The 144179-nt window shown below is 38.5% G+C and overlaps 3 protein-coding genes, 1 long non-coding RNA gene and 1 pseudogene across 5 annotated transcripts in view; 1 reads left to right on the forward strand and 4 right to left on the reverse strand.

Moving 5' to 3' along the window:
- Nucleotides 1-7332: 7332 nt before the first annotated feature.
- LOC133868123 (zinc finger BED domain-containing protein RICESLEEPER 2-like) lies at nucleotides 7333-11991 on the reverse strand. The gene is made up of 4 exons (XM_062304943.1): nucleotides 11775-11991; nucleotides 11520-11602; nucleotides 7496-9529; nucleotides 7333-7395 (listed from the first exon to the last, which is right to left on the reverse strand). The coding sequence occupies exons 1-4, from the start codon at nucleotides 11989-11991 to the stop codon at nucleotides 7333-7335; spliced, it is 2397 nt and encodes a 798-aa protein (XP_062160927.1).
- Nucleotides 11992-27444: 15453 nt separating this feature from the next.
- Nucleotides 27445-43311, reverse strand: LOC133869029 (uncharacterized; annotated as a pseudogene).
- A 7792-nt stretch (nucleotides 43312-51103) lies between these two features.
- On the forward strand, nucleotides 51104-52638 carry LOC133868014 (uncharacterized). The gene is made up of 3 exons (XR_009900271.1): nucleotides 51104-51322; nucleotides 52364-52499; nucleotides 52577-52638. It is a non-coding gene; the product is annotated as an uncharacterized LOC133868014 (long non-coding RNA).
- A 7135-nt stretch (nucleotides 52639-59773) lies between these two features.
- On the reverse strand, nucleotides 59774-77002 carry LOC133868350 (ras-related protein RABF2a). Of its 2 annotated transcripts, none has more exons than XM_062305219.1 (7): nucleotides 76778-77002; nucleotides 75698-75775; nucleotides 75408-75575; nucleotides 70648-70696; nucleotides 70316-70393; nucleotides 60441-60530; nucleotides 59774-60183 (listed from the first exon to the last, which is right to left on the reverse strand). In XM_062305219.1, the coding sequence occupies exons 1-7, from the start codon at nucleotides 76814-76816 to the stop codon at nucleotides 60083-60085; spliced, it is 603 nt and encodes a 200-aa protein (XP_062161203.1). In that variant the 5' UTR covers nucleotides 76817-77002; the 3' UTR covers nucleotides 59774-60082. The 2 variants fall into 2 exon arrangements, with proteins under 2 accessions (XP_062161203.1, XP_062161202.1); XM_062305218.1 differs by having other exon boundaries at nucleotides 60441-60534; nucleotides 70320-70393; nucleotides 76778-76998.
- Nucleotides 77003-143734: 66732 nt separating this feature from the next.
- LOC133869706 (trihelix transcription factor ASR3-like) overlaps nucleotides 143735-144179 on the reverse strand; it is a 1887-nt gene continuing 1442 nt past the window's right edge. The window contains exon 2 of the mRNA XM_062306770.1: nucleotides 143735-144179. This exon is cut by the window's right edge and continues 122 nt beyond it. Within this exon, the coding sequence (XP_062162754.1) occupies nucleotides 143945-144179 (235 nt within the window). The 3' untranslated portion in view covers nucleotides 143735-143944.

A 144179-nucleotide genomic window follows, 5' to 3' on the forward strand; every position in this document is an offset into this window, starting at 1 on the left:
GATAAATGGTGTTTTAAAAATGGATCAAGAAATGTAAGTGTGAGAGTAAATATGTTGAGGTTTTGATATATATATACATATATATATATTAAGAGAAAAGATGTGAGCAATATTTAGGTGTGTTATAAGGATGTGTGAATTAAAGAAGAGTAAAATCATATGTGTGCTTGATTATATGACAATGTATTCTTATTTTTAAAGTATGTTATGTGATGGATAATTCTAGTAGTACAAGAGTTGGTGCGTAAGCATTAAAATAGATAAATAAGAGATCATGTTTAATTCGGTAGCCGTTGCAATTTCTAGGAAGAGATATGGTAGTAATAATGATTTCATAAGAATACTTTATTAATTCACTATCATCATATAATGATTGTTATGCAGTTGTAAAGGAAAATATTTGGAGCAGAAACTAGTAAGTATCTCTATACTTACTGAGGACGAAGCTGGTTGATTTTCTTATAATATTATGTTTACTGCTTTATTTACTTGTTTGCGCATGTGGTTTTGCATATTTTATTATTTCTAATAACCTGTCTAATAACAAGCTGTTGGATCAAGATCCACGGTGGGTATGCGAGGCTTCATATGAGTTCCAAGGTTCTCAGTGAATGAGGAGATACCTGAAAAGAATAATAAATACAAAAACTGGTGTACCAAGGTCACCAGGGAAACCAAGGTTTCCAGGAGCCAAGGCTCCCAAAGATTATAATTAAAAGTTAAGTGAGGAAACCAAGGTTTCAAATAACACGCTAACCATGCCAAGACCAACAGAGTAGTGGAAAAAGGGAAATACCTAAAACTATACCCTTAAAACTGTCATTGCCTTATGATTACGTTTATGTTCATTTTATGTCTGTGACTCGCGATCATGGATTATATTTTGTATATACATGTGATTATATGGCCATTGCATTGTGTTGCATTAATTAAATAAATCAGCACTCATATTATTATTGGAAACAGCGGATTCACTTTAGTGTTTATGTTGTTTTCTTCTCTTTGTATGGTATTTGTAATGGTTCAGGCTATGAAGAAGAAGAGGATTATCATGACTATCCCGACACATAGATGGTTCCTGGTTCAGTTTTGTAAGGCTGGATAGCCTATATTTTGGGACTACCCTGTTATAGTCCATTAGCCTAACTTAAGACAATACTTATAATTCTCCGGTTATATATAGATATTTGGCTTGTATAATTATCTAGCCCTGTGTGGCATGACTGGTATTACTGTCTGTATAATCATGCTGACTGGCTCATTATATATATATTTTGAGGTATTTCAGTAGTAGCTCTGAGGTGTCAACCTATTCCCAATTTATATTACATTTATTCCGTTACCAATAATTACCTCTGATAAGTTAGTAATGTCTCGTGGAAATTCGAAAATTTTCACTTACGCTTTTTGTAAAAGCGGGGCGTTACAGAGGCTGGGTCCCATCCCCGCCTGCAGCCATGATCATCTTAAGCTGGAACTGCCGGGGGCTTGGGAACCCCTGGACAGTTCAATTTCTTCGCCAGCTGGTGAAGAAGAAGAAGCCCCAACTGGTCTTTCTTATGGAGACTAGAATGCAGCAAAAAAAAAGGCAAACCGGGTAAGAGTTAAATTTGGTTTTGATAATTGTTTTGTGGTTGATAGTAGAGGTAAAAGTGGTGGTCTTATGCTTCTCTGGAATTCTAGTTGCGGGGTGGAAATTCATAATTTTAGCAGAAGAAATATTAATGCTTTGATTCAAAGGTTTCCTGATGAACTAGTATGGAAATTTACTGGCTTCTATAGTAATCCGGAAGTAGGTAGAAGAGGTGAATCATGGGCTTTGCTTAGACATCTAGCTACTCTCTCCCCTATTCCTTGGTTGTGTTTAGGGGACTTCAATGAGATAACCACTATGGGGGAAAAATCTAGTAAGGCAACTAGACCTTATGCCTAGATGAGGGCTTTCCAAAGTGCTTTAACTGATAGTGGCTTGGGTGATCTAGGTTTTAAGGGTTCTGAGTATACTTGGTGTAATGGAAGGGGTGCCCGAGAAAACAATAAGGAAAGGCTAGATAGGGCTGTAGTTAATGTGGAGTGGTGCTTTATGTTTAATTTGGTGAATGTAGAAGTCCTTTCTAGGATTTGTTCTGATCATAGCCCTCTTCTTGTTTCCATCTCTTCTTCTAAAGAGGTGGTTTGGCCAAAGTATAATATTTTCAAATATGAGGCAGCATGGGCTAAGAGTAAGGGAGCAGGGAGAGGTTATCAGGAAAGCTTGGAGGCCTAAGCAGAATTCGGAATCCCTCTGGACTACTATCAAGAGGAATTTGCAAGATTGCAGAAAAGCTTTGAAATTGTGGGTGAGTTCTCAGAAGAATTCTGTGGAGTAGAAGATTGAGCTCTTACAAAGAGATGTCTCCTTGGTTCAATCGAGGGGAGATGGTGACTCACTGGATGAGGAGAAGAAGCTTAAAGAGGAACTTAATAACTTGTTGGATATTGAAGAGCTCAAATGGAAGCAGAGGGCAAAGGTCAATTGGCTCAAGAATGGGGATAGAAATACCAAATTTTTCCATGCTTTTGCAAATCACAGAAGAAAGAAGAACTTTATTTCCAAGGTGAGGGATAAGAATGGATCTCTATGTGTAACTAAAGCATCAATTGAAGGGGCTTTTGTTTCCTACTTTAAGGAGCTTTTCATTGCTGGTGATCATGTGGATGTTGAGGCCTGTATTAGCTCTCTAGAATGGAGGGTTACCCCTGATATGAATTCAAAACTTTTACTCCCTTTCACTAAAGAAGAAATTCACACTGCTCTCTCTCTCAAATGTATCCTCTAAAGGCCCCGGGTCCAGATGAGTTCTCTATTTGTTTCTATCAAGCAAACTGGAATATTATTAACAAGGAAGTCTGTGAAGCTATTTTGCATTTCCTCAATACTGGTGAGTTGGACAGTTATATGAACTCTACTTTTATAGCCCTCATTCCTAAAGTTCAGGACCCTATTAATGTTACAGACTTTAGGCCTATTAGTCTCTGTAATGTTTTGTATAAACTGATTTCAATAGTTTTGGCCAATCGTCTTAAAAATATCTTACTTGATATTATTTCCTGCTACCAAAGTGCTTTTGTTCCTGGTAGACTCATTTAAGATAATATTTTAGGTGCCTATGAAACCATGCATGCTATGCAAAGTAGAATGTGGGGAAATGAGGGCTTTATGGATATTGAATTAGACATGAGCAAAGCCTATGATAGAGTGGAGTGGACTTTCTTGAGGGCAGTGATGAATAAGATGAGTTGATCTGGTCATGAAATGTGTTTCCACTATTAACTATGTCGTTTTGGTTAATGGTAGTCCTATGGGTATTTGTTATCCTTCAAGGGGCCTAAGACAAGGGGATCCTATTTCTCGCTATTTGTTTTGCTTTGTGCTGAATGCTTATCTAACCTTTTGTGCAATGCAGAGAAGAAGGGTTACATAACAGGAGTCCCAACCTCTCCTAAAGGACCTTCTATTAGTCACCTTTTCTTTGCTGATGATTGTATTTTATTTTGCAAGGCAAATAGGGTGGAGTGGAGGAGATTGTTGAAGATTATCAGTGTTTATGAGGCTGGTTCTGGACAAAAGATCTAGAAACAAGGCTTTCCAGTTGATCAAGGAGAAAGTTTGGAGGAAACTCAATAATTGGAGAACAGTATTTCTTTCAGCTTATCCTTCAGAAGGCAGTCATATAGGCCATTCCAACTTATTGTATGTTTATCTTTCAGCTTCCCATTTCTCTTTGTAAAGATCTTAATGGCTTAATGCAAGATTTTTGGTGGAAACATTTGTCCAAGTCTTCCAAAATTCATTGGATGAGCTGGGAAAGAATGAGCTTTGCAAAATCAAGTGGAGGGTTAGGTTTCTGAGACTTGGTGCTTTTCAACCAAGCCCTCTTAGCCAAACAAGGATGGAGACTTATTCAGAACCCTTCCCTCCTTGTTGCTAATATTTTCAAGTATAAATATTACCCTTCTTCTTCTTTCTTGAATTCTTCCTTGGGTTCTAGGGTTTCTTTTGTAAGGAGAAGTCTATTACAGGCTAAAAGCCTTTTATCCCAGGGAATCCTTTGGAGGGTGGGTAATGGCTCTTCCATTAGAATTTGGAAGGATACATGGATTCCTTCCTCCTCCTCTCATTTGGTTCACTCTCCTGTGGCTGGTTTGGGACAAGATGCCACAGTGTCAAATTTTATAGATAGGGAGAGGGGTTGTTGGAATTCTCTCATTATTTCTAAAAAATTTATGAAAGAGGAAGCAAAAGCCATTTTGAATATCCCTTTGAGCCCCATTCTGCCTCAAGACTGGATCATTTGGATTAGGTCAAAGTCGGGGATGTTTACTGTCAAAAAGTGCCTATGACATAGGAAGGATTCTTAAGGAGGATGCTAGGGGACAATGCTCTCATGCAAGGATACCTGATATTTGGAGGGATTTATGGAATTTGAAAATTCCATGTAAAGTCAAATTGTTTGCTTGGAGAGCTTGTCAAAACTTGTTGCCTACTAGAGATAATCTTTACGAGAGGAAAGTGATACAAGACCCTGTTTGTCCTTGTTGTGGTTTAGAAGTTGAAACTGTCATCCACTCTGTGGTCCTGTCTAGCAGCAAAAGATGTTTGGGGAGATAACCTTTCTTGCTTTCAAAAATGCAGTTCTTCTCAGATAAGTTTTTTGCTCCTCTTGGATTTTTGTTTTTGGATTTATGATAAAGAAAAAGTGGAGTTATTGGTTGTGGTTGCAAGGAATATTTGGTTAAGAAGGAATTCTTTACTTTTTGAAGGATGTTTTCTTCCTTAGAGAAGAATTTGGGAAGAGTTCATTTCGTTTTTGGAAGATTACAAAAATAGCTTACAGGGGGAGGAGAATGTTGATAGGGTCTTAAGATCTGTGGCTCCTCTTGGTCCTGAGGTTTGGCATCCCCCACCTACTAATCACTTCAAAATTAATTGGGATGCTTCTATTGATTTGAGGAGAAGTTGTATTGGTATTGGCCTAGTGGCGAGAGACAGTAGGGGAGAGTGCATTGGAGCGAAATGCTCTTGCCTTTTTGTGGAAGGTGATTCCAGAATAGCAGAATCTCTAACTACCCTTCATGCGGTCTTCTTCAGTAAATCGTTGAAGTTAAGGGATGTTATTTTTTAGGGAGATTCTTCCCAAGAAGTGGCAGAAATAAACTTCTCTCCTCCTCATCTGTCTAAAGCTGGACATATCACTGAGAGCATTTTATTGGAACTCAATGATCTTCGATCGTTCTCCTTTGTTCATGTTAGAAGAGCTTTGAACGAGGTGGCTCATGTCTTGGCTAAGGAAGCTGTGGTGAACAATCTCAATTTCTGTTGGAGAACAGAATTTCCTTGTTGTATTCAAAGACTTATTCTTAGGGAGAAGTCTTTTCCTTAGATCCTTTGTTGGGATCGTGATGTATTTGGTAGTCTTTGCAATGAAGCTTTTCTTGCTTCTTTGTTTCAAAAAAAAAAAAAAAAAAAAAAGCTTCTCCTTCAGCAGAAACTCGCACCTCTCAGTTCACTGAGTTTCTTCTATCTTCTTCATTATTTATTCTTTTTTCTTCTACCTTTCTTCTTCTTTTTACACTTTCCTTTCCGTTTTTCCATCCAAGTCTTAGTGAGACAATCGTGGGAGAAGGGGGAACAGAGAGAGACGAAAGTGGAGAGATAGGGAGAAGGAGAGATCGGGTGAGAGAGATCAAAAGAGAAAGAAAGAAACCGAGAGAGAGAGCGAGACAGTGATGCACTAAGAGAGGAGCAGAAGAGAGACCCAGGAAAGAGGAAAAACAGAGAGGGAGAACTGAGAGAGAGAACGCGAGAAAAAACCCTTCGGCACCATGCGCTAGAAGATGATTGGAGACCCGATTCTTCATGGGTCTTCGGTGGAACGACGCCAACGGAACCAGGAGCGAATTTTGGCGGAACCAGAGCCGATTTCGAGCGAATCAGAGCTGGTTTTCCGACGATTTTCAGCAAAATTTCCGGCAGCTTCAAGAACAATTTCCGGTGGGGTGATTTTGATGATTTCAGTAATTTCTGAAGGATTCTCTATAGGTAATTTCAATAAATTGATTTGATTTATACTTGTTAATTTACAACTAATTGAGTGGTGATTTGCTGATTTGGATTGAAATTTTGCTTGTGTCTCCCTGTTTTGCCGATTGTGGCTGGGTGTGTGATTTTGGGTTTCTGTGGATTCGGCCAGTGATATGGGCAGTGGATGTTTTTGTGGGTTGCTTGGCGGTGTGTTGGCCAAAGGGTTTTCTAGTTGGGTCTTGGTGTTTCAGCCGCGCGTGTGGGTTCTCTGTTTAGATTGTGTGTGTGTGTTATGTTTGAGTGTGTATGGGTAGGGGTGTAAACGAGCCGATCCTGAGCGGGTATTGCCTGTCCGGGATCGGCTCGTTTAACTTATACTCGAGCTCGAGCTCGACACGAGTTGGAAAATTCTGTGCGAGACCGGCTCGTGTAGAGAAAATGTTGTTCGAGCTCGGGACCGAGCTCGACCATTTTAATCGATACCGAGCTCGAGTACTCGGCTCGAGCTCGGCCCACTTCATAATTTTAGATTATTGACTTTCAGCTTAAAAAAAAATAATAATAACCCACGAATTTGCATTTTGCACTATCAGAAATTTAGAATTTTGCAATCCGGTGAATATCAAATCAAAATACACAATTACATTACTAAAGAAATAAAATAATATTACATTTAACCAAATAAAAACAAAAATATAAGAAATTATAATTACAAGGGTAATTTGATAAATACAATAATAATAATGCTTAATTCCTTTGTATGCTCTCTAATAAAACCTGTTACAACACACTAAAAATAAAAGTTAGATTAAATTTAACTCCCTTACATTACTTACACAATTTCTATGTGCTTAGTAAAAATGTCAAGGGAGGTTAAATAATAACACAAATTAATGTGCATAAACCATTGAATAATAAAGTAAACTTTACCTTAAATCCGCTCCCCAAATAAAATATGTAAACTGCAACACACTAAAAAAAAATTTAATTTAATTTAACTCCCTTGCATTAGTTACACAAGTCCTATAAACTTGGTAAAAATGCCAAGAGAGGTTAAATATATCACAAGTTAATGTGCATAAATCATTAAATAATAAATCACACATTACCTTCGGTCTTCATATCTTGATGAAAATAACATTATACAAGATCTTCAACAAAATAACATAGTCCAACTATCCCACATAGTCCTCAAACCAAAAATATAGTTATATAATTTATATCACAACACTTCCAAAAAAATAAAAAGAGGCGAAGAACACTAACAATCAAATTGTCTCGGGCAAAGTTATCTCCACTTCCCTTTCATTTTCCCCATCATCTTGATTCTCCTAAGATATATATATAAGTAATTAGTATTTAGGACGATATAAAAGTATAATTAAATTAACAAACACTATTAAAATATATAAAAATGAAATAAAAACATACCCCACACTTCTTTTTAAGTCCATATATTGATCTGACCCAATCAGCCCCACATAACAACTTTTGAACTGTCTCAGTTGATAATGACGCTCGATGTGGATCAATAACCCTTCCTCCGGCACTGAATGTAGACTCTGAAGTTACAGTTGTGATCGGTGTTGACAAAATATCTTTGGCCACTTTAGACAAAACATTATACTTGAGAGTATTCGCTTTCCACCAATCCAAGGCATTAAATTCAATGTTCTTGTTAGGTATATATACACCCTCCTCAAGATACATTTCTAACTCTGATTTCACAGGTTGAAGCACCGTTTCAGCACTTTTGAGAAAAGACTCCCACATTTCCACACCACCCTCCTCATCATCAACTGCATAGATTGAACGACTACTTGAAGAGTTTTCTTGAACTTTGCTTGCAAGATCCTGTTCCTTGAGATTCAAATTATGTTCATGAAGATACACATCAAATATCTCTTTCAAAATTTTTTGAACATATTCAATATTCTTCGTAGCTTCAGCCTCTTGATAAATCTTCGGAAAACAGAAACGTATGAACACCAACTTAAACCTTGGATCCAAAATTGCTGCAATTGCCATCAATAAATTGCACTCGCTCCAGTATTTATCAAACTTGACTTTCATTCGACGTGCCATAGATCTAATGTAATCATTTTCATCATCACATTTCTTAATTAGAACCTCTTTCATTCGCCAAATTTCAGGAAGGAATAAATTTGATGTTGGATAGTCACTACCAGATACAATCTTGGTTACTCGATTAAAGACCCCCAAAAGTTCACAGACAGATTTGACTTTATCCCAATCTTCAAGCGATGGCACCCAAGTAAATTGACGATCGTTGAATCCATACATAGAAAATACATCCTTAAACTCATATGCAGCTGACAACATCAAATATGTACTGTTCCAACGAGTAGGTACGTCCAAAAATAACTTCTTGGATGACAAATGCAAGTTCTTTGCAATTTCAGTAAATTGCTTTAATCTTCCCTCAGATGCTACCAAGAATTTTATTCCGTCCCTCACACAATCAACAATATCTCCAATCTCACCAAGACCATCCTGAACCATCAAATTAGTTATGTGTGCACAACAACGCACATGAAACAACTTGCCCCCAACTACAAGAGATTTTCTCATATTAAAAACATCTCGCAAGTGTCTCAATGCTACATCATTTGCCTTGGCATTGTCTACGGTTATTGAACAAACTTTAGTCTCAATACCCCAGTCTCTAAAACATTTATGAAGAGCATCAGCAATAAGAAGTCCAGAGTGTGGAGGCGGAATATTACAAAAGTTCAACACACGCCTATTTAACCGCCAATCAGAATCTATAAAATGACATGTCACAACCATATAAGAAACCTTCTGACAAGAAGTCCACATGTCAGTTGTGATGTTAACTTTAGGGACCCGATTCAATAAAGCTTTCAACTTCTTCTTCTCAAAATCATAAGTGGCAAAACAAAGACTCTTAGCGGTAGCTCGAGAAATTTTTTTCCAGTGCGGGGTACAAGCTTTCATAAACTTATTAAACAGCACATGCTCCACCATCCTAAAAGGATATTCATGATACAAGATCATGTGAGCTAATAATTCTCTCACCTTACTTTCATCAAACTGAAAATTTGAAATGATGCCCACATCACCAGACGCATTACTCTCAACTGACAAAACCTTTTGCTTCTTCTTTGAACCTACGTACTTCAAACACGACTCCAAGTGTCTACCTAAGGTAGATGTACAACTTGATTTTGATACGGTAAATTTACCCTTACACCATTTACATTGATTTTTTTTTACACCAGAAACCTCAACTTGCTCAAAATGATTCCATACAGTAGAAGTTTTCTTCCTAGGCTTTCTCTTATAAACATTCTTTTCATTTGGATCCTCATTAATAGGAGTATCAATGGTTGCTTCAACAGTAGCCTTATCACTAATTTCAAGAGAATCCTCATTCTCATACTCTTCAATTGGCTCAAGTTCATGCAAATCACTCTCCATGCCCTTTAATTTTTAAATTCTATATTAGATATTGTTGTGAAAAAAGAAAAAACAAGTGTTCAAAACTTAAGAGTAGAATTTAAGTTTGCATATCATATGATTGTTCATTATTTTTTGTTAATTGCTAAAATAAAGAAATTCAAATCTGTACAATTTTTCATATTTAAGTTTCATTAATAGTTTTTAAGGATATTTTTGCCTAATTATTTTATTTTGTTAATTGTTTTATTTTAATTGTTCATTTTCATTTTTAATTGCCAAGAAATTTAAATTCTTTCATATTCAATTTTTGTTATTAAAAGATTGTATAACTTCTAGAATTATAGTTTTCTGCCCCTATTTTTTTTAAAAAAAACAGATTGTTTATTTTTTACAAATTGTCAAGGAATTTCAATTATTTTCATATTCAAATTTGGTTATTAAAAAAACTGTGTTCTGCCCTATTCTTTTTTTTTTTTTAAAAAAAATCAAGTTTGGTTATTAAAAAACTGTATAATTTCTAGAATTATAGTTTTCTGCCCCTATTTTTTTTTTTAAAAAAACAGATTGTTTATTTTTTACAAATTGCCAAGGAATTTCAATTATTTTCATATTCAAGTTTGGTTATTAAAAAAACTGTGTTCTGCCCTATTCTTTTTTTTAAAAAAAAAAAAAAATCAAGTTTGGTTATTAAAAAACTGTGTTCTGCCCTATTCTTTTTTAAAAAAAATCAAGTTTGGTTATTAAAAAACTGTGTTCTGCCCTATTCTTTTTTTAAAAAAATCAAGTTTGATTATTAAAAAACTGTATAACTTCCAGAATTATAATTTTCTGCCCCTATTTTTTTTTTAAAAAAAACAGATTGTTTATTTTTTACAAATTGTCAAGGAATTTCAATTATTTTCATATTCAAGTTTGGTTATTAAAAAAACTGTGTTCTGCCCTATTCTTTTTTTTAAAAAAATCAAGTTTGGTTATTAAAAAACTGTGTTCTGCCCTATTCTTTTTTTAACTGTATAATTTCTAGAATTATAGTTTTCTGCCCCTATTTAAAAAAAAAAAAAACAGATTGTTTATTTTTTACAAATTGTCAAGGAATTTCAATTATTTTCATATTCAAGTTTGGTTATTAAATAACTGTGTTCTGCCGAATCTGCCCTATTCTTTTTAAAAAAAAAATAAAGTTTGGTTATTAAAAAACTGTATAATTTCTAGAATTATAGTTTTCTGCCCCTATTTTTTTTTTTTAAAAAAAAAAAAAAAAAAAACAGATTCATTTTTTACAAATTGCTAAAGAATTTCCTATTTTTTTCATATTCAAGTTTTGTAATTAACAAACTGTCTAACTTTTAGGATTATAGTTTCTGCCCTAATTTTTTTTTTTAAAAAAAACACTGTTCGTTTTTTAAGAAAAAAAAACTGTCTAACATAGAGCAATGAGCATACATTTCTAAATTCAGAAAAAAAAAAAAAACAAAAAAAAACAAAAAACAAAACTCAGCATTATATAATCAAAAGATTCAGAACATACATTTCTAAATCCTAACAATGTGAAAATTGTATAAGCATTATGAACAGTTTCCAAACAGAGCATACATTACATAATCACAACAGAATTTGTAAAACATAACTGATTGTTCATAGAAGAATTTGCTAATTATAAATTTATAATCATTAATCATAACAAAAAAAAATAATAAATAATGTAAAAAAAGCACTGCTCGTTTTTTATAAAAAAAAAAAAAAAAAAAAAAAAAAAAAAAAAAAAACAAAACAAAACAAAACTCAGCAATATATAATCAAAAGATTCAGAACATACATTTCTAAATCCTAACAATGTGAAATTTTATAAGCATTATGAACAGTTTCCAAACAGAGCATATATTACATAATCACAACAGAATTTGTAAAACATAACAGATTGTTGGTAGAAGAATTTGCTAATTATAAATTTATAATCATTAATCATAACAAAAAATAATAATAAATAATGTAAAGAATAAAAAAGTGAAACCTGAGTTGTTATAACTTGCAAAATCAATGAGGACCTGAGACTGGGGTAGTAGCCTAGTAGAGGAGAACGGACGTCCTTGACTCCTGAACAATCATATGGAATATCAACGATTCAACATTAACATTTGAAATTTGGAATTTAAAAATATTGAAAGATTAGCCACTAAGTCTAAGTGAAAGAAAAAAAAAATTGAATATCGGAACATGTAAATGAAATGATGAAAGAGAAGTAGAGAATAAATTTTTGATACTTAACGAATTGAGAATTGAGTCTTGATTCTTGAGTTCTGAGGAGTTGAGCAGCTGAGGAGCCTGAGTCTTTTGACCCTCTTGCTCTCAAATTTATAATTGAAATTTGAGAGCAAGAGCATCACAATATTCACACGCATCTCAGTGATCTCACGTAAAGTCCAGAACTTGACTACCACTTCAGTCAGATCAAGAGTGTTCTTGGTCGTTGGACTTGCTGCCATCAATATGTGTGAGTCGTGTGACTGTCTGAGAAGAAGAGAAAAAAATCACAAAAGTTGGGATTTGGCTGCGCAGCCAAAAGATGGAACATCAGATGATTTAGATAGAAGTCCTAATAGATTTCAAAACTAAATTCTGTTAAAAGATCGAAGCCATTCGATCAAAAATTAAAAATAAATCTAAGGCTAAAAAACGAAGAAGAAGAACAGGATAGATGAAAGTAGTTGAGAGAGAAAACTTCGCATTAAAAGCAAAGCATTAATTGTGTTCTGAACCATCAGCAGCACAATAAATTCTTTGCAAGTTGCCTGCATGGAGTGTAAGAGACTGACAGAGTGAGAATTTAAAAATACAAACTAAATTTGATGTCAAAGGAAGAAAGGAATTTTCAAACAAATGAACGGTTGGATTAGAATTTGTCTTCTAATTTTTTGAACAATGAACGGCTTTGAATGTCATTCGGTCAGAGACTCGGGGAACTTGAGGAACGAGGAAGACACTGTAGTTCTCAACTCTCAAGGAAAGAAAAAATCGGGTGGCCGGGGGGATTTTCTTTAGAAAAAAAAAAAAAAAAAAACACCGGTGCATAGGAATAGGGTGCATAGGGATTTTTTTTTTTTATTTTATCTATAATTAATAATTAAACAAAAAAATCGTTTGGAAAATAATTCCCTACACCCGTATACAAATAAAACCGGATCTACTTCTAATCCTAATCATTGAGTATTATAATCAATGTCAAGATCAAACTGAAGTCGTTGGATCTCATCTAATGGGAGTTAACACGTGATAATTATAACACCAAAAAATTTCTCAGACTAATAGTTGAATATAGCTGTAACCAACTATTTCAAAATGAACGGTTGAGATTCACGCTTGGTTTGGCTTCGACAATCGGACGATCCAGAAATTTCTCGAAAATTGAAATGTCACGCGTGCAGCGGCGTGCGTCTCGGCAACTGGAGCAGTGGAGCGTCATGTCCATTATTTTCGTCAGCAACGTCAGGGACTCAGGCGAGTCAGGCGCCATGCCCAACTTTTATTTTCGTTGAGCTGTAGGCTGTAGCCCATTATCTCAAATTGAACGGATGATATTGGTGCTTGATTTCGTTTGAATGATCGCACGATCCACAGACGCTTGGCCTTGCTGAAGTGGTACACGTGTCGGCGTCTCACGCTTGGCCTTGCTGCCTTGCAGCTTCGTCAATCGTCACTCCTCCAGCGTCAGCTCAGACGCTTCACGCGAGGAACGTTAGGTAATTATTACCTAGTTCCTAGTTCCCTAGATGATCATTATTACCAATTTCCCATTTCATTTTTAACGCTTATTTCAGTTACAGTATTTGGTGAAAATCAGCTACATATTCGGGCCATTCGGCAGACCTTCAGACTACAAATTTGCTATTATAAACGGTCATGATGCAGTGTAGGCGTGTAGCTGAATCAGTGTTGTAATCAGTTTTTGATGATTAAATTTTAGTCGTTGGATCAAATAAATTTTCGGAAAAAATCGTGCGTCAGAAACACTATATAAATTGTTAAATACCATTATACCAAGAAGGCAAGAAGGCAAGAATTTCATGTGAACAGTTTAACCCATTACCCACAATGTAAAAACGCATCGTTTCATGTCTATCAATTTATCAAATATGTACAAAACTAATAAACTATTGTTTCAATTTACTCATTTATTTATTTTATTTTATTCTTAAAAAAATAAAAAACCAACGTTTTAACTTTAAAACACAATTTACACAACATTTAAAAAATTGTATATAATATAAAGTACTACTCAAGAATTTTACAATATATTAATTTAATTGTATATTTGTATATTTTATTCCTCAAGTAAAATAGATTAAATGACAGTAAAAGCTTTTCCATATAAAGTTAGAATAAAAAAATAAATTTAAGGAAAAATAACTTTTGTCTGTAATTTAATTTTTATTTATATATTAATAATATTAGTGAATCAGTGATCGATAACAATTTTATAAAAATTACATCGTATGGAAAATAGGAAAACAGAAATTCATAAAATAAAAATTCTATTATTCTGAAAATATTGACGAATTATAAAATAAGGTAACTAATATATATACGAAAAATTCAAATTATACAATACCACATTACCACTAAATACTAATGAATTATGAATATATATATTATCTAATGTGTTGTGAAAGTATGCATTTGACATAGATGGCAAAAGCTTGTAAAGCAATAAAAATAACAAGTTCAATTAATCTTGACTCTTTAGGGTAGCCGGGTAGATGCTAGAGTGCTACCATGGTATGTTGGTAAATGGTAACGCCCGTAATGGCGGAACCGGAAATTCATGCTCGAGGAGGTTGAAATGAAACATGAAATTTTCAAAATCTTTTATAAATTATAATTATAAGATTACAAATTTACAATACTTACATAGTTACATGTGATATGGATTTAGTCAATACTTACATAGTTACATCTTACATACTTAATAAATTAATATAGATAAATATAAATCATATAAATGATAATGATGTTTTCATATAATAATATAATCTAAGCACTATGATCTCGAATAAAAAAGTATTATCATTTGATTTTTGGCATTAAAAAAAAAAATTAATAGTCAATGTAAAAACTAAAAACTAACTAACTAACTTATATTAAGTTAAAATATTAACAATGTCTTACAATGATAATTACTATATATATGATTCATATGGTCCTATTACTCCTATAAGATAATATTAATTAGATCATATCTATTATCTAACAACTAACGGTTATATAGCAAAATGTTAAATTATATGATCTAAATTATAACAATAATTCAAGACTTGTGAATTGTGATTATAAGTTATGAATTATCGTTATAAATTTATAATTAATATAATTCACAAATCACAAGTTATGAATTATCATTATAATTGATATATAAGTAATTTCAATTCTAATAACTTAATTTGAGATTGTATGAATTACATTATTATTATATATGAATAATATAATTAAGTTTCATAAGTGTTATTATATCATATGAATAATGTGAATTCATACTTACTGTAACTTACATATATATTCTATATACATAGACATAGTCATTGCATCTAAATATTACTAATAATTATTAAATACTTAAAATCATAAATCATACTTATTAAGTGTATGAGTGTATCTAACTAAGTATCTAAATACTAAACCATTATATAATTTATATTAGTATGAATTTGTATACTATAGTCTATATCATATATGACACTATGTTACTATGTAGGCATGTAGCTATAATTATATATGTTACCAATATAGTAATATGTATATATATTAATGATTATGAATTATAGATCATATCACATCACTTGATTTATGAGATTATCTATGAATCTATAATAAGTAATTAAGTATGATTATTATAAATTTATGAGTCATAAATCATAATTATCAAATTTATCATAATTCATAATTACCTATTAATAATACTAATATCATATGAACTAAGTATTATCATATGATAGTATATTTAACATATTAACATGATCTAACAATCCGTATATAATGATTATTAAATATTTAATGATAATACTCATAACATATAATAAAATGATTGCATATTTTATATTCACATGTGACATGTCATAATGTCATATGGTACTATGGTAGTATAGTACAATGTTATATTATTATATGATCATATAATCCTATAAATTATAATCTTATTATATTACATGAATAATTTGATTAAGTATTTGGATTGTCATTATATCATATGACTAATAATTAATTATTGATATTATTCATTTTTACTATTTTATATAAATATGACCAATTAATATATATTGACTAATAACTATTGTTATTTGTTACTTAATTTATGTTTACATAATACACATAGTATATTATTCATTAATATATATATATACACGAGTCGAGCCTTAATAAACGAGTCGAGCCTTATACGAGCGGGTTCACGAGTTTTAGTCGAGTCGAGTCGAGTTTATACGAGTTTGCATCGTTTAATAATCGAGTTTAATTTTCGTGTTCACGAGTAGCTCATTTAATAATCGATTCGAGCACGAGTCGAGTTTATTCGAGCCGATCTCGAGTAAGCTCACGAGTAGCTCAGCTCGTTTACACCCCTATGTATGGGTGTGTGTTGGCTGAATCTGTGGGAAGCATGATATTCCTGTTTTGGTGGAGCTGTGTTGTAGATATTGGGTTCCTTGAATGGTCAGTCGGTTGTATGTATTTTAGGTCTTGGCCGTGTCCCCTGTTTGTGGGTTCAGCCAATGGTGAGATGAATATAGGATTCCAGATGTTTCGTTTTGCCTTCTTATGATTTCAGTGGTCTTCCTAGTTTAGTTGTAATGTTTTGGTGAAGAATCTAATTTTGTGCATGGGTATTTTAGTGGTATGGGTTTGAAGCTAATAATGTTTTGTCCCTGCTCCGTCCAATTGGTTCTCCATTGTTTCGACCGAGTATGTGTTGTGGAATCTTGAGTTTTGTGAAATTATTTTGGTTAATCGTTGGTGGGCTGAGTATTGTGGTGGGGTATTATTGTTAATCACAACCTCATTTCTTTGGAGGTTTTGAAGCATGTACCCCTTGTTTTAGCCAATTATGTGTGGGTTTATGTGGTTTGTGGATAATTCTAGTTTAATGGTCTGACCGAATGGGTATTAATCACAACCTCATACTTAGTTTTTAAGTATGGATTAATAAGTTTCTAAAAGGAGGTTCTATTGACCAATTTTGTACCCGGAAGGTAGTTGGAGATTTTAAAATAGTCCAGTATTAATTTTATGGTGTTAGTTAAAAGATGTAAAATTTAAAGGTAGGTTTATATTTTAAAGTATTTGTATATTATTGAATTAAATGGAAATAAATGGGGGTGGTGTTAGGGGATTTTGGTTATTTATGAGAAAATGATAAATCACCCTATAATTTTCACAATTTAAAATGGATGTAAAAGCGACTGATCTAATGTATGAAAAGAGAACTGATAAAGATATTCTACATGTGTATTTTTAAACGCAGATAATGAACTGAAAATTGCATCAAAGGGCTGTAAGTATTTCTAAAATACTTACTAAGAGATTCTGAATTTAGTAAAGTCATGTTTACATATTTATTTAATTGTTTGGGCATGTGAAATTTGCATATTTTATTGTTTAACTAAATGATTAATGTAACGACCCGATTTTTACAAAAGAGCGTAAGTAATTATATCTGGATAGTTACGTGTCATTAACCTTTCAAAGACGATAAATCTTGCAGCGGAAAATATGAATATTTTTTTTTTCTTTTTTTCTTTTAAACCATCAGGGACAATTCCTTATCAACACATATAGAGCTTTGACTGAAATACCTCGATTTGCATTATAATAATAAAAAGGTCTTACAAATAAATACACGCGAATGCGAAAACATAAGAGCCATATATGGCTCGTGACCTACATAATTGTAGTCATATTACAAACCATAAGATACAACACAAGTTGTTTAGGAAGTGCATAAAATAAAACCTAATATCAACATAGGAGATAGACTATTCAGCAAGTCCATCACAAAAAGGAAGACATTAGACAGTCTCATCTATGAAACCAGGATCATCACAAGGATCCTGATACTCGTCAGTATCAGTACCTGCACAATCATCTAAGAGAGTGTGGTTATTACTACAAACCCATAGTTCCATAAGTGAGCTAATTCTCATTCAATAATATCAATGGATTATGTGTTATTTAAGGGACAGAGATAACATAATGATGTAGTGACAGTTTTCTATGCAAAGTTTAAACAGTTCAATATAGTCATTGCACTCCACTCGTTTAGAGCCGTCACCCGATTAACATCTTTCTCGAAGCCGTTCCCTCTACATTACATTTTGATTAGCTTATTTTCGCACTAGCAGAGTATGTTCCACATCACTCTACTAGCACTTTGAAAGACGTTCCAATCAATATAAATTATTGGGTTTTCGGTTTCAGACACTATTCCCATCCTAAACCTTTGGGAGACGTTACTCCCAATATTTATAGGTTGATTATTCACAGTATGCAATAATCAGTCACATGCATTCAATTAAAATAAAACATAAACACAACACTATTGAAATCCAGTACTACCCTCAATAAGTAATTTATACTTACAGTCCTTTGCTTCCACGGGGTTCACAAAAATATCAACTGCAGGGTTATATTTATGAAATACTAGATCATCAAATAGTGCTAAGAAAAATCATCATCTATCACTATCTCTTCTAGTCTTTTATTAGATGAAATCATTATTTGTTTGGATATCTCAATAACTACATTTATTTACAACCTTATCATTTTTATTCTAACAAATGAGATCATATATATAATATACTATTTCATCCAAGTATATTCCTCTTTAGCATTACATTTGGAATTTATAACTTCTTGTATTTGACACTACAATAAATAGGTACATATATATATATATATATATATTCTATGTAGTGCACCATACTTATATATATATATATTCACATACATTCACATCAAGAGTATACATATACATACATAACTATGGGCTTGTTTGGCAAAGACATGTATAGAACAGAACAGAACAGAGTAGTGAGTTGTTAGTTTTGGAATTAGTAAAAAGTGATGATGTGATATAAAATAAAAAGAATTTGTATAAAAAAGTGAAAAAGTTTTGTATTGTACTAATTTTTTTTATTTGAATAGTAATAAAAAATTATTGATGTGATATAAAAAGTGAAAAAAAGTAAAATGTTTTGATGTTGATTGGTGGTAAAAAATATAAAAAAATGAAAAACAAAAAAGTACATGAACAGTAACAGCATTATGCTGTTCTGTTCTGTAACTTATCAAACAAGCCCTATATATTATTTTTAGTACTTAGTTTTGCAACCCGTGGACTTGCCCATTTGATTAATCCCTTTAATACTCTTCACCCACTGCCACTTTTGTATTTTTTTTCATCCCTTTCGGTATAGGTTTAATCTCCCCTTTACTGCACTACCTGAACACCTACTTACCACAAGGTATTTTTTTTTGGCATTTACCCATATGTTTTCCCTTAATCTCCTTTAATTTTTCTTTACTGTTTTCCACTAAATTCTGTACACTAACACCAAATCAAAGCACTGCCACTCACACTCACACACGGACACACTTTTCTGTTAACATAATTAACACTCACACTTTTTATCAAACACTATCGGAATGTGCACATCTAAAGTAGGCCCACACTTTTGCCACACCTATACACACTCGGCTTCCACAACAAAGTGCACAATATATATATTATTTCTCAATCTTACACATACACATTTCACCACAAAAACACAACACACATCTACCTAAGACACCCTCACATGCAGCACTTTACACCTAAACACACACCTGTACACTCCATCACAGCACACACATCCATCCCTTTTTGAACACAGCACACACTTACACTTTTTTGTTTCATGACAACACACCCTTTACTATTTCAACACCTCATACACGTCCACCACACATACATCTATCACTCATTCACACTCTCCAACTCACACGTTTCAATTCTTTAGTATACTGGTTCGGTTTCATCACAGCACACACACATATATCATTTTTCGGTTCTGCTATGTATATACATATATATTTACATACAGCAAAACATGCTTATCATTCCTTCACCTAAACATTCATCTATATATATATACATATCATGTTATTTTTCTGCTTTAGGAAGCTCACCGGTTTCTTCTTAGATGAAATAAGTGCTGCACTTATCCCTTTTTCTGCTGCTACCAACTAGGTTCAAGAGTCTCTAGCAACCATATAAAAGAAGAACAAGTGAGGGCATGGTTATATGGTGAAAATGAGAAGGTTCCTCTGTTCAACTAAGTAAAGAGAGAACCTACTGCGGAGTGTTAAAACCAGGAGCTGTTGTCTGGAATTTAAAGGTTGGATTGAGAGTTCAAGTTGAGCTTTTCTTTGTCTTTTTAAAAACTACTGACCGAATGAGTGAAGAAGGAGACCAAAGCCGATTTTCATTGTCCTTTTTGTTGTTGTATACCGAACATACAGTGGAGGAATAAGGTACAAAGTGTAGCACTCGTTCTCAAGAACTTCAAACAGCAAGGAGAAAAGGAATGCAGAACAGAGAGTTAAAGTTCTGTTTTTCTGTTTGTTTTGCTACTGGCTGGTTCATATTAAAGTGAAGAAAAGATGTGTACAAATCTCAGGGCTCTTCTCCGTGTTTTAATAACGGAAACGACAATGAATGGGTAGTTTCAGTTCTAGTTTTTCTGCTCTAACCGAAGGCAAGGAAGGTTGCAGAAATTTTGATACAAGGATGGCGTTCCGATTGATTTTTTTAAATTGGGCTGGAGCATGTCTTCATTTCTATAGAGAACGTGAGAGGTCCAAATTCACTTAAGTAAAATGATCTATGGTTAGGGAGCAAACAAGTGTTCGGTGAAGTCTTGATAGGATAGAAAACCATCATTAGATTTCTTAAATATCTCTTATCCCTTCTAACTATGATTTAAACTCCAACTAATTGAGCTAACTAACTACTTTCTAGTTTCACCCGAACTAAGACTTCTCTCACTTATTTTTAAACTCATATTTCACCTCAAAATATCCTATTAGCAGTGATGATTATTAAACACAAATATCACTTCCAGCTATGCGTTCAGTACTGGTCACTCAGTAACTTCCATATTGTTAACTCTTGTATCCTTCAACCACAAATTCTGGTTCATCTCTCCTGCCGAGTCCATTGTATGGCCTGGTTTGTTTCTATTTAAACTTAGTTTTACAATGCCTATGATGGTGATTCACACTTTTAAAAATACCCACACAGTTAGTGTTTCCCACCAAGTTTACTTAGGCTAGAAAACCGGGTGGCTCTAAGATTCATCTTCTTTATGTTTGTGTTCATCAATCCGGGTGGTCACACACACACACACACACACACACACACACACACACACACACACACACAACACACACACACACACACACACACACACACACACACACACACACACACACACACACACACACACACACACACATATATATAACATACCCTATAATTAGAACTTCTTACAAGAATTAATTAAACACATTTATATATATGTAGATCAATTAAGTCTAGTATTTACACACGTGCATATTCACGTTTATCTATATATATATATATATATATATTAACTAAGCTTCTATTCATCTAACATTTCAATACATTTTTATTTTAAGAATTTATTTTTCTTGGGCGTTACAATTAATAACAAGTTGGTGAGTCTAGACTTATAGTGGGTACATGAGGCTTCACTGGCGTTCCTAGGTTCACGGTGAATGAGGAAATACCTGAAAAGAATATAATAAATATGAACCTGACAAATCTAGATCCACAGCGAAGACCAAGGCTTCCATGGGCCTAGGCCTCCTAAACAAAACTAATAAACATTATATGTGAGAAAGCCTAGGCTTCAAGTAACACGTTAACCGAGTCTAAGCTGAAACGAGAGGAGTGCAAAAGAAAAAAATTAAGACTGTGCATATTAAACTGTCATATCATTGTTTTAAGGGTAATTACCTTTTTCCCCATGAACTACCAACTTTTGCATAAATCCCCCATGAACTACCAACTTGACCAAAATAGAGCATTCAACTACCAAAGTTACTCATTTTCCCCCATTTTGTCAGTCAGAGGTGTTAAGTCCAACGGTCAACGGGTTACGTGACTGTCACGTGCCGTCTAACAAATTTCTCTTCCTATTTTACCCTCGTCTTCGTTGTTAGTTCATGGAGGCATATTGGAAGAAGATAGTAGTTCATGGGGGAAATCATGCCCATTTTGCCGATTCTGAATAAATTAAAAAAAATATATATATATTCTTCAAAAGAGAAACAAACTCTCAGATTGTCTTCTTCTTTAAGACCCTCTTGCTCTCTCTCTCTCTCTTTCTCTTCTTCTTCTTAGTTTTATCCTTCCTTCCCTTCTCTTCTTTTCTTCTCCCTTTCTTCATCTTCCCGATCCTTCTTTCCTCTCTTCTCTAAGACCCAAAACAGAGAGAGTGTGAGAACCTGAGAGACTGATCGTGGAGAGGGAGACCGAACGGTCACCAATCAGAAAGAGAACCGGAGACATGGAGAGACCCAGAGGACCTTATCTTCCATCATCGCTGGTAGTGGAGCTCGTGAACCCGAGATGACCCAATCGACCTGTCAAACCCGTGAGGAACTAAAGGAGACCCAATCCTTGGGTGGGTCATCGGAGAGGACGATTCCTAGTGGATCAACGCCGGCGAAGCAATAGTTCCGGTTTCTGACGGTTTAAAGGCCCATTTCCGGTGGCATGTGTACGATTTCTGACGATTCCAAGTGAAATTTCCGGTGGGTTCTTAAAAGCTTTAAACATAAATTTTAAGGTAGTTCTTTATTATTTCTTGTGAATCTATTATTGTGGATTAATTTTGAGTGTGTTGGTTTGATGATTGTTCTTGATAGATTATGTGTGTGTGTGTGTGTGTGTTTGATGCTGGCCATGTGACCCTCTGCACCCTTGATTGGGGTTGGCCGAATGGTCTTTGGATGGGTTTTGTATTTAGGCCGGTTGACGAATACGGGTATTACTAGCCGTGTAACCCTATTTGCCGCGTCCCCTGATTTTGGGTTGAGTTGATAATTCTAGTATTTGGTGTTCTACTGATGGACCAAATTTGTGTAGTTTTGATGGTGTACTCCATTGTGTGTATGTGTCATAGATGATGTTGGTTTGCTGATTAGTCTTGAGGCCATGCACCCCTGTTTTTGTAGTGTTCTCTATTCTTTTGAGGATTTAGATGATTATGTCTACATGAATATTAACTGATTTGTGATGATTTAGCAATATGGTGTTTTGGCCATGTACTGGTGAGTTTGTGATGATTCGTGGTCATTTAGTGTCTGGCCGTGCATTGATTGTAGGTTTAATGATGATTCTTGGTCATTATGTGATTAGTACTATTTTCCAACCCAAACTATTACCTGGTTTAGGAAATCTATTCATGTGATTGGTACTATTCAAACTTTTGTAGTATGAGACTAATGTTTTGCATGTCTTGATTGGACTATCTTCCACAGGCTGCAGGTGTTATTGATCTCTCTTGCCCTTGGAACCTCAGGACCAGATGCAAGACAATAAGGCACATTAAGAAGTTATGGCAACAGTAAGTTTTCAGTTGATAGAATGCATGCCCATGCCTTGCAGTTTTCTTTGAAATGCTATACTAATTCATTTGTTAATTTCAGTTTGTATATGCAATTTTATTATTGAAAATAGTATGGAATTTGTGTAATTGTAGCTGAATATGGTTATTTGTATATATAATTTTCTTGGTATATATTATCAACACGGCAATCACCAACAACAATTCTGGTAAAATATGAAGTCAAAGATGTTATCATAAATCGTGTCCTTTCTCTAGCAAACCTTTTCATCTTTTGAGGATTGTCACTTGGAAAATCGCATACAAAAAACTGAGAGAAAAAGAATGTCTTAAATAGGACAAGATACATACATGGACCAATTTAAAAGAACAATCTAAATATAAAAGTTTAATTACTTGAATTTTCAGATAAAAATATGAAGAAATTGATTTGAATTATAAAAAAGAATTGTTGGTGTTTACAAAAAAAAAAAAAAAAAAAAAAAAAAAAAAAAAAAAAAAACAAACTGTAACTTTGGTTCATGGGGTTATTACATTTTTCCCCCATGAACTACCATCTTCTTCCAACATGCCCCTATGAACTAACAACTAAGACGAGGGTAAAATAAGAAGAGAAATTTGTCGTTAGATGGCACGTGACCCGTTGACCGTTGGACTTAACACCTCTGATTGATAGAAGGGGGGAAAATGAGTAAGTTTAGTAGTTGAATGCTCTATTTTGGTCAAGTTAATAATTCATGGGGGATTTTCTGTAAAAGTTGGTAGTTCATAAGGGAAAAAGGTAATTACCCCCATTGTTTTATAGATATATGCCTATTCAATCTATGACTATAACTAGCTACCATGGGTCATAAATTGCGTATACATATAAACATAAAGTTAAATTGTATTATGCTTTTATGTTCTAAATAAATTTATAAACATTACATTACTGAGTCAGCTGACTCACACAAATACAGTATGAAATTGTGGAAGTATCCGCAATCACATATTTGTTGGTGTAGGTTCAGAAGACCATGGAAGAGATTATTTGTTAGCAGTAAAGATTTAAAGCTAACATTTGTGTAGCTTGTTGTGAGTTAAAAATGTACTCACAAGTGTGTGCAAGTGCGAGGTCGAATGCACAGGGAAATGGTCAAAAGTTAGTGTTTTGCTTAATCAACCTCATTCTAACCTAGTTCCAAGAGTTTGAGGGTTAAACATGCACCAAAAATGCTAAGTAAAGAAGAAGAAATGAACTATGTAAAAAGAGACTAAGGCTAAGGAATTTATAAAACCAAATCCAACAACTCACCCTCTTGGTTTCCACTTGAACACCCAAAGAACGTTAAGCTTAGGGTGTCATTCAAGTTTCTCAACCATAAACCTTAGAACCATTAAACGAATCCAACTCAAAGATAAATCACAAAGAGTACCCATTTGAAATCAAATCATCCATTGTATCCATTCAAAGAATAAATCACAATGGATATCATCTTTCAAACCGATAAAACAATGTATGCATCGGTTGAAACACATTAAATGTCCTATTTCTACCACCAACCACATTCATTGCAAAAAATAAAGCATTAAATGAATGGAACTTGAACAACATAATATATAGCATTAAATGTGCAAGTAGGACTACAAGAGTGTAAGTGCCATCAATGGAGAGGTTTCATCATCAACCTTAGTTGAGAGTTCTAGCCTCCCATGACCAAGAACACCACAAAAACTTGAAGAACAAACATGAAAATAGAAGAAAAGCTTTACAAAGACAAATGTCTAGAGAAAAGAGCTACTGAAATAAACTACAAAATGCACGAAATTAAACCTAGCTACTGCTCTCTGAACTCTCCCAACAAGGAGGCATGGCTATAGCTTTATAGAAGGGTAAGAAACCTATGTAAAATGACTCCTCTAACCCCCTCTAGGGTTCCTCTCTTGCTAGAGACAACCAAGGTCACGAAACCAGCGTGTTCTGCCTCGAAAATCAGAGGGAGAACTGCTTTTTGTCATAGAGAAGCTCCTGATTAGGTGTTCTAGTGCGCTTTTGCAAAAGTAAGTTCTGGGAAATTTTGATCGATTGACTTCGGGCAAAATTTCGATCGATCGACTTTTCAGGACTTCCGAATTTCCAAGCATTTCCACATGAAATTTTGCTATTCCTCTCTTATTGACCTATAAAACACAAAAACACAAAAACTAACAAAAACATCATAAAATAGCAAGGCTAAAGGTCTAACTAATGTAAATCAAGGGGTCCAAATATACAATATTTGGTACTCATCAAATACCCCCAAACTTACATTTTGCTAGTCCCTTAGCAAAACAAAATGAAAAACAAAATCAAAGCATGAAACATAAATCCTCTTTCGTGAGAGAAACGATTGCATTTAGCATATGCAACAAGCCTTTTAAAACCCTTGGACTCCCTAGTGGACGAGTGAAGTCTCGTGAGGGTTTGCCATAAATGATACCCACAAACATTGAAATGCTGTATTATCAATTGAGCAAAAATCCGCATTAAAATACTTGGTTCACACATCATGAGCATGTTTAACAAAACGAATATCACATCATCATGTTATCAAAAATCGATCGACTCATAGTTAAAAAATTGAGACAGCACATGTTCAAAAGTGTAAGGTGTTAATAACATAGAATCATAAGGTTTCAATTTTTCTCAAAGCATGTGTATCCAAAAACTCACAGGAGTTCCATCAGATGAATATAACCAAGGCTTAAATGTGCAATTACTTTTATTCATTATTTTTGTGTCGGCTGTGCAATGCTTGACTCCCTTGAACTTTCTAATTGACCTATGTAACGAGTGTTGGGCCAGTGACTCCCAAACCAGGTGGTTTTAGGGCACTAGATGTAAAACATCCCTAGGGGCTTACTTACTCAAGTCAAAAAGGCTACGAAGTCAAACTAGCCAAACAAACAATCAATCCTGAAATTCTCATCTTTTTACGCGAACACCCAATGCTTAGTGAGGCAAGAGGCCCAGTTACTCAATGAGAACTCAAATTGGTGATACTATTCTAAGCCACTTTTTTTTTTTTTTTTTGATAATAAGCCAAAGTTTCATCAACAAGTCATCCTACAAGTCTCAAGACACATTTTCAAATCAATTTTCATGCCTCACAGATCCTATGCTACAATACTTGTGATAAATGATTTAAACATGTCAAGTCTCTATAATCCAACAGATGAGTCAAAAGATTTCAGATTTTAATGACATGCAACATTCAACATGTTAGACAAACCAATGATATGCAAACCATAGTAAAATGTAACCATGCTCAACTAACAATAAGGTTTTTTTCTTTTTTTTAATGAACAAAACAAAATATCAAACAAAAACGATTAATGATAACAGACAGAAATGTCTACCCACCCCCAAACTAAAAGGACACATTATCCCCAATGTGACTAGAGATACAATACCGAAATGGTGATGCAAGTTGCGCACACTGCACGAGAACATTCCCCCCCCCCTCCCCCCAAACTTGAACGGCAAACATTGTCCTGAAAATCATAACTAAAATAACAAGAAATAAGATCAAATGATAAGGAAAAATAATGAGGGTTGCCTCCCACAAGCGCTAAGTTTTTAGTCTTCAGCCAAACTTTCCATCCTGACGACAATCATTCCGAGTAACTCGGATCCTCCAAAAGGGTCGTCTCAATCTCTGGGCTCGGTAACTCCAAAAATTGCTTCAGTCTTTGCCCGTTCACCTTGAAAGTACTGCCATTCTTTGGATCCTCAATCTCAATGGTCCCATAAGAAAACACTGAACAAACAATGAATGGGCCTGTCCATCGAGATCGGAGCTTCTCTGGAAACATATGCAGATGTGAATTGTAAAGAAGGACTTTTTGACCAGGTTCAAAAGATCGTCTCAATATGTTCTGGTCATGAACCTTCTTCATCCGTGCTTTGTACAACCTAGCACAATCATAAGCATCGTTCCTCAGTTCTTCCAATTCGTTGAGTTGAAGCTTCCTTAGTGAGCCAGCCTTTGTGAGATCAAAATTCAGCTGCTTAATGGCCCAGTAGGCTCTGTGCTCCTACTCCACTGGCAAATGACATGCTTTTCCATATACAATACGGTAAGGTGACATGCCAATCGGGGTCTTGAAGGCTGTCTGGTACGCCCATAATGCATCGTTCAAATGAAGAGACCAATCTTTCCTTGACGGGTTCACTGTCTTCTCCAAAATCCTCTTGATCTCTTTGTTTGAAACCTCCACTTGACCGCTCGTCTGAGGGTGATAGGGAGTGGCAACCTTGTGCGTGATGCAATACTTCTTCATCAGCTGCTCGAAGACCCGGTTGCAAAAATGCTTTCCACCATCACTAATAATTGCTCGAGGAGTACCAAAACGAGCAAATATAGTGTCTTTTAAAAACTAAACCACAACTCTATGGTCATTGGTCTTGCAGGCAACTGCCTCCACCCATTTGGACACATAGTCCACTGCAACCAGAATGTACAGATAGCCGAAGGAGAGTGGGAAAGGTTCCATGAAATCGATGCCCCACACATCAAAGATCTCGACAATAAGAATGGGGTTGAGGGGCATCATATTTCGGTGTGAAATACTCCCTAGCTTCTGACAGCGCTCGCATGAGACACAATAAGTGTAAGCGTCTTGAAAGATGGTCGGCCAATAAAATCCGCACTGCAAAATCTTTGTAACGGTCTTCTTCGCGCTGAAGTGGCCTCCACAAGCATGATCGTGACAAAAGGAGATGACACTAGATTGGTCGGGCTCGGGGACACATCTCCTAATGATCTGATCAGGACAATACTTAAACAAATAAGGATCGTCCCAGAAAAAATTCTTCACCATGGCCATGAATTTGGACTTATCTTGCCACCCCCAATGCAAAGGTATTTGACCGGTGACAAGATAGTTTACTATGTTAGCAAACCACGGTGAGTGAGTATGAGCAATATGCATCAATTACTCATCAGGGAAGGTCTCAGAGATGGGGGTGGCCTCCTCAGTAAAATCTACAGTAATCCTTGAGAGATGGTCGGCCACCACTTTTTCGGAACCCTTCTTGTCCCGAATCTCAATGTCGAACTCTTGTAAAAGCAAAATCCACCGAATGAGGCGAGACTTAGCATCCTTTTTGGAGAAAAGATACTTTAATGCCGCGTGATCCGAGTAGATAATGACTTTCGATCCCAACAAGTAGGATCGAAACTTATCCAAAGCAAAAACGACTGCCAGCAGCTCCTTCTCAGTGGTCGTATAATTCAGCTGGGCGTCGTTCAGAGTCCGACTCGGGTAATAGATGACATGGGGGAGCTTATCAATGCGCTGCCCCAAAACAACTCCAACCGCGTAGTCTGACGCGTCACACATGATTTCAAAAGGTGTGCCCCAACTGGAGGGCCGAATGATAGGTGTGGACGTCAAAATCTTCTTCAAGGCCCCAAATGCCTTCTTGCAGTCCTCATCAAAAATAAATGGGGCCTCCTTTACCAACAACTTGCACAAAGGCCGAGCGATTTTGCTGAAGTCCTGGATGAATCGCCTATAAAATCCTGCATGGCCCAGAAAAGAGCGAACTTCTTTCACCGTTCGTGGAGGTGGAAGGTTGGATATTAGATCCACCTTCGCCTTGTCAACTCTATCCCCCGATGAAAGATGACGTGCCCAAGTACGATCCTTTGCGTTACCATAAAATGGCACTTCTCCCAGTTGAGCACTAGGTTCTTCTCTTTGCACCTCACTAAGACTAGAGTGAGGTGGTGCAAACACTCCTCAAAAGTTGAACCGAAAACCGAGAAGTCATCCATGAATATCTCAAGAAAACGCTCCACCATGTTAGAAAAGATGCTGATCATACACCGCTGAAAGGAAGTGGGTGCATTGCATAACCCAAAAGGCATGCGTCGGTAGGCGAACGTCCCAAACGGACAAGTGAAGGTCGTCTTCTCTTGGTCTTCAGGGTCCACGGGGACCTGGTTATATCCGGAATAACCATCCAAAAAACAGTAGTACTCGTGCCCAGCCAACCGTTCCACCATCTGATCAATGAACGGAAGAGGAAAGTGGTCTTTCTTGGTGGCGGTGTTCAGCTTGCGGTAGTCGATGTAGACTCTCCATCCGGACTGGACTCGAGTTGGCACCAACTCGCCCTCCTTGTTCTGCACGACCATTACTCCAGCTCGCTTGGGCACGACATGAATAGAGCTCACCCATTTGCTGTCAGATATTGGATAGATGATCCCTGCATCCAATAACTTGATTACTTCTCCTTTCACAACTTCTTGCATGGATGGGTTGAGCCTTCTTTGTGGCTCCCTCGATGGTTTGGTACCTTCCTCCAGATGTATCTTCTGCATCACCACCGAAGGGCTGATTCCCTTAATGTCTTCTATGGTCCAGCCTATAGCTTCCTTGTGCTCTCTCAAGACATCTAACAACTGCTTTTCCTGAGTAGCATGAAGATCTGAAGCTATGATTACAGGCAAACTCCAAAATGGCATTGGCTTGCTCAAGTAACATGTCCAAATCCAAATCCTCTCCGAACTGAGCAAAGCATGCATCCAGGGGGTCTTCAGTGCTTGATTCTTCAATAACTTCCTCTATGATCTCCTCAATCAAGCAGACACTTCCGACCTCATCGCTCTCCCTCGGCTTCTTGCTAATGTCAAAGATGTTTAGCTCCACTGTCATGTTGCCGAAGGAAATTTTCATCACCCCTGTCCTGCAGTTGATCAGGGCGTTAGCCGTGGCTAAGAATGGTCGCCCTAGGATTACAGGTATTTGAACTCCAACGTTCTGTACCGGCTCTGTCTCTAGCACTATAAAATCCACGGGGAAATAAAACTTGTCCACCTTAATCAAAACATCCTCCATTATTCCCCGTGGTATCTTAACTGACCGGTCAACCAACTGTAGTGTCATGGAGGTGGGCTTCAATTCTCCTAATCCTAATTGCAGGTAAACTGAATAGGGTAGGAGATTGACACTGGCTCCAAGGTCAAGCAAAGCTTTCTCAATGTGGCTGACTCCTATCATGCAAGAGATAGTAGGACATCCAGGGTCCTTGTACTTGATAGGCAGCCTACATTGGAGGATTGAGCTAACTTGCTCGGTCAAACAAACTTTTTTCGCGACATTGGTTTTCCGCTTGACGGTGATCAAGTCCTTCAAGAACTTAGCGTAAGACGGCACTTGCTGGATGGCATCCAAGAACGGGATGTTGATCTGCATTTGCTTGAACACCTCAAGAATGTCCTCAAACTTTCCTCCTTTCTTGGGAGCGAGAAGTCTTTCAGGGTAAGGCGCCTTAGGTATAAACGACCTAGGAGGAGTCTCTATGGTCGGAGCTAATGTAGATGGCTCGGCATCTCTCTTCTCTGCGCTCCTGCTTCCTTGTCCTCTTGTGCAGCAGGGTTCTCCTCAGGGTGAACCACTTGGTTGTCTACTTGTTTCCCTGACCTAAGTGTGACAACGGCTTGCACATGCTCCTGCCCATGCACTACATTTGATGAACTTCCCTTATGGAACTGCAACTTTGGATTCGGCACAGGCTGACTAGGGATCTTTCCCTTCTCTCTCTCCCCCAGGTGACTAGCAATTTACCCAATCTGGGTCTCCATCTTGGCAATAGCTTGAGTGTTCACCATGGTAGCATTCTTCACATCATTGATGGATTGCCCTGTAAGCTGTATAAAGGCCTTGAGAATGTCTTCCAGAGTGGATTGTGAAGAAGAGGCAGGGGCTTGATATGATGGTGCTGGCTGGGTAGGTGACTTTGATGGTGAACCGGTTGATAAAATCCAGGGGGGTATTGAGTATGGGGCTGGTGAGGAACCCCCCCTTGAGTCATCGGCTGGTTCTGCTTCCATGAAAAGTTAGGGTGGTTGCGCCACCCAGGATTGTAAGTCTCAGAAAAGGGTCCATTGGATTGCTTCCTAAAGTCGTTGAAAGCTTTCACTTGCTTTATTGGTGACTAGACAAAAGCCGACAAGGATGGGCAAGTCTGTGCTAAGTGCATGGGACTAGCACAGATGGAACAACAATCAACGTTGAATGGGTTGGCAGCGCTAATGGATTTGCTTACTACTAGAGCTTCGACCTTCTTTGTGAGAGCATCTATCTTCATCTTCAACTCAACATCTTCTTTCACCTCATAGATGCCTCCCTTCTTTTGGATGCGAGCAGCTTTATCTCGACAGCTTGAAAAATCCCACTGTTGGGAATTGTCGGATAATTGATCTAAGGTCCTATACGCCTCCCCTCCTGTCAAACTCAGAAATGCGCCTCCGTTCATCGACTCGATCATGCTACGGTTGGATCAAGTTAATGAGTCTCCACTTCTCGCATCCATGTGGAGGGCACTTAATCAACATATCTTGAAATCTCTCCCAACTCTCAGAAAATTTCTCATCTTCTTTTTGAGTAAATGAGCTTATTTCCTTCCTATACTCGTTGACTTTGGACATGGGGAAGAATTTGTTGTAGAACTTGTTTAGCAAGTTCTCCCAAGAAGTGATGGAACCAGGCATGTTTGAATCCAACCATGCCTTGGCTCTATCATGGAGTGAGAAAGGAAATAGCCTAAGATGCACAGACTCTTCAGAAAAATTTTGAAATTTGAAGGTGGCACAGATGTCTTTAAATTTCTTCACATGGCTATAAGGATTTTCGAGGTCCAAGCCATGGAATGCGGGTAGGAGTTGGATGACATGGGGCTTAAGATCAAAGTGAGTGGCATTGGTTGGGGGTAACACTATACATGAAGGAGAATTTGTTGCAACGGGTGCAAACAAATCCCTAAGTGTCCTAGTATGATCAACGTTTTCTCCCCGATTACTCTCATTCTCACCCGCATGCATATTATCTCCCATCTCAACAGAATTTCTAAGCCTTCTCCTAAGAGTTTTTTCAATCTCGGGATCTAAAGATGTCAAGTCTAGATTCAAAGATCTTCTACCAAGCATACACCAACGTACAAACAATTATTTAACCAAAAAGACAAACAAAATAAATAAAGAGAAGAAATTGCAAATGGGGGACAAAATTCTCCAAGGTACAATCTAGGTTAGTTCCCAGGTAGGTGAGGGGGGTCACACCGGACACACTTAAATCCCAAGACCTTTCCTTGCCAGAATTCACCTTGACATTGCCCTTAGATAGCTAAGTAGACCCACACTAGCAAATATATATATATATATATATATATATATATATATATATATATATATATATATATATATATATATATATATATATATATATATATATATTTTTTGAAGATTAAAAGAAAAATAGCACAAACAAATTAAGAAAAATGAAGACTAACACAAATGCATATAATGACACAAAGGTAGCAACAAGGGCAAAAATTAAAACTTACAAGATTGGACCAAAAAATGTTTTGGCAAAAATTTCTGCTACTAAACTTATCCAAGAGCTGCCTCCTGTGTTGAAGTCGATCGATTGGATGTACTGGTCGATCGATCGATCGGATGTACTGGTCGATCGATCAATCTAATCTTTGAAACTTTGCAGGACCAGGGACAGAAATTCTCCCCTTTTTTTTTTTTTTAGCACAAATCAAAAACTAATAGACAGTAATATGAAGCATCAAACTACACAAAAATTTTAATTAAACTAAAATAAACTAAGAGAAATCAGACAAATAGTAAAATGATGTAAAACAGAAACAAAATATGAACAAAATAGACTAGAGAAAAGAAATACTCACCTGATTTCGAGCTGCTGCTGTGTGCAGAAAAATAGATCGATCGAAGTTAAGTTCGATCGATCGACTTTACAGGGCACTCAGAAAGTTGTAGTAGCTGCAGAAACAAATCCGGGAGAAACAAAAGAGAAACTTAGAACACAGAACAGAAGCTAAACAACAGGAAAATGAAACAAAAATCTATCTAACTAGTAGAAAAACAAAATCAATCAAACAAAAACCAATTTTTGAACCGATTTCCCTCGCAACGAAGCCAAAAACTTGTTGTGAGTTTAAAATGTACTCGCAAGCACACAAATCGTTTGCAATATAGTGTGTGCAAGTGCGAGGTCGAATCCACAGGAAAATGGTCAAAAGTTAGTGTTTTGCTTAATCAACCTCATTCTAACCTAGTTCCAAGAGTTTGAGGGTTAAACATGCACCAAAAATGCTAAGTAAAGAAGAAGAAATGAACTATGTAAAAAGGGACTAAGGCTAAGGAATTCACCAAACCAAATCCAACAACTCACCCTCTTGGTTTCCACTTGAACACCCAAAGAACGTTAAGCTTAGGGTGTCATTCAAGTTTCTCAACCATAAACCTTAAAACCATTAAACGAATCCAACTCAAAGATAAATCACGAAGAGTACCCATTTGAAATCAAATCATCCATTGTATCCATTCAAAGAATAAATCACAATGGATATTGTTAGTATTTTGGCCTCATTCTATGTTTGGACAAAATCACTTAAGTGTAAAGATGCTGTAAACAGGGATTCCACTATTCAGAGTCTGCAAGTCAGAAGAATTCAAGTTCCCTGTCAGCCATCCGGACGACTGAGCCATCCCGTCCGGACGCCCATCTGTCCACTGTTCCCATCCATCCGGACGACGTGTCATCCGGTCCGAACGCTAGACAGACCAGCATCATCCGTCCAGGCGAAGTGTTCATTCCGTTCGGACCCCATACTGTATCGAGAAGTTTCTGTGCCAGCTTGCATCCGTCCAGACGTTTCAGCAGCATGTCCGGACGCCTCCCAGTACTTGATCAGCTTTTGATTTCTTTCCAAGTTCCAAGAAAGGGAAGATCAGTCAACCGTCCGGACGATGTGGTATCCCGTCCGGACGCGCGTCTCCGTAAGGCAAGAATCGCAATTCAAATATGACCATCCGGACGTCTGACAAATATGGTCCGGACGCACGTACATCAAAGAAGGAAATTGCCGATTCAACTTCAACCGTCCGGACAACTGCCTATCATGGTCCGGACGAGCGCATTACCGATATTGAAATTGCGTGTTGAAGAATAGCCGTCCGGACACTCATCCCTCATGGTCCGGACGCTCGAGAGCCTTATAAGGAAATTACTTGCAGTGGACGTGCTACCGTCCGGACGATGTCCCATCCCGTCCGGACGATGCCCCTAAATAGGAAAGATTTCTCCGCGAATTTTTCAGAAAATCTTGTCGCACAGTTGTCCGTCCGAACGGTGCGCAGGTATATTTTGCCTGACGCTCATTTGAGCCCCCAGCCTATAAATAGAGGCCCCTGGACATTGAGAACTGCAAGGATTCGGTATTGAATTCCTCAACTACTCATAGACGTGATATTTCCTCTGAAGCCCTTTCCAAGTGTGCTGTTGCTGTACTACAACTGAAGTCTATCTTAGAGGTCGGCTCTAAGGTAAGGAGTTCCATTGAAGACCCCTTCAGGTAGGTGAACCTGGTTGGGAAGCTTTCGTGTTGGGTTACACGTCAGAGAGCAAGATACGACCACTGCATCGGTACATGTGAGTGTTACTGTCTTGTATCTAGCTTTGTCTTCTGAATAGTGGAATTCCTGGGTTTGGTTGCCCTGGAGTGGTTATTCTCTTGATTGAGTTTCCACTTTGTCAACAAAAATCTCTATGTCATTTACTTTCCGCTGTGCTTATTTTGTTGACACTTTGTGCACACACACTTGTTAATTAAATTAGAAGTCAATTCAATTTTTCAATTGGTATCAGAGCTTGGTACACTCTGAGAAGATTAATTTCTTGAGTATTTTCTTTTTTGACTTCTACTATGTCTATATTGAGTATGGATAAAATTGCTTCTATTTCACATGATATGTCTGTTCATAAGACCATGTTCATTAAACCTATCATGTCTCATACTCAATCTATTGGTAAGGGTAAAGGGGATGATAACCAATCTATACCTATTTGTCATCACTATGGTATTGTTGGTCATATTCGTTCAAACTGTTTCCAAATTAGGTCTCAGAAACCTTGGAAGAAAACCCTTATCCCTAGGAAAGATGAACCAGGTTTTGAAGAACAAGTTAAAGTATTAAGTGATCAAGTGAAACTCATTAGTGAGAAGTTAGCATACCTCACCCCTAATGAGCAAAGATCTATCCTGGTTAATAATCAAAAAGCTTCCAAACAAGTCTGGGTCAAAAAGGAAGATAATCTGTGTTTAGTTTCTCATACTGCACTAAAAATTCTTGATACTTGTTTGTGGTATTTAGATAGTGGTTGTTCTAAACACATGGCAAGTGATAAGACTTTGCTAAAAGAAGTTCAGATGGGCAAAGGTGGGCGAATCACCTATGGAGATGGGAGTCAATCCAGAGTCATTGGTAAAGGGATCATCGACATTCCAGGCCTCGGAACATCTCAAGAAGCTTTGTATGTAGAAAGGCTCAAGGGAAATCTTCTCAGTATCAGCCAGTTTTGTGATAATGACTTGGTGGTGCAATTCTCCAAGAAGGAATGCAATATATTTGACAGCAGTGGCAGATGGCTCGTGGGAGGAGAAAGAACTGCTGACAATTGTTACGGCCTTCCTGGTCTGGCTGCAGATGCTCAGATTTTTTGCAACAAAGCTACCATAGATGACAGCGAGCTATGGCACCAGAGGTTAGGGCATCTCAATTTCTTCGATATGTTGAAAATTGCAAGCAAAGATGTTGTTAAAGGCCTGGCCAAAATGGAGAAGACTGGAAAAGGAATCTGTGGTCCCTGTCAACTAGGGAAACAAACTCGAGTAGCCCATAAGAAGACCTCAGGTATTCTAACTTCAAAAAATTTGGAATTACTGCACATGGATCTCATGGGTCCCACTAGAACTGCTAGTCTAGGTGGGAAAATATATATTCTGGTTATTGTTGATGACTTCTCTCAATATACATGGGCTATTCCTATTCGGGAAAAATCTGATGCCTTTGATACAGCTCAACATTTGTTCAAAAAGATTCAGGTTGAGCAAAATTGCCAGATTGTGAGAATCCGCAGTGATCATGGTAGAGAATTTGAAAATTCCAAGTTCGAAGAATTTTGTCGCTCATATGGAATCAAGCATGAATTTTCTTCTCCTATCACTCCTCAGCAGAATGGAGTTGTTGAAAGGAAGAACAGGGTAATTCAAGAGATGGCTCGTGTGATGATCCACTCAAAAAATCTTGCTCAACACTTCTGGGGAGAAGCTGTAAACACTACCTGTCACATCATCAACAGGGTCTACCTTAGGCCTGAAACAAATGTTATATACTTCGTGACAGGGAAAATCTAGGGAAATTTGACACCAAGAGTGATGAAGGTATATTCTTGGGATATTCCACAAATAGTCGTGCATACAAAGTCTTCAACAAAAGAACAGAGACTATGATGGAATCGATAAATGTAGTAGTTGATGATGAAGAAGTTCAGAGACCTATCAGTATGGAGGAAAAACAGCTCGATTCAGCTGAGCCTTCAACAGCCCCAACTGATATCATTAATCCTTCTTCAAAGGAGTCTCCTTCTTCTCCCACGACTTCGGATACCACTCCTACTACCTCCGAAGATGAGGATACTCCTGCTAATCCTCCTAAGCAATCATGGGTGAAGCATAATCATCCTCCTCAGCAGCTGCTTGGGAACATAGATGAAGGGCGTAGGCTGAGAAGCAGAGTCATTCAGCCCACCAGTGAAGTAGCCAATCAAGTCTCTTACAGCTACTATCTAGCTCAGACAGAGCCCAAGAAAGTTGATGAAGCCCTACAAGATGAAGGTTGGGTCTCTGCAATGCATGATGAGCTCCATCAGTTCACCAGAAATGATGTCTGGACCTTGGTTCCCCGTCCGGCAGAACAGAATATTATTGGTACCAAATGGATTTTCAAGAATAAAACAGATGAACATGGTACTGTGGTTCGAAATAAAGCCCGTCTTGTTGCACAAGGATATACTCAGATAGAGGGAGTAGATTTTGATGAAACCTTTGCCCCTGTTGCCAGATTAGAATCTATCAGAATCCTTCTCTCTATTGCTTGTCATCTTGACTTCAAGTTATATCAGATGGATGTAAAGAGTGCCTTCTTAAATGGAGTTCTGCAAGAAGAAGTTTATGTAGAACAGCCAAAGGGATTTCAAGACCCCCATCACCCCCATCATGTGTACAAGCTGAAAAAGGCACTATATAGGCTTAAGCAGGCTCCTCGGGCATGGTATGAGCGTCTCACCACTTATCTCCTAGCCAAGGGATTCACAAGGGGACAAGCTGATCGAACTCTGTTTATTAGGCAACAAGGTACTCACAAACTCATCGCTCAAATTTATGTTAATGACATTATTTTTGGAGCTACTTTAGACTCTCTTGCCCATGAGTTCTCTGAGGAAATGAAGCAGGAATTTGAGATGAGCATGATTGGTGAGCTGAACTACTTCCTTGGCCTTCAAGTTAAGCAAACTGCTGAAGGCATCTTCATTTCTCAGTCTAATTATGCTAGGGATCTGGTCAAACGTTTTGTGTTGGGTGGAAAAAGTCGTGCTCGCACTCCCATGAGTACCAGTGTCAAGATCAGTAGTGATCTTGTAGGCAAATCTGTTGATCCTTCACTTTACAGGAGTATGATAGGGAGCCTCCTGTATCTTACAGCTAGCCGACTAGACATTGCTTTCAGTGTGGGTGTTTGTGCTCGTTTCCAAGCAAATCCTAAGGAATCCCACCTCACTGCAGTTAAGCGTATCATCAGGTATGTAAATGATACCCTCTCTTATGGCATATGGTATTCTAGAGAAACAAATCTTCTTGTTGCAGGATACTCTGATGCAGATTGGGCTGGAAATGCTGATGATAGAAAAAGTACCTCGGAGGATGCTTCTATGTGGGGAACAATCTGGTTGCTTGGATGAGCAAGAAGCAAGCGTCTATTTCTCTCTCCACTGCTGAGGCTGAGTATATTGCTGCGGGTAGCTGCTGCACTCAATTATTGTGGATGAAGACGCTGCTGGGGGACTACGGATTCTCTCAAGATACTATGATTATCAACTGTGATAATACTAGTGCGATTAATATCTCAAACCGTTCAGCACTCTCGGACCAAGCACATCGACATCAGACATCACTTTTTACGTGATCTTGTGGAATTTGAGGTGGTTTCTCTCTCATTCATTCCCACTGAAAATCAATTGGCTGATATACTTACCAAACCTCTAGATGGTAGCAGGTTTGAATCTCTTCGTAAAGCCATTGGTGTTTGTGCCATGTCCTAGACATGATGTTCCATGCTTGGATGAACTCTTTGTCCTCTGATAGCATGATGTTTTAATAAAAAAATAAATAAAAAATAAAAAAATAAAAAAGGGGAGTCTTCGTAGCAGGGTAAGTCTTTCACAAGGTATGTCAGCTATTTCATGTATTCTTTCTGGTTTACTAGTCTGTTGAGCATTGATATATTATGTTTACATGTGGGTGAAAACATCAGTCTGACATGTACAAAAGTTTTTCCCTGCTCATTGTTTTTGTTTGATAGTTGCTTGTCTCATGTGATGACCTCATGCACTATCCTAGACTCCCCAAAGGTACGCATTTTTCCTTCTCTGACTGGTTGCTTCTAGACTTTCTGAATAAGAGAAGAGGTTTGTGATAAGATGGTCAAATTGACCACAGGCTAGTTGAACCTAGGATCTCAAAACTCTGGCATTTCCTCTAGCTTGCAGCACCATAAGAATTGAGCAGTTATTCGTATGATTTTTGTGCTTTAAAATTGTTTAATCCATGCTTCTGTACTGAATCTGCAATATGCCTTGCCCTCTATGAGCAAGTAAAAAATTTATCTTGTCCTTCATGGTACAAGTAAAACAATTCAATGATGTATCTTAGGGGGAGTGTATCAGACGAGGATGGTTAGGCCCTAGTAAGAGTAAGGTTTGACTTTTGGCTAATCTGTCACGGATTCTTTCTCTTCTTTAGGAAATCAGGTTGCTCGTGTCATGATTTTTCAAACCTTGTGGGATCAGTCTTCACACACACACACACGCATTGCATGAGTTGAGCTGGTTATCTTCATTATTTAGGCAGGGTAACTTTTGTTTCTGTTATACTGGTCTATCATCTCCATGTTCTCATAATTCTGACTTGCTCTATGACTAGTTTTTCAGACAAAAATACTTGCGTGTGCTACAATACTTGTGAAGGCCCTTACTTTGCTGCTTGCTCCCTATTCAGCAATTTTTCAGACTTTGTTTTTGATAACTGTTGAACTTATATTACTCTGTTTCCTGGGTCCTTCTGAGACCGTTAGGGGGAGTAATTTTTATGACAGTTAGTTTTTATTACTCTATTTTACCCTTTGTCCCTTTGAGACAAAAAGGGGGAGTAATTTTTATTTTCGACCGGGAATGTATTTCCAAACCGGTCAAGTGATTTTTTGTCCCAGAATGGCCAAAGGGGGAGTTTGTTAGTATTTTGGCCTCATTCCGTGTTTGGACAAAATCACTTAAGTGTAAAGATGCTGTAAACAGGGATTCCACTATTCAAAGGCTGCAAGTCAGAAGAATTCAAGTTCCTTGTCAGCCATCCGAACGACCGAGCCATCCCTTCTGGACGCCCATCTGTCCACTGTTCCATCCGTCCGGACGACATGTCATCTCGTCCGGGAGCTAGACAGACCAGCATCATCCGTCCGGACGAAGTGTTCATTCCGTCCGGACCCCATACTGTATCGAGAAGTTTCTGTGCCAGCTTGCATCCGTCCGGACGTTTCAGCAGCATGTCCGGACGCCTCCCAGTACTCGATCAACTTCTGATTTCTTTCCAAGTTCCAAGAAAGGGAAGATCAGTCAACCGTCCAGACGATGTGGTATCCCGTCCGGACGCGCGTCTCCATAAGGCAAGAATTGCAATTCAAATATGACAGTCCAGACGTCTGATAGCTATGGTCCGAACGCGCGTACATCAAAGAAGGAAATTGCCGATTCAACTTCAACCGTCCAGACGACTGCCTATCATGGTCCGAACGCGCGCATTACTGATATGGAAATTGCGTGTTGAAGAATAGCCGTCCGGACGCTCATCTCCCATGGTCCGGACGCTCGAGAGCCTTATAAGGAAATTACTTGTAGCGGACGTTCAACCGTCCGGACAATGTGCCATCCCGTCCGGACGATGCCCTTAAACATGAAAGATTTCTCCGCGAATTTTTCAGAAAATCTTGTCGCACAGTTGTCCGTCTGGACGGCCCATGTCCACCGTCCGGACGGTGCCCAGGTATATTTTGCCTGACGCTCATTTGAGCCCCCAGCCTATAAATAGAGGCCCCTGGACATTGAGAACTGCAAGGATTTGGTATTGAATTCCTCAACTGCTCAGAGACGTGATATTTCCTCTGAAGCCCTTTCCAAGTGTGCTGTTGCTGTGCTACAACTGAAGTCTATCTTAGAGGTCGGCTTTAAGGTACGGAGTTCCATTAAAGACCCCTTCAGGTAGGTGAACCTGGTTGGGAAGCGTTCGTGTTGGGTTACACGTCAGAGATCAAGGTACGACCACTGCATCAGTACATGTGAGTGTTACTGTCTTGTATCTAGCTTTGTCTTCTAAATAATGGAATTCCTGGGTTTGGCTGCCCCGGAGTGTTTTTTTCTTGATTGAGTTTCTACTTCGCCAACAAAAATCTCTGTGTTATTTACTTTCCACTGTGCTTATTTTGTTGACACTTTGTGCACACACACTTGTTAATTAAATTAGAAGTCAATTCAATTTTTCAGATATCATTTTTCAAACCGATAAAACAATGTATCTATCGGTTGAAACACATTAAATGTCCTATTGCTAACACCAACCACATTCATTCAAAAGATAAAGCATTAAATGAATGGAACTTGAACAACATAATATATAGCATTAAATGTGCAAGTAGGACTACAAGAGTGTGAGTGTCATCAATGGAGAGGTTTCATCCTCAACCTTAGTTGAGAGTTCTAGCCTCCCATGACCAAGAACACCACAAAAACTTGAAGAACAAACATGAAAATAGAAGAAAAACTTTACAAAGACAAATGTCTAGAGAAAAGAGCTACTGAAATAAACTACAAAATGCACGAAATTAAACCTAGTTAGTGCTCTCTGAACTCTCCCAACAAGGAGGCATGGCTATGGCTTTATAGAAGGGTTAGAAACCCATGTAAAATTACTCCTCTAACCCCCTCTAGGGTTCCTCTCTTGCTAGAGACAACCAAGGTCACGAAACCAGCGTGTTCTGCTGCGAAAATCAGAGGGAGAACTGCTTTTTGTCATGGAGAAGCTCCTGATTGGGTGTTCTGGCGCGCTTCTACAAAAGTAAGTTCTGGGAAATTTCGATCGATCGACTTTTATTCGATCGATCGACTTTTAAGTTCGATCGATCGACTTTTCAGGACTTCCGAATTTTCAAGCATTTCCACATGAAATTTTGCTATTCCTCTCTTATTGACCTATAAAACACAAAAACTAACATAAACATCAGAAAATAGCAAGGCTAAAGGTCTAACTAATGTAAATCAAGGGGTCCAAATATACAATATTTGGTACTCATCATAGCTGATTATAATTAATTGTATTCATTTGTGTTTAAATTTCTTTGTATCTAAAATGTTTAGAGAATTGCTTGTAATCAGTAGATTTCACTGTATATGCTTTTGTGTCCTTGTGACATATTTCGATGTAATTAGCATAAGAAATTAAATAACTTATAATAAACGTTTAGAGGTATTTATGTTAGCTCAAAGTGTTATTATCTCTATTCCTAAGTTGAAAAAAAAAATATTCTGCTGTGGGATTCATCATCTCTGATGTATTAATGTCACATGGTTAATTGAAATTAATCACTTACACTTTTTTATAAAAGGCGGGGCATTACAGTAGTGAATGTTTATGTTAATCACCTTGCAAACCAAATATGCCAGGAAAGTTTGATTCTTTCCCAGCGTGAACTCAAATATGCCAGGAACGTCTTTACTACTTGGCGTCGCCTGATAGTATATGCATGGAAGGGGTATTTTTTTTGTAGTGAAATGAGTGGGTTGTCAACTCTAATGACTGGTTTGGGGTGGTCGAATTGTCAATCGTGCCTCAAAGGCTAGTTGGGGGTGGCAGCTACCCCGAATGATGTCAATGCGTGGTGAAGGTTGGAGTTGTAGTAGCGATGGAACGGTGGAAGCCGGTGGAAAGAGAGTTTTAAGTTTTTGTCTAATGTGACAAAAGCTGGGCCATTCATTTAAAATCAAGGCCTAAATAAGAGGTATTATTGTGCAAGTAGAATACCTAGGATGTTGCACCCGATCTCAAACCTCTAAGCATATATGAGACATGATTGAGAATCATTTAATGCATTTTCTCCTCACTTTATTCAAAAACTTCTTTTTGTCCTTTTAAGTCTCTTCGTGGCATTAAAAATACTTCTCAAGTTGCCGTTAATTTGACGCCATGTACCTCTATCAGAGCAATATTGTTGAGCTTTACTAAGATTTTCTTTCAATTTAGAGAAGTAAGTTACTTTTTGTTTTTCGATTCAAATAAACTTCATAATAGTTTTTCTTATCATTTTTTTATGTCACTTAAATATTTTTTAAAATAAATGTTAAGAGAAAGAGAAAAAAAAAAAAAAAAAAAAAAAAAAAAAAAAAAAAGAAAGCTTTTTATTAAAATAATAGTAAGATAAGCAAAAGTGCTACCCTAGATCTAGAGAACACCAAGGAGCTCGTCTATATGGAAGACGAGGGTCAGACCCTCGTCCGACCCTCGTCCTACGTGGCACGATTTTTATATTTTTTTACTCTTTGATAAAAATAAAAAAAAAATAAAAAAATAAAAAACGAAAATTCCTCAAAATATAGAAAACGCATCTGCCATTTTCTTCCCCCCATTTTCAGAAAACTTTCATCCCAAAATTTCAAAATCCTCTCAAAACTCACCCCATCTCCACCGCCCACGACCACCGAAGTTCGTCGCCCACTGCAGTTTGCCGGCCACTGCTCTTCACTGCCCACCAGCTCCGGCCACTTCCCAAATCTTCCCCTCTCCACCGTCCAACGGACCGACCGCTGCCCACCAAACGGCCCATCGACCGAGCGCCTCCCACCAAGACGACCAGCCCACCGACCGACACCGTCCCTCTCCCAGCTCTTTCTCTCTGATTTATTCATGGATTTTTTTATTTTATTTTTTTTTGGGTATGGGTAGGTAAGAAATGGGTTTGTTTAAGGTTATTGATGCTTGGGATTTGGTTTTTTTCTTGTTTGATTTTTTTTTTATCCCCTTTTCTCTAAAATTCGTGCTTTTTTTTTTTTGCCCATTTAGTCACTGTTCAGAATGGGTGTTTGAGAGGAGTGATTTTGTTTAATTTGGTGTTTGGGATTGTTTTTTTTTTTTTTTTTTGAAATTTTTTCGAGGTTGGTTTCGAGGTTTTTTTTTTAGAACATACGGAAATTGGTTTGTACAACTCTTGGTTTCACCTGTCTTAGTTGTACCCTCTATAAATATTGTTTCTTGAAGATCTTGGTATGAAAGATAAATGGCCAAGGATAATGTGGATATGAGCTTGTTTGTTTTCTTAATTTTAGGGATATTCATGGAAAGATGCTTTAAGATTTGCTAAGCTGAATTGTGATTTTAGCTATGGCTTACCACTTATAATTAATTTTGATATTCTATACAAAAAATGTTTGGACCTCTTATGTAGCAATTGTGGAGTAATTTGAATAAAAATATGTCGTTTTGAGTGTTGCTTTTGTTTGGACCTCTCATGTAGCAACAAATGTTTGGACCGCTTATTTAGCAAATGGTTGGACCTAAACTTTGATATAGCTTGTGAGTATATTTCAAGACTGCAATTTTCACTTCAAATGTTCTGTGATTGGCTTGTATTTGAGGTGTCGTTTTGTTGAATTTACTAGGCAAGTGTTTGATAGAATGCCAAAGTGGGAGTGAGCAATCATAGATGGGCTTAATGTTGAATGGGATTTATTTGAGAGAATGCCTGCTGGAGACTTCTCTTGAGATGCCTATCATTTGTTTAATCAGATGCCAAAACAGGATGCGGTTGGTTGGGCAAATACGAGATATGGGTATGCAAAAACAGGTAGTATTGATGTTGCTAGGGAATGTAAGAAAGAGATAGTGTTGCTATGCTTTGATGTCTGGCTATGTTCAAAATGGTTATTGCTTGTAATGTTTTACGGGCAACAAGATTGCCTTTGAACAACAAAATTAACATGCAATTTTTTTAGCAACATGTGAACCATGTGAAGTTTAGGCAATTATTGTGCATCCAGAGATCAATTCCGACAGAAATCTTTTCACAGTTATGAACACTCATTGCATCACCTCGTAATGGATTTACATGCATATATATATGGTCCTTTGAAGACCCTCATACTAATTTAAGCAACAAAATATCGATTTGAGTTAAATTTGAATATTTGTGCATCCATGTATCTCTCCATCGTAGCCTCCAAAAAAAGTGAAAAGAAACAAACCAAAATGGTATTGGAAGCATTAAAAACCAACAGTTTCTTCCCAAATTGCATTCAAAGCAACAAACCAAATTTTATTATGAGCTAGAAAAATAAGCTTTCAACAAAGGTCTACAAAGCACTTTAAGTTTAAAACAACTTGAGTGCCACAAGTTGCAGAAAGCATCATACACCAAACAAACAATCATGTAGTTTGTCATTCATCCATAATTACATCCACTCTATCCCACTAATCATGTAGTTCTCAAATTACACGCTATGTGTAAATAACAACCAACATAAACAGGGCTCCAGAGCTGTTTCCTGAAATTGAACCGATATTACAATCTAATATCGAACAGCTTGTTCTTCATTTATTGCTTCCTCCATCGCTTCCACCAACAGATTAAGATACCCGGCTGGAATATTTGATAAATATATACAAAGAAACCATACATACATTTTTTAGTTGATCTGAATAAAGTGAAAATATGTCTTCAATTTATAGGAAGCAAGAAAAAAAGACTCATAAACAAAATCCAAAAATCTACCAAAACTACAATCAAAAGGACCCAAATAGCCAAAAATCTCACATAGAAAATGACAACATACTCTAAAAGCAATTATCTAGTTTCATATGAAGAGGCCAATTCCAATTAAGAACCCTCCATCTTATATCAATGTTAGCCTCCTTGCAACATTCAGGAGCTGATCTCCATGAACTACAAAATTTTACAAAGCAGAATGAATTTTGTTGATATTCGTGCAACAAAACCACTTGTGTTTTGGTACTTCATGGCGGCTAAATCATGTTAACATTTGTAGTTCAACTAAACAGAAAAGTAATGCTCATGGCAATAGAACTGCAAAAATATGACAAGAAAAAATTCTCACCCTAAGCTCTTCCATATGGTGATCCTTCAAACAGCCAATATGATATTATTCCTTTGCACATTGAGGGAACATTACACATAATTAGGCATGTAAACAAACAAACTAGAAATCAAACGTTGGACTTGAAAAGTCCAAACGTGAGCTGAATATAAACTACCTTGTAACAGAAAATAATTGCAAGAGGACCAAAATTTCTGCAAACATCAAGATCAATGAATAATAAAGGAACAAAGATCCATTAACAAAACTCCAAAAATCTACCCAAAATACAATCAAAAGGACCCAAATAGCCAAAAATCTGAAACACCACACAACAGTGCAAGGAGGATACTTAAAATTAGGGGGAAATCTAGGGCTAGTACCAGATCTAAGGTCGCCGGAGGTTGGGTCGGCGTGATCACCGGTGCTAGGAGGTTAGGTCGGCGTGGTCGGCGTTGGGAAGGGGGAGAGGAAAGATCGAGATCCGCGGTGCTCGTGGGTGATGCTCTGTCTGCTGGGTCTAAGAGAGAGAGAGAGCTGGGAGAGGGACGGTGTCGGTCGGTGGGCCGGTCGTCTTGGGGGGAGGCGCTCGGTCGGTGGGCCGTTTGGTGGGCGGCGGTCGGTCCGTTGGACGGTGGAGATGTACGGTGGAGAGGGGAAGATTTAGGAAGTGGCCGGAGCTGGTGGGCGGTGAAGAGCAGTGGCCGGCGAACTGCAGTGGGCAGCGAACTTCGATGGTCGTGGGCGGTGGAGATGGGGTGAGTTTTGAGAGGATTTTGAAATTTTGGGATGAAAGTTTTCTTAAAATGGGGGGAAGAAAATGGCAGATGCGTTTTCTATATTTTGAGGAATTTTTGTTTTTTTTTAATCAAAGAATAAAAAAAATATAAAAATCGTGCCACGTAGGACGAGGGTCGGACAAGGGTTTGACCCTTGTCCTCTGTATAGACGAGCTCCACCAAGAGAGTATTGCAGTGGCCATTTAGAAGCTTTTTTTTTTTCTTTTTTTTCTTTTTTTTTTTTTTCTATATTGAAGGAAGAAAATAAGATTTAGAGAGTCTATTGCTTGTGTTGTTAGGTCTATCTACTTTGGTGTTGGAGCGACGGGAATTCTAGCCAATAATTCCAATCCAAATTGCTATATTCATCTATGAAAGTTTTATATAAAACTTCATATCACTACAAAACATCAGGATTTTTGAGCCATTTTTTGTTGGAGCCATTTTTACAAAAAAGGCTCCGATTATAGCCATTTTGGTAAAAACGGGTCAAATTAGAGCCGTTTTAATCAATTTGAAGCCACTTTGTTCAAACGGCACAACTTGGAGCCGGTTTGTTAAAACTTCATAGGCATCTATTGATTGCTTTTGGTGGACTTGCTTCATTTACCTATACCAGGTATTACGAAAAACAAAAAATAAATAAATAGAAGAATTTTTTTAGTTATTTATTTAGAGTCGTTTTAGGGTCCCTAAAACGGCCCCAAAAAAAATAATGATTTTTTATTTTTTATTTTGAACCGTTTTAGTGCTAAAACGGCTCTAATTAGAGCCGTTTGCTCAAACTGGGTTTTAATACCCTATATGTTGAGCTATTTTGAAAATGGTTCATATCATTTTAAGTTGTTTTTAGGCGTTACAACGACTCAAAACAGTAATTTTTTTTAATATATATATATATAGTGAATTATATATACAACTTGTAAAAATTGCAACTTTTTGAGTTAGTACAATTTCAAAGTTTTTTTTTTCTTTTTTTGGAAAGTGTTCCAAAGATGATTCCATGTAACAAAAACGAAAAATTACAATTTAGCCCCCCAAATTATCAGTCATTTTACAAATACCCTCCGAACTACCAACATTTAGACTCTTGCCCCCCTCCCCCCAAACTACCAAAACCTTTGAAAAAAATGCCAATTTTGGTTAAATATGCTCATAACACTCTTCCCATGTGTCATTTTTCAATTAAAAAAAAAAAAAAAATCTAAAATTTCTTTTTTAATTTTTTTTTTTTTTTTAAAAAATAAAAATAAAAAAATAAAAAATTAGTGTTTGGGGAGGGGGTGTGGCCGGTGCCACCTCTGCGGTGGCTCGCAGGTCACCCCCAAACACCATTTTTTTTTCTTTTTAATTTTTTAATTTTTCAGAGCTTCTATTGTGGACAGATCTTGGTCGTCCACCATAATTCTTTGCTGTAGGTCGTTGAATTGATAAGGTTATTAACTCGTAGAAATTTATTGGTTAGTAAATCCAAAAAAGTAATGTCCCATGTTTATGATATAATTTTGTCATAATATGGTGTATATATCAAATAATATGTAGTTTTTTTTTTTTTTGAAAAAATACAATTTAGCCCCCCAAACTATCAGTCATTCTCCGGATAGCTCTCGAACTACTAATGCTTGGACTCTAGCCCCCCAAACTGCCAAAACCTTTGAAAAATGCTCATTTTGGTAAAATATCTCCATAATATCCTTGTCACGTGTCATTTTTCAATTTAAAAAAAAAAATTCAAGAAAACAAAAAAAAAAATCCAAAAAATAAAAAAAAAAATAAAAAAAAAAATAAAAAAAAAATTCAGAAAAATTCAAAAAAAAAAAAAAAAAAATCAAAATTTCGAAAAAAAAAAATGAAAAAATAAACTAAAATTTTATTTCTTATTTTTTATTTTTTTAAAAAAAGATGGATGTTTGGGGTGGCGTTATTTTCCAACTGTGGCCCGATCTTCCAAACACCCCTCCAGTCACCGTCCGTTTACAACGCCGTGATGACCAATTTTATAGCCCGACCTGGCGAGTTCCGATTCGCAATCATCAACTCACTAATCTCGGCCAGGCTTAAGCTCGCCGAGCTGCAAGCGTGCATCGTGCCCAACGACGATACAGGAAAGAAACAGTACGTCCTCCGGCCGATTGCAAAATTTAAAATAAAAATAAAATTTTAGCTTTTTGTAGTTTTTAAATTATTATTATTTTTTAACTTTTTTTTAAAAAAAATGAATTTTTTTGAATTTGTTTTATTTTTTAAATTATTTTTTAATTGAAAAATAACACGAAGCAGGATTATGGGGATAATTCGTCAAAATTGACATTTTATAAAGGTTTTGGTAATTTGGGGGCCAGAGTGGAAGCCTTAGTAGTTTGGAGACCATCCGGATAAATAATGGTAGTTTGAGGGGCTAAATTGTATTTTCCCTTCTTTTTTTGTTTTTTGTTTTTTGTTTTTTAATATTGTTTTAGATATATAAAAGCATTACTCTTTTAGTCTATTTTATAAAAACCTTGATAAAATCAAATGAAAACTTAATTTGGATTGCAAATTTTGGATAAAGATTTTATTAAAATTAGTTGATAGATTCGGTATGCAATATTTATTAAATAAAATTGGTTTTAGAGAGTGATTTGTTGACTCGCTGATATGACAAAAAAAAAATTAATAATTTTGTTTTAAAAAAAAAATAGAAAAAGATTGATTTTTTAAAATGATTAAATGAGTTCATATTTTTATTTCGAGAAAAGATTAAAACAAAAAGTAAAATAAAATTTTAACCAACTGAGATTACTCTCAATTTAAAAAATAAAATTTTCGTTTTTTCGTTTTTTAATTTTTTTAATTATTTTTTTAGTTTTTTTTTATTTAATTTTTTAGTTTTTTTGTTTAAATTTAAACTTAAAAAAAAAAAAAAAAATTGAAAAATGACACGTGGTATGGGTATTATGGGCATATTTCGCCAAAATGAGCATTTTTCAAAGGTTTTAAAAGTTTGAAGTGCCAAAGTTCAAGCGTTAATAGTTCGAGAGACTATCCATAAAATGACTTGTAGTTTAAAGGGCTAAATTGTATATAATTTCTGACTTCTTACCTCTCCCTCCTTTTAAGTGACATATTTCTAGTACCAAAAAGCTCGCTCTCATTCCTTCAAAGAGTCACTTTTGTAAGGACGAATAATCGTCACTTTTCAAAGCCTTCCTGGCCCTCAGTACTAGTACTCTCTCATTCAGTCATTCACACAAAGACGTACACAGATACTACTGTTTTTTCTCCCTTTAGATTATTGGACGTCGTACTACTTCGATCGCTAGACAGTAGAACGGGGATATGCAGAATCCAACATCGACGTCAAAATCAAACCTATAATCGATTCTCATTGTTCCAAACCCTTTATTTACACCATACAACCTTCCACAACTCAGCATGCACCTAACATATTTAATGGAAAAAAATATAATTTAGCCCCTCAAACTATTACACTTTTTTCGGATAGTCCCACAAATTACTAAGGTGTGCACTCTGGCCCTGCAAACTATCAAAATCTTTGAAAAATGCATCTTTTGGCGAATATTCCCATGAAACCCCTGCCACATATCATTTTTCAATTAAAAAATAAAAATCTTAAATTTTAATATTTTTTTTAAAAAAAAACTAAAATTTTATTTATTATTATTATTTTTTTTTTAAAAAAAGGGTGTTTGGGGTGGCGTTATTTTCCAACCGCATCCCGATCTTCCCGACACCCCTCCAGTTACCTTCCATTTGCAACGTTGTGATGACCGATTTTGTAACTCGACTCGGCAAGTTCCGATTTGCAATCATCAGCTAGCTGATCGTCCTGCTCTAGAAAATATACTCCACTTGAGAGAAAAAACTTGTGATCCTTGAGCCTCAGGTAGCTATTGGCCAACGTTTTGAATGTCAAAAAATTACTGAGAGGAAAATTGATATGAATATCGACGAACAAGTTCACGGCCATTGATTTCTCCTTAAAAAACCGATAGAGGTCTTCCACAACGATAATAGACTTGCTCGTCGTTTGTAACAAAACAAAATTCAGATTGGAATTATTCATAACTTTCGAAAGATTAATATCATAGACATCAAAGGATAGGAAATCAACCATGTCCGCGTTCAGAGAGGTGGGGACGATTTCGCCGAAGTATAGGCGTGCATCGTGTCCAACGGCAGTGTTGGAAAGAAGCAGTACGTCCTCTGGTCGATTGCAATATTTTTTAAAAAAGAAAAAAGAAAATTTTACTTTTTTTAATTTTTTACTTTTTTTATTATTTTTTAAATGAAAAATGACACGTGGCATGAGTATTATATAGATATTTCGTCAAAATGAGCATTTTTCAAAGGTTTTGGTAGTTTAGGAGTCTAGAGTACTAGCCTTGGTAGTTTGGGAGACCATCAGAAGAAAATGTAGTAGTTTAGAGGGCTAAATTGTATTTTTTTTTTCCATATTTAATTCTTTACCTTAAAAATCTTCCATTTCCATGGAAACCCTAATTTTCAAATGCTTTAAAACTTATATATATATATATATATATATATAGGGAAAAATACAAAAAAGCCCCCCAAACTACCATCGATTCTCCGGATGGCACCCCAAACTACCAAAGTTTGGATTCCGGCCCCCCAAATTACTTGACCCTTGTATTTTGGCCCCATCCGTCAGATTCGGCCGTCTAACTGGACGGAAACCGAGTCACGTGCGAGTCACGTGACTCATTTTTCCAAAAAACCCGAGTTTACCCCCCTCCCCCACGGACTGAAATTCCGAACATGGCTCTGTTGTCTTGTCTTTTTTTCCCAAAATTTTCGCAATATAGGAGAGAGGAGAGGAGGTCACACGCACGGGTTAGGGCTCAGATACATCGCAGGTCCCAGATCGAACTTGCGGTAGCAGCTAGTGATCGAACTCGGCTTTCGGGTGTTTCCCGTCGTTCCAGCATCCGTTTTCTCCACCGCCGACAAAGCCAGACGAGCTCGGCTTACCAGCATCCGGTTGCTCCTCCGCTGACAAATCCAGCAACCGTATTTGCCCCAGATCCCCAGTAAGCCATTCAATCTTGTTTTTGTTCTGTAAAAGTGGGTTTAACCGAATGAAATTTTGAGCAACCATGTGCTTAGTGGGTGCTTGTTGAAATGCCTAAATTTATTTATTTATTTATTTATTTTTTTTTCTGTTTGTTGGCTTGAATTTATGTGCTTGAAAATGAAGGGGTAGTTAACTGAAATTTAGAGCAAACCATGTGCTTAAATGGTATATTTTGCAATTTTTTTTTTGCTTGAATTTGTGAACTACCGAGTTGGTATATTTAGGCTTTGTGGTATATTGGTTTTTTTTTTTGTTTTTTTTTAGCTTGAATTTGTGAACTACCGAGTTGGTATATTTAGGCTTTGTGGTATATTGGTTTTTTTTTTGTTTTTTTTTTTGCTTGAATTTGTGAACTACCGAGTTGAATTTGAATTTATTACTAAGTAATGATAGAGAGGGAGATGATGTAGAAATGTTTGTACCTATGAAGTCTATGAGGAGGCGGCCATCTGAGTCCCTTTCAGCTTGTTTATGAAAGAATCCCTCACCATATGGCGCGCGAATGGGGTCAAAAGCCTTTCAGCACCTCACCTCCCACACCCAGAACACATAAAACCAAGAACCCACTTACCAATGCTCTCATAAACTCCATTCTTAGTTCAGTCCAACTGTAGCTCATGCTAGACCACTCTCATTTATAGGGACCAATAACCAGAGGCCTGGCTTAGTTAAGGACAGGGTTTACTGTTATCCACCTACTTATCTTCTAGATATGGGACATAATGAAGCAGATATTCCTGAGCGTCACGTGCCCTCAGATTTTACCACTGACTTTACCTCTTTAATTTGTCATCTTTTAGCAGTTAAATTTGATCTGTTCAACAGGGTTGACCAACTTGTCCTTGCCCAACAAATGTTCAAACACTTCGAATACACTATGAACTACTCTGTTAAGTGCAGTAAAACATTCCTATTGCAAGCCATTTGTCGGTATGTTATAGAATTTTATTATGAGTGATATAAGATTTGATTGATTGTCATGTGCTTTCTAATGTAGGTACGCGTAAATGTCTACAACGAGTGACTTATCAAGTGGTCCGCCATTATGTAAATGTGGAGTACCTGCACGACTGAGGTACTCTTGGACCTCGTCCAATCCCAGCAGGAAGTGGTACGGATGTATTAACTATAAGGTAATTTCTTTCTGAAAGTAGCTTTGTGTTATATTTCATCGTTAGTAGTTTATGCATTTTTTGATTTTTTATTGCAGAAAGCCGGCGATTGTGATTATTTTGTTTGGGCTGATAATAAAATGACCGCATACGAGGAGGGATTAATGAAATATTTGAAAGGAATGGAGGAGAGAAGGCTTTCTGAGAAGGACAGAGTCAATGATTTGATTGATAAAAAATGCAAGGAACATGCCGATAACCTACGTCGAGAGTTAGGGTTGGGCCAGAATAATGGCCAAAATAACGGGAAGATGTTTAGGGCTGCATTGTTAGTTGGCATTTTGGTGTTAGGCATTTATTTTATTAATTATAGCGGACCTAGAAGTACAAAGTTGATGTTAAACTGACAGTTGTGAAAAAAGTTCAATTGTATGTTTTCATTTTGGATGTTATGCATGTATTTCACCAAGGGCTTCCACTGCATTTATAAACCAACCTCATCAATTTTTTCCCCATTAAATTTGCCTTAAAAATGCTCAATAACTTCATTTCTATTAAAACAAAAACTCAATCATAGACTCTTTTCCAATATTCTGCCCACATCCTAATCCGAATAACTGTTACTTGACCAAAAATTTCAATATTGACCAAAAATCCACTTTCACAATTAATAATGTGTAATGTGTACACAACACCTGCTCAATGAAAAGTGCTCAATATCTATCTATCTTTACAACCCACCATAACATTCACCCAAGTCATAAAAACAACACCTGCTTGTCAAAGAGTTACTTACATCCAAACATTTAGGCATCATCCAAATCATCAAAACAACACCTACTTTTCATCAAATTAGGTTCAAATACATCCATCATCTAAGTCATCAACACAATTACATAATTATACATGTTTGTCTAATCAATTACATCCAAACATATCCTTCACATGTATCATCAAAACAACACTTGCTTGTCATCAAAACATTTCTACAATAACACATCCAAACACATCCATAAATTGTTTATCACCAACAAAACCACCCTAATATTTTTGCCATTCCGGCTTCTTCCTCTTTCTCTGATTGGCCTCAAGTACGCCAATTGCCTTCTCCACTGTTGGAATAATCTTTTGACTTCTAGTAACAGGCTTTGATGAAATTGGGTTGAATGGCTGAGAAGACACTGTTGGCTGAGTAGACCCTCCTGGCTGAGAGTTCCCTAATGGTGTAGGGGGTCCATACAATCTGACAGTGTTGACAGTACCTTGAAACTGTAAATTTAAATTAAATAAAAATGTGAGTTAAAAATTTAAATAAAATTCAAAACTTAGAGAACGAGTGTTTTGATTGCTCACAATAGTTGTTGGCTGTGACTGTGATGGTGTAGGGGGTCCATATAATCTAACTGTGTTGACATTACCATGAGACTGCAAAATGTTGTTAATTAGGTTATACCAAAACTGTCATAAAAAAACAACAGATATAAAAGAACGGTGGATTGAGGGCTTACAAAAAGCATTAGTCTGAGGCTGAGGTTGTGACTGAGAATGCGACTGTACTGACGAGGGTCCATACATCCTTACTGTGTTCACAGTTCCTTGAGACTGTAGAGACACAATAAAAGTTTTGAACATAATGCAATATAAAAGTAAAAGTTTTGAACATAATGCAATATAAAAGTAAGAGTTCTATTATAGAAGAGTGCTCACAATAACATTGGCATGGGTCCGAGGCTGTGACTGCGAATGCGGTCCATACCCCCGGACCGTGTTGACGGTACTTGGAAACTGTCAAGACAATAAGTTAACAATAATTTTAGGTGGGGTTAACAATAAATAAACAACAAAATTATGGGTGTTGCCAGTACTCACCCAAGCATTGGCATGAGGCGAAGGCTGCGGCTGATGCAGAGTATGTGGTTGTGGTTGTGGCTGTGGCTGTGGCTGTGACTGACCAGTTCCTCTACCTCTACCTCTACCCCTACCCCTTCCCTTACCCCTTCCTCTAGACGATGATGCAACAGTGGTTTGTGGGGTGTGATGGACAATTGAGGGCTGCAAAATGTAATGTAAATGATAGAAAAGTTATGACATGAAAAACTTATGACATGAAAAAGTTATGACATGAAAAAGTTAGGACATGAAAAAGTTACCGGTTCAGAATCAACTGTAGAATGGTGATTCGGTTCAGTAGATTGCACCTACCACATTAAAAAAACAAATGTCAACATAATAATTAAGCATCTCATTGAATACCAAGAAATAAACCCCAAAACTGTCAAAGGAATTTACCTCACTCCTACGAGGTCCTCTATAATTAACTGCTTCTATTCTTATGCGGGGACATGTTCTTAGGTTATGTCCAGTACCCCTACATCTGGAACATCTCATATTAACCCCACCCTTCCTTATCCTGTATTGATTTTTGGGCTCCTCTGGTCCTCTGGTCCTCACTACTCTCGGCCTTCCAGGTTGTATTCTAACCACTCGTGGGTCTACATGCACGCCATTTGTCTTAGTCCACTGTTCTTCACTAGGCATGGGATACACGACATGTTCATATGCCTTTTTCAGCATATCCACAGTATACCAATCAGAAACATAGTCAACAGGGTCTGCACTATCTTTCCATATTGCACATATTGCGTGTGCACATGGGATTCCCGTCATGTCCCATTGTCTACACCCACATGTTCTTCTAACCAAGTTAACCACATGTTGTTTCTGTTTGTCTGTCACTTCAAAAAACCCATCCCCAGCATACACGCAATGGCAATGAGAAGCATCTTGTGAGAGTTCATCTAACCGTTCCAAAATTTTTGGACAAATCCTGCCATCCATTTTTGTGATGCCTTCTCGCTTTTTTTGGTATCTCTTCATCAATTTTATTCTCAACATTTCCATCAACGATATTATTGGTAGATCACGTTGTTTCACAATCCAAGCATTGAAACATTCTGAGAGGTTGTTCACAACTAAATCGCACTTAGGGAAGGTACTGAACCAAGCCCTTGTCCACGTACTTGGGTCAATCTTGGACAGGTAATCATACGCATCCGGACTTATCCGCTTTAGTTCGTCCATTTGTATAGACCACTCAGCCTCTGTGTAAGCGGCAGCCGCGCTCCAGAGCTTCTCCTTCAATGCCAAACCTCTGTGACCTACATCTCTGTAGTTTGCATACAAATGTCTACAACAAATCCGATGCTCAGCACCGGGAGCCACCACTTCCAAACTCGGGACCAGACCCTGCGCAAAGTAAAATTAAGATGTCAGACATAACATTGATTGTATCATAGAAAAAGAATTGACCAATTGATTACAGGAATATGTATGTTACTTTACCTTCTGACGATCAGAAATAAATGTCCATCCCTCTGCAGGGGGGGGCGCCAAGATCCGATAGCAAAGTCTCTAAAAACCAAGTCCAACTGTCTTTGACTTCTGCTTCTACCACTGCACAAGCCACTGGATACATCTGATTATTTGCATCCCTCGAAATGGCAGCCAAAAGTTGGCCCTTATGCGGACCTTTCAAGAAGCACCCATCCAACCCAATGATGGGCCTACAACCAGCAAGAAAACCGCTTTTCATGGCGGCTAAGGAGAAGTACAACCTTTGAAATTTTGCGGGCTTATCGGGTAATGGCCTCTCTATTTTCATCATTACGCAACTGCCAATATTTGTTCTCCTGATTGTCTCACAAAAGTCCCACAACTTCTTGTACTGGTCGTTCACACTGCCACGTATCTTGTCTTTTGCAAGTCTTCGAGCCCGATACAACCTATGCTCCTTCACATCTACACCCCATCTTTCTTTCACTGTCTCTACCATTGCCTTTACAGGCATGTTGGGTTGTGCTCTGAACTTCTCAATCAACTTATTTGCAATCCAAGACGATTTCAAAATAGAATTACTGTGTTTCCTCCTACATTTGTGTACGGATTGAACTGATCGAACTTCAAAGGATTCCTCATCCTTGCACTTGCGCCCATAAATCCTATATTTGCAACGCGTATCACTGCATACCACTATACATTTCGCAAGGTAATTCCTCCTAAACTTTACATCCTTCCCCATGTTTACATTAGTCTCTCTAACTGCATTTCTGAAAACCTGGATTGACGAAAATTTTTGACCCACCACAAACTCTGTGTTACCCATGTCAGCCATTTGGAACTCAGAAGGCTCTGTCACATGTCTCCTCTGGGAGGTCACCTCATACTCATCATCACTTCTGGGAGGAGATGTAAGAATGTTACTGCGTGGCATGTCTGAGTTTGCATCTTCATCATAATCAAATCCACTGTTAGTATGGTCGACTCCCCTACCTTCGTCTTCATCACCTTCCTCTTCACCCTCATCACTTTCATCGCTCTCTTCGCCCCCCCTCCCCATAGATGGCCCAGGAACATCATCATGAACATCATCATTATCCACAAACAGATCCGGTTCATTTACCTCTTCCCAATATGGATCGTCACGCTCGATCCTAGAATACCCCCTCTCATCATCATCATCATCATTATCATTATCATCTTCATCATTACCCTCATCAATGTCAGGTATGGACCCATTAAATGAGTTGATGTACAACTCAACAATTGGTAGACCCAAGTGGGCTTGAACCATTTCATTTACATCAAAGTTCGATGTGATTAATTTCAACCCATTTCGAAGAGTACACCCTGGCAGTAAGTAATAAATCAAGTCCCCGGATTTGTACCCATATCTTTTAGCAATATCCTCTACAACTGAAAATGACACCCTATCATGTGGAATGACATCCGTCTTGTACACATCAACATCTCCCCCAACATATGAATTCATGAACCTCCTATCTATATGACCTCCATAATGCACCTCAAATACGAACTCTTGTGTAGCCATCTTCAAAACAAAACATAATAAATAAAGAAACAAGCAAATTGAATATCAAGTGAAAAGATGTGCACATGTGGGTGACAAGATATTTTTCAAACTATTCTAAATCAAACACATTGAGTTATTATTATTTTATTTATTATGATTTTTTTTTTCCTAAGTCTTTTTTCCTCTTTTTTGTTTTTTCCCATGTGTTCACTGTTTTGGTAAAAAAATTCAAATCAGGTATCCTAGACTAGATATCAGCCATTCAACCCAATTTCATAAAATGCAAGCAAACTTATTTTAAGGAACCAAGAGTGTGTGTACAGATTTTAAGGAACCAACAGTGTTCGTAAAAACATGCTCCATTTTCAATCACAAGCCCATAACAACTGACCAATTATTTTCGCATTTACAAAAGTCAATTTTCAATCAAAGGGACAGGAAAGTGTGGACAAGGGGACAGTGGACAGTGGACAACTGACCCACGACTGTCTCTTAGGGGACCACTAAACCCTCAAAACAATTTTCTTAATTCAATTGGGACCAAATAAAAAATGGGACCAGCTAAACAAACGAATCATATGCAAAAATGGTCGGCTCCCAATATACAAACAAGAATCATAAAGTGTGGTAGGTCCAACAAGTCCAAATTTCGATCCTAGATTGCAATAAACAAACAAATGCCCATCGTTTTCCATGAAATATAAATAAGGTGTCGGGTGTTGGCATTTAGGCAGTGGGTACTTACAAACAATATTCGGAAGAGATTTTCTCAGTTAATGAGTTAAAGGACCGAAGGCCACGTTCGGAATAGATTCGGCAAACACCCGTCTCCTCCCCTTCGACAGTGTCGACCAACTTAGGAATGGCGTGAGCAGCGGCGTGAGCAGCGGCGTGAGCAGCGGCGTGAGCAGTAGCGTGAGCGGCGTGAGCAGCGGTGTGAGCGGCGTGAGCAGCGGCGTGAGCGGCGTGAGTGAGCGGTGAGCGGCGTGAGTGAGCTTGAGCGGCGTGAGAAATGAAGCAAACCCTAGGATTTCTGATTTTATTTCTGTTTGATGATTTCTGAGAAATGAAGCGTGAGAAATGGCATAATCGTAATTTTTTTTGTATTTTTATTTCTGATTTTCTCAGTTAATAAGTTAAAGGACCGAAGGACATGTTCGGAATTTCAGTCCGTGGGGGAGGGGGTAAACTCGGGTTTTTTGGAAAAATGAGTCACGTGACTCGCACGTGACTCGATTTCCGTCCAGTTAGACGGCCGAATCTGACGGATGGGGCCAAAATACAAGGGTCAAGTAATTTGGGGGGCCGGAATCCAAGCTTTGGTAATTTGGGGTGCCATCCGGAGAATCGATGGTAGTTTGGGGGGCTTTTTTGTATTTTTCCCTATATATATATATTACCATAATAACTCTCCAATAACCTCAATGCATCATATATATATCCATATCTACAAACTTAGTGAATTTACAATGAGAGTATTGGATGTATACCTCTGGCTATCCTCCAAGCTCCTAAAACTTTGCTGCAATTCTGATCTTTTTAAATATGCAGAATTTTCGTTAATGTGCACAGCCTGTCGAATGAGATATATTGTCGTCCAAACGTCGCTAAGTCAGCTACAGTAAATTTTTGTCACGCTGGTCAAACGGAACGTTCTTTTGTTCAAACACAATCTGACATTTAGCATTAAAATGCGTGTCCGATCAATCATTTCGGCATGTGACGAGATATGGACCGTTGATCTTCTGCCATCACTCAATCTCGAGATAACACCTGGAGATACTCTCCAATCAAACGACACGTTATGCCAATCAAATGCAATCGCTTAGATTTGATTTGGACCGTTCGTTTTCCCATGCTTGCCTCTTGTTGCAACGTTTCACCAGTCTTCATCCAAAATCTATTCGATCACAATGATCTGTTCTTCCTAAGTTCTTAGTTTCGAGCCTTCGTTTCAACTTTAGGAGTTTTGACGCTTTCAGCTTTAACCGTGCTTAATCATGTCGTTATCAGGACATATATTTTATTTTTCTCAATATTTTATTCTTATTTGCATCCTTCAATTTTCTCGAGTGTTACACTCACAATGCACGAAGAAGAAAAATCGGTGTTTCGGTTTCGTCAGTGGTGGGGCTCCTTACTCAGGTCACACAGTTGTTGGCGGGTGTCAGACTCACACAGTTGGCATTTTGGCTTTACTTGCGTAAGGGAACTGGTTCTTAAAGGAGTGGTTTAAGTCAGTCCAATGGGGGCATGACCAAGTGGGTAGCTAGCTCAGCCATCCAAGGCTAAGAATGTGCTCGCAAGTCATTCATTGGTGAGAGAGGTACACGATGCATAGTCGTTCACCGTTCTCTCTCTCTCTCTCATATCGTTTGTTGCTCGTTGGGTTCTTTGAGATGGAGAGACTTGAGATTTGAGAAAATTGAAAGAGAAACTGGAAAAGAAATGTTATGTAGCCAAATGTCCTTACGTACGTAGATCATCTCCATATGTACAACGACGAAGACCCTAACGAATTACAAGGCCCCACACCATTTCATTACAAGACGATATCCACAATCATTTTCTGCCATTTAAGTGTGAAAAAAAAAACACATGCATGTACAGTACTGAATGAGTTGTACACAACAGACAGGGAAACTTGGCAACTAAAAAACGTTTGATTTCTACAGGGCATCACAAAAGCCAATAAGATACAAGCGGGCAACTAGCATAAGTACCAAAGATCTCCTTAAGAGCAACAAGATGCGCTTGCTACCCTTTCTGTAGGTCCATCCATAAGAACCATTCCTGATGAATTCTGCACTGGCTGGACTCGAGGTAGTCTCTTTGCTGAACAGAAAAACAAAGTAATCAATCAGTTAAAATTTCACAAACACACAAATAACACATGTGCAACCACCCAGGAGAGCAATTTGTCCTTATAGACAACGCGGAATTTTGAGTTTCTGCAGTAATGACAGTCGTCGTTGGCTTTGGAAAACGCACTGAATAGATTACCTTGATCCTTTAAGTAATCTCCCGCCCCGCCACACCCCCCCCCCCCCCCCCCAGAAACATACCTATCTCATAGAAGATGTCAAACATACCTATCTCATAGAAGATGTCATTGACATTGGCTGCAGTTTTTGCAGATGTTTCCATGAAGAAAAGGCCATTCTCCTGAGCATATGCTTGTGCTTCCTGGAAGAAAAGTAGCAACCACATAAGCAACACACAAAATGCTGAACATAAAAAACATGTGGACTAAAATTAAAACTAAAGTAATCCGTTAACCACATAAGCCACCTATTTTAGTCCTTGAAAATACACAAAGTTACAATTTGGTCTTTAAAATTTAAAAAGTTGCAATCAAGTCTCTAAATAATTTTAAAAGCCACAATTACATTCATCCATAGTATAGTTGACAGAAATAGACGATCTTTCATGTTGCAGCTGATGTGGCTAACAAAAGCCCACTCGTTTATTTGCACACTGATCTAACCTAAGAAAATTGATAATATGTCATGTCAAAAAAGACTTTTAAAATTTTGTTGTATTTACTTGCAAACAAAATCTTAAATTCAATAAATTTTTTGTAGACCACATGGATAACTGTCCTTGTGGCATATCTCATGTCTGTTAAAATTGCTCCCTCCAGATTCAGTCACCTCTGACTAATGAAAATACCTAATCACAATTTTTTAAATTATTTGATGACTTCTGTTGGAGAAATAATCAGCTCCAAAGACACGTAGGCCTAAGGTAGTATCGGGGGCTGAGCCCATAGGGTTGACCCAGCCAGATTAGACTTAAGTACAAGACCATCCATTATCTCCAAAAAGCCGCATATCCCAAATATATCAAGATAGACTTCTATCCCATCAAATATGGGATAAGGTACCTAACAGAATGACATTAGCTAAAGAGAGTGTCATATCCAGTTTGGACTACTACCCAATTTGAATTCTATGAAGATAAGATTAAAGACCATGTGATCTAGGACTCAGACTCCTAATTAGATTATGCTCCAAGCACTCCAGTAGTTTCATAACTGTGAACTGTGAGTCTATAAATAAGACTACTACGTCAGGTATTTTTAACAGGCAGATTCTCTAAGCTCTGAGATTATTGATACTCTCTAAAAAATAAATAGTTTGAACTGACTTAGGCATCGAAGTGAGGGTATGGTCGGCACCCCCACGAGCCGACGAGCCGTTTATTATTTTGCAGATTACGAGGAGAGCGAAGATCAAGGAAGGCAACGAATCACAAGGCAACACGTCACCGTACCGAAAACTATACCAACAGTTTGGCGCCGTCTGTGGGAATGACATTGTTCCTTCAAAAAATAAATCCGCAACGGTGACTGCGCGATCAAATCAAATTTGAAATCTCGGATCGGAATCTAATCACACCAAATCGGTGCCGACAATATACTAGATCTATGCTCAGAGTTACAAGTTCAGTGATTTGCTCAGTGATGATGGATCCGGCTTATTTCTGAAACAACAAAAAAGAGATAAATCTGAAACAGTATCTTCGGTAGTAAACAAAGATCCAAGACTTCATGGGTACAATCCATGCCAATCAACTGTAGAGGAACATTGATCTCGTAAAGAAAAAATCACGATTGTAGAACCTCATAGAGATCTGTGGATTTCAGTAGAGCATCCGAACAGAGTGCTATCTACCTTTCCAAACAGAAAAATAATAGAAGACCTAGATGTAGACGTTCTCAGCAGCGAGCTTCGTCGCTAAAGCAGCACGCTCCTCCTCGCTCAGAACCCGACCCTTGTTGTCACTAGGTACCCATCCAAGTTGGGTCTCCTCCCGTCCAAGGAAGAGCATGACCCGTCCCGGACTCCCGAATGGCCTTGTCCCTTCCGTCAGCAAAGGTCATCGACAGATCGAAGAGCACAGGCTTGCCAACTTGGGACCTTCGGATCCTGGACCCTATTTTCTCGGACCTGTCGACTGTGTTTGGTCGAGAGCGAGCGTCAACCTGGAAGCACATCAAGGCCATCATCACCAGGAGATGAGATGTCTCCAACATACCCCCGGACAGAGGCCGATCTCGTTCGTGGTCAACAAGATGCGGTGCTCTCGGGCCCAAGGTAGGTACTCTCGGCTGTATGTTTGGTTTGTTCGCTTGCCTGTAGACATGGCAGAACATATGTATTGCTAGTGGCTGTTGGACAAGCACTATAAGACATTACTCCAAAGAAGGTATGGGCCGCAAGAATTGCACATCGGTGGATAGGAAGCACCTGAGATTGGGAATTTCTGGCTACTACCGAGCACATATCAAAACTCACCTTGATGTACAAGCAATGGTAAGCAGCTCTACCCGATGAAGCTAGGACTTTCAGAAAGCTTCCTCTGCTTTAAACTTTTGCAGTGTATTACGCTTCAAAATCCGCGGTTGATCCATGCTAAGAAGTAACAACTTTACATGGGTGCACAAACTCAAAGAAGATGGGTCAAGAGGCAGGGAGTCGGCCCAATAAACAAAACAAAACAAAAAAGAGAAGAAGCAACCTTGTTGCTATGAAGCTTCATCAACGGCCCAAAAAAAGAAAAGAAAAGAAAGAAAAGACCTATGGATATGTGCTTTCAAAGAAAAGAAAAGATGGGTCAAAGAAGAAGAATAAGAAAAGAATAAGAAGAAACCACGTTGCTCTTCCCCTAAAGCTACATCAAAAAGCTGTGGGAGATCAGAGTTCCCCGCCTCCATGAAAGTCCAGCTCGGGATGTTCCCCCTTGACCCCGAAACTATCAACCAATCCTCCGAGACTTGTTGCATCTACTGGTCTCCATCAAGCCCACGGACTCCTAGAGGTCCCGGTAATGACCCTGTGGAGCCTGTGGACTCCCCGGCACTTCGGGTCTTCGCCCAGTGAAACGTTGGAGCCCCGAACGGTATTGTTTTCTTCTGGAGATCTTCAGGCGAAGACGACTTTGATGATGGTGGACAGAATCCCGACGGAACAGTGACTGCCCGTGATGAGCCCCTATTCAACGTGGGTGATGGATTAGAAGGTACCGGACCTCCTAACCGAACCTGGAGCATTTCAAGATCATAGACATCTCAGAGCATGCACGGACAAAGCCCAGAATCAGTGTTCATCCTCACCGATCGGTGGTGTGAGGCCAAGCACGAGGTCCCCTATTGCTCCAAAGCCTCCACTGCCACGGTAATTCTACCCATAAGTTTTTGGCTCTAGTCCTGGGCTTAGCCAAAAGAGATTCGATCCTTTGTAAAGAAGAAGGAATGGATAGACCCTCATCAATTTGGAGATGGGTCTCAGTGATATTTCTTGAAGCTGATCCAGACCAAACCAGATCCGGTTGTTTTAGCAGATTTGTGTTTGTTTTCATAAGAAAAGTTTTATGTACAAGTCCTTTTCACAAACAGGAATCAGGACCCCGAGCTCTGGTTTTCGTAGCTTTGTGAACCTCCGAGGCAAAAGTGAAGGAGAGACTCACCTAGAAGTTTCTGAAATCCTGAGAATCCGGACCTCCGAGGCAACGAGAGACCTCGACGATCGGATCAAGTTAAGGAGAGATTGCTGGATTTGGTATGGTGGCATTGGTAGGCCTTATGACCTAGAGTCCTATTCGATCAAGGAGCAAAGGATAGCGCCCTCAGGGAGATCTTACTCCTCGCCAAGCTGGTCATGAAGGATCCGAGCGGTTCGGCCTTGACTCGGGCAAGAAGAAAGAAGGGAGATTTTTGGGCCAAACTACTGGGGCTCGAGTAGTGTTTCAGTCCAAGAAGTAAAAAAAAAAGAAAAAAAGAAGAAAGTATACGACAAAAGATAGATCCGAGGGTGTTTTACCGAGGAGAAAAGTTAGATCCGAGGTGTTTTACCGAGGAGAAAAGTTAGATCTGAGGTGTTTTACCAAGGAGGAAAGTTAGACCCGAGGGAGTCACACCGAGAAGAAAGTATAATCCGAGAAGTTTGATCCAAGGGCATTCTACCAAGGAGAAAAGTTAGATCCGAGGTGTTTTATCGAGGAGAAAAGTTAGATCCGAGGTGTTTTACCAAGGAGGAAAGTTAGACCCGAGGGTGTCACACCGAGAAGAAAGTATAATCCGAGAAGTTTGATCCGAGGGCATTCTACCAAGGAGAAAAGCTAGACGCGAGGGTGTTCTACCAAGACGAAAAGTACGTACCGAGACGACACATACTGAGAGTATTATTTCGAGGGTACTATCCCGAAGATCCTATGCCCGAGCTTCTAGTTCCAAATAGCATAGTTCGAAGACCCCTCCAGATTTGCCATCCTCCGAAGTGCATAGTCACATGCCGAGGAACCAATCCAAATCAAGGGTCCAGTTTGAGGAACTCTCCCAAAGAGCCCCATATCGAGTGGCGTGCAAGATAAGGAACTCCAAGTAAGACGGTTCATCTTCATCGAATTCACCAGATAAGTTCATACTCTTTTTTTACAAACATGATTCATGTTAAAGTAAGGATAAATGTTGGTTTTATTTTACCAACCAGAAAAAAAAATATATATGCATGCACTTGTACGCTTTGCCGAAAAATATATATATTTTGATAAAATAGACTCATGTGTTGAGGCCTCACTCCTGCCGTGAGTGAAAGGACCACAAAATATCCCGACGGATGAAAAGAATATATGGTGCAACTGTGCATTCTGCTATTTTGTTTTAGTATATGCAGTGCTTTGTTAACCCTTTTCGCAGAAAAGATATGGGGAGACAATCCCTACAACAAATTATACAAGGAAAGTCTCTCGGTTAGTCCAACACCGAGAGCCAGGGAGACAACCCTGCAGAGAAAACAAAGAAAGCCTCTCGGTTAGTCCAACACCAAGAGCCAGGGAGACAACCTTGCAGAGAAAACAAGGAAAGCCTCTCAGTTAGTCCAACACTGAGAGCAAGGAAGAACGGAGAGTCCCCAGGTATTGATTGATCTCTGCTAAGAATAAAGCAGCAGTCCGAGACAGAATGGAAGCACTTCTTCATCAAACTTCTCCAAAGATGATCAAGCTACATCAACGTCCATCTGACTCCTCCCCTCGAATGACTCGAAAGAGTTATGGTGGGGATGCTCAGGAAAGAATCCGCCCGAATCCTTTCCTCGAACAACCCGAAAGGGTCATGGAAATGATACAAAGGGTTGAAACCTCCCGGTTAGGGGTTTCCAAAGGATAAGACTAAGGATATCCAGAAAAGAATCCGCCCGAATCCTTTCCTCGGACAACCCGAAAGGGTCATGGAAAGGATACAAAGGGTTGAAACCTCCCGGTTGGGGGTTTCCGAAGGATAAGACTAAGGATATCCAGAAAAGAATCTACCCGATTCCTTTCCTCGAACAACCCAAAAGGGTCATAGAAAGGATACAAAGGGTTGAAACCTCCCGGTTGGGGGTTTCCGAAGGATAAGGTTAAGAATTGGCTCGAGTCCTTTCCTTGGACAACCCGAAAGGGTTATGGAAAGGATACCAAGGCGAGATTGGAGATTCAGAAGGATAAAGCTTCAGAAAGGTAAAGCTTCAGAATGATAAAGCTTCAGGATGACAAAGTTTCAGAAAGATAAAGCTTCAGGAAAGATCCAGGAAGATAAAGATCCAGGAAGATAAAGCTTCAGGAAAGATCCAGGAAGATAAAGATTCAGGAAGACAGATCTCTACAAAGACAGGTTTAAGGAGATAAGGCTTCAGGATGATAAAGCTTCAGGAAAGTAAACAGGAAGGTAGAGCTTCAGGATGACAGAGCTTCAGGATGACAAAGCTTCAGGAAGATAAAGCTGCTGCAAAGGAAGGTAAAGCTCAGCGACCTGACTACCCACCTCGAACAACTTAGCCTGCGGTTGCAGACTAAAGTTATGGGGGGTAGCTCAGAAGGTAAAGCTTTAGTATGATAGAGCTTCAGGAAAGATTCAAAATGATAAAGCTTCAGGATGACAAAGCTTCAGGAAGAAAAAGCTGCTGCAAAGGAAGGTAAAGCTCAGCGACCTGACTACCCACCTCGAACAACTTAGCCTGCGGTTGCAGACTAAAGTTATGGGGGGTAGCTCAGAAGGTAAAGCTTCAGTATGACAGAGCTTCAGGAAAGATTCAGAATGATAAAGCTTCAGGAAGATAAAGCTTCAGGAAGGTAAAGCTCAACGACTTGACTACCCACCTCGAACGACTTAGCCTGCGGTCGCAGACTGAAGTTATGGGGGGTAGCTCAATAAGGTAAACAAACAGGAAGGTAAAGGTTTAGGAAGACAGATCTTCAGGAAGGTAAAGGTTCAGGGAGATAAAGATTCAGGAAGACAAAGATTTAGGAAGATAAAGCTTCAGAAAGGTAAAGCTTCAGAATGATAAAGCTTCAGGATGACAAAGCTTTAGGATGACAAAGCTTCAGGAAGATAAAGCTTCAGGAAAGATCCAGGAAGATAAAGATTCAGGAAGACAGATCTCTACGAAGACAAAGGTTTAAGGAGATAAGGCTTCAGGATGATAAAGCTTCAGGAAAGTAAACAGGAAGGTAGAGCTTCAGGATGATAGAGCTTCAGGATGATAAAGCTTCAGAATGATAAAGCTTCAGGAAAGATCCAGGAAGATAAAGATTCAGGAAGATAAAGCTTCAGGAAAGATCCAGGAAGATAAAGATTCAGGAAGACAGATCTCTACGAAGATAAAGGTTTAGGGAGATAAGGCTTCAGGATGATAAATCTTCAGAAAAGTAAACAGGAAGGAAGAGCTTCAGGATGACAGAGCTTCAAGATGACAGAGCTTTAGGATGACAAAGCTTCAGGAAGATAAAGCTTCAGGAAAGATCCAGAAAGATAAAGATTCAGGAAGACAGATCTCTACGAAGATAAAGGTTTAGGGAGATAAGGCTTCAGGATGATAAAACTTCAGGAAAGTTTCAAAAAGATAAAGATGATGTAAAGCTTCAGGAAGGTATGAGGATAAAACCTCTTTAAAAAATCATCAAGTAAGACTCAACACTTCAGAACTAGTAAGATAAGGAAAGTGAAAGTCAAAATGTCCAAGACTTCCATTCATTAACATTGAAATTTTGTTCATTACAAAAAATTTTACATGAAAAAGAAAAGATACATTTGAAAAGGAAAGTTCAAGTATTTACAGGCTGAAGCCCCGAGACTCACTCCGAACTCCAAGATCTATTTTACAACATCGTCCAGGATACCAAGAGGACTTGACTATCCGCCTCGAACGGCTTAGCCCGCGGTCGTGGACTAAAGTTATGGGGGGTAGCTCAACAAAGTTAAAGCTTCTGCAAAGGGAAAATCACCGAAGCTGCACCAAGCTCTTAAATTAAGTTCTCTCAAGAGCAACTCGGACAAAGATACGGGGAGACAACCCCTACAACAAACCTTACGGGAGACAACCCCTATAACAAACCATAAGGGGATACCACCTCTACAAAAAAAAAAATAACCAAGTAAGTTCATCGATTCTAAAAAGATTTTTCCTATCCTCCTCGGTCATAACTTACACAAACCGATTGTTTGTTCAAGTTAATGAGGATAGCTTAAAGTTTGATTTTTCCCTCCTAGTCCCGAAGGTCGAAACAAAAAGATTTTTCCCTTCTAGTCCCGGAGGTCAAACAAAAAGATTTTTCTTCTTAGTCTCGGAGATTGAACAAATGATTTTTTCCCTCCTCGGCTCGGAGTTCAAAACAAAAGATTTTTCCCTCCTAGTCCTGGAGGTCAAAACAAAAAGATTTTTTCCTCTTAGTTTCGGAGATTGAACAAAAGATTTTTCCCTCCTCGGCTCGGAGGTTAAAACAAAAGATTTTTTCCCTCCTAGTCCCGGAGGTCGAAACAAAAAGATTTTTGAAACAAAAGATTTTTCTTACCCTCCTCGGAGTTAACTTACGCAAACCGATTGTTTGTTCAAGTTATTAGAGGATAAGTGAGAATTGATTTGTTATGGAAAGTTTTTCCATAACAAAGAATTCAAACATTACAAATAAAGATATTCACAGGTGAGGCCAAGCTAGATGGTGTTCAGATTAGAAGATTCGGTATGCCAAGCACAAAACCTTGGGCCACCGGAAGCCCCTAGTCATTGTAAGTCTCGGACAACCAAAGCCTCAGCGCTAGTCTGAGCCTCTAAAGCCGCCAAGAGAGATTTTTGTGGAAGCGGTCTACGAAGCACTACCGATGAAGAAGCTTCGGGTATGTTAAGCCTTTTTCTTCAACGGTTTACCCTTTTTTGTCAGACAGAACCTTGATCTCAGGAAAGTTGTACGCAAAGTGTTCTCTCAGAGTGGCATTTCACCACAATCTTGGTGAAATCAACTACATTAGTCCGATCCATCTCCTATCGAGAGTGGAGGATCATCTTCACAACTTTGGCCCGACTGACAATATTATGTAGAGGCACTTATGTAGAAGATATCTATGGGAAGTTGCTATTAGTACTCTGACAGATCACAAGTGTCCAAGAATTGAATTGGCATCCATCAGGTCAGACGCCACTCCAATCCAGAGATTCGAGGCATTATTCGTCATAATTACTTTGAAAGAGGCGGTAATTGTCAGATACAGATTATGGAAGATTCAGATTCAGAAATTGAGGTATTTAATTCTCTTACATTCTAAATTCAAATAAGAGAATTAGGGGGGTAACTGTTGGAGAAATAATCAGCTCCAAAGACACGTGGGCCTAAGGTAGTATCGGGGGCTGAGCCCATCGGGTTGACCCGGCCAGATTAGACTTAAGTACAAGACCATCCATTATCTCCAAAAAGCCGCATATCCCAAATATATCAAGATAGACTTCTATCCCATCAAATATGGGATAAGGTACCTAATAAAATGACATTAGCTAAAGAGAGTGTCATATCCAGTTTGGACTCTACTACCCAATTTGAATTCTATGAAGATAAGATTAAAGACCATGTAATCTAGGACTCAGACTCCTAATTAGATTATGCTCCAAGCACTCCAGTAGTTTCATAACTGTGAACTGTGAGTCTATAAATAAGACTACTACGTCAGGTATCTTTAACGGGCAGATTTTCTAAGCTCTGAGATTATTGATACTCTCCAAAAAATAAATAGTTTGAGCTGACTTAGGCATCGGAGTGGGGGTATGGTCGGCACCTCCACGAGCCGACGAGCCGTTTATTATTTTGCATATTACGAGGAGAGCGAAGATCAAGGAAGGCAACGAATCACAAGGCAACACGTCAGCGTACCGGTAACTGTACCAACAACTTCATTGCAATTTAAACTTTAGATATCAAATTAGAACTTCCAGTATTTTTCCATGACTATTTGTGTTTGTCCAACAACGTTTATGCATAACAACCATTCAACAAAAGATGACATTTTATTTGCATTAACAGTAGCAATATTATAAAAATGCATATTTAATATTAGAAAATTGTCCCCATGTGATGAAGAAGAAAGATAAGAGAGTTTTGGCATGTGATACTGTTTAAAGAGGCTGATTCAACAGAAACCCTAAATGAACACCCCCCCCCCCCCCCAAAAAAAAAAAAAAAAAAAAAGGCTCACACATAAAGGCAAAAAAGAAACTGAAACCTATGTGTTATCAGCATATAAAAGATAGTGGAACATCATGAACCCAATTCTTTGGTTATTAGCTATGGCTTGAGAGAATATATTTTCTCTTGTTTGCTTTACAAATTTTTTTTTTTTCCTCTAAAGAGAGAATTGGAGAAGTAAAACATGCAAAAAGTGGCATAAATAGCTAGAAAAAGAATTTGTTCAACAAGCATGTCAATTGCCAAAACCCACTGACCCTGTCATATCTCACAAAATCATGAAGCACATGACGAGTCATATTCTAAGAAACTCTCAAAATCACCATATACTCTAATCTAACCACTAGGCATATATTTTAAACTTCATAAACTGAATTTTATGATCATGACAAGCTGCTATAGTTTTCACATATTGACTGATTTACCACAAGGGAAATAAAGGCTAATTAACAATTAAGAAGCACAAATACTGTACTTGCCTCTGCTGCCACATTCCTCGTGTCTAGTAAATCTGCTTTGTTGCCAGCCAGTGCCATGACCATATTTGGATTGCCTTTTGGCAACAATAAGTAAAAAAAAAAATTACTTAAGAAATTTTAGAAGAAATAAAGTCGCAACAAACCACTTAGTAATAATGCGAGTTTTTTCGACTGCAGTCAATAAAAAGCATGTTCAATTATGGTGTAACAAAATCACAAGTAGGACCATTAAATGCCAACTGTAGACTATTGTTGCAATAGCCAATAAAGAGAGGTATATTCGCATAAGCATGTTTGTCTACAGACAACATAGAATGTAAAATGCTACCTTGTGCTTGAAGTTCTTGGACCCATTTTTTTGCCCGCTCAAATGAGGCCTAAAAGAAAGGAAAACAAAACTGAAACTTTGCTTGAATCAAATTATAATAATGAAACTTTACAGTCAGCATTATTAACTTCATACAATATACAAGGAGAAAAAGATACTCAGAAAATCATGAAAGCAGACAATAAATAGATATATAGATAAATTTTTTGACACACATAAAGGTCTCCAACTAGGCAAGCCTAGACCATTTCCTTTAGCCAAAGAATCTAATGTTAATGCTACAAGCTGAACTTTCAAAGAAGTGTCCTGCTCTTTACAAAGAAGCAACTTCCTTCCCCCCCCCCCCCCCCCCCCCCCCCCCCCCCCCCCACCACCCCCCAGTTCTCTTTCTGTGCATGTGCATGTGTATAATCATATATGTAAACACCAGCATATCTAGAGTATGCCTTTCTTTCTTGTCATTCCATTTGTTGGCATTTTTGGTTCAGGGCTGGAGCAATCTTCCTGCAAAAATATATTCTGAGCCAATGCGATGCATGTATCTAACATGTTCTTTACTGTCTTCTATGCCCAAGTGAAATATATCCTTAAATACATAGTGGAACAGCTAATATAGAAGTTCTGAATCTCAAACTTCATTCTGACGCCGCAGCTTTTCACCAGGAAATCCAATACTATTCTTCCCAAAATTCCATCAAACAGAGAGAAAAAGAAAATATCCTTCAATCCATATGTAATAACATGAGAGAACATCAAGAACAGACTTGAAACAATCCTTTGAACGCATTTCAGGAATAACCCTTGACATCTAAATTAAAGCATCTATTGAAGAATTGGAGGACTGGGAGCAACTGTGTTCCAGAAAAAAACAAGATTATGTCTAAGTGTTCTAAGAAGTTGTTGGGCTTGTGGTTTTGTAAGTGAATGGATTTGATTGCCCAACAAATGTTTGATTAAACATGATTTAATAGAATAGAATGCTGATAAAATTGAAAATGATAATCTGATGGGCATCAATATCGTTACAACCATGGATGAGTTGCCTAAACTAATAAAAAGACCTTTGACAACGCTGAAGGTTGCCAATGCTGTTGTAGTAAAAGACTTAAGTAAATAAATAAAAATACAAACCCATTTTTCACTACCTCAACTAGCCATGTACTAACACAGGAAACCATTTCTTAGTTCATTCTTTCTCTTTATTAGAATATTGTATAGGGACAAGTGATGGCTACATACAACATGAAATAATAGGTAATAATGCTTGTGAATGGATGCTTTCTCAAAAGGATAACCTTCATTAATGACAACATGCATCTGCATAATGATTTTCAACATTTGAATGAGATTATTTTAGTGTCTATATAAATACATATTTCTATGTATATTCAAGAAATAGCACTTCATTTATTTGCCATAAAGAGAGTATAAATTAAGTAACCATATCACCATTTTGAAATGCTGACATTGCTTGCCCCCAGGTTTCTATTCCCAGGTTCATCAATGAGATGTTTTGAACCTTAAGGCTAGTAGAAATCTCTTGTGGATAGGTACAACGTAAAACAGAGACACACTCATACACAAAAGGAAAAGAAAAAAATTAGGAAAAAGAAAAAGGAATGTTAAATCATATCTTTCGCCGAGAGTTTCCCCTCTTGAGGTTCAAAATTGAGAAGCTTCAGACCAGGGACAAAGGTAGGAATTTAATCTAAGGGGACCGGGTTAGATTTTCTGATAGGAACCCATGACTAATTGAATAGAAATAGATAGATAATGAATTCCTTTCAGGTAGGAGAGACCACAATGATAGATAATGAATCCAATTAGGGTTGGATACAAACCACAATGACAAATGTCAATACAATATTCAATGCTTGAACCGTGCTCCCAAGCCTATGTCTTATACTACTTTCAAAGAACTACCCACTTAATAAGGAAACTACCACTACACTAAGTCACTAACTCTACCCACGTTGACTAGGCGTGGATAACAATGACACCAAATAATAACACAAGACTCTTAATAAAATAATTACTGCAGCAGTCTACTCCCACTACCCACATCATAACTACAGCCCCACTACCCACATATAGAGTCCTTCACGTGGCCATGATCTTCACGTGTCCAACTACCCACGTTTAGCACCTCTAAGTCCTCCACGTTCCCATGCTCTTCACTTGTGCCCTCAACTTCCACAACTAAGTAACGTGGGTTCCCATCAATCCCCTTCCCTTGAAGAGGAATCTTGTCCTCAAGGTTCAAGTGTGGAAATTGATGAGGGGTTCAACCTCTTCGATTCCGCGCTTACCTTCCACAATTTCGGTGTTGCCATCTTCGAACTCCTCACACCTTTCCTCTGGTGCAGAAATCTCAATAGAGAATGCTTGAGGTGTGTGGCAATGATGTCCCGGTGTGAACTTTTCATTGCAATCGAAACACAGGCCTTTCGTCCTTCTTTTCTGCATCTCCTCCCACGACAATTTCTTGGCAGCACCGAATGAATATGGGCGTGTAGTATTTGTTGAGTACTTGGCTGAATATGTCGAAACGGTTGAGTGGTTGGACTTGGGGAAGCTTTCGGTCAGTTGTGGTTTCGGCCTTTCACCTCTTGCAGTCTTCCGGTCTCTAGAGAGATTATCATCTCCCATTCGTGCTACCTCAATGGCTTCACGGAGGGTCTTCAGTTTGAACATTCGGACGGCAAATACAATATCCTTTTTTAATCCTCCAAAGAATGTTCCCACGAGTGCCTTTTGAGACCACCCATCCACCCAGTTTGCCAATCGCTCAAACTCTTGTTGACATTCCTGCAATGCCCCTTCTTGTTGGATTCTTGAGAGTGCTTTATCATAATCTTCGACTTCGGTGGGACCGAATCGGATCAATAACTCTTTTCAAATACTTGCCACGTGATGGGCAACTGGCTCTCCTTGTTTCTTCATCCAGTGCCACCATTGATTGGCCTCGCTTTCTAAATGAAAGGCAGCCAATGACACCCTTTGTTCTTCTGATGTTTGCTTGTAGTCAAAGTATTGAACTACCTGGTCCAACCAAACTGTGGGATCATCTCCCGAATAACGGGAAAAATCTAGTTTAGCAAAACCATTCGACCCCTTGGATCCATTGGAATGCCCGGAGGAATTTTCTCCCGACGTGTGAGTTGATACTTTCTCCTTTCCTGCCGACGACTCGCCCTTCTCAAGAGACTGGTAGAACATCTCCTTAAGCTCAGGAAAATTGGCCTTTGAGTCTGTACTAAGTTTCTGCATTCCGTCTTTCAAATCTTGTAATTCGAATTCCAATTTCTTGGTGCCATCCTTGTTGGTAGCCATGCTCTGATACCAAGTTGATAGGAAACCACGAGTAATTGAATAGAAATAGATAGATAATGAACTCTTTTCAGGTAGTAAAGACCACAATGATAGATAATGAATCCAATTAGGGTTGGATACAAACCACAATGACAAATGTCAATACAATATTCAATGCTTGAACCGTGCTCCCAAGCCTAAGTCTTATACTACTTTCAAATAACTACCCACTTAATAAGGAAACTACCACTACACTAAGTCACTAATTCTACCCATGTTGACTAGGTGAGGATAACAATGACACCAAATAATAACACAACAACATAAGACTCTTAACAAAATAATTACTGCAGCATTCTACTCCCACTACCCACGTCATAACTACAACCCCACTACCCACATCTAGAGTCCTTCACGTCGCCATGATCTTCACGTGTCCAACTATCCACATTTAGCACCTTTAAGTCCTCCACATTCCCATACTCTTCACTTGTGCCCTCAACTTCCACATCCAAGTAAAGTGGGTTCCCATCATTTTCTTTTTAGGGGGGCACCACTAAAAAATGACGACAAAATCCCTAGAATTTTTAATTTTGCTTTTCAAATTTTTGGGGACAAAATGACCAAAGAAAAACCCTAAAGTTTTTGTTTTATTCCAATTTTTTAGTGGCCTCTGGCCCCCTCCATGTTCTTCCATGCTTAGACATGAAAACCTTCTAGGAGTTAATTGTGATCTTATACACGAGTGAACTCCTATTTTCCAGTCCATATACTTCATATCATATATACAATATATTCACATTTCAAAGTTTATAATGTCAAAAAATTTTGTGGACTTTAAAGGGATTCTAGGCATTTTAGAAACATAAATTCTAATTGACTAACTTTTTCTTTTCAGGTACTCTCTCTGCTCATAATAGATGTAAACTTTGCAAAAATGTATATCTATTACGAGTAGGAATGAATTCTATAAACCCTTTTTGTCATTTCATACGTTTTGATGTCATTTTATTAATCCCAGTCCAGCCCAACCCCCCTAGACTAAATTCTTGGCTTCATCCCTGATTATGAGAAATCTAAAAAGGAGAAAATATTTATTATGTACAATTCACAATATAGAAATAGAATCCAAAGCTATAAAAAATTGATCATTACATATTATCCAAATTTAAGCTCCATGATCAATGCATAACATATATAACTATATTTAATAAAAAATAGGTCTACTGAATTTCTTGTCTTTCTATACCTACCCCACTTCCCATATATAAAGTTGAATTTATACATTTATTTAACATTAACTTGAACACATAACACATCTGCTCTGTCATTATCAACCCATTACAATTGCATAACATTAATCCCAACAATGACAATCAGAGGTACTACAATTCTTTTACATCCAATTGGGGATAGCTCTAGCTTTCATTTTCTCATAATTCACTTACTTGGTTTGTAATATCATACACGATTATTGCAGCAGCAGCTCCTCTGTAGTACATAGGTGCCAGGCTATGGTATCTCTCTTGACCTGCTGTATCCCAAATCTCAAATTTTACAGTTGCATCATTTACAGCCAATGTTTGTGAGAAAAAAGCAGCACCTATAGTTGATTCCTACAATCGTTATTGAAAAAAAAAAAAAAGGAAGGAAAAAAAAAGGGTCAAATCTCCAATATCAAAGAGGCAAAGCGTCAGTCGAAAATGTAACAGATCCAAAAATCTTCATAGCCTCCAACCTGAAATTCAACAAATTGCCCTTTAACAAAGCGCAACACTAAACTAGACTTCCCAGCTCCAACATCGCCAAGAAGCACCTGAAGCAAAACATTAAACATTACCATAACGCAACTCAGGATCATCCCAAAGCAATTGCAAAAGGAAATTAGAAAGGAAAAAGAAAAACAGATAACAAAAACAATTATATTTATAACTTAAATCCTAACTGCATGGTATAGTCATAAATGAAAAATAAAACAAACCTGCTCTACATCAGAACAAACTTCTTCAACTTAAAGATTCTAAATATTCTTATGTTCTAGTGTACTACTGATACACCTAATACCCTATGATAGTCACCTCAATCATAATATTCCATACTTAATCAGAAATCTCCCACCAATTGATAAAAACATTAAACCAAGCATCAGCATTGGCATGGAAAAAGGGACAAGCATCACAAGATCATCCAGACCTAAATCACAATTTGTTTGAAGAACATACATACAAAGAAAAAAATGCTACACGCACATCTGGCTTTGCATGAAAGGCACCAGTCCCAGGAAAAAATAACAATAACAAATACGAAGTATAATAGAAACCCATAACAGACCAGGAATAAGAAATATACAAATACAAATACACAATCGAAAAAAGATAAATAAGGATTGAGCTTTATCCAGGCCAGAACTTGAATCAAAAATTATATACAAAATAAAAAATAAAAAATCCTTGAGAACTAAGTTAGACCCACATCAGAATTTGCGTCAAATTATCAGAATTAAGACCGACCCGCATCAGAATTTGTATAAAAGCATGCACAAACCGAAGAAAATTCTTGAAAATCGAAGGAAACCAAAATCAGAAATCGCATCAAAATTACGAGCTACCCACACGAAATTCTTGAGGATTAAGCCAAACCCGTATTAGAATTTGCTTCGAAATTATCCAAAACCAAACCAAATTCTTGATAATTAACCTAAACCCACAAAGCAAGCCGACATCGAATTTGCAATAAAACACACGCATACTAATCAAAAATAGAGATTCAAACAAATTAAACAGCTAAAAAAAAAAGAGGCTGATGCTAAAGTCCCTACCAATTTAGCATTGATGTTCTTGTTCCCAGTTGTAGCCATGACTGTAATCGAACAAGGATCAGAATAATTGATAAGAATTAAAAGCGAAATTCAGATAGGCGTTGACGAGAAGGAGGAGTTGATGCAGGCAAAGGCACAAGGAAGGATCCTCAGCCAACCCCCCTCTCTTTTCTCTCTTTCTACGAAAGACTCAAAGGTACGAGAAAGCGACGTTTTTCCTTACTCTCTTATTCGGAAAAACTACAATTTATAATCCGTTTCTTTCGAAGTTAAATGGTTTCGTCGTATTATATTTTTGATGAAAATTCTTGAAAATATTTTCTAACGTTTGGTTCACACGAAAAAATTACAAAAGGAGAAAATACAACTGTCACAAGAATCCAGAAATGTCTGGTCGCCCTTGCCGAATTCCGGCCAGACTCCTTTGGATCCGGTCGGATCCCTGCCATTTTGGTCAGATCCGGCCGGATCAGTGGCCAGATCCACAAAATGGTCAGGATCCGGTCGGCTTCTGGCCATGGCTGGATTCCAGCTAAATTCGGCCAGAATTTGGTCCGCCGGCATCCGACAACAGTAGCCGGGTGTCGTCGGATTCCGGCGTTGACAGTTTTTCGGTGGCCGGATGTTGCTGGATTCTAGTGCCGCTGGATTCCGACTACCGACCATTGCCGAATTCTGGCAATCGGATATCAAACGTGTATGTAAGGACGAAGAATTTAATTTCGGAAAACGATTTACGGTTTTTATTCTCCAAAAATTAAAGAATGTTTTACGGTCAAACCAAAAATGATTTTCATTGACCATTATTTTCGCCCTTACCAAACACTGTAAAATGCCGAAATCATTTTTCAGAAATCATTTTACGCCGAAACAAACGAAGCATTGAATTTAACTCTCCAAACTACAAGCCGTTTTACAAGTAAATTTACAAACTGTCAACGCTTGAACTCTAACCTCTCAAATTATCAAAAAATTTTAAAAATGCCTATTTTGTCAAAATATGCCTATAATACCACTGTCACATGTCATTTTCAAATAAATAATAAAAAAAAATAAAAAATAAAAAAACTTAAAAAATAGAAACACTAAAATTGATTTAGTTAAAACTTTTAGAAAATTGTATTAAAATTTATTTACATAAATAAATAAATTAAAAAGTAAAAAAAAAAATGAACAATTTGATGTTTCAATGTGGTTTCAAATATTTATTTGATGTTCTAAAATATGCCGTTTCTAAAAAACTTTTAGAAACGCATTATTTTTTTTTTGTTTTTTTTTTTTTTAAAGAAACACATTTTAAAACAAATGTTTAAAATCATATTTTTATATAAGTAATGCTAAAAATTATTCACAATTATTTCCTGAAGTTGACATGATAGTCCCAATTATCTTTAAATCAGTCATAGATTTTTTTTTTAAAAAAAAAACAAAAATTCTAATAATTGATTTGGACGGTTGTATAACATTGTGAGATAATTATAAAATAAAAAGAGTATTGCTAAAAACAGTGGCAAATCCATTTAGAGGCCCGCCAGGCCATGCCCCTGCAAAGTTCGAAAACAAAGTTCGAAAAAAAAATTTATCCTTGAGATTCAAGAGCTACATAAAAAGAGCTACATGTGCTTGACTTTTCAATGGGCCCCTCGTATTTTATTAAAAATTTGAAACAAAGAGTAAAAATAGGTTTTAAATAACTGGGACTTCTTTTCTTTTATAATTAATAATGTAAAACAAGAATCCGAATTTTTCTCTCCAAAACAAAAGGACTTTTCTTTTTTTCCTTGTTTTGCCTAGGTGGCTCATTATAAAGAAAAAGGGTATTTAGATGCGTTTTTTAAACACCGCTAACTGTAGAGAAAATGCTGAATACCTGTGTCAAAAATAATAAAAGACCGCAAGTTGCAATTTTTATTTATTTTTATTTTTTTATGATTTTGTTTCTTTAATAGATTGTATGATGCAATTTTAGACATTTTTGTATTTATATTTCTTTTAAATTTATATTAGTTCTAACATGTTATGTTATTGATATATCAATTTTGACTCATATTTATGAATTTTTATAAACATAAGTTTTGTTAAGCATAGTAATTATGTGTTAAATTATTTAATTTATGTTGTAAAATTTCTTTTTCAAATTTTTAGTTTGGCCCCCACAATAATAAATAAAAATAAAAAATTATAAGGGTTTTGACCCTTGGGGTGGCCCAACTACCTCCGTAGCCCTTGGGGGTAGGGCTGAGCAAAACCCGCAGAAACCCGCCCCGCCCCGCAGAAACCGCCCCAACCCGCCCCGCAGAGCCCAAAACCCGCACCCATGGGGCGGGTTTTGGGGCTGTTTTTGGCCCCCCCGCGCGGTGCGGGGCGGGGCGGGTTGGGGGGGGACCCTTGAATTTTCTCGGGTCCCCGCCCCGCCCCGCATGTCTTGAAAAAAAAAAAAAAAAAAAGAAAAAGAAAGAAAAGGGGAACAGAAAGACGAAGCGTAACTCTTCAGTCTTCACCTTCGGTCTTTCTTTTCCCCTTTTCTTTCTTTCTTCTCACTTCTCACTTCTCAGTTTTCCCCATCTTCATCACTGTCTATCAAAAGAACATTATTTTTCACCGAGTTATGTGGGCTTTTTTGGGTTTCTTTGTCTCGGTCAGAGTTTCACTGAGAAAACAGGGAAAGCAAAAACCTTCTTACCTCTTCCCTTCTCTATCTCTCTTTTCCTATTTGTCTTTCTTGTTTCTTTCTCTCTATTCTGTCTCTCTAGCCTCCTCTCTTTCATTATTTCTTACCCATCTCTCTTTTCTTTTTCATTACCCATCTCTCTGCCCCTCTCCCTCTATTTCTCTCTCTGTAATTGTTGGTTCCCGGCTTTTGCGTTCTGTTTTTCTGTGATCTGATGAAGAAGATGAAAGGGGTTGTTGCTATGGAGTCTTCTCCATATGCTTTGTTTAAGGACCAAAGGAACGGGTTCAAGCATCAAAGTCTTTTGCAAGACTTTGAAGAGCTACAAAAGGTAATTTCATTTGTGGGTTTCAAGAGATTTGTAATTTCTGTTGTGGGTTTCATCAGATCTGATGTTTTTTTTGATTTTCTGGTGGGTTTTGTTCTGAGGTTTTTTGGGTTTCCTTCATTTGAGTTTTCTGTGCTTCATCCCCGCGGGGATCCCCGCATACCCGCGGATCCCCGCCCCGTTCATCCCCACCCCGAGCCCACCCGCCCCGCACGGTTGCTGGGAATTTTTCGCGGGGCGCGGGGGCAAAAAAAGCCAATCCCCGCCCCCCCCCCCGCCCCATGCTCACCCCTACTTGGGGGTGGTTCGGTCACCCCAAGGGCGAAAACCCTCACCTTTTTTTTTTTTTTTCATTGAGGGTGGACGAACCACCCCCTAGACCAAGGGGGTGATTTAGCCACCCTCTCCTCTCTTTTTTTTTTTTCAATTTTTTTTTTAATAAAAAGTTTTTAATATATATATTTTTTAAGTTTTATTATTTTTAATTTATTATGAATTTTTAAACATTTTTATTTTCTGTTTTTTAATTTGTTTTAGATTGACTACCACATGTCAACACCTTAGAGTAGACACGTGTCAGTCCGTTAAATTTTAGACGAAAAAATAGACGGAGGTGTTAAATCCGTCTTTTCCTAAAACATAGGTACCATTTGTGTAACAAATTGAAACTGGGGTACCAAAAAATAAAGTTTTCAAACAACAAATACCAAAAAGATATTTAATCCTAAAAAAAAATCAAAAAAATCAAAATCAAAAGTTAGTTAAAACTATCACCTCAACATTATAAAATAGTTATAAAATATAAATGTGATTTATAGCATTACTCTCTCTTTAAAGCACATCTTAATCAGACATTTGGGTGTTCGATTTTTTTAAAAACTAATTCAACTATAATTTACTGCGCGAATTTTAATATTTAACTTCTTGAGACAAAATCAGAAAAAATTGGATAAAAATTGATTTTTTTTTTTTTTTTTTTTTAAAAAAACGAATCCTAATAGAATTTGTTTTTGAAAAAGTGTTGCCAAACATCCCATTACAACGAGAATTTAGAGAATCATTGGTATCCATTACATGAGTAGTGCTATATGTGCATCAAGAGTCCGTCTGGTGTTCAGCTCTTGACCCACATGGCACGTCTTTTTTCTTTTTTTATTAAAAAAATAAATGTTGAAAATGCAGGTGGAAAGCATTTGATATTCACATTAGAAATTTTTCCCCCATTTCCCAAATCTCCCCCTCTCCACCGTCCCCCCCCCCCACCCCCAACACCAACCTCCGACTAATCGATGCCCTTCGACCCACATTGTCCCTCGGACAGCTCTCTCTCTCTCTCACCCAGCAAACCAGTGCCCATCGACCGACCGTCCCTCGCCCAGCTCTCTCTCTCACTCGGACCCAACAAACCCGAGCGCCGCCCACGAGCACTGTGGATCTTCGACTAGGTCCAATGAGGAGTGCCAGAGCCAACCACTCTTTACGGTTACTCTCTCTCTCTCTCTCTCTCTCTCTCTCTCTCTCTCTTTCCTTTGGTGACTTCTAAGTTGATGAGTGCCAAATATTGTATATTTGGACCTCTTAATTTGCATTTGTTAGGCTTTTAGCTTTGTTATTTTCTTATGTATTTTGCTAGTTTTGTTGTTTTAGCATTTTGCAGGTCATTAAGTGAAAAATAGAGGTTTTGAGGCAAAAAGGTTGAAAATTCGGATTTTTTGGAAATTGGCTCAAGCTCGGCTCTGTTGGGCTTGAGCGCACGTGCCCCTCAACAGCCCTTAGCCTGCTACAATGTGTAGCAAAGGAGCCTTTCAAGCAAATGGGCTCGAGCTCAGCCCTGTTGAGCTCGAGCGCATCGAGCACAGCAGACATCTGCGCACCAGGATGCGCTGCAGAGACATTCAAGCCGAGTGGGCTTGAGCACACTCTGCAAAACTAGCAAAAATGCAAACTTGTACCAGAACTCCAATCAGACCATTTCTCATGCCAAAAGCACCTGTTTCTCTGATATTTGTAGCAGGTCAAGCTGTGAAGACCCCCCCTTTTTTTCTTTTTTTTTTACTAAACATTTGCATAAACATTAATCTCTTAAAATATAAATGGATCTTCATAGTGGCACGACGATATGTCGCAAAGCTAACATATGGTACATACCCCATAATATGTACCTGGTAAATCAGGGTATAACATCTATCTACTATGTAGTGGAATACATAAACTTAATAGCGAAAATCACATTTTAAACATCTATCATAAATTAATCATAATCAAGAGCCAATATTACATCTATTTATTTAAGTCTTTCCTCAAATTAGATACATAACATAAATGACTATATACAATAACAAGTGACACAGGCGTCACAAGCTATAAACAAAACCCATAAAACAAAGGACGCCTTTGGCCCCGCAATTACGACCGTCGCGGCGAGCTTCGGTCATAATATCCCAAGTACACTTCTACAATGTCATCAACTACGACTGGAGTACCTGTAGTCAAAGTAACTTCATCTATACGGTTGTGGTGGTAGCCACATCTGTATAGGTGAAAGTATGAGTTCATCGCATCAATAAGAAGTGCTGAGGCCTCAGTAGTATAAAACTCACTAAGTATACAATATACACAAACATAATAACATGTAGGGTTGGTTTAACAGCGTTATTCATAAAAAGTCACGCTGTTCATCACACACTTATATATTATCACGGTTTCTACTAACAATATTCCACCCATACCATAAACAATATTCTACACATTTCACGAGTGCTAGCACTTCAATGCTAGGCTTACCGTCAACACCGCTCGTAAAGCTACGACCCGCAAGGCACACATCTCACGTGTGCTAGCACTTCAATGCTAGACTTACCACACATCTCACAAGTGCTAGCACTTCAATACTAGGCTTATCGTTAACACCACCTGTAAAGCTATTACTCGCAGGGCACACATCTCACGTGTGCTAGTACATCAAAGCTATGCTTACCGTCAACACAGCCCGTAAAGCTACGACCCGCAGGGCACACATCTCACGTGTGCTAGCACTTCAATGCTAGGCTTACCACACATCTCAGCCAAGAGCTGCTACCCTCTGACCTACCACTCATCTCAGCCAATAGCTACTATCCAGTGGCCTACCACTGTGCCAAATACTACATCATTGGACTTACCATCTATAAACTACCGGGTTATCATAATACCAAAGCATCCACACTATATATATATTATCACATGTGTATTCCCAAACATCTTTCTTGCAACACATACCATATTCCACAACAAACTCACATTTAACACATAATCTCATACTACACAAACCATTATTCCAACTTCATGTTATTGAACACCAAGCCATTTCAAACATATCAATATGGACTTACCATCGCAATTCCCACAACACAGTCACATATATTTTTATCCACTATTCCATAATCATAAATACAACCAATCTCATCAACGTCCATTTATCCATAAAATCTACAATCCAATATATCCCAACTCAATCATAAACAATTTTATCAACAAATTCCATAATCATAAACAACCAAGATTCATCAACATCCATTTATCCATACAATTTACAATCCAATTTCTCACAAACTCCTTCACATTTATTTTCATGCATATCTTCAATATCGATTCATCAACATATATCATATTCATAACATAAATCTCATGCAATCTTCAATGTCAATTCATCAACATATTTTATTTTTTTACAATATAATTCATAATTACATATACCAAATCATCATCATAGAATTAACATCAAATTAAACTAAACGTAGCAATTCATATATCTAAATTCCTAAGATCCCTCAGTGAGTAGAATACTCACCTTGGTTGCATTGGCCTCCAACTCGAACTCTACATTGGAAAACCCATTGCAGTCTCCAATCCGGACACTATCCTGCAAACATTGGTATCGTTAGACTACGCTATTGAACTCTATATTCTATGACATACAACTACCCACGTGCTCGCACGTTGCGTTATTCGCTTCTAAAGCTGGCTAAGGACCTAGGCTATTATTAGGTTAATCCCCGGTTCTATGTTCGCATTTTATTCATTATTAACTATATGATGTATTTACTACTTTCATTGGTTTATGTATCATTGTTGTATCACATTATCATTGTTAATCCCTTTTTTTATAGTTTCTTGTTTATTTACTAGTTAGCATTATATATATATATATATATATTTAAGTCACATACATGTATATGCATATGTATACATATATACATATACACATACAATACTTAAACCTAGTCCATTAATACACTAAAATACTATGTATACATGAATAGATGGATTAATTACTTGGTTACCTTATTACCATCATTAGCTACTAATCATCTAAGTGATTTAAATTATAAGATCTTAATCTTATACAACATATTAATCTAATAGCTCTTCTTTTTTTTAAACTAGCTTACGATCACCTATTGTAATATACATTCTTTAAAGCTTGAGGCATATACATTAACCTCAAAGCCAAGCACTATACTTAGGCTTAATTTGCTATTATGTGGATCTATACATACCACTTATTACACTTTACCATTTTATTCTTTCTTTAAATATTTCCTTTACTTCACCTCAAAGCATTAGCCATAAGCTACCATAACAATCCTCCAATTTAAATAACCCCATCAACAATAACTTCTACTAATATTTCCTAACAATTATCGTTCTTTAACCACCATTCACTTTCAAGATCACATATGCCCATAATCCAACTTTTACCAAGGCCTAACACATACACATCAATTTTCTATGAAAATCAACCCTCAACTAATCTACACAATTCAACCCATACATCACTTAGCCGTAGAAATCAAAAGTTGTTAATTCAACACCAAAATACCAAGCAATCAACCATAAACATTACACACTTCATAACACTACACCCTTCAATGTCTCTCTCTCTATTCGGCTACCACATAGAAGGGATCCACAAAATTAACTTCATTCAAGGGTCTAGACACCAACAAGTATCAAAGGCCTAAAACCAACTCCTATATCAATAAAATAACATTGTAGGAGCCTAATCAAAGATCCAACATCATTCAATTATCAATCCAAAGTCCAGATTTGAATCCCATCAAGAACACCCACAAAACTCACTCTCCCCATACATGGCCACCACAAGAAACTAATCAAACCTTTCCACCATTTTTAATTAGCATTAGACATTCAACACAAATCTAAACAACAATCCAACAATTAAATTCAATCTCTAATAACAAAATATAAACCAGCCTCATCAATTGGTTATCATCCAACCAAAATCACAATCCTTCCAACAAACCTAATCCAACCAATTTTCTCAATAACACCAAAATAAATCTCCATTTTCATTTACATTATACCTAAAACATAAATAAAATCAATAACTCATTCAAACCCTAAAATATCATCTAACAGAAAATTCATAACAAAAGTCTACCACTATCATTCGGTTTCTCTACCAAAACAACTCAAAGTCAAGAACCCAAGAACATATCAATCCAAAAAGCCCTACAATACCAATAATACTCAACCGGGTAGAGTTTTACAACCCACCCAAATCAACCGATTTTCTCCATCCAAATCAAACCCATAAATCTGGAATTCTAAGCCACCTAAATTCGTAGCTTTAAAAACTCATGAAATCCACCCTACCAATAGCTACAACAACCCCATGGAAAAGACCCACTCGAAATGTGCAACAAAACCCCAAACCAATCTAAATGAAATCAAACCCAAGAGCTAGAATAGAGACAGGATTGCATCAAAAAGAAGTTTTCTGAAAAAGTGAAGAAAGGTCCCAAAGAAGTTGAACCGGAGGAAGAAGAAAAGAAGGATCCCAGAGGGCCCAGATGTTTTGAATGCTCAGGTTTTGGGCATATCCGAGCCGATTGCGGGAATCTTAAGAAGGGTAAGGGGAAGGCATACAATGTGACTCTCAGTGATGAGTCAGAAGAAGAAGCTCCAGAGTCTGAAAAATTTCTGGCCTTTGTTGCCCCACATGCTGAAGAAGAAGAAGACTCTTACTACTCGGAGCACAGTGATAATGGGGAAGAGCTCAATGAGGCCTACAAGACACTCTATATAGAGTATGAGAAGCTGAGGAAAGGTCATAAGCAACACCTCTATGATCTAAACAGTTTGCAGACTCAGAAGAGTTCATTGCTGCTCAGAATACAAGAGCTCGAGGAGAAGCTGCTAGAGACTCAGCTCCAGTTAGAACGAGTCACTGATGAGAAGCTGACTCGTATGATGTGTATCCAGAAGAGTCCAACTGACAAGACTTGTCTCGGGTATGTAGCTCCCTCTTCTGATGCTCGCTCTACTTCAAATACTGTATTTGTGAAACCTACAGTCCCAGAGCCTCCTCCCACTGTTAAAGATAAAGGGAAGGACAAGGTCAACTATGATGTTCCAGGCACTCAGAAGCCTCATTTCATCAGAAGACCTCCCATATGCCACCATTGCGGCCTAAGTGGGCATGTTCATCCTCAATGCTCTCTTCTAAAAGCTCAGAAAGCCAAGGCCAATAAAGAAGTGCCCCGACAGGCTGATCATGGCACTAGACCTTCGGCCCAGTTCTAGACTCCTTGGTATCAGGCCCCATACCATCAAGCACCAAGATATCAAGCTTTTTGGTCTCACGGACCACGATACCAGGCATCCCAGCATCAGCGGCCTCAACAACGATTTGTACTTGCCAATCACAGTGGCAACTCCAAGAAAAAATCCAAGTAATCTATGAGGCCTCAGAAGGTGAAAGAAGAGCAGTACCTCAGTGAGCCACCTATCTGGATGCAGAGTATGATGGAGTGGATGATGCAGTCCTGCCAGCAACCACCTACAGGAAGGCAGGCTTGGGTTAAGAAGGACAGTCACCCCATAAGGGGGAACAGACACACCTAGCAGGATTGGGTATTCATGCCTAGGATTTGGTTCCTAATCCTACGGCATTAGGTTTGATTGCTTATCTTACTTGTTATATCTTGTATGCAATCTAGGAACCAGTTGTGTTTTGCCCCCTATTTCTCTTAAGAGAATTTTGCAAGTACTTTGTGGGGAAGACCGAAAAAGCAGGTCAAGCGACTGCCTTTCTATATTGGCATCATCAGGTTTGATCTTACCTTGCATGTGATGTTTTTCCATATTGCATTTTTTTAATAATAAAAAAAAATAAAAAAAAATAAAAAAAAAAAAAGAATTTGCAAAGAATTTGCAGGATTTTTTTTTTCTCTTGGCATAACAGATAATTGCATGTATTTTCTCCTGATATCTCAAATCTTTGAGTATTAATTTACTTTGCTTAGATATAATTGAGAGTCTCTAACTATAATTTGCCAAGTGTTTTCTTGTATATGCACAAGTTGGATAGCTTCTTTTCTCATGCGATGAAAAATGTGCACTATCCACGACTCCCCTAAAAGGTACATCTTTCCTTCTCTGACTTTGTGTTTCTAGAACTTTTGGATAAGAGAAGAGGTCTTTGATAAGATGGCCAAATTGACAACATGCTAGTTGAACCTAGAACCTAAAAACTCTGTCATTCCCTCTAAATTGCAGCATCATAAGAATCAAGCAATACATCATTCTGTGCTTTAATTATTCACTGCTTATGTGCTGAATTCGCTTTATGCCTTGCCCTCTACGTGCAAGTAAAACATTTACTTTGTCCTTCATGGTACAAGTAAAACAATTAGGTGTTGCATCTCAGGGGGAGTGTATCAGATGAGGGTGGCTAGGCCCTAGTAAGTTATAAGGTTTGACTTTTGACTAATATTGCATTGATTTTCTCTCATGTCTAGAAAATCTAGTTGCTCTTTGTCGTATCTATGATAGTCAAACCTTGCGGGTTAAGTCTTCACACACACACGAATTGCATGAGTTGAGTTGTCTATTTGAATTTTCTATGTCCAGGAAAATATTTGTACTGATTAAAATCTCAACTCTCTTTTGTTAGTATTTTGGCCTCATTCTGTATTTGGACAAAATCACTTAAGTGTAAAGATACTGTAAACAGGGATTCCACTTTTTTAGAGTCTGCAAGTCAAAAGAATTCAAGTTCCCTGTCAGCCGTTCAGACGATCGAGCCATCCCGTCCGGACGCCCATCAGTCCACTGTTCCATCCGTCCGGACGACGTGTTATACCGTCCAGACGAAGTGTTCATTCCGTCCGGACCCCATACTGTATCGAGAAGTTTCTGTGCCAGCTTGCATCCGTCCGGACGTTTCAGAATCACGTCCGGACGCCTCCCAGTACTCGATCAGTTTCTGATTTCTTTCCAAGTTCCAAGAAAGGGAAGGTCAGTCAACCATCCGGACGATGTGGTATCCTGTCCGGACGCGCGTCTTCATAAGGCAAGAATCGCAATTCAAATATGACCATCCAGACGTCTGACAGCTGTGGTCCGGACGCGCGTGCATCAAAGAAGGAAATTGCAGATTCGACTTCAATCGTCTGGACGACTGCCTACCATGGTCCAGCCGCACGCATTACAGTTATGGAAATTGCGTGTTGAAGAATTGTCGTCCGGACCCTCAACCCCCATGGTCTGGATGCTGGAGTGCCTTATAAGGAAATTACTTACAGCGGACGTGTGACCATCCGGACGATGCCCTTAAACAAGAAAGATTTCCTTGCGAATTTTTCAGAATATCTTGTCGCACAGGTTTCCGTCCGGATGGCCCATGTCCACCGTCCGGACAGTGCCCAGGTATATTTTGCCTGACGCTCATTTGAGCCTCCAGCCTATAAATAGAGGCCCCTGGGCACTGAGAACTGCAAGAATTCGGTATTGAATTCCTCAACTGCTCAGAGACGTGATATTTCCTCTGAAGCCCTTTCCAAGTGTGCTGTTGCTGTGCTACAACTGAAGTCTATCTTAGAGGTCAGCTCTAAGGTAAGGAGTTCCATTGAAGACCCCTTCAGGTAGGTGAACCTAGTTGGGAAGCGTTCGTGTTGGGTTACACGTCAGAGATCAAGGTACGACCACTGGATCGGTACATGTGAGTGTTACTGTCTTTTATCTAGCTTTGTCTTCTGAATAGTAGAATTCCTGGGTTTGGCTACCTCGGAGTGGTTTTTCTCTTGATCGAGTTTCCACTTCGTCAACAAAAATCTTTATGTCATTTGCTTTCCCCTGTGCTTATTTTGTTGACACTTTGTGCACACACACTTGTTAATTAAATTAGAAGTCAGTTCAATTTTTCAATTGGTATCAGAGCTTAGTACACTCTTAGAAGATTAATTTCTTAAGTGTTTTCTTTTTTGACTTCTTCTATGTCTATATTGAGTATGGATAAAATTGCTTCTATTTCACATGATATGTCTGTTCATAAGACCATGTTCATTAAACCTATCATGTCTCATACTCAATCTATTGGTAAGGGTAAAGGGGATAACCAATCTATACCTACTTGTCATCACTGTGGTATTGTTGGTCATATTCGTTCAAACTGTTTCCAAATTAGGTCTCAGAAACCTTGGAAGAAAACCCTTATCCCTAGGAAAGATGAACCAGGTTTTGAAGAACAAGTTAAAGTATTAAGTGATCAAGTGAAACTCATTAGTGAGAAGTTAGCATACCTCACCCCTAATGTGCAAAGATCTGTCCGGGTTAATAATCAAAAAGCTTCCAAACAAGTCTGGGTCAAAAAGGAAGATAATCTGTGTTTAGTTTCTCATACTGCACTAAAAATTCTTGATACTTGTTTGTGTTATTTGGATAGTGGTTGTTCTAAACACATGACGGGTGATAAGACTTTGCTAAAAGAAGTTCAGATGGGCAAAGGTGGGCGAATCACCTATGGAGATGGGAGTCAGTCCAGAGTCATTGGTAAAGGGATCATCGACATTCCAGGCCTCGAAACATCTCAAGAAGCTCTATATGTAGAAGGGCTCAAGGCAAATCTCCTCAGTATCTGCCAGTTTTGTGATAATGACTTGGTAGTGCAATTCTCCAAGAAGGAATGCAATATATTTAACAGTAGTGGCAGATGGCTCATGGGAGGAGAAAGAACTGCTGACAATTGTTACAGCCTTCTTGGTCTGGCTGCAAGTCCTTAGATTTTCTACAACAAAGCTACCATAGATGACAGTGAGCTATGGCACCAGAGGTTAGGGCATCTCAATTTCTCCGATATGTTGAAAATTGCAGGCAAAGATGTTGTTAAAGGCCTGCCCAAAATGGAGAAGACTGGAAAAGGAATCTGTGGTCCCTGTTAACTAGGGAAACAAACTCGAGCAGCCCATAAGAAGACCTCAGGTATTCTAACTTCAAAAAATTTAGAATTACTGCACATGGATCTCATGGGTCCCACTAGAACTGCTAGTCTAGGTGGGAAAAGATATATTCTGGTTATTGTTGATGACTTCTCTCGATATACATGGGCTATTCCTATTCGGGAAAAATCTGATGCCTTTGATACAGCTCAATATTTGTTCAAGAAGATTCAGGTTGAGCAAAATTGCTAGATTGTGAGAATCCGCAGTGATCATGGTAGAGAATTTGAAATTCCAAGTTCGAAGAATTCTGTCGCTCATATGGAATCAAGCAGAAATTTTCTTCTCCTATCACTCCTCAGCAGAATGGAGTTGTTGAACGGAAGAACGGTGTAATTCAAGAGATGGCTCGTGTGATGATCCACTCAAAAAATCTTGCTCAACACTTTTGGGGAGAAGCTGTAAACACTGCCTATCACATCATCAACAGGGTCTACCTTAGGCCTGAAACAAACAAGACTCCCTATGAAATCTGGCGAGGTAAGAAACCCATAGTGAAGTATTTTAAAACTTTTGGAAGTAAATGTTATATACTTCGTGACAGGGAAAATCTGGGGAAATTTGACACTAAGAGTGATGAAGGTATATTCTTGGGATATTCCACAAACAGTCGTGCATACAGAGTCTTCAACAAAAGAACAGAGACTATGATGGAATCGATAAATGTAGTAGTTGATGATGAAGAAGTTTAGAGACCTATCAGCATGGAGGAAAAACAGCTCGATTCATCTGAGCCTTCAGCAGCCCCAACTAATATTATTAATCCTTCTTCAAAGGAGTCTCCTTCTTCTCCCACAACTTCGGATACCACATCTACTACCTCCGAAGATGAGGATACTCCTACTAATCCTCCTAAGCAATCATGGGTGAAGCATAATCATCCTCCTCAGCAGCTTCTTGGGAACATAGATGAAGGGCGTAGGCTGAGAAGCAGAGTCATTCAGCTCACCAGTGAAGTAGCAAATCAAGTCTCTTACAGCTGCTATCTAGCTCAGACAGAGCCCAAGAAAGTTGATGAAGCCCTACAGGATGAAGGATGGGTCTCTGCAATGCATGATGAGCTCCATCAGTTCACCAAAAATGATGTCTGGACCTTGGTTCCCCATCCGGCAGAACATAATATTATTGGTACCAAATGGATTTTCAAGAATAAAACAGATGAACATGGTACTGTGGTTCGAAATAAAGCCCGTCTTGTTGCACAAGGATATACTCAGATAGAGGGAGTAGATTTTGATGAAACCTTTGCCCCTGTTGCCAGGTTGGAATCTATCAGAATCCTTCTCTCTATTGCTTGTCATCTTGACTTCAAGTTATATCAGATGGATGTAAAGAGTGCCTTTTCTTAAATGGAGTTCTGCAAGAAGAAGTTTATATAGAACGGCCAAAGGGTTTTCAAGACCCCCATCATCCCCATCATGTGTACAAGCTGAAAAAGGCACTATATGGGCTTAAGCAGGCTCCTCGGGCATGGTATGAGCATCTCACCACTTATCTCCTGGCCAAGGGATTCACAAGGGGACAAGCTGATCAAACTCTGTTTATCAGGCAACAAGGTACTCACAAACTCATCGCTCAAATTTATGTTGATAACATTATTTTTGGAGGTACTCTAGACTCTCTTGCCCATGAGTTCTCTGAGGAAATGAAGCAGGAATTTGAGATGAGCATGATTGGTGAGCTGAACTACTTCCTTGGCCTTCAAGTTAAGCAAACTACTGAAGGCATCTTTATTTCTCAGTCTTAGTATGCTAGGGATCTGGTCAAACATTTTGGGTTGGATGGAAAAAGTCGTACTCGCACTCCCATTAGCGCCAGTGTTAAGATCAATAGTGATCTTATAGGCAAATCTGTTGATCCATCACTTTACAGGAGTATGATAGGGAGCCTCCTGTATCTTACAGCCAGCCGACCAGACATTGCTTTCAGTGTGGGTGTTTGTGCTCGTTTCCAAGCAAATCCTAAGGAATCCCACCTCACTGCAGTTATGCGTATCATCAGGTATGTAAATGATACCCTCTCTTATGGCATATGGTATTCTAGAGAAACAAATCTTGTTGTTGCAAGATACTCTGATGCAGATTGGGCTGGAAATGCTGATAACAGAAAAAGTACCTCTGGAGGATGCTTCTATGTGGGGAACAATTTGGTTGCTTGGATGAGCAAGAAGCAAGCGTCTATTTCTCTCTCCACTGTTGAGGCTAAGTATATTGCTGCGGGTAGCTGCTGCACTCAATTATTGTGGATGAAGACGCTGCTGGGGGACTACGGATTCTCTCAAGATGCTATGATTATCAACTGTGATAATACTAGTGCGATTAATATCTCAAAGAATCCCGTTCAGCACTCTTGGACCAAGCACATCGACATCAGACATCACTTTTTACGTGATCTTGTGGAATCTGAGGTGGTTTCTCTTCCATTCATTCCCACTAAAAATCAATTGGCTGATATACTTACCAAACCTCTAGATGGTAGCAGGTTTAAGTCTCTTCGTAAAGCCATTGGTGTTTGTGCCATGTCCTAGACATGATGTTCCATGCTAGGATGAACTCTTTGTCCTCTGATAGCATGATGTTGTAATAAAAAAAAAGGGGGGGGGGGGGGAGTCTTCGTAGCTGGGTAAGTCTTTCACAAGGTATGTCAGCTATTTCATGTATTCTTTCTAGTTTACTAGTCTGTTGAGCATTGATATATTATGTTTACATGCGGGTGAAAACATCAGTCTGACATGTACAAAAGTTTTTCCCTGCTCATTGTTTTTGTTTGATAGTCGTTTATCTCATGTGATGACCTCATGCACTATCCTAGACTCCCCAAAGGTACTCATTTTTCCTTCTCTGACTGGTTGCTTCTAGACTTTCTGAATAAGAGAAGAGGTATGTGATAAGATGGTCAAATTGACCACAGGCTAGTTGAACCTAGGATCTCAATACTCTGGCATTTCCTCTAGCTTGCAGCACCATAAGAATTGGGCAGTTATTCGTATGATTTTTGTGCTTTAAAATTGTTTAATCCCTGCTTCTGTACTAAATCTGCAATATGCCTTGCCCTCTATGAGCAAGTAAAAATTTATCTTGTTCTTCATGGTACAAGTAAAACAATTCGGTGCTGTATCTTAGGGGGAGTGTATCAAATGAGGATGGCTAGGCCCTAGTAAGAGTAAGGTTTGACTTTTGGCTAATCTGTCACGGATTCTTTCTCTTCTTTAGGAAATCCGGTTGCTCGTGTCATGATTTTTCAAACCTTGTGGATCAGTCTTCACACACACACATGCATTGCATGAGTTGAGCTGGTTATCTTCATTATTTAGGCAGGGTAACTTTTGTTTTTGTTATACTGGTCTATCATCTCCATGTTCTCATAATTCTGACCTGCTCTATGACTAGTTTTTCAGACAGAAATACTTGCATGTGCTACAATACTTGTGAAGGCCCTTACTTTACTGCTTTCTCCCTATTCAGCAATTTTTCAGACTATGTTTTTGATAACTGTTGAACTCATATTACTCTATTTCCTGGGTCCTTCTAAGACCGTTAGGGGGAGTAATTTTTATGACAGTTAGTTTTTATTACTCTGTTTTACCCTTTGTCCCTTTGAGACAAAAAGGGGGAGTAATTTTTATTTTTGGACCGGGAATGTATTTCCAAACCGGTCAAGTGATTTTTGTCCCAGAATGGCCAAAAGGGGAGTTTGTTAGTATTTTGGCCTCATTCTGTGTTTGGACAAAATTACTTAATTGTAAAGATGCTGTAAACAGGGATTCCACTTTTTCAGAGTCTGCAAGTCAGAAGAATTCAAGTTCCCTGTCAGCCGTCTGGACGATTGAGCCATCCCGTCCGAATGCCCATCTGTCCACTGTTCCATCCGTCCGGACGACGTGTCATACCGTCCGGACGCTAGACAGACCAGCATCAATAGTCTGGACGAAGTGTTCATTCCATCCGGACTCCATACAGTATCGAGAAGTTTTTGTGCCAGCTTGCATCCGTCCGGACGTTTCAGCATCACGTCCGGACGCCTCCCAGTACTCGATCAGTTTCTGATTTCTTTCCAAGTTCCAAGAAAGGGAAGATCAGTCAACCGTCCGGACGATGTGGTATCCAGTCCGGACGCGCATCTTCGTAAGGTAAGAATCGCAATTCAAATATGACCGTCCGGACGTCTGACAACTGTGATCCGGACGCGCGTGCGTCAAAGAAGGAAATTGCCGATTCGACTTCAACCGTTCGGACGACTGCCTACCATGGTCCGGACACACGCATTACAGTTATGGAAATTGTGTGTTGAAGAATTGCCGTCCGGACGCTCATCCCCCATGGTCCGGACGTTGGAGTGCCTTATAAGGAAATTACTTGCAGTGGACGTGCGATCGTCCGGACGATGTGCCATCCCGTCCTGACATGCGATCGTCCGGATGATGTGCCATCCCGTCTGGACGATGCCTTTAAACAGGAAAGATTTCCTCGCGAATTTTTCAGAAAATCTTGTCGCACAGTTGTCCGTCCGGACGGCCCATGTCCACCGTCTGGACGGTGCCCAGTTATATTTTGCCTGACGCTCATTTGAGCCCCCAGCCTATAAATAGAGGCCCTTGGGCACTGAGAATTGCAATAATTCGGTATTGAATTCCTCAACTGCTCAGAGATGTGATATTTCCTCTGAAGCCCTTTCCAAGTGTACTGTTGCTGTGCTACTACTGAAGTTTATCTTAGAGGTCGGCTCTAAGGTAGGGAGTTCCATTGAAGACTCCTTCAGGTAGGTGAACCTGGTTGGGAAGCGTTTGTGTTGGGTTACACGTCAGAGATCAAGGTACGATCACTGCATCAATACATGTGAGTGTTACTGTCTTGTATCTAGCTTTGTCTTCTGAATAGTAGAATTCCTGGGTTTGGCTGCCCCGGAGTGGTTTTTCTCTTAACTGAGTTTTCACTTCGTCAACAAAAATCTCTGTGTCATTTACTTTCTGCTGTGCTTATTTTGTTGACACTTTGTGGACACACACTTGTTAATTAAATTAGAAGTCAATTCAATTTTTCATCTTTTATATCTCTGCCTAGTTTGGAGATGCTCTCTGATTGTGTTATCAGTGGATTATACATGCGTGTTCTGAAACTGACTTGAGAAAAATGGATTTCTGTGAATTTTCTTCAGTTTTCTGTTTTTTAGTGTGAAGCGTCCAGACAGTCTCTCTTGGCGTCCGGACTGGTGGATTTTCGTTGTCCGGATGATTTTTTTGGGAGTCCGAACGGGCGGAGCTTAGTCGTCCGGACAGGGATCTGTTTACGTCCATACGCACGCGGCAACCAACGACCGAACGGTAAGGATATATCGTTCGGACGCGAGAGGCCAGTCTGCTCATTTTCGAGGCAGCGCGCGTCCTGACGGCATTAATACACCGTCCGGACGGGGACCCCACAAAGGCTATATATATCCCTGGTGGCCATTTCTCCTTCCCACCCCACCACAATCTCACTTTTTAGCTTTTAGTGAGTTATTTCTTGAGTGTTTTTGGCTAGGGGTGTAAACGAGCTAAGCTACTCGTGAGCTTACTCGAGATCGGCTCGAATAAACTCGACTCGTGCTCAAATCGATTATTAAATGAGCTACTCGTGAACACGAAATTAGACTCGATTATTAAACGATGCAAACTCATATAAACTCGGCTCGACTCGATTAAAGCTCGTGAGCTCGCTCGTATAAGGATCGACTCGTTTATTAAGGCTTGGCTCGTGTATATATATAATATTTGTTAATATATAACTTATTTTTATAATATAATATATTAATAAATAATATACTATATGTAAGTATAAATTAAATAACAAATAACAATAGTCATTGGTCGGTATATATTGATTGATTATATGTATATAAAATAGTAAAAGTGGATAATATCAATACTTAATTGTTTTTTTTTTTAACGAAAGATCTAAGTATTTCACGGATCAAATATCACAATTATAAAGCTCTTACATCACAAAGTATAAAGCTCTGCGAAATTAGAGCCACATGCTATGATGTTACAAAATCATAGATACAAACAAAATTCTTGCAATAAAGTACTATTTATGACTTTCATCTTCCGCTAACCCATGTACAAAAATAATTAAATAGCATATTTGCTCCGAGCAGACTAGATCTAAGACAATGGTAGCCAAATATCATAGAAAAATTTATTTAAACCGGTCGTGAGAGATAACCCATCACACCGAACTATCCAGACCGTGAGGGATAACTCTTCACACATAACTAACCTTCATCCCATAGATCGTCCATGGGGGCAGATCTATGGAGAAGAAAACTCTTATTCAAAGCCAAAACACAACTAACAAATAGCAACAGCGGCCATGAAGGAGATGAACAATACAACACTGAGATAGATGGACGAATGCATAGATAATCTTATCTATAGCTAAGAATTATATAGTTAAGAATTATGAAAATTATGACTTATTCATAAGTCAAGTGATATAATATGATTCATAACTCATAGTCATAAATATATATATAATTATAAATTAAGGTATAAGTATAAATTATAGCCACATAATGTCATAAATATACAAATACAAGGATTAAGTATTTAGATACTTTATACTTAGATACACTGATTAAGTATGATTTAAGATTTTAAGTATTTAATAATTATTAATAATACTTAGATACAATGATTAGGTATATAGATTACATACGTAAGTATGGATTCACATTAATTATATGATATAACAACATTTTTTTTTTTAAAATGATATAACGACACTTTTGAAACTTAATCATATTATTCATATATAATGACAATGCAATTCATATAATTCCAAATTAAATTATTAGGATTAGAATTACAAATATGTTAATTATAATCACAATTTAGGTATTATCATTAGAATTTATATCATATGATCTAACTTTCTATTATACAACCATTAAATATGATCTAAGTATTATCATTAAACTTGAAAAAAATAATATTATCATTAAATATATAGGACCATATGATAATATAATAATTATTATTGTTAATGTTTTAACATAACATTTATATTGACTATTTTTACTTAATATATATATTTTTTTATAATTAAATATTGAATCATTATATACTTATATCACATTATTTAAGATCAAAGATCAAATGACAATATTTGTGTGTTCAAGAGCATATAATATAATCACTATATCTATATTAACTTATTAAGTATATAAGTATTAAGATTAGGTATTAGATTATGTTTGTCAAAAAAAGAAAAGAAAAGAAAAAAGGTATTTAAATTATGAATTGTTGTATCATAATTCATGAAGTATTAAGACTAATTATTAAATTGGAACCTTATAATTATAAAAGATCTTGAAAGATGCAAATATGGGAATTGACTTGACCAAATCCATATAATAAACTAAGATTTCATTTTTCTCATAGTTGCATAATTTCACTAACTTTTGAATTTTTAAAATTTCAAAGCAAAACCAAAAGGAAAAGAAATTTTCCTTTAATGAAACAATTTAAGTTTAATTTTCAAAATTCAAACTTTGCATTAAATTTCACTAAAATTTCTCAAAATTGCACTATAATTTGCTAGCAAAAATTTTCTCTCCAAAAGTCAGAAGCTTAGGGCATTAAAATTTTGAAAAAATATTCTTATTTTCTATAAAAAAAAAAAAACAACATAAATTAAAAACCTAAACTTAAATTCCTATTCTTTAATTGCATTAAACGAATTAAACGAATTTTCCAATAATCGAATTAATCTAAACAAAAAGAAATTTTATACAATACTAATTTCAAATTTAATTGCATTAAACATATTTAAACACAAATTTAATTGCATTAAGCTCATTCCCATGTGAATTCTGAGCGTCATATTTTTATTGATTACATTAATTAAGAAGATCAAATAAAAATTGAAGGTATTATTGATTTTAAATATTATTTGATATTAAATTAGAATGTTAGAATTATAAAAGATTTTACAAAAGCAAATATAAAAATGAGATTGACCAAATTCACCTAACAAAATAAACTTTCAGTCTTTCAAATATAAATTTTCATTTAAAGATTTTATACAAGTTAATTAATACTTATATTAACTATTATTATAATTTTTTTTATCATTAGATACTTAGCAATAATTATATTACATGATCTAATATCTACGATAATCTAAATTATTAATATTAAATATCTAATTATATACATAAAAATATAATATGTTATATATAATAATTATTTTTGTAATACAAATTATTAAAAAAAAAAAGTTGCATTTTTTTTTTAGTCAAAAAAACATTTTAAAACCTCTAAAATACTGCATTTTTTTTAGTCAAAAAAACATTTTTAAACCTCCAAAATACTGTATTAAAAACGGATTACAATGAATTGTGTTCAATATTTGTGGACCTTTAATTTTTCAATGCCCAACTCGGCGTTTCATGAAAACTGCTGCCTTTGAATGAGTTTTTTTTTTTTTTTTGGTAACAAAAACAATTAAATGACTTCTGAAGCCTGGATTGGTGGATTACAATGAATAGTATTTATTAGCATTTAAAGATTTGTAGACCTTTCGTTTTTTTTTTTTTTTTTTTTGGAGAAACAGTTGTTCTAGAATATAGGCATATAGCAATTTTATAACTTAAAACTTAAACATGAATGACAATTATGACAGCCTATTAGCCCAGGCGCGTGTGTAGAGATTTTTTTCAAATTTTTTCACATTGCTATGAATGACAGGCGACAGTCTAACATTCACGCATACCGAGTAGGAGAGCATAAAAAAATGCTCCTCAAAATTTAATCTGGGCTGTTCGATTATTTTACTGTCAATCATAGCCGTTCATTTTTACTTATTGGAATACAGCTGTAATCCATTTCATTCAATTGAAATTATACTGTGTTTTAAATTTACATGAGCGCATTATTATTGATATTATCTGATGACTTATATTAAATCGTGAATCAGTCATTAAAAATTAACGATCAAGATCACATGCAACATTGATTTTAGCTACATGACGCGCAGATTTATATAAAATCTTTGACACATGGATTGATGCATTGAAAACCAAAGAATGGGTAAATACTAAATATTTAGCTCGCCTAATTTCCTTACGCATCTTTTTAACCCATCTTCTTCTCTCTCATTTCCTTCTCCAGTTGAAGAATGCTTCAACCAAAAAAAAAAAAAAAAAAAACATAGTTACCCATTCTACAGGTATGATACACTTAACAATAACCTTATCATCTTGTAATTTTTGATCATTCGAATGGATCTTGTGGCCGAGTTTTCTCACATGCAAATGGATCAGCGACCTACGAAGAGGGCGGGTCTGGGTGGGACGTTCTTCCTCAAGTCTCAAAGGTGAAAAGCCCAAAGAGATATTCTTTCCCTACCATCCTATAGATCTTTCAAAGGTTTTTTGTATTTGTTTAAATTTGATTTGTAAGTTCAATTTATTATAAATGTATAAATTTATTTTGTAATTGTTTTTGGAGGAATGATTGATAATAATTTTTGTTTCTTTTTTATTTTATACTTTAATAAAAAAAAAATTGAAGAATTCTACTCGAGTCGAGCTTGAGCCGAGGGCTCGAGCTCGGCCATAATGATCGAGCTCGAGCTCGATCTCGCACAGAGATCCCACTTGTTCGAGCCGAGCTCGAACACAAAATCTAGGCTCGTCACGAGCTCAAGCTCGAGCTCGAGCTTAAGAGAAATTTAAACGAGCCGATCCCGAACAAGCACTACTCGCTCAGGATCGGCTCGTTTACACCCCTATTTTTGGCCTTATCTCATCCCTCTTTGTCTTTTTGTGCATTAATCTCACAATTCAAGTATTCTTCTAGTCCTTTTCTCTTCAGTTTATTTTAACTGTTAGAATGTTGATCTCTTTAGGAAAGTTTTTTGAGATTATGAGATGCATATATTTTCCATGTTCGAATTATTTGTGGTGATACTTTGTGGGACTATAAATGTGATAATTTCTGTCTATTTTTAATAGTCCATTGTACTGTCGTTACTCTGACCTAACAAGTATATTTTTGGATTATTCTTGGCAAAATCCTGTTGATCTCCTTTTGCAGAATCATGTCTGCAGTCAGTTCCCAGCGTAGGGTCCGCCAGAGGACAGAGGAAGAGAGGAGCGCCCTACAGACCAAAATCATGGACCACACAGTCATTGCGGAGCGCAATGTGGTTCAATCTGACATTATGGTGCCTCCGCTGGATAGTATTTATGAGACTATTCAGACTTACCACTGGGGATACCTCTACACCTGTGCCTGCATTATTCTCACCAGGTTGGTCAGACTCTTCTATGCCAACCTTGAGGTGGGGCAGGATGATGATCGTGGGATGGTCCTACAGTCCACTGTTGACGGGCACATCATCATTGTTGATCCCCAGATCATCAGTCACTTTATAAGCGTTCCAGTCCTTGATCTGTCCGACAGTCCTTATAATGAGGTGGTGCTTCCTCCCTCTATGGACGAACTCCGAGAGTTCTTCCATGCAATTCCACTGGGAGAAGAGCGTGCTACCACCATCCAGATCGGCGCACTGTCTCTTGCTCATTGCTTGCTGGCCAAGATAGTGCAGCACAACCTATGGCCAGTTGTCAGGCACAGTGACCTGATTTTGAAGAAGGCTCAGTTCGTGTATGCCATCCACCTCCGCTTGCCTTTCTGCCTGTGCAAGCATATTATGAGCGTCATGCTGGAGGCCCATGATGAGGGTAATACCGGACTCTCTTTTGGCTGCCTGCTCACTCAGATTATTCTTTAGTCAGGCATCAACATAACTGGAGAATTGAAGATGAAGATTCAACAGCCCATCAACAAGCAGACTTTGATGAAGTCAAATGCACAGCTACGGAGAGATGACTCCGATGATGAGGTGCCCATTCCTTCTGCCATGCCAATCGGCTTTCCAGATATGGCTTCATCCTCTCAGACAGTCCTGCCTTCAGAGTCAAAGATCAATTTTTCATAGATCATGGAGGCCTTGGCTGCTATTCAGGGAGGCATGAGCACTATGCAGCAGTCCATCACTTCTATATAGCAGGAGGTGCATTCCATCAACAAGCGGGTAGAGCAGAATCAGCTGGATCTCAAGGAGTGCCTCAAGTACCATCATCCTGGCAGTAGTGATGATGAGGAGGATGCACCCATGGCAGTGGATAATTGAGTTTCTCTAGCTGTAATTTGTTTTTGGTAGCTAGCTTTTCAGTTTTCTTTTGTGACAATTGTGTTATATTTAGCTACTTTTGTAAAACTGTTTAACTAATATTACTCTGTTTCTCGGGTCCTTCTGAGACCGTTAGGGGGAGTAATTTTTATTAAAGTTGTTTCTTTTATTACTCTGTTTACCCTTTGTCCCTTTGTGACAAAAAGGGGGAGTAATTTTTATTTTTGGACCGGGAATGTATTTCCAAACCGGTCAAGTGATTTTTGTCCCAGAATGGCCAAAGGGGGAGTTTGTTAGGTTTTGATTGCCTACATGCTGGTTGACAAAATCACTTGTATGTAAAGATGCTTTAACAGGGATTCCACTATTCAGAGCTCTCTCAGAAGACTCTGCACTGCCTGCAAGTCAGAAGTTTTTCGGTTCCCTGTCAGCCGTCCGGACGATCGTGCCATCCCGTCCGAACGTTCATCTATCCACTATTCCATACATCCGGATGATGTGCCATATCGTCCGGACGACGTGGATTTTCGTCCGAACCCTCCACTTTATCGAGAAGCTTCTGTTCTAGCTTGCATCCGTCTGGACGTTTCAGCAGCCCGTCCGGACGCCTCTCAGTGATTGATCAGCTTTAGATTCTTTCCAAGTTCAATTTAAGGGAAGATTGCTTCAACCGTCCGGACGACGTGGATTCCCGTCCGGACGCGCTCATACATAAGGCAAGAATCGCAAATCAAATATCACCATCCAGATGACAGTCAGCCTTGGTCCGGACGCATGTTCAACAGTTAAGGAAATTGCCAATTCGACTTCAACCATCCGGACAACTGCTTACCATGGTCCGGACGCGCGCATAGCAGATATGGAAATTGCATGTTGAAGATTAGCCGTCCGGACGCTCATCCCCCTTGGTCCGGATGCGCGAAAGCCTTATATGGAAATTACTTGCAGCGGACGTGAGACCGTCCGAACGACAGTGTCTCACAATCCGGACGCAGCTCTTAAACAAGAAAGATTTCTCAGCAAAATTTTTGGAAAAATCTGTCGCACAGTTGTCCGTCCGGACGGCCCATGTCCACCGTCCGGACGGTACCCGCCATATATCACTGCAGTTGCCCATTCTGTACCTCAGCCTATAAATAGAGGCCCCAGGGCATTGAGAACTGCAAGTATTCGGTATTGAATTCCTTCAGAACTTAGAGAGTTATTTTGTAAGATTATTGGAGCTGATCTGTCTCTCAAGCCATTACAAGTGTGCTGTTGCTGCGTTACAACTGAAGTCTATCTTAGGGGACGACCCTAAGATAAAGGATTCCATTGAAGACGCCTTCAGGTAGGAGACCTGGTTGGGAAGCATTCGTGTTGGGTTACACGTTAGAGAGCAAGGTACGACCACTACATCAGGGGTATGTGAGTGTTACTGCTTTATATCTAGCTATGTCTTCTGAATAGTGGATATCCTGGGTTTGGCTGCCCCGGAGTGGTTTTTCTCTTAATTGAGTTTCCACTTCGTCAACAAAAATCTTTGTGTCTTTTATTTTCCGCATTGTTATTTTTGTTGTACACTATTTGCACACACTTGCCTTTTTAATTAGAAGTCAATTTTCATTGTCATATGATGAAAATATTGTTCATTTATTGTTGTTGTAAAATTAATAATATCCATCACAAAGCAGTTATAAAATTAGTAGGCTCATGACATATCATCATAAACATAAATCATGCTCAGTCTGTTGACATATCACACATCATCGTGAGACCAATTTTGTAAGTATTTATTTACCTTAAACGCTTATCCAAAGACTCAGACATCTCAAACTCCCGCTACTACGAAACATACCCTAATATTAACATAATACAATGAAAGTTCTAACCAATGCACGTAAAAACCCTAAATACAAACTTAGCACTCAAAGCTATCATTAAACCCCTAATTAACCATTTCTAGTCATTGTCGAACATTCGATAATGGGTGGAGCATTTGACCAACAAAGGTTGAATGTTCAGTCAAATGTGGAAAACGTTCGAGGGTACCAGAATGCATGAAAAACTCAAAGCTCAAACCCAAACCATTCTTCTTTATAACCAAGGCTTAAAATAGTTTAATAATAACATGTTAAATCATGCCAACGTGGGATTTTATGAAAAATAAGTGTAAGCTCCCAATGTTTAGAAAATATTCCTTTTTAAGTGAGATAAATTATGAACACGCCATGGTATGTTTAAGACTCATTACAACATATGGTCAGGACATTAATAACATGAAAAACGAGTTTAAAGATCAAGGTTTACCTCAATGAAGTTATACAACACCAAGATCAACTCTTCTCTGTACTGTCCAATATAATAATTAAATATTTAATTGGAAATTAGACTACACAAACGAGTTGAGTTAGTAAAGTGTCAAGAAAATGCAAGAAAATGTGTAAAAACACTTATAAAATCATAGAAATGGAGTTTCTAAGTGGTTTTTGGATGCTTATTTAGCATGTCCAGACGGCCTTGACAGAAAGTCTGTGTTCGCTGTCCTGTTCGAACGCTCTTACGAGCACCAAAACCCGAGAGGTCTTGTTCGCAGCGCTGTCCGAAAGCCCTTGTGAACACCAAAGTCCGAAAGTTCTCATTCGCAGCCCTGTCCAAACACCTAAGTGAACACCTATGACTTCTTGTGCGCACGTCCAAACGCTCACTTATCCCGTCCAAATGGCACTAGAGATAAATGTGGATCTAAGCCCTTTTGGCTCATTTTATCTGAATCTCTCTCCCACCACACGATTTTTCTTAAGGTTTTTCATACAAAAACCTTGATCCACGAAAATCCAAAGGTCTGATCTCAAATCCAACTTCGGAAACGTGATCTACGCGAGTGGATCTATGTTTTGACCGATCGTTTTGATGTAAATCACTAAACTCATATTTTGGAGATTTTTGGGTAAATCTTGTGAATGTGAGTTTAATCTAGTGTTTTCTCTTGGTATTGAGTTACTTAGAAGTGCTTGAGGCTACCCAAACCTTGGGTATTGGTTTGGTGAACTTTTGGTAAGTTTTCCTCAAACCCTAACTTTTGGGTATTTTATTTAAGTGGTGTTTTATGTGTTAAACCCTAAGTAAAATACTCATGGGTTAATATTGTTGTGATTAGATTATTATTTTATAGTTGTGGATATGTGTTTAGAAACCCTAGAATTTTATAGGTAACTTAGTGGTGTAGCCTTTGAACGATTCAAAATGCTACTTAGTGTGGTTAATAGCTAGGAAACTAAATGGTGCAATGCGTTCTGTTTTAGTGGCACTTTGCGGGCCAAACCTCGAGTTTGTGTACGAGTAACCCAAGATAAGTATTCTACTCATTGAGAAACTATTATTTTTATATATTATAGAATTGGAAAATATATATGTTGTTTTTGAAAATAAATATTGACTTCTAATTAAACCAAATGTGTGTGTTTGTGGGCAACAAAATATCTTACATGCGGAATTTAAATAGGACAAGATATTTGTTACGAAGTGAAAAATCTATGAAGAGAAAAACCACTCCGGGGCAGCCAAACCAAGGGAATCCACTATCCAAAAACAAAGCTAGTTACAAGACACTCGTACTCACATAACCCTATGCAGTAGTCATAACTTTAACTCTGACACGAAGCCCATCGTGAACTCTTCCCAACCAGATCTTCCACCTGAAGGGGTTTTTGATGGATTCCTTTACCTTAGGGCCAACCCATAAACAACGAGCACACATGAACAACGAGCACACACCAGCAACGGCTTGAGAGCTAGCGGATCCTTGATTCTCCCTAAACACCCTCTCAAAGCACTATGGAATTCACTGTTGAATTCTGTACAAAACACAAGCCTAAGGCCCTCTATTTATAATCTTACAGAAAACTTAAAACTGCTGAGATTCGGGCTCTGGCTGACAAGCGTCTGGAGGGAAGTTAGCAATGTTTGGACGGTTTTCTGCGGTATCCTTTCAGAAACAGCATAATTCTATCTTTATCAGGTTCACGTCTGGACGGCTTGACTGAGCGTCCAGACGGTCTTCGCTAAAATCCTTTACACATTCGAATGGAACACTGGAATATTCTGAAATACTAGACATCGTTCGGACGTGTTACCACGTCGTCCAGACGGCTTGCAGAGACTTCCCAAATAGTGTCGACTTCTAAATCCAACTCCTTGTTGAATACTGATTGACCTAGCGTCCGGACAGTGTTGCTCTGACGTCTGGACATCTTCATCGTTATGTGCTGGACACTGAGGGGCGTCCAGATGACTTCAAAGGCCCGTCCGGTTGGTTGCACAGGAACCGGCTGTTTTGTCTTGGATTTTGCAAGGACTCTTCATGGACATCTTCTTAGAAGCTTGTGATCAGATACTTTCTTTGATTTGAACATTGTCTGAATACATGAAGATTCTGAATTGAAACCGACCATCCTGTTAAGTTGCAACCATTACATAAAGTGTTTTTGTTTATCCAAAATGTAGCCAATTAAAATACTAACAAACTCCCCCTTTGGCCATTCTGGGACAAAAACACTTAACCGGTTCGGAAACACATTCCCGGTCTAAATACCAAAAACAACCAAAAATACTCCCCCTTTTTGTCACACAATGACAAAGGGTAAACAGAGTATTAATTAAAAACCATAAGTGTTTGAATAATTACACCAAAATGTCAGCAAAAATTTAAAATTGTTCGATAACCAAAACAAGACAGAACATAAAAAAAATAAAAAAAAAACTCAATCATCATCATCATGCGGCTTTGGATGATGATATTTCAAGCACTCCCTTATGTCGATCTGGCTCTGCTTGACACGCTCTCCTATTAGATTGACTTCACGCTGGAGAGCTGACATAGAAGTCATAAGCCGTGCAAAAGCAGCTTCAATGTCAAAAGAGGGAGGCACAACCTGAGATGATGATGCAGTTACTGTGGGGAGATATGGTAGAGGCTGAGGAACAGCGCCTTGAACCTTATACTGAAACTGGGCATTAGACTTCATGAGAGTCTGTATGCCAAGAGGATCTAGGATTCGTGAGCGGGGCTTGAGTCTGAAATATCTGTCACAACCTGAAGGCAGATTTGAGTGATCAAACACCCAAAAGACAGACTTGTATTCTTCTCATCTCGAATCTCGAGCATAGTGTGCAAGATGTGCTTGCACAGGCAAAAATGAGTCTGCATCATGATGGCATAGAGAAGGGTGGCCTTCTTAAGGGTAAGCTCACTCCGACGAGCTTGAGGCCAAAGGTTAGTCACCACAATCTTTGCTAAAAATTGGTGAATAGGAGCAAAAGTACCGATCTTGATCTGGGAGTGGGACTTGTCTTCTCTCTAGGGTCTCATCCCAAAGAAGTCATGCAAGAAATCAATGTTGGGAGCCTCATCAGGAAAAGGAACTCCGGAGACTGGTAACACAGGCACTCCGATCACAGCATTAATAAGCTGTGGATCAATCTGTAGCTGTTGTCCTCTAACCATGGTCTGCATAATGAGTCCTCTATCATCCTCCTGGATGATGATCATGTTTCCATAGAACTCCCATACCAGTCTGGGAAAGGTCGGGCAGGCACAATTGTACAAGTACTCCCAGTGGTTCTCCATTAGCATCTAAGCGATGGGGAGCAGAACTGGATCTCTCAGATCTGCGCAGAGAAGATTGCGCTCTGATAGGACCTGTCGTGATCGCATGCGATGCAATCTGTCAGTAACCGTCTCTTCAGTTCTTTGCTTGACACAGGGAGGACAGTCGTCGGAAGACATAATTTTTTGACAAAAAAAAATCACAGACAGAAATTCATGAAAGCCTTAATTCCTATTAGTCCAAAAAAAATTTAGGCATTATAACGGCTGTAAAATGGACTATCCAGAAATTACAACATCAAGAAAACACAACCCAAACAATATTGAGAACCAAATATGCAGAATCTCAACCCAAATAATAACATATTTTGAGGAATAATACATATTAAACTCAAAATAATATAAACCCAAAAACAACCTATTTTAAGCATAGAAACTTAAAATAAATTAGTAAAAGAGTATTAAAACATACCTAGGGTGGAGATAAATTGCAAGGATGACACGCACTTGAGAATTACGCATAAAAAGCACAGAATAAATGCACAACACGACAAAAAGAACCAAAAAGGGCGAATGAGAAGGCTGCGGCGTGGGGAGAATGCGATTTAATCCTACAGGGTTCACCGTTCGGACAGAACTTAAGTGACGTCCGGACGGAGTGCCACGTAGGAGATCGCAAAAACATGCCCGTCCGGACTAGAAGAATTGACATCCGAAAAAATCAACCGTATCATCCAGACATACAGGAGCATCGTCTGGACATCCCGAAACACCGTCTAGACGCTTCACACAAAAAATCTGGAAAAAAAAAAGAAGGAAAAAGAACAGCAAAATATTTCCCAAGTAATTTCCAGAGCACGCATGTATATAACACTGATATCTCAGTTCAATTAGTTGTTCAAAAATATCCCAAGATATAATTGAGAGTTAAGTTTTAATAAGCACAAGAATTTCTCTGTAGAAAGACATTTCAATAGAAAACTTAACTCAAGCATTGCGTGTGTGTGTGAAGGCTTTCTCAATAAGGTATGAAGTTCACTGATATGACTTAAATCACCCGAATTTTACAAAGAAGAGAGAAAATCAATGTTAGATCAGTCAAAAGTCAAACCTTATTATGCTAGGGCCTAGTTACCATCATCTGATACACTTCCTAAGCTGCGGCACTTTTCTTTTACTATGTCCTTTAGTGACTGTCTATTTCTGCAATGATGTGGTCACTAACTGTTTCTTTAGGGACAAGATCAAGAACAGATTTATAGCATAAGCAGTGAATCTGTTTATTTATCCATTTTTATTCAGTTTGGAATGCCTTTTATCACTTGGTGCTGCAAAAGAATGGCAGAATTTTTGGGTTCTAGGTTCAACTAACGAGTTGGTCAATTTGACCATCTTAGAAAAAAAAAATCTCTCTCATTAAAATTTCTTGAAGCTAAAAGTCAAAAGAGAGAAGAAAAAAAATACCTTAGGGGAGCCTTTGGAAAGTGCACAATTTTTCATTGCATGAGAAAAGCACCTATCTATTATGGATGCCACTGGGAAACTTTGTAGATATCAAGAGAAACTCTCAGTTATATAAAGGTAAAAGAATAAATGCATCAAAAACTGAGACATCAGTTAAACATACATAAGATATCTGGAAGCTATATAATGGGACAATAAAACTCTGCATCCTTTAACCCCTTTTTTTTATTATATATTTTTTTTTAAAACAACAACCATGCTTCACAATATAGAGGATAATATAGACCTAGCATGTAAGGTAAAAAATAACCTGTTCTCAGGGAGAGAGGTTTGATAGTACTTAGAAAAACAGCCGCTCGACGTGCTTTTTCTATCATCCCTATTTAATACCTGCAGAATTTCCTCAAGATAACCCAAAAGGGAATATAGGGATAGAAACGATGGTTCCAAAACAACATGCAAAGTTATGATAAAATAAAATAAACTATGCAAGTGTACTTGTCATGCTCTAGGATTTAGGAACCAAAATCCTAGGCATGTGTGACCTTACCTATAGGTAGGTCTGCTCCCCCTCGGGGAGTGGGTGTCCTCGTCCTTGTCCTATCCTTCCTTCTTAAGCTGTAGTGCCAGAAATCTGACCAGATCTTGGATGAAGGAACTGACAGAAGATGTTCCTTCATAGGAGATTTTCCTTCCTCCAGTCTTTTGTTCTTCCATATACAGCTTCTTGGGGACCCAAGTCTTTTTTGCTTAAGTAGGCTTTTGCAGCTGCTGATGCTTTGGAACATGATTTTTGGGCAGATATCTATGCTGCCTGAGACTTAGGTGGAGGACACTTAGGTCTTATATGACTGCTAACTCTACATTGGTGACACATGGAAGTTTTAGGAGCCTGCCACTTTTTCTTCCTTTGAACTTGCCAATGTGGGCAGTTAGGTCTGATGTGCCCTGGCTTGCCACAGTGATGGCATGTGAGAGGCTTTCTTCTGATAGGAAGCTTGGCCGGAGGCTGAGGTATGACAGGAACTTCCCCATCCATAACAGCTTTCCCTTTATCCACTCAATGGGATGGAGATCCATGAATAACTGGCTTCACGAAAATGGTCTTGGAGGTAGAAGGAGTATCAGAAATGGAAGGAGGAACATACCCGAATCCAGCCTTGTCTGTTGGGCACTTCTGAATGGAGAACATGTGAGAGAGCTTCTCGTCTAAAATTCTCTCTAGTTGCAATTGTGTCTCCAATAGCCTCTCTTCTAAATCATTTATCTTTATAAGCATAAAGGTCTTGTCTGTCCTGAGGCTGTTAAGCTCTAGTACTTGTTGTTTGTATTTCTCCCTTAGCTTTAGGAATTCAACATATTGAAGTTGATAGGCTGACTGCATATCTTCTTCTTCACTATTCTCAGAGTAGTAGAACCGAGAATCCTCATTATCTTCATGTGGGGCCACGAAGGCCAAGAATTTTTCTTCCTCAGGAGTTTTTTCTTCCTTCTCAGACTCATAGCTGATAGTTGCATTAAAGGCTTTCCCTCTTTGTTTCTTCAGATTTGCACATTCAGTCCTGATGTGTCCAAATCCTTAACATTCGAAGCACTAGGGACCCCTCGGATCTTTCTTCTCTTCTTCTTCTGTATCAGTTGTGTGGGGAGCCTTTCTTAGTCTGTCAGAGAACTTCTTCTTGAATTTATTACTTTTCATGAATCGGTCAAAGTTCTTGGCTAACATTGTCACTGCATCTTCATCAATATCAGAGTCTTCGTCGGATGAGACTCTAGATTTCTTCTGGGATGCCTTAGATGCCTTGAGGGTAATTGTCTTCGCCTTTCTGACTGGGCGTAAGAAGTATTCATATGTCTAAAGAGATCCTACCAGCTTTTCAATCTTCATCTCCTCCAGATCTTTGCTTTCTTCTATAGTTGTCACCTTAATCCCGAAACACTCAGGTAAAGATCTTAGTATCTATCGGATGAGTTTTACATCCGAGATTTTCTTTCCAAGACTCACCATTGAGTTTCTTAGGTCACTAATCTTAGTGTAGAACCCTCCGAAGGTCTCTTCTTCTAGCATCTTAGTTTCTTCAAATTTAGAAATCAACATTTGAAGCTTGGCAGATTTCACCAGTTTTGTGCCTTCATATGTTGACTTCTAATTAAACCAAATGTGTTTGTTTGTGTGCAACAAAATATCTTAGATGCGGAATTTAAATAAGAAAAGATATTTGTTATGAAGTGGAAACTCTTTGAAGAGAAAAACCACTCCAGGGTAGCCAAACCCAGGAAATCCACTATCCAAAAACAAAGCTAGTTACAAGACACTCGTACTCACATAACCCTATGCAGTAGTCATACCTTTAACTCTGACATGAAGCCCATAGTGAACGCTTCCCAACTAGATCTTCCACCTAAAGGGGTTTTTGATGGATTCCTTTACCTTAGGGCCGACCCCTAAGATAGACTTCACGCGAAAAACGAGCACACACCGACAAGGGCTTGAGAGCTAGTGGATCTTCGATTCTCCCTAAACACCCTCTCTAACCACTATGGAATTCATTGTTGAATTCTATACAAAACACAAGCCTAGGGCTCTCTATTTATAGGCTTACAGGAAACCTAAAACTGCTGAGATTCGAGCTCTGACTGGCAAGCGTCCGGATGGAAGTTAGCCACGTTCGAACTGTTTTCTGCGATATCCTTTCAGAAACAACGTAATTCTATCTTTATCAGTTTCACGTCCGGACAGCTTGACCGAACGTCCGGACGGTCTTCGCTAAAATCCTTTCCGCATTCGAACGGAACTCTGGAATATTCTGAAATACTAGACATTGTCCAGACGGCTTGCAGAGACTTCCCAAACAGTGTTGACTTTTGAAATCCAACTCCTTGTTGAATACTGATATATCTAGCGTCCGGACGATGTTGCTCTGACGTCCGGACGTCTTCATCGTTATCTGCTGGACACTGAGGGGCGTTCGGATGCCTTCAAAGGCCCGTCCGGATGGTTTCACAGGAACCGTCTATTTTGTCTTGGATTTTGCAAGGACTCTTCATGGACATCTTCTTAGAAGCTTGTGATCAGATACTTTCTTTGATTTGAACATTGTCTGAATACATGAAGATTCTGAATTGAAACCGACCATCCTGTTAAGTTGCAACCATTACATAAAGTGTTTTTGTTTATCCAGAATGTAGCCAATTAAAATACTAACAGTTTTTATAAATCCGAACCGACTGTATGTTGAATATATATGTTTTAGATGATTTGATTACTTTCGAGTATATTGAACTTATCGATGATATTTTTGAAAATTGAATATTGTATATTTAGTGTGAAATGAATTGTGTGACTGTGTTTTGCAGTTGGGAATTTTAAATATTGTTTTTGGTGTTTGAGAAATTGGTGTTGTGACATGTTTGTGGATTTTGGGAGTGTTATCACAAATTGTTTTGGAGTATATTGCATTGGGGCATGGTTACACAATCTTGGGAGATACTTGAGCCAGAGGCTCTACAACCTGAGTCTAGGACTTTGATACTGAGCTAGGGGCTCCACAATTAAGTTAAGGACTCTGCAACTCGAGCCCGGGGCTCTTCATTTGAGTCAGGGACTCGGTTACTTGAGCCAGGGGCATTGGAGACTAGCATATGCATACATATATTGCAGTGTGTTTGTGTGTGCAGTTTTTCATGATATGTATATTGTAGTTTTGCTAGATGTATTAGTATGCGTATGAGTCTTAATGGGCAAGCATACGTATATTTCTATTGGCTAGTTGTATGATTTAAATGCATTGACTTTGAAAGTGCGTAGATGATTGCATTGCCGCGAATTAGATATGATAGTGTATATGTAAGACTACGCGAGTTGTCGTGCGAAGGCAATAAGCTGTTGGGTGTAGGCATTAGAATTAGAGATGATAATGTCTATGTAAAACCATGCGAGTTGTCATTGTTCTACAGCTAAGACATGCTTGTATATTGGAGTCTAACTCTAGTACTCACATGATCACACTGGCATCTAAAGGCAATAAGTTGATGGGTGTAGGCATTAGAATCAGAGATGATAATGTCTATGTAATACCACGCGAGTTGTCGTGCGAAGGCAATAAGCTATTGGGTGTAGGCATTAGAATCAGAGATGCCAATGTCTATGTAATACCATGCAAGTTGTCATTGTTCTTCGGCTAAGATGTTCTTGTATATTGGAGTCTAACTTTAGTACTCGCATGATCACACTAACGTCCAAAGGTAATGAGCTGATGGGTGTAGGCATGGTGTCATCTATTTCAGGAAATGTGGACGTCTTAGTACAGCTAAACTAGATGTCATTGTTTTCCAACTTAAGGTCTACGTGCATGCTAATGACCTCGTGTGTATGTATGCCTAAGCCACTTAATCAAAAGTATTATAGTAGGTGAGAATGTATGTAGTTGTTTCCAACAATAGAACTTATATGTATAATCTCAACTACATAGTATGCCTTAAAGGTTTTCTAATAGTCGGTGTTTACTGTATTAGCTACAGGTGTTTTCAAAGACAAAAGTTTATAAAATTGGTAGTTGTTATAATGTATGTAAGACAAAAAATGAAAAGTTGGTTCTTTACAAAAAATCAGTCAGTTTAATATCACTGAGGTCTCAATATGTTTTATATTGAGCCGGTGAACTCATTCTTTCACCTATACAGATGTGGCTACCACCACAACCGTATAGATGCTACTCCTTTGGATGCAGGTACACCTAAGGTAGATGATGATCCAGTTGTGTTGTATCTGGGGTATTATGATTGAAGGCTACCGCAACAGTTGTAATTGTTGGATTATGGGGTCCTATATTTTGTATATTTTTGTATATGGCTTGTGACCTACACGTCACTTATTCTTCTGTGTAGCCTGATGAGTGCCAAATATTGTGTATTTGGACCCCTTGATTTACATTAATTAGACCTTTAGCCTTGTTATTTTCTGATGCTTTGGTTAGTTTTTATGTTTTGTAGGTCAATAAGTGAGGAATGGCAAAAATTCATGAGGAATTGCTTGGAAAATTCGGAAGTTCTGAAGAACTCGATCGATCAAACTTAAATTCGATCGATCAAATTTTTCTCGAAGTCGATCGATCGAATATTAATCGATCGATCGAAATTTCCCAGAACTTACTTTTGTAGAAGCGCACCAGAACACCCAATCAGGAGCTTCTCCATGACAAAAAGCAGTTCTCCCTCTAATTTTCGCAGCAGAACACGCTGGTTTCGTGACCTTGGTTGTCTCTAGCAAGAGAGGAACCCTAGAGGGGGTTAGAGGAGTCATTTTACATGGGTTTCTAGCCCTAATTTCCTTCTATAAAAGCCATAGCCATGCCTCCTTGTTGGAGAGTTCAGAGATCAGTAGATAGGTTTAATTTTGTGCATTTTGTAGTGTATTCCAGTAGCTTTTGTTCTTAGACACTTTCTCTTTGTAAAGCTTTTCTTTCCATGTTTGTTCTTTATTTTCTTGTGGTGTTCTTAGTCATGGAAGGCTAGTAACCTCAACTAAGGTTGAGGATGAAACCTTTCCATTGATGACACTCACACTCTTGTTATACTACTAGTACATTTGATGATATATCATATTTGTTATTCAAAGTTCCATTCATTTCAATGCTTTATCTTTTGCAATGAATTTGGTTGTTGGTAGATATAGGGCATTTAATGTGTTTCAACCGATGGATACATTGTTTTATCGGTTTGAATGATGATGATATCCATTGTGATTTGTTCATTGAATGGATACATTGGATGATTTGATTTCAAATGGGTACTCTTTGTGATTTATCTTTGAGTTGGATTCATTTAATGGTTCTAGAGTTTGTGATTAAGACACTTGAATAACATCCAAAGCTTAATGTTCTTTGGGTGTTCAAGTGGAAACCAAGAGTGTGAGTTGTTGGATTTGGTTTGGTAGATTCCTTAGCCTTAGTTCCTTTTAATTTGCATATTTCATTTCATCTCTTTTATTTAGTCTATCCTCAAACTTTTGGAACTAGGTTAAAATGAGGTTGATTAAACAAGACACTAACATTTGACCATTTCCCTGTGGATTCGACCTCGCACTTGCACACACTATATTGCAAACGATTCGTGCGCTTGCGAGTACTCATTAAAACACACATCATAGCCATTATTTTAGTATATGATGTAAATGTTGTTAAGCCTTAAACAGATAAACTATTGATGGCACTTTTGTATAAACAACAGGTTATGTTATAGAAGTGTTTTCCGCTATGATTATGATGGTATCATGATGTATTCCGCTGTTAGATATAACTCTGATTATTAGATACATGTTATGGGGCTTGTGCCATATGTTGGTTGAGCAACATATAGTCATGCCATTGTGATGACTCATGTGTATATTTTAAAAAAATTGAAAAATGAAAATGACTTCAAAAATAAAGTGTGTGCATAAGTGTCAACAAAAATTAAAGCACAGCGGAAAATAAATGACACACAGATTTTTGTTGACAAAGTGGAAACTTAATCAAGAGAAAAACCACTCCGGGGCAGCCAAACCCAGGAATCCCACTATTCAGAAGACAAAGCTAGATACAAGATAGTAACACTCACATGTACCGATGCAGTGGTCGTACCTTGATCTCTGACGTGTAACCCAACACGAATGCTTCCCAACCAGGTTCTCCTACCTGAAGGGGTCTTCAATGGAATCCTTTATCTTAGAGCCGACCTCTAAGATAGACTTCGGTTTATTGCACAGCACACTTGTAAAACGGCTTCAGAGGGATTGATGACTTCTCTGAGCTCTAATGGAATTCACACCGAATTCTTGCAGTTTTCAATGCCCAGGGGCCTCTATTTATAGGCTGGGGGCTCAAATGAGCGTCAGGCAAAATATACCTGGGCGCCGTCCGGATGGTGGACATGGGCCGTCCGGACGGACAACTGTGCGACAAGATTTTCCAAAAATTTCGCGGGGAAATCTTTCCTGTTTAAGAGCTTCGTCCGGACGGGATGGCACATCGTCCGGACGGTCGCACGTCCGCTGCAAGTAATTTCCTTATAAGGCTTTCGAGCGTTCGGACCATGGGGAATGAGAGTCTGGACAACTATTCTTCAACACGCAATTTCCATCTCTGCAATGCGCGCATCCGGACCATGATAGGCAGTCGTCCGGATGGTTGAAGTCGAATCGGCAATTTCCTTCTTTGATGAACGCGTGTCCGGACCACAGCTGTCAGACGTCCGGACGGTGATATTTAAATTGTGATTCTTGCCTTAAGGAGACGCGCGTCCGGACGGGATACCACATCGTCCGGACGGTTGATTGATCTTCCCTTTCTTAGGACTTGGAAAGAAATTAGAAACAGATCGAGTACTGAGAGACGTCCGGACGTGTTGCTGAAACGTCCGGACGGATGCAAGCTGGCACAGAAACTTCTCGATACAGTATGGGGTCCGGACGGAATGAACACTTCGTCCGGAAGGATGATGCTGATCTGTCTTGGAGGTCCGGACTGTAGACACGTCGTCCGGACGGATGGCACAGTGGACAAATGGGCGTCCGGACGGGATGGCTCGATTGTCCGAACGGCTGACAAGGAACTTGAAATTCTTCTGACTTGCAGGCAGAATCGTCTGACATCACTCTGAATAGTGGAATCCCTGTTTTGCAGCATCTTTACACTTAAGTGATTTTGTCCAAACACAGAATGAGGCCAAAATACTAACAAAAATAATAATAATAATAGGTTGTCACATTCTCTCTTTAGGATCTCTCTCTCACTCAAGAAATAATATCAAGGATGCATGGAGGTGTAGAGAAGTTTGAAAAGCATGGGGATGGTTTAAATAGACAATGATTTGAAGGAGATAAGGTTGAATAAGGTGGGTAGTAGGTTACAATTACTTTTTGGGTAAGGTCAAACATTCGGTGTACGTGCTTAAACATTCGGTATACTGTTTTGAAGAAGGGAAGAGGTCCACATCGAACGTTACAAAGATTCTTCGAACAAACATTCGGTGTACGTGCTTAAACATTCGGTATACTTTTTTGAAGAAGGGAAGAGGTCCACATCGAACGTTACAAAGATTCTTCGAACGTTCGAAGTACTGTGTCTGAGCACAAAAAAGGGGTCCACCTTGAACGTTCAAGTAGGGGTTCATATCGAACGTTCTAAAGATGCTTTAATGAGAATCAACAAGCACCATTAAAGAATCCATTGCATGTTCTAGTTCATTCTATTACTAGAGCAAGATCCAAAAAGATCAAAGAAGCACTTAATGGGCTGATTCAAGAGATTTGGGGTGATTTTAAAACGGGGCATTCTAAGCTTGGCCCAAAGGAAGATGATGGCATAATAAATTTAATCCAAGCTATTCATGGGCATAATTTCCTTAGCAATGGCGTGGATTAATGACTGATTATGGCTTGAGTGGGCGTGGAATTAGAAGGAGAAAGTAGATGATTACTTTCTAATTTCATATCAATTAATTGGTTGATTGACTTTCCAATTCCATACCAATTATTTGGCTGATTGACTTGCCAATTCTGTTAGTTTGTGATTGGCCTCATTATGTGTTTGGACAAAATCACTTGTCTGTAAAGATGCTTTTAAATAGGGATTTCACTATTCAGAAGCATTCAAGATGATTCCGCACTGCTTTCAAGACTGAAGTTTTCAGAGTCCCTGTTAGCAGTTCGAACGATCGTGCCATCCCGTCCGAACACCCATCTGTCCACTGTTCCATCCATCCGGACAACGTGCCTTACCATCCGGACGCCCGACATAACAAGCATCATCCATCCGAACGACGTGACTTTCCGTCCGGACGCACCATTGTATCGAGAAGCTTCTGTTCTAGTTTACATCCGTCCGGACGTTTCAGCAGCCCGTCCGAACGCCTCTCAATGATCGATCAGCTTCAGATTCTTTCCAAGTACAATTTAAGGGAAGATTGCTTCAACTGTCCAGACGACCTGAATTCCCATCCAGACGCGCTCATACATAAGGCAAGAATCGTAATTCAAATATCACCGTCCAGACGTCAATCAGCCTTGGTCCGGACGCGCGTTCGTCAGTTAAGGAAATTGCTGATTCAACTTCAATTATCCGGACGACTGCCTATCATGGTTCGGACGCGCGTATAGCATATATGAAAATTGTGTGTTGAAGTTCTGCCATCCGAACGCTCATCCCCCATGGTCCAGACTCACGAAGCCTTATAAGGAAATTACTTGCAGCGGACGTACGACCGTCCGGACGATTGTGTCTTACCGTTCGGAATGGGGCTCTCAAACAGGAAAGATTTTCAGCAAAAATCTCGAAAAATTCTGTCGCATTGTTGTCCATCCAGACGGCCCTGGTTCATCGTCCGGACGGTGTCCGTACATATTACAGAAGTCACCCATTCTGCACTTCAGCCGATAAATAAAGGCCCCTGGGCATTGAGAACTGCAAGAATTCAGTATTGAATTCCACAAGTGCTCAGAGAAGTTATTTTGAAGATTGTTGAGCTAATTTAGTTTCCTCTGAAGCCATTGCAAGTGTGCTGTTCCTGCGCTACAACTGAAGTCTATCTTAGGGGTTGGCCCTAAGGTAAAGGATTTCATTGAAAACCCCTTCAGGTAGGAGACCTAGTTGGATAGCATTCGTGTTGGGTTACACGTTAGAGAGCAAGGTATAACCACTGCATCGCGTATATGTGAGTGTTACAATCTTGTATCTAGCTTTATCTTCTGAATAGTGGATATCCTAGGTTTGGCTGCCCCGGAGTGGTTTTTCTCTTAATTGAGTTTCTACTTCGTCAACAAAAATCTCTATGTCATATAATTTCCGCATTATTATTTTTTTGACACTTTGTGCACACACTTGCTGTTTATTTTAGAAGTCAATTTCCATTTTCAATTGGTATCAGAGCTTGGTACACTCTGTTAAGATTTATTTCTTGAGTGTTATTATTTTTTACTTCTATATTTTATATGTCTCAAACTCTTAATTATATTCCTGCCTTTGATGGTACGAACTATGGCTATTGGAAGGCACGTATGCGGTTCTTTCTGAAGTCTATTGACTGTTGGAGTATTGTTGAAACTGGTTGGACCAAACCAGAGGATGTAGCACTCGAACTAGTCCCTCAGAAAAACGCACGTCTTTCAAATGATAAAGCTCTCCATGCTCTGTGCCAGGCACTTTCTCCATCTGAATTCGCAAAAATTTCAAATTGCGAATCAGCCCAAGAAGCATGGTAAATCTTGGAAACAACATATGAAGGCACGAAACTTGTTAAATCTGCCAAACTTCAAATGTTGATTTCGAGATTTGAAGAAATTAAGATGTTGGAAGAAGAGACCTTTGGAGAGTTTTACTCCAAGATGAGTGACCTGAGAAACTCCATGGTGAGTCTTGGGAAACCTATCTCGAATATAAAACTCATCCGAAAGATTCTAAGATCTTTGCCTGAGCGTTTCAGGATCAAGGTGACCACCATTGAGGAAAGCAAGGATCTTAAGGAGATGAAGATTGAAGAGTTGGTAGGATCTCTTCAAACATATGAGCTGTCTCTGCCCCCGGTCAAGAAGTTGAATACCATTGCCCTAAAGGCTTCCAAGAATAAGGTAGAAGCCTCATCTGAAGATGACTCTGAGGATGAAGAAAAAGTTGTGGCTATGTTAGCCAAGAATTTTATAAGACTGATGAAAGATGATCGATTCAAGAAGAAGTTTTCTGAAAGAGTAAAGAAACCTCCCAGAGAAGCTGAACTTGAGGAAGAAGAGAAGAAAGATCCCAGAGGACCCCCGATGTTTTGAATGCTCAGGCTTTGGGCATATCCGGGCTGATTGCGGGAATCTTAAGAAGGGCAAGGGGAAGGCATACGATGTGACTCTCAGTGATGAGTCAGAAGAAGAAGCTCCAGAGTCCGAAAATCTTCTAGCCTTTGTGGCTCCGCTCATTGAAGAAGAGGACTCATATTACTCGGAGCACAGTGATAATGGAGAAGAGCTCAAAGAGGCTTACAAGACTGATGCTCCCTCTACTTCAAAGACTGTATTTGTAAAACCTGCAGTCCCAGAGCCTCCTCCCACTGTTGAAGATAAAGGGAAGGACAAGGTCAACGATGATGTTTCAGGCGCTCAGAAGCCTCATTCCATCGAAAGACCTCCCATATGCCATCACTGCAGTCTAAGTGGGCATGTTCGTCCTCAGTGCTCCCTCCTGAAGGCACAGAAAGCCAAGGCCAAATAAAGAAGTGCCCCAGCAGGTTAATGGCACTAGATCTGCAGTCCAGCATCAGACTCCATGGCATCCTTACCAAGCACCATGGGGACAAGCACCGAGGCATCAATATCAAGCCCCTTGGTCTCATGCTCCTAGGGTTCAGGCATCTCAGCATCAGCGGCCTCAGCAGCGATTTGTACCAGCCAATCACAGTGGCAACTTCAAGAACAAATCCAGACAAGTTAGAAGGCCTCAGAAGGTGGAAGAAGGTCAATACCACAGTGGACCACCTATCTGGATGCAGAGCATGATGGAGTGGATGATGCAGTCCTATCAGCAGTCACCCACAGGAAGGCAAGCTTGGGTTAAGAAGGACAGTCACCCCATGAGGGGAAACAGACGCACCTAGCAGGATCAGGTGTTTATGCCTAGGATTTGGTTCCTAATCCTATGGCATCAAGTTTGATTGTGTATCTCATTTGTTATATTTTGTATGCAATCTAGGAACTCTTGTTTTTGTTTTGCCCCCTATTTCTCTTTAGAGAATTGTGCAGGTATTTGTTGGGGAAGACAGAAAAAGCAGGTCGAGCGACTGCTTTTCTGTATTGGCATCATTGAGTATTCACAGGTTTTATTTTGCCTTGCATATGATGTCATTTCCATATTGCATGTTTTGTTTTTTTTTAAATAAAAAAAAAATTGGGGAGAATTTGTAGAATTTTTTATTTTTCTCTTGGCATATCAGATATTGCATGTGTTTTCACCTGATGTCTCAATTCTTTGTGTATTAATCTACTTTGCTTAGATATACTTGAGAGTTTATGACTATATCTGCCCAAGTGTTTTCATGTTTATGCAAAAGTAGGATAGCTTCTTTTCTCATGCGATGAAAATGTGCACTATCCAAGACTCCCCTAAAGGTACATCTTTCCTTCTCTGACTTTTTGTTTCTAGAATTTCTGGATAAGAGAAGAGGTTTATGACAAGATGGCCAAATTGACCCCATGCTAGTTGAACCTAGAACCTAAAAACTCTGGCAGTCCCTCTAGATTGCAACACCATAAGAATCAAGCAGTCATGCCTATGAATTCTATGCTTTAAATTCTATAATTACTGCTCATGTTCTGAAATTGCTATATGCCTTGCCCTTTATGTGCAAGTAAAAAATTTACTTTGTCCTTCATGGTACAAGTAAAAAAAATTAGGTGCTGCATCTTAGAGGGAGTGTATCAGATGAGGGTGGCTAGGCCCTAGTAAGTTATAAGGTTTAACTTTTGACTAATCTGTCACTGATTTTCTCTTGTCTAGGAAATCTGGTTGCTCTTTGTCATGTCATCGAAAGTCTTACCTTGTGGGTTTTTGTCTTCACACACACACACGCATTGCATGAGTTGAGTTAGCTATTTGAATTTTGCATGTTTAGGAACTTATTTGTGCTGATTGAACTCTCAACTCTCTTTTATATCTCTGTTTAGTTTTGAGATGCTCTCTGATTGTGTTATCAGTAGTTTATACATACGTGTTCTGAAATTGACTTGGGAAAAATTTGATTTCTGTAAATTTTTCTCAGTTTTCTGATGTTTCAGTGTGGAGCGTCCGGACGGTAGTTTCTTGGTGTCCGGACGGGTATGGAGCTTAGACATCAGGACTGGAGTTGTTTAACATCCGGACGCGCGTGGTCAGCATCGAGCGGACAATTAAGATTAATCGTTCGGACGCGCGCGACCAGTCTGCTCATTTCCAAGGCAGTGCGCGTCCGGACAGCATTAATATACCATCTGGACGGGGTACCCACAGAGGCTATATATATACCCCTGCTCGCCTCTTTTCACCATACCCCACAAAATCCTTCTTTTTGGCAGTTTGTGAGTAAAGTGAGCTTTTGATTTTTTTTTTTTTCTTGCTCCTTTTTGTCCTTTTACAACTATCTCACATTCCAGGTATTCTTCTAGAAATCTCTTGTCAGTTTATTAATTTTGAACCTGTTAGAATTTTTTTTGGAATGTTTTTGAGATTTTGAGATGCATGTATGCCATGTTGGGATTATTTGTGATGATGTTTTTAGGACTTAATTGTGATATTCTCTGTCTTTATTTTTACAAAAGTCCTTTTTACTGCCATTATTCTGCCAACTTTTTATCCTAACCTAACAAGCATATTTTCGGATTATTCTTGGCAAAATCTTGTTGGTCTTTTTGTGCAGAATCATGTCTGCAATCAGTTCCCAACACAGGGTTCGTCAGAGGACTGAGAAGGAAATGAGCGCACTCCAGACCAAAATCATGGATCACACAGTCATTGCTGAGCGCAATGTGGTCCGATCAGACATCATGGTGCCTCCGCTGGATAGTATTTATGAGACTATCCAGACTTACCACTGGGGATACCTCTACACCTGTGCTTGTATCGTCCTCACCAGGCTGGTCAGACTCTTCTATGCCAACTTAGAGGTGTCACAGGACGATGAGCGTGGGTTGGTACTGCAGTCCACCATTGACGGGCACATCATAACTGTTGATCCTCAGATCATCAGTCACTTCCTTGGAGTACCAGTCCTTGAGCTGCCTAGCAGTCCCTACAATGAGGTGGTGCTTCCTCCCTCTATGGACGATCTTCGAGAGTTCTTCCATGCAGTCCCACAGGGAAAGGAGCGTGCTACCACCATACGGATCAGTGCCCTGTCTCCCTCTCATCGCTTCCTGGCCAAGATAGTACAGCACAACTTATGGCCAGTTATCAGCCGCAGTGACTTGACTCTGAAGAAGGCCCAGTTCGTGTATGCCATCCACCTCCGCTTGCCTTTCTGCCTGTGCAAGCATATTATGATCATGATGTTGGAGGCCTGTGATGAGGGTAACACCGGTCTCCCTTTTGGATGCCTGCTCACTCAGATCATTCTTCAGTCCAGCATCATCATTACTGGAGAACCGAAGATGAAGATTCAGCAGCCCATCGGCAAGCAGACTTTGATGAAGTCTAATGCACAGCTGCGGAGAGATGACTTCGATGATGAGATGCCCATTCCTGCTGCCATGCCAGTCGGCTTTCCAGACATGGCCTCATCCTCTCAGACAGTCCCGCCTTCGGAGAAAGAGATCACTTTTTCGCAGATCATGGAGGCCTTAGCTGCTATTCAGGGAGGCATGAGCACAATGCAGCAGTCCATCACCTCTATGCAGCAAGAAGTGCGCTCCATCAACAAGCGGACTGAGCAGACCCAGTTGGATCTCAGGGAGTGCCTCAAGTATCATCACCCTGATAGTAGTGATGATGAGGAGGTTGCACCTAGGACTGCACTTATGGCAGAGGATGACTGAGTTTCTTTTTGTTTTGTGTTGTTTGAGACATTTTGCTTTATATTTTGCGATTTTCTTTTATTTGTAAAACGTGTGACCTTTATTACTCTGTTTCCAGGGTCCTTCTGAGACCGTTAGGGGGAGTAATTTTTATTACAGTTGGGTGTTTTATTACTCAGTTTTACCATTTGTCCATTTGTGACAAAAAGAGGGGGTAATTTTTATTTTTCGACCGGGAATGTATTTCCAAACCGGTCAAGTGATTTTCGTCTCAAAATGGCCAAAGGGGGAGTTTGTTAGTTTGTGATTGGCCTCATTCTGTGTTTGGACAAAATCACTTGTTTGTAAAAGATGCTTTTAAACAGGGATTTTACTATTCAGAAGCATTCCAGATGATTCTGCACTGCTTTCAAGACAGAAGTTTTCAGAGTCCCTGTCAGCCGTCTGGACAATCGTGCCATCCTGTCCAGACGCCCATTTGTCCACTGTTCCATCTGTCCGAAGGACGTGCCTTACCGTCCGGACATCCGACAGACCAAGCATCATCCGTCTGGACAACGTGACTTTTCGTCTGGACACACCACTGTATTGAGAAGCTTCTGTTCCAGCTTGCATCCGTCCGGACGTTTCCGCAGCCCGTCCGGACGCCTCTCAGTGATCGATCAGCTTCAGATTCTTTCCAAGTACAATTTAAGGGAAGATTGCTTCAACCGTCCGGACGACGTGGATTCCCTTCCGGATGCGCTCATACATAAGGCAAGAATCGCAATTCAAATATCACCATCCGAACGTCAGTCAGCCTTGGTCTGGACGCTCATTCATCAGTTAAGGAAATTGCCGATTCGACTTCAACCTCCGAACGACTGCCTATCATGGTCCGGACGTGCGCATAGCAGATATGGAAATTGTGTGTTGAAGTTCAGCATCCGGACGCTCATCCCCCATGGTCCGGACGCGCGAAGCCTTATAAGGAAATTACTTGCAGCAGACGTGCGACCGTCTGGAAGACTGTGTCTTACCGTCCAAAAGCAGCTCTCAAACAGGAAAGATTTTCAGCGAAAATCTTAAAAAATTCTGTCGCACTGTTGTCCGTCTGGACGGCGTCCGTACATATTACAGCAGTCGCCCATTCTGCACCTCAGCCTATAAATAGAGGCTCTTAGGCATTGAGAACTGCAGGAATTCAGTATTGAATTCCACAACTACTCAGAGAAGTTATTTTGAAGATTCTTGAGCTAATTTAGTTTCCTCTAAAGCCATTGCAAGTGTGCTGTTGCTGCGCTACAACTGAAGTCTATCTTAGGGGTTGGCCCCAAGGTAAAGGATTCCATTGAAGACCCCTTCAGGTAGGAGACCTGGTTGGAAAGCATACGTGTTGGGTTACATGTTAGAGAGCAAGGTACGACTACTGCATCGGGTATATGTGAGTGTTACTATCTTGTATCTAGCTTTGTCTTCTGAATAGTGGATATCCTGGGTTTGGCTGCCCCGGAGTGGTTTTTCTCTTAATTGAGTTTCCACTTCGTCAACAAAAATCTCTGTGTCATTTAATTTCCGCATTATTATTTTTGTTGACACTTTGTGCACACACTTGCTGTTTATTTTAGAAGTCAATTTCAATTTTCAAATTCCATACCAATTAATTGGCTGATTGACTTACTTATTTTATACCAATTAATTGGTTAATTGACTTGCCTATTTCATACCAATTAATTGGCTGATTGACTTGTCAATTCCATACCAATTAATTAGCTGATTGACTTGCCTATTTCATACCAATTAATTGGCTGATTGACTTGCCATATCTATACCAATTAATTGGCTGATTGACTTGCCTATTATTCGTGTTAAATTTTAGTCTCCTATGTTTTTAGTCCTTTTTTATATCTATTTTTTTCTTATTTTTGAAATACGTTAGTTTTTATTTCATTATAGTGGGCATGTACGGCTGAAAAAGTTATAAATAGCCTACACTCATTGTAATGAAGCATCATTGAATGAAAATAAAAGAAAACGTGAGGTTTGTTTCCTCTATTGGTTCTTCAGAGAACTTGTGAACTTATCAAGATTTCTTCCTTGTGGCATTCAAATTCGTGATTAAATTATAATCATTGGGTCGAGGTTTGTTACTTTATACCTTTGGTTCGCGTTTCATTTACAAACGTTGGGTCAAGGTTTTCTATCAAAAATATGAATTTTAGCTTTCTTGGGGCAAATATTCCAATATTATTTGTTGGGTCTCAAAGCATGTCGGTTGAGGCTCGCATCATGCTTTGAATGTTCGATCAAGGTTTAAAATTTATTTTTTCTTTATTTTTAAGGTAATTATTTTAGTAAATTATTAATACAAGTATATTTTATAAAAATGGGATTTAGTTACTAATTATGTACTAATTATTATTATTATTGTTGTCATTTATCATTATTTTTATTACCATTTTATTTTTGGGGTATTATACCAAGCCTGAGGCTTCTTGGAAAAGTGCTAAGGTTAAACCTAGCCCTAGGTAGCACATGGGGAGATAAACTCTCCCCATGGCCGGCGGTGGACCATGACTCCTAGTTTGCTAGGAGTAAAAATCCTAGTTCTAGTAGGATCCAAGAATGTATTTTTCCTACCTCTCCAAGTAAACCTAAATCTATTAAATAGAGGACCATAATCAAGCATAAGATACATTTTTATAAAACAAGAACTTGAGCTTGCATAAATATTCCAGAGGGAATATTTATTCTTAGTGTATGCTTCTAGCTACTCTTTAGAATTGAGAATAGTTTTGTGAATCCACACTCACAGTTATATTCAGTCATCAAATAAAAGATCTAAAGTTTGAATCAAGAACTTGTCCTTCATCATTCAACATGCAAGAAGAATTTCAAATAGAGTTATATAGGCCAACACATCTAGGAGAGGCCAAAACTTCTAGTAAGTATAACGAACTTCTGCATTTATTTTTAAATCTAGCCTTATTTATCTTGAATACAAAGATTCTTGAGATTGTTTTTCATTGTGTATACTCTAATATGCATGATCCCAACAACACAAATTAACAATCATGGTTTGTGGGTAACCTTGGCATGATACTATAATTCCAAGACATGAGAATTTATCTTAAGTGACTACTCTTAAATCATCCAACTCCATCTGGAACTAACAACCGCAACAACTTTGCAAACATTCCAAAACAATCAAGAAAAGAATTTAACCATACAAATAAGATCCTCGAACCTCAATATTGAGCAAAACAACATGCATCCCTGCTAGATCTGGTGGTAAGGAAACTTAGTATGCCACTAAGCCTATCCCCTTGCGATTTTAGACAAGTCCACATAACTGCCTTTTACCAACATTAGTTTGATACAATGGCGACTGACATTTTCATTCGTAGACTGTCTTGTAAGGCGGTATTCCAATAGTTGTCTAGTATCTGGTATAGTAAGTGTTAAAAAATATTGACTTCTAATCTAACCAAGTGTGTGTGTTTGTGTGCAACAAAATATCTTAAATGTGGAATTTAAATAAAACAAGATATTTGTTATGAAGTGGAAACTCTGTGAAAAGAAAAACCACTCCAGGGAAACCAAACCCATGAAATCCACTATCCAAAAACAAAGCTAGTTACAAGACACTCGTACTCACATACCCTTATGCAGTAGTCATACCTTTAAATCTGACACAAAGCCCATCGTGAACGCTTCCCAACCAAATCTTCCACTTGAAAGGGTTTTTGATGGATTCCTTTACCTTAGGGCCAACTCCTAAACTAGACTTCACACGAACAGTTGAGCACACACTGGCAATGGCTTGAGAGCTAGCGGATCTTCGATTCTCCCTAAACACCCTCTCAAAGCACTATGTAATTCACTGTCGAATTCTATACAAAACACAAGCCTAGGGCCCTCTATTTATAGGCTTATAGGAAACCTAAAACTGCTGAGATTTGGGCTCTAGCTGGCGAGCGTCCGGACAGAAGTTAGCCTCGTCCGGACGGTTTTCTGCGATATCCTTTCAGAAACAGCGCAATTCTATCTTTATAAGGTTCACGTCCGGATGGCTCGACCAAGCGTCTGGACGGTCTTCGTTAAAATCCTTTCCGCGTTCGAACAGAACTCTGGCATATTCTGAAATACTGGACATCGTCCAGACGTGTTGCCACATCGTCCGGATGGCTTGCAGAGACTTCCCAAATAGTGTCAACTTCTGAAATTTAACTCCTTGTTGAATACTGCTTGACCTAGCGTTCAGACGGTGTTGCTCTGACGTTCGGTCGTCTTCATCGTTATCTGCTGGACACTGAGGGGCTTCCAAAAGCCTTCAAAGGCCCGTCCTGACAGTTGCACAGGAACTGGCTGTTCTGACTTGGAAATTGCATGGAATCTTCATAGACATCTTCTTAAAAACTTGTGACTATACACAAGGTATGAAATGAGACACTATCCATATTACTTGAAAACTCTTAATAGAACCGACAATCCTATTAAAAAGCAACCGTTACATAAAGTGTTTTTGTAAACCAGAATGTTGCCAAATATAAAATACTAACAAACTCCCCCTTTGGCCATTCTGAGACAAAAAACACTTGACTGGTTTGGAAATACATTCCCGGTCCAAAACAAAAAATACTCCCCATTTTTGTCTCAAAAGGACAAAGGGTAAACAGAGTATAAGAAAAAACCACAATGACTAAAATTCAAAACAACAAGAATAATAGTAAAGTGTCTCATCAAAGGCTCAAATCAACATAAGAGAAAACCAAAACCTCAAGATATCACATTTCCTAAATTTAAGCCACTTCGGCTTCTTGCTTCCTGAAGCCGGGAAACCATAGACTGCAAATTTTCAGTCACTTGAGTCTTCTAGCCCAAAACTGATCATCCGCAGAAAGAAATCCTCTAGACAAGTGGTCTGCAAGATGATAAAGAAGATTCACCACTGAATCTCTAGCTAGTACAGATCTAGAGGAAAAGGTTACGGAAGACTCTATATGAGCAGGGGGAATGAGCTCATCTAACATTTGAGATCTCTGGAACATATGATTTCAACAGTGGTCTGTTTTCCAAAGAGCCCTTTGTCTGATACTATGCTGGAAGCCGCTGGGCAACATATTCCTGAAAATATTTAAACAGAAAGCTATTCAAAAATAACACCACAAGGAAATATTAGATCCTGTTAGTTTCTAAAAGAATGTGGTATTATGATGGGTGATGGCTATCAATTGGATGCATAAAAAAATACAAAAGTAGATATAGCAATCCAAAAGACACAAATTAGTAATATCCATCTAGCATAAAGACAGAAAAAGATATTCATGCACAATCTCTCAAATCATAATCTATTAAAGATTCCAATATTCTAAAAAGAACCAAAGCTTAAGAGAATAAGAAAAATCTACGGAAATACCTGGGAATGAGAAAAGATGTGCAGAGAATGCCAAAACATCGGGATCAGTCCGAGAGAAAATATACACAACACAACATGATAGAACAGGCAAAATGTAGTGTGTGTGTGTTAGGCAGAGAAAGCAAAAAGCTCTCGTCCGGACGTGGTACATACTCGTCCGGACGTCATGCTGTCAGATAAGAGATTGACAGAGCTGAGTGCGTCCAGAGGCAAGAACATGTCCATCCGACGATTCACACTAGAAGCTGAAAAGCAAAGGGAAATATGCAGAACAAAAATTTCCTAACGTTAGCTTTAGAACACGCATGTATAAATAACTAATCAAACAGTCAAATAGCATATCAAAAATATACCAATATATAATTGAGAGTTAAGAGTTAATAAGCACAAAAATTTTCCTGCAGATAGTAATTTTTCAATAATAAACTTAACTCATGCAATGTGTGTGTGTGTGAAAGCTTTCTCAATAAGGTATGAAGTTTACTGAAATGACTTAATGCAACAGGATTTCTAAATAAGAGAAAAAATCAATGTTAGATCAGCCAAAAGTCAAACCTTAATTGACTAGGGCCTAGCCACCCTCATCTGATACACTCTCACTAAGTTGCAGTACTTTTCTTTTACTTCGTCCTTTAGTGACCATCTATTTTCGCAATGATTTGGTCACTGACTGTTTCTATAGGGACAAGTTCAAGAACAGATTTATAGCACAAAAGCAGTGGATCTTTTATTTATCCATATTCATTTAGTTTTCAATGCTTTTTATCACTTGGTGCTGCAACCTAGAAAGAATGACAGAATTTATGGGTTATAGGTTCAACTAGCAAGTTGGTCAATTTGACCATCTTAGCAAAAAAAAAAAATCTCTCTCATTAGAATTTTCAGAAGCTAAAAGTCAAAGAGAAAAAAAAAATGTACCTTAGGAGAGCCTTGGATAGTGCACATTTTTCATCGCATGAGAAAAGTAAAAAATGAAATTGACTTCTAAAATGAACAGCAAGTGTGTGCACAAAGTGTTAACAAAAATAAACAATGCGGAAAATAAACAACACAAGAATTTTTGTTAACGAAGTGGAAACTCAAAATGAGAAAAACCATTCCGGGACAGCCAAACCTAGGATATCCACTATTCAGAAGACAAGACTAGATACAAGATAGTAACACTCACATACCCCTGATGCAGTGGTCGTACCTTGCTCTCTAACGTGTAACCCAACACGAATGCCTCTTAACCAGGTTTCCTACCTGAAGGGGTCTTCAATGGAATCCTTTATCTTAGGGCCGATCCCTAAGATAGACTTCAGTTATAGCGCAGCAACAGCACACTTGCAATGGCTTGAGAGAGAACAAATCAGCTCCAATAACTTCACAAAATAACTCTCTAAGCTCTGATGGAATTCAATACCGAATTCTTGCAGTTCTCAATGCCCAGGGGCCTCTATTTATAGGATGAGGTTCAAATGGGCGACTGCAGTGAAATATACGGGTGCCGTCCGGACAGACAACTGTGCGACCAGAATTTCTGAGATTTTCGCTAAAAATCTTTCCTGTTTGAAAACCGCATCCGGGCGGTGAGGCACAATCGTCCGAACGGTCGCACGTCTGCTGCAATTAATTTCCATATAAGGCTTCGCACGTCCGGACCAAGGGCAATGGCCGTCCGAACGGTTAATCTTCAACACGCAATCTCCATATTAGATGAGCGCGCGTTCGGACCATGATAGGTAGGCGTCCGGACGGTTGAAGTTGAATACTCAATTTCCATATCTGTTGAACTCGCGTCCGGACCAAGCTGACTGTCGTCTGGACAGATGTATTTGAATTGCGATTCTTGCCTTATGTATGAACGCGTCCGGACGGGAATCCATGTCGTCCAGACGGTTGCATCAATCTTCCCTTATTTGAATTTGGATAGAAAATCTGAAGCTGATCGATCACTGGACGTCGTTCGGACGGGCTGCTGAGTCGTCCGGACGGATGTAAGCTGGTACAGAAGCTTCTCGATATAGTGAAGGGTCCAGATAGAAATACACATCATCCGGACGGCTGACAGGGAACCGATTCTTCTGACTTGTAACCAGTGCAGAATCTCTGAAATACTTCTGAATAGTGGACTCCCTATGAAGAGCATCTTTACATACAAGTGATTTTGTCCTAAACAAAATGAAGCCAATCACAAACTAACAAACTCCCCATTTGGCCATTCTGGGACAAAAATCACTTGACCGGTTTGGAAATACATTCCCGGTCCAAAAATAAAAATTACTCCCCCTTTTTGTCACAAACGGACAAAGGGTAAAACAGAGTAATAAAACCAACTGTAAATAAAAATTACTCCCCCTAATGGTCTCAGAAGGACCAGGGTAAACAGAGTAATATGAGTCCAAGAGTTTAACAGAGTAGAAAATAAACCAGCATGGACTGAAAAAAAAAATTTGCAAAAAGGGAAAAACAACAAGGTAAAGTTCTTCACAAGAATAGTAGCTCACGCGTGTATATCCGTCTGAGAAATCAGTCAAGGAGCAAGTCAAAATTATGCAAACATGGAGTTGATAGACAAGTATAACATATACAAAGATTATCCTGCAAGCATAATAATGAAAATAGCTTGCTCAACTCATGCAATGTGTGTGTGTGTGTGTGAAGACTCTTTTCCCACAAGGTTTGATTTTTACAAATATGACAAGAAGCAACCAGATTTTCTAGACAAGAGAGAAAATGCAAGATTAGTCAAAAGTCAAACCTTATAACTTACTAGGGCCTAGCCACCCTCATCTGATACACTCCCCCTGAGATGCAGCACCTAATTGTTTTACTTGTACCATGAAGGACAAATTAAATGTTTTACTTGCACATAGAGGGGTTGGCATATAGCAAAATTCAGCACATAAGCAGTGAATATACAATTAAAGCGCATAATTCATATGATTTACTGCTTGATTCTTATGGTGCTGCAATCTAGAGGGAATGCCAGAGTTTTTAGGTTCTAGGTTCAACTAGCATGTGGTCAATTTGACCATCTTATCAAAAACCTCTTCTCTTATCCAGAATTTCTAGGAGCAAAAAGTCAGAGAAGGAAAAATACGCAACTTTGGGGAGCCTAGTGATAGTGTACGACGTCATCACATGAGACAAGCAACTATCAACCAAAACAATGAGCAGGAAAATCTTTGCATATGTCAGACTTATGTTCTCAGCCACATGTAAGCATAATACATCAAATCTCAATGAACTAGTAAACCAGAAAAGGCACATGAGAAAGCTGACATACCTTGAGAATGACTACCCTGCAACACAACTCCCTAACTTTTTTTTTTTTTTTTTTTTTTTTTCTATTACAACATCATGCTATCAAAGGACAAGACAAAAAGCTCATCCTAGCATGGAAACACATGTCTAGGACATGGCACAAACACCAATGGCCTTCCGAAGGGACTCAAACCACGGATTCCACAAGATCACGCAAGAAGTGATGTCTGATATCGATATGCTTGGTCCGAGAATGCTGAACTGGATTCTTGGAGATGTTGATAGCACTAGTATTATCACAGTTGATAATCATAGTATCTTGAGAGAATCCGTAGTCACCTAGTAGTGTCTTCATCCACAGTAGTTGGGTACAACAGCTACCTGCAGCAATATATTTAGCCTCAGAAGTGGAGAGAGATATAGAGGCTTGTTTCTTGCTCATCCAGGCTACAAGATTGTTCCCCACATAAAAACATCCTCCTGAGGTGCTCTTTCTATCATCAGCATTTCCAGCCCAATCTGCATCAGAGTATCCTACAACAACAAGATTTGTTTCCCTAGAATACCAAATGCCATAAAAAAGGGTATCATTTACATACCTGATGATACGCTTGACCGCAGTGAGATAAGATTCCTTCGGATTTGCCTGAAAGCGAGCACAAACTCCCACACTGAAGGCAATGTCTGGTCGGCTGGCTGTAAGATACAGGAGGCTCCCTATCATACTTCTGTAAAGGGATGGATCAACGGATTTTCCTGCAAGATCACTACTAATCTTGACACTAGTGCTCATGGGAGTTCGGGCACGACTCTTTCCATCCAAACCAAACCGTTTGACCAGATCTTTAGCATACTTGGACTGAGAGATGAAGATGCCTTCAGCAGTTTGTTTGACTTGAAGGCCAAGAAAATAGTTCAACTCACCAATCATGCTCATCTCAAATTCCTTCTTCATTTCTTCAGAAAACTCATGGGCAAGAGAGTCTAAGGTAGCTCCAAAAATGATATCATCAACATAGATCTGAGCAATGAGCTTGTGAGTACCTTGATTTCTGATGAACAAGGTTTGATCAGCTTGCCCCCTTGTAAATCCCTTAGCCAGGAGATAATTGGTGAGATGCTCATACCATGCCCGAGGAGCCTGCTTAAGCCCATATAAAGCCTTCTTCAGCATGTACACACGATGGGGATGTTGAGGATCTTGAAAACCCTTCGGTTGTTCTACATAAACTTATTCTTGAAGCACACCGTTCAGAAAGGCACTCTTTACATCCATCTGATACAACTTGAACCCAAGATGACAAGCAATGGAGAGAAGAATTCTGATGGATTCTAACCTAGCAACTGGATCAAAGGTTTTATCAAAGTCTACTCCCTCTATCTGAGTGTATCCCTATGCAATAAGGTGGGCTTTATTCCGAACCACAGTGCCATGCTCATCTGTTTTATTCTTGAAAATCCACTTAGTACCAATGATATTCTGTTCTACAGGACAGGGAACCAAGGTCCAAACATCATTTCTAGTGAATTGATGGAGCTCATCATGCATGGCAGACACCCAGCCTTCATCCTGTAGGGCTTCATCAACTTTCTTTGGTTTTGTCTGGGCAAGGTAGCAGCTATAGGAGACTTGATTAGCTACTTCACTGGTAGGATGAATGAATCTGCTTCTTAGCCTCCGCCCTTCATCTATGGTTCCAAGAAGCTGCTATGGAGGATGATTGTTCTTCACCCATGACTGCTTGGGAGGATCTACAGAAGTATCTTCATCTTCAAAAGTACTGGAAGTTGTATCTGAAGCCGTGGGAGGGGAAAGAGGCTCATCCGGAGACACACTTGGAGATGCCTTGACATTATCAGTTGTTCCATCTGTAACTTCAATTGAAACGAGCTGATTTTCTTCCCTGCTACTTGGCCTTTCAACCTCTTTATCATCAATGACAACATTTATTGATTCCATCACAGTCTCTATTCTTTTATTGAAAACTCTGTAGGCACGACTGGTTGAGGAATATCCCAAAAATATGCCTTCATCGCTCTTCGAATCAAATTTCCCAAGATTCTCCCTGTCACGAAGGATATAGCATTTACTTCCAAAAGTTCTGAAATACTTTACCGTGGGCTTCTTACCTCGCCAAATTTCATAGGGAGTCTTGCTTGTTTCAGATCTCAAATGGACCTTGTTGATAATATGACATGCAGTGTTCACCGCTTCTCCCCATAAGTGTTGAGCAAGATTCTTTGAGTGGATCATCACACGAGCCATCTCCTGAATTACCCTGTTCTTCCTTTCAACAACTCCATTCTGTTGAGGAGTGATAGAAGAAGAAAATTCCTGCTTGATTCCATATGAGAGACAGAACTCTTCGAACTTGGAATTTTAGAATTCTCTTCCATGATCATTGCGGATTCTCATAATCTGGCAATTTTGCTCAACCTGGATCTTCTTGAATAAATGATGAGCTGCATCAAAAGCATCAGATTTTTCCCGAATAGGAATAGCCCATGTATACCGAGAGAAATCATCCACAATTACTAGAATATACCTTTTCCCACCTAGACTAGCAGTTCTAATGGGACCCATGAGATCCATGTGCAGTAATTCTAAATTTCTGGAAGTTTGAATACTTGAGGTCTTCTTATGGGCTGCTCGAGTCTGTTTCCCTAGTTGGCAAGAACCACAGATTCCTCTTTCAGTCTTCTCCATTTTGGGCAGACCTTTAACAATGTCTTTGCTTGCAATTTTCAACATGTCGGAGAAATTCAGATGCCCTAACCTTTGGTGCCATAGCTCACTGTTATCTATGGTTGCCTTGTTGCAAAAAATCTGAGGATCTATAGTAAGACCAGGAAGACCATAGCAATTGTCAGCAGTTCTTTATCCCACCATAAGCCATTTGCCACTGTTGTCAAATATATTACATTCCTTCTCGGAGAATTGCACCACCAAATCATTGTCACAGAATTGGCTGATGCTGAGGAGATTTGCCTTGAGCCCCTCTACATATAAAGCTTCCTGAGATGTTCCAGAGACCTGGAATGTCGATGATTCCTTTTCCAATGACTTTGGATTGGCTCCCATCTCCATAGGTGATCCGTCCACCTTTGCCCATCTGAACTTCTTTCAGTAAAGTCTTGTCACCTGTCATGTGTTTAGAACAGCCACTATCCAAATACCACAAACAAGTATCAAGAATTTTCAGTGCAGTATGAGAAACTAAACACAGATTATCTTCCTTTTTGACCCAGATTTGTTTGGAAGCTTTCTTATGATTATTGACCAGGACAGATCTTTGCTCATTAGGGGTGAGGTATGCTAACTTCTCACTAATGAGCTTAACTTGATCACTTAACATTTTAACTTGTTCTTCAAAGTCTGGCTCATCTTTTCTAGGGACAAGAGTTTTGTTCCAGGGTTTTTGAGACCTAATCTGGAAACAATTTGGGCGAATATGACCAGTAATACCACAGTGGTGACATATAGGTATAGACTGATTTACCCTTTTAACCCCATAAATAGATTGAGTATGATTATGAGACATGATAGGCTTAATGAACATGGTTCTATGAACAGTCATATCATGAGAAATAGAAGCAACTTTATCCATACTCAAATTAGACATGCTAGAAGTCAAAAAATTACACTCAAGAAATTAATCTTCTCAGAGTGTACCAAGCTCTGATACCAATTGAAAAATGAAATTGACTTCTAAATGAACAGCAAGTGTGTGCACAAAGTGTTAACAAAAATAAACAATGCGGAAAATAAACAACACAAGAATTTTTGTTAACGAAGTGGAAACTCAAGATGAGAAAAACCACTCCGGGGCAGCCAAACCCAGGATATCCACTATTTAGAAGACAAGACTAGATACAAGATAGTAACACTCACATACCCCTAATGCAGTGGTCGTACCTTGCTCTCTAACGTGTAACCCAACACGAACGCCTCCCAACCAGGTCTCCTACCTGAAGGGGTCTTCAATAGAATCCTTTATCTTAAGGCCGATCCCTAAGATAGACTTCAGTTATAACGTAGCAACAGCACACTTGCAATGGCTTGAGAGAGATCAAATCAGCTCCAATAACTTCACAAAATAACTCTCTAAGCTCTAATGGAATTCAATACCGAATTCTTGCAGTTCTCAATGTCCAGGGGCCTCTATTTATAGGCTGAGGTTCAAATGGGCAATTGCAGTGAAATATACAGTTGCCATCCGGACGGTGGACAAGGGCCGTCCGAAGGGACAACTGTGCAACCAGAATTTATGAGATTTTTGCTGAAAATCTTTCATGTTTGAGAACCGTGTCCGGACGATGAGGCACAGTCATTCGGACTGTCACACGTCCGCTGCAAGTAATTTTCATATAAGGCTTCTCGCTTTCGGACCAAGGAGGATGGTCGTCTGGACGGTTAATCTTCAACACGCAATTTCCATATCAGATGAGCGCGCGTCCGGACCATGATAGGCAGGCGTCCCGACAATTGAAGTTGAATATGTAATTTCCATATCTGTTGAACACGCGTCCGGACCAAGCTGACTATCGTCCGGACGGATGTATTTGAACTGCGATTCTTGCCTTATGTATGAGCACGTCCAGACGAGAATCCACGTCGTCTGGACGGTTGCATCAATCTTCCCTTATTTGAACTTGGAAAGAAAATCTGAAGCTGATCGATCACTGGACATCGTTTGGACGGGTTGCTGAGTCGTCCGGACAGATGCAAGTTGGCATAGAAGCTTCTCGATACAGTGAAGGGTTCGGACGGAAATACACGTCGTCCGGACGGATGATGCTTGATCTGTCTAGCGTCCGGACGGTATGGCACGTCGTCCGGACGGATGGAACAGTGGACAGATGAGCGTCAGGACGGGATGACACGTCGTCCAGACGGCTGATAGGGAACCGATTCTTCTAACTTGTAACCAGTGCAGAATCTCTGAAATACTTTTGAATAGTGGACTCCCTATGAAGAGTATCTTTACATACAAGTGATTTTGTCCTAAACAGAATGAAGCCAATCACAAACTAACAAAAAGCAACTATCTAGTATGGATGCAACAGGGAAACTTTGCAAATATCAAGTATAAACTCTCAGTTATATGAAGGCAAAAATAATTAATGCATCAAGAACTGAGACATAAGTTAAACATACATAAGATATCTGAGAAGCCATATAATGGAACAATAAAAATTTGCATCCTTCCCCCCCCCCCCCCTTTTTGGTGAAAAATAAAAGACAAAAACAACAAAGACATGTTTAAAAGGAAAAGAACATATGTCTAGACAAAGCGCATATAGGTAAGAGCAAACCTGACCTCAGGGAGAGAGGTTTGACTATACCAAGACAGAGAAAGCATGTCGATAGAAATCAGTGACATGCTTTCTCTGTCATCCCTAGAATGTACCTGTGGAAAATTCTCAAAGCAACCAAGAGAAAATCTAGGGATAGAAAAGGTGGTTCCTCAAATAGATTGCAAGGAAAAAATAGGATATATAAGATATGACAATCAATGCAATGCAAAACATACCTGACATGCACTAGGATTTAGGAACCAAAATCCTAGGCATGGTAAGACTTCACCTCTACTAGGTGAGTCCACTCCCCCTCAAGGGGTGAATGGTCTCATCATTCTTGACCCATACCTGCTTGACCCGTGGCGGTGGTTTGTAGGTCTTGTTCATGTTGTCCATTCTTCTTAGCATACATTGCATTAGACTCAGCAACCCTTCATAGCCATGGTTACTAATGGGTTTCTGCGGCTTTCTCTTGTAGCGCCTTGATTTGTTCTTCTTTGATTTGCCACTCTGATTGGCAGGAACCAACTTCAGCTGTCGCTGCTGATGCCGTGAAGCCTGGAATGTAGTCGGAGGTAGAGTGCCTAATGTAGCTCTTGTTGGCAGCTCCTTCTGAACCTTCAACTTCTGAGCCTGAAGATGTGGACATTTGGGTCGGATGTGACCGGTGATGTCACAGTGATGACAGGTGGGCAAGCTTCTTTTGTTGGAATGCTGCTTGACTTTCTCTGCAAAAATATGGTTAGCATTCTTACAAACAATATCACCCTTACCTTTTATATGTCTCCTATGCGGAGGGACATATTTTGATGAGGAAGAATCTTCAACTTCACTTTTCCTCAGAGCATCCTGCTTAATCCAAGGCCTGTGGGATTTCAACAAATAACAATTTGGCCTAATATGACCAATCTTCCTACAATTATGACACTTAGGAATAAACTTACCTTGTATTCCTGATTCCTTGAAGTTAGGCATCACATTATTAGTTAAGCAAGAATTATCTAAACAAGCTGTATCTTCTATCACAAGCTTAATATCAATAGAACCTAATTGAGAATCAGAAGCATGTGAAGTAGAAATACTTAAATCATTAACAATTAAATCAGGGTTGTTAGAAATATCCGTATGAATACAAAGCATGCTTTTCAAATTATTACTAGAGAATTTTTCTAAGAGATCCTCTAATTCTTTTAATTTATTCTTTAGTGCATCAACAGTATCAAAAAACATGGTATTCTCAGATTTCAATGAGTCAATCAAAACATGTGATTCAGATAATTGTAAAACCAAAGACTCTTTTTCTTGCTTAATCTTCTTGAGTTCTCTATTAGATTTCTTAAAGAGTTTACCTATCAAAAGGGTATCTTTAGAGAAATCACAAAAATCATCTTCAGAGAACTCAGGAAGATTTATGTTAGAAGAAGTCATGGATCACACTCAAGAAATAAATCTAAAACACGTGCAACCTACTTTGATACCAATTGTTAAAAAATATTGACTTCTAATCTAACCAAGTGTGTGTGTTTGTGTGCAACAAAATATCTTAAATGCGGAATTTAAATAAGACAAGATATTTGTTACAAAGTGGAAACTCTGTGAAGAGAAAAACCCCTCTGGGGCAACCAAACCCAGAAAATTCACTATCCAAAAACAAAGCTAGTTACAAGACACTCGTACTCACATACCCTTATGCAATAGTCATACCTTTAACTCTGACACGAAGCCTATCGTGAACGCTTCCCAACCAGATCTTCCACTTGAAAGGGTTTTTGATGGATTCCTTTACCTTAGGGCCGACCCCTAAGATAGACTTCATACGAACAGTTGAGCACACACCGGCAACGGCTTTAGAGCTAGCGGATCTTCGATTCTCCCTAAACACCCTCTCAAAGCACTATGGAATTCACTGTCGAATTCTGTACAAAACACAAGCCTAGGGCCCTCTATTTATAGGCTTACAGGAAACCTAAAACTGTTGAGATTCGGGCTCTGGCTAGCGAGCGTCCGGTCGGAAGTTAGCTTCGTCCGGACGATTTTCTACGATATCCTTTCAGAAACAGCTCAATTCTATCTTTATTAGGTTCACGTCCGGACAGCTTGACCAAGCGTTCGGACGGTCTTCGCTAAAATCATTTCCATGTTCGAATGGAACTCAGGCATATTCTGAAATACTGGACATCGTCCAAACGTGTTGCCACATCGTCCGAACGACTTGCAGAGACTTCCCAAACAGTGTCGACTTCTGAAATCCAACTCTTTGTTGAATACTGATTGACCTAGAGTCCGGACGGTGTTGCTCTGACTTCCCGACATCTTCATCGTTATCTGCTGGACACTGAGGGGTGTCTGGACACCTTCAAAGGCCTGTTTGGATGGTTGCACAGGAACTGGCTGTTCTGACTTGGAAATTGCATGGAATCTTCATGGACATCTTCTTAGAAACTTGTGACCATACACAAAGTATGAAATGAGACACTGTCCATATTACTTGAAGACTCTGAATAGAATCGACAATCCTGTTAAAAAGCAACTGTTACATAAAGTGTTTTTGTCAACCAAAATGTTGCCAATATAAAATACAAACAGTAAGAAATCACAATTTGCGGTAGACACTGAATCCAACTTCCCTAAAGTCCAAGACATATGCCCTCCAACAATCTGAATAGTCTTCTTTGACTGATCGTTGGTCTATGGATGAAAATCAGTTTCAAACTTTAACTGTGTACAACCTGCTACTACAAACTCTGCCAAAATCTTAATAGTGAATCTATAATGACATTCCGACACAATGGCAATCGGTGCTTTGACAGCCCTAACACACCCTAAACATACAATCCTACCAGCTTATCCTTCATTGGAATGAAGTGGGTGGTCCTTATCAATCGATCACTACTACCCAAATAGTGTCATCTCCAGATGGTACCCCAAATAATCACATCACAAAATCCATAGTTATCTTGTTCTACTTGAGTAGTGGTCGAGGCGTTCATATGTCCTTTGATGCTCCATGTTCTTTGCAATGATACTCTTCACCAATATGTCTATTCACTTAATTCTTTCTACCATCGTGATTCATTCTCCCATTATCTAGAAAGTCATCATCTTACGAATCAAAATCCTCAACAAACAATACCTTTACCCAATATTTCTTCAGTCCATTCATTTAATTACACCGAAAAAAAATCCTCTATAATACATTACCTCATCCATACCAATAATCCAAGGCTTAAACAATCTACTAATTGCCATTAATCTCGATCATATTCCGAAATCCAGTATCTAATTGTCCTTCTAATTCCCCAAGTCATGTGCACGCTTAACTTACTCATTGAGTCACTTCCCCCTACTACGTTATTGGTACTATTCAAATGTCATTATCAAGGTTCTGTGTCCAATATTATCACATTTAGTATTAACAATCTCGCGCCTTAACATTCTTATAATGGGCTATTAAAAAAAATCATAATCTTAACACATCCAATTTGTATAATTAGCATCATGCATTAATAAAATCATTGGCTAACATTACACTTTCACCGGCGATTGTTGGCTTACCATAAGAAATTGCATAGATTGGATCTCTATGACTGAACTATATACTTAACATTCTAGGGTATTACGATTTTCATGCATTAAAACCAACTAAAGACGTTAAAATAATAGAAAAAGTTAGATGCTGCAACATCTTGGTTGATAATTTGGATGACGAATATAATTTTAGATTCCTTTTAGTGAAAATTTCACTTAACCCTATGTATTGTCGTTTTTGTAATTACTCTCCTAAACTTTAAAAATTCTCAATTTACTGTAACCATCTTTCAATTTTTATTTTTTTTAATTCCACCAATTCGTTAGGATTTTCTATTAAATCATGTTAAAATTTCCAAAATATTCCTATCTGTTTATATATATATTTGCGAATTTCATAAATTCTTGCAATTTGTTTCTTTTCTTTTTTTCCTAAAAAAAATGAGTATTTTGACACTCTTCTATTAGGATTTATCAGAAAATTTTAACAGAATGGTAAAATTGAAAATAATTGAAATATGGATACAATAAATTGAAAGATTTTGAAGTTTATATTAATAAAATTACAAATGTGATAAAAGTTTAAATAGGTTAAGTGAAGTTTTATCTCCATTTTATTGCAAGAGAGTGTTGATAAATCTATCTTTCCAAATGCATTTTCTGTTTTCTATTATTGGATAATGGCCTTTTAATTACAATTATTAAAACACATGGACATAATTTTTTTTTTTTTAAAAAAAATAGTTTAAAAAAAAAAAATAGCATGTGTATATATATATATGCACTAGGTGTGTGTAAGATAGAAATAATAGTGTTGTGAGAGAATTGAATTTATTTAATTGAAAATAATAATTATGATTGAAAGTTAGAAATGGAGGAGAGGTTGAAAGGCATGTGAAAGTGGCAGACGGAGAGTAATTTTCAGAAGAAAAGGACGAAAAAGGCTGAAATACCCATTATATCCAGGCTATTGCTCAAAAGGAAAAAGGCTAACTTTAGTAAACCCCTTTTGTCAGAAAATACAACTGAGGCGCTACCAAATTAGCCAATAATGGCGCTTTCGTTACCCCTCAGGGTTCTTTTAGTGGGGAAAGTAAAGGGTAAAGAGGGAACAAAAATATTAAAAATAAAAGCCATCTTTTGTCACTCGCTCTCACACCGCATATCACCTCATTCATTATTTTATGCCGCCAAAGCCAATAATTATTAGTAATACACCCCACCGATGGCAGTTTCGTAAATTTGCCAAGCAACATCTCTGAGCCTCAGAGAGAGAGAGAGAGAGAGATCATTGACCGGTCGCCTTTGACCGGTCTTCTTGGGATGCCATTACCTGTATGACTCTCTGTCTTTTGCAGAAGTTGCTCAGGAGGGAGGACTCATTTCTCACACATTTCTCCCTCATAAATGATACATCAAGTGCTCTGTCCCACGCTTCGTTAGGAGCGTTTTGGGCACGCTCCAACCGTGGTGGCCGGTGGGATTGATTCTGTTTTCCAATGATTTTATTTCATGGTTTCAGGCCGTATCGATCCCTTCCCAAAATGCAACTCCATCCCCAACACTCCAACACCATTTGTAATTGTATCCAATGGGTATGCAATTATTATTCATTCCCAAGATTCTTTAAAAAAATCAAAATTTAACACATTCCAACTGTTACCATTGATGATAGCTCATCTAGGCCCTGATGAATCTCCGCACCATCAAGTCCAATCCTGCAGCTTTTAGGCAAAGAAACATCAAATAAAATAAACAAACAAACAACAAACAAAAATTGATAGATGTAAGTCATGTAAATTATTTTTCATTTAATTTAATACTAAAAACTTATGAGTGGTGTAAAGTGACATGAACTATGAAAGTATCCATTTGAGATGTACTACTGAAAACTATAATTTTGAGGTTATAAATTGGCAGAGTTAAAAGCATAATTTTTTTTAAAAAATAAAATCATTAAAGTAGGATAAATTACATTCTACCCCACCAAATTACCGCTTCATTTATACTTACCATTACACTTGAGTGGCACAATACACTCATCCTAATTATTTAGAAGTTACTAATTTATCTCCATTGCAAAACTACACCGATTTAGGGTGAAAAGAAAAATAAGGCAAGATTAGCAGACATGATATTGTCATGCAACCGCTCCCATCTCACAACAAAGAGACACAACACAAGCCGACCAGGGAGTAGAAAGAGTTGTGTTGCTCTCATTGGACATTTGGCAAGCAGCGCATAGGTGATTCGTGCAAGCCTTATTGTTACTATCCTCGAATGCCGCCACATCATCCAAGCGCCACTATCACCATAGAACTGGTCCCCAATATTCGCTTCTAGCCAATCATACATCATTGACAAGGAAGACTTCTTCTCAAATCAGTGTCGGAGACATCTTCACGGCCATTTATCTACTCGACGTGACCCCAGTAGTACTCCCACTGTAAACCATGTAACCTCCCTCCCTCACCCACTAGAGCAGAGCTTCCATGTCCCCAGCAGCTTGCCCACCAATAGCAATGTCAGAACTAGCACATACAAAAACAAACCACAAGTACGTTTTGAGGAGGCTCCCTTTCACAGAACCCACACTCATCATCTATCTTGGCATGCGCCCCTTAACTTGGTGACCTCCATCGCCCACCACCACTAGGTAAGGCGATGGTTTATAAGGGCATTTTCACAATTTGCTACCTCCTAAATAAGGGTAATTTGGAAAACCAATAAGTTTTAAATTCTTGAGATGGCCCGTTGACAATTCTGGGTTTGTTAGTACGTTCAAAAAAAATTCTGGGTTTGTTAGGTAAAACTTTTTAATTGTGCCTTTTGCTTTATGGTTATGATATGACATAAATATAAACGTAGCTTTTAATGTTTTGTGAGCTTTTATATTTTGAGTTTTTTTGCTAATGCTTTTACTTTTATGCTAAGAAACTATCCTAAAAAGTATTGCCAACTTTTTCTATCCATATATTGACCCGGAGTACTACTCGGAACAAGTTGTAATTTTAAGATATAAGTGCCAAGGAGGTGATATATAGTTTACGGGGAATAAAGTCTAGTTTACCTCTACAAAAATTAACATAAAGGCATCAAAGTGGCCTTTAGGCAACATTAATATGATAAGTGGCAAGTAAGTGGAGACTGACTGCCCTAAAATAAAGCATTTGAAATAGATTTCATACGTACACATTATAAATCTAGTAGTGTTCAAAGTATGTCCTGAAAAATAGCATTTAACCCCTCATTATTTTATTAAGAAAGATAATGATCCCGATTTAAATGAAGTGCATTGGGTATCTAATTATTTAAAGTAAATTAGGAAATAAAAGTGATAAAACCTACATTTAGGTGCACCTGATCATCCAAAAATTAAGACAAATATTGAGTATCTTTATGCATGTATTCAAATTAATAGAACACTTTCATATAGTTATAAATTCTAAACTTTAGGAGAGAGAGAGAGAGAGAGAGAGAGAGAGAGAGAGAGAGAAGTGAATAATCGAATTCAAGATCGATGCAAATAGATCGATGGAGCATGCAGAAATGGAATAATCGATCATGAATTATGTACAACCCAAGGAAATGGAATAATATAATTCCCTATCTTAGCTTAGGTGGTGCTTAGGTATATATAAAAATGTAGTTTATTTAATTAATCAGTGGTAACATCATTTAGGAACGAGGAGGGGGTTGGTTGTTGTGGTGTTCCGCCAAGGCATGGATGGAATCGGCAAGCTTGTTGATGGCATCAACGAGCCCATTAACGCCTTGCCTGCTTATCTCTGTCTTAGATTCCTCAATCCTGAGCCTTCTTTCATGCATACTCAAAAGCTCTCTGTGCCGCTTCTCTTCTCTCTCCTCGCTGGCCTGAAGGGCTTCTGCTATGATGGAAGCGCTTTTGGAGATG

Source organism: Alnus glutinosa, chromosome 5 (genome assembly GCF_958979055.1).
Source record: "Alnus glutinosa chromosome 5, dhAlnGlut1.1, whole genome shotgun sequence".
NCBI lineage: Eukaryota > Viridiplantae > Streptophyta > Magnoliopsida > Fagales > Betulaceae > Alnus > Alnus glutinosa.

Excerpts from the sequence above, each read along its gene's own strand:
- LOC133868123 (XM_062304943.1), bottom strand. The coding sequence starts at position 11,991 with ATGGCAGCAAGTCCAACGACCAAGAACACTCTTGATCTGACTGAAGTG. Across the intron at positions 11,603-11,774 it reads CAAGACTCAATTCTCAATTC|GAGTCAAGGACGTCCGTTCT; the intron begins GTTAAGTATCAA and ends ATGATTGTTCAG. Across the intron at positions 7,396-7,495 it reads GACTTAAAAAGAAGTGTGGG|GAGAATCAAGATGATGGGGA; the intron begins GTATGTTTTTAT and ends TATATATCTTAG.
- LOC133868350 (XM_062305219.1), bottom strand. The coding sequence starts at position 76,816 with ATGGCTACAACTGGGAACAAGAACATCAATGCTAAATTG. Across the intron at positions 60,531-70,315 it reads GAATGTGGCAGCAGAGGCAA|CACAAGCATATGCTCAGGAG; the intron begins GTACAGTATTTG and ends TCTTCCAGGAAG. Across the intron at positions 60,184-60,440 it reads TGACATCTTCTATGAGATAG|CAAAGAGACTACCTCGAGTC; the intron begins GTATGTTTGACA and ends TTTTCTGTTCAG.